The sequence below is a fragment of the Crocodylus siamensis genome, chromosome 10, assembly GCF_052110815.1.
Source record: "Crocodylus siamensis isolate JL-2025a chromosome 10, ASM5211081v1, whole genome shotgun sequence".
Classification (NCBI taxonomy): domain Eukaryota; kingdom Metazoa; phylum Chordata; order Crocodylia; family Crocodylidae; genus Crocodylus; species Crocodylus siamensis.
This window is the reverse complement of record NC_143404.1, coordinates 4442082-4579545: the sequence shown is the minus strand read 5'-3', so window position 1 is coordinate 4579545 and position 137464 is coordinate 4442082. Positions and strand designations below refer to the sequence as shown.

General features: G+C 55.8%; 5 protein-coding genes across 24 annotated transcripts in view; 3 read left to right on the top strand and 2 right to left on the bottom strand.

Annotated features, from left to right (window-relative positions):
• Nucleotides 1-24377, top strand: part of NDST1 (N-deacetylase and N-sulfotransferase 1) — a 34995-nt gene extending 10618 nt beyond the window's left edge. For 2 of the 6 annotated variants that reach the window (XM_090064201.1, XM_090064198.1), the window contains exons 2-15: nt 9209-9964; nt 10892-11374; nt 12060-12147; nt 12942-13096; nt 14950-15135; nt 15816-15944; nt 16298-16480; nt 16952-17048; nt 17442-17565; nt 19163-19337; nt 19566-19736; nt 20630-20739; nt 21629-21731; nt 21989-24377. In XM_090064201.1, coding sequence (XP_089920327.1) covers nt 9455-9964; nt 10892-11374; nt 12060-12147; nt 12942-13096; nt 14950-15135; nt 15816-15944; nt 16298-16480; nt 16952-17048; nt 17442-17565; nt 19163-19337; nt 19566-19736; nt 20630-20739; nt 21629-21731; nt 21989-22108 — 2634 coding nt within the window. In that variant the 5' untranslated portion in view covers nt 9209-9454 and the 3' untranslated portion in view covers nt 22109-24377. Of the gene's footprint in view, nt 1-4687; nt 4831-6034; nt 6387-6455; nt 6476-6653; nt 7915-9208; nt 9965-10891; nt 11375-12059; nt 12148-12941; nt 13097-14949; nt 15136-15815; nt 15945-16297; nt 16481-16951; nt 17049-17441; nt 17566-19162; nt 19338-19565; nt 19737-20629; nt 20740-21628; nt 21732-21988 lie in introns of those variants that run through there. The other 4 variants (XM_090064197.1, XM_090064196.1, XM_090064200.1 and 1 more) reach the window with 4 other exon arrangements.
• A 30909-nt stretch (nt 24378-55286) lies between these two features.
• SYNPO (synaptopodin) lies at nt 55287-99817 on the top strand. 14 transcript variants are annotated; one of them, XM_090020572.1, is made up of 9 exons: nt 55633-55940; nt 56117-56184; nt 56350-56552; nt 56823-57613; nt 57725-57817; nt 57944-58076; nt 71615-72381; nt 89530-91604; nt 96382-99817. In XM_090020572.1, the coding sequence occupies exons 7-9, from the start codon at nt 71982-71984 to the stop codon at nt 97222-97224; spliced, it is 3318 nt and encodes a 1105-aa protein (XP_089876698.1). In that variant the 5' UTR covers nt 55633-55940; nt 56117-56184; nt 56350-56552; nt 56823-57613; nt 57725-57817; nt 57944-58076; nt 71615-71981; the 3' UTR covers nt 97225-99817. The 14 variants fall into 14 exon arrangements, with proteins under 14 accessions (XP_089876695.1, XP_089876698.1, XP_089876697.1 ...); XM_090020571.1 differs by having other exon boundaries at nt 55633-56020; XM_090020569.1 differs by lacking the exon at nt 55633-55940 and adding an exon at nt 55287-55309 and having other exon boundaries at nt 56117-56552.
• Nucleotides 99818-100925: 1108 nt separating this feature from the next.
• MYOZ3 (myozenin 3) lies at nt 100926-110172 on the top strand. The gene is made up of 7 exons (XM_090020578.1): nt 100926-101576; nt 102930-103004; nt 103299-103453; nt 103763-103828; nt 103980-104127; nt 104655-104835; nt 108066-110172. The coding sequence occupies exons 2-7, from the start codon at nt 102977-102979 to the stop codon at nt 108238-108240; spliced, it is 753 nt and encodes a 250-aa protein (XP_089876704.1). The 5' UTR covers nt 100926-101576; nt 102930-102976; the 3' UTR covers nt 108241-110172.
• Nucleotides 110173-111281: 1109 nt separating this feature from the next.
• On the bottom strand, nt 111282-119868 carry RBM22 (RNA binding motif protein 22). Its single transcript, XM_090020577.1, has 11 exons — nt 119742-119868; nt 119348-119401; nt 118386-118415; nt 116448-116580; nt 115574-115674; nt 115240-115412; nt 114329-114529; nt 113588-113752; nt 113088-113176; nt 112375-112506; nt 111282-111725 (listed from the first exon to the last, which is right to left on the bottom strand). Exons 1-11 carry the CDS (start codon nt 119793-119795, stop codon nt 111595-111597), a joined length of 1263 nt encoding a protein of 420 aa, XP_089876703.1. The 5' UTR covers nt 119796-119868; the 3' UTR covers nt 111282-111594.
• Nucleotides 119869-121167: 1299 nt separating this feature from the next.
• Nucleotides 121168-135711, bottom strand: DCTN4 (dynactin subunit 4). Of its 2 annotated transcripts, XM_090064961.1 has the most exons (14): nt 135395-135711; nt 132844-132914; nt 132459-132637; nt 131499-131542; nt 130073-130180; nt 129394-129414; nt 128246-128319; nt 127723-127835; nt 126631-126740; nt 126175-126248; nt 125289-125343; nt 124563-124670; nt 124019-124116; nt 121168-123675 (listed from the first exon to the last, which is right to left on the bottom strand). In XM_090064961.1, exons 1-14 carry the CDS (start codon nt 135527-135529, stop codon nt 123462-123464), a joined length of 1404 nt encoding a protein of 467 aa, XP_089921087.1. In that variant the 5' UTR covers nt 135530-135711; the 3' UTR covers nt 121168-123461. The 2 variants fall into 2 exon arrangements, with proteins under 2 accessions (XP_089921087.1, XP_089921088.1); XM_090064962.1 differs by lacking the exon at nt 129394-129414 and having other exon boundaries at nt 135395-135706.
• Nucleotides 135712-137464: the final 1753 nt, after the last annotated feature.

Genomic DNA, 137464 nt, shown 5'->3' with positions numbered 1-137464 from the left:
CTTTGCCATCCCAAGAGATTATCAGCACTCAAGCCAGGGGTTGCAGAAGGAAACCCCTTCTTCTGCAACCTCCATCCCCTGCGCCCTCCAGCAGTCGGGAAAGCTCATCCTCTCGCCTCCCTGCTCCTTAGCCAACCTCCCCAGGCTGGGCTGGTGCAGACTTGGCTCAGAGCTCAATTGTTTTTTTCTTTTTTGGTTAAGGAGTCAGCAAGTGGATTCCCTTTGCCTCCCCCAGAGCGCAAGTCCAGACAGACTCCCCCAGCGCCTCCCCGAGCAGACGGGTAGCTGAAGGGGAGAGGAGAAGGGATGCGGGAAGGGCAGCCCGCGGGTCGGAGAGGAATTCTTTTCTTATTAAAATAACCACGAGCCAAATGCACGTGTGCGGAGGAGCTGTGCCGGAGGAAAGGAATGAAGGAATTTGGGGCGGAGGGAGGGAGAGGAGGAGCGTGACCCCGAGAGGCCACGGTGAGCACAGAGGGAGCTCCCCACCCTTTCTCTCCCAGGCCTGGCTTTGCAGCCCATGGAGCTGGAAGTGCTCAAGGAGAGGCAGAAGATTTGGGGGGAGGTTGGGGAAGGCAGGTGCTGCCCTGTTCTGGCGCCTGTTGAGCCCTCCAGAAGAAGGGGCTGGTTTCTGGGCCTGGCTGGCAGCAGCACCAGCAGCCGCCTGCCCTTCAGAGCTGCGTGGGGGACTGGGATTTCTGCTCCCATTAACGCAGAGAGGCTTGGGATTTCCCGCTCCTCTGCGTGGCTTTGCAAATCCCAGCCCCAGCCCCTCTGACTCGCGCTTCAGCCCCTTGGCTGCGGCACTCGCGAGCTGGTTTCTTCTGCAACCCCTGACTTGTGCTGCACCTGCATCTTGCAGTCATTATCCTCCTCCCCCTCTTAAATCAGCATTTCCTCCTGCCGTCGCCATCCTCTGGCGAGACCCGCAGCCTCTTCCTCCTCCAGGCCACACACACACACACACACACACACACACGGGTCCTGCATGATTCACCCTCCTGTCAGATCTCGGTTGTATCCTGCTCCAGACCAAGGGGGAAATGCCTGCACCAGGTGCCGGGTTGGGTGTCAGACCCTTGTTCTCTTCCCTTCCTTACGTTTGCAGCTCTTGGAGGCTTTCATCCGGGCAGGGCCCCCTTGAAAGCTGCTTGCGCGTGTTGAGGAAGCCAGCGCGCTCGTGCTTTCTCCTTTGCAAGCAGTGCCCCTACCTCTCCTCCCCCCATCTTCATTCTGGGAGAGAAGAATAAGCAAATCCCATGTGGCCAATTAATACAGCTGGAGCTGCTCACCTCCCTTCCTGGCGCAGCTGCTGAGAGCAGCTACCTGCTCGCGCGCCTGGGAGCCGGAGGGGGAAGCACAACAGGCTGGAGAGGGCCATCCCAGCGGAGCAGGGAGGAAGCGGGAGCACGTGGCTAAGGGTGGCACTGGGGGAGGTTTCCCTTGGCATGGGGCTGTGGGGAACACGTTCGATGCTGCCAGCAGCGAGTGGGAGGAGGTGGCTGGTGTTCTCTAGGGGGTCTACACGGCGCAGCCTTGCAGAGGTGCCTGCGTGAGCTCTCCACCTTGGGGGACGTGGGCTGGGGCAGTGCTCGGGCAGCACCATGCATCCTGCAGCTGAACGCGGTCCCCACGGTATAGTCGTAGCCTCTGCATCCTCTGGCAGCCGCTCGGGCATGACTGGGGCACGGGGCAGGCCCGTGTCCCTGCAGTGCTGGCAGGGAGGGAGGTGGGCGGCTGATGTTCCTCCCAGCTCAGTGCCAGGCTCCTGCCCACATTTTCCACCACGGCTCTTCTCCCTGGCTCCGCTTCCCAGATGACCTTTTGGGAGCGCTGTCTTTTTCCCAGCATTGAACTCTGACTCATCGCCTGGCCTTGCTGAGAACCACAGCCCCCAAGCTTGGGAAGCCTGTGAGATGAGAAAACCCTTTCATTCCCCCCCCCCTTTTTTTTTTCCCTTTTCCCCAGCAAGCTGTTGCATGCCAGTTAAATCGGGGTGGAAAGTGGGCACTCACCAGCCCCTGAATTATTGCTGCCTATGTCTCTGCCTGGTTGCCTCCACCCTGGGGAAACTGGGCACCTTCTGGCCTGGGATGGGGTGGAGAGAGCGCCGAACCGGCTTGGGTTGAGTCGTTGAAGCTGCCACTGGGTGGAAGCTGCTTGTGTCTTATCCCCTCTGCTTATTTCCTTGTCTTGGGTAGCGACCCGGTCGCACAAAGCAGCTCGACTCATGCGGGAGCCCGAGCAGGTTGCGAGACGCGTGGCAGGCTACTTTTTTGCTTTATAAAAAAAAAAAAATTAAATTCCCCATAGGACCGGGCCTGGATGCTGCACGCCCGGATGAGAGATCCCCACTCCTCCCTGCCCTGCGAAGCTGCCTTAGACCACGGCATGGCAAATCTGCCCCTTCCCCTCCCCCTGCCGCCTTCGATGATGAGCTTGAGCAAAGCAGAGCTATTCCCCTCGGAGAGCAGCTGGCCCAGATTGGAGACAAAGCACAAATGAGTTTGGAGCTGCCGTTAATGTTTCATGATGACTGGCACGCTGGGGCTGGCTGCGAGAGCGAGGGGGGAGGGTGCCAAGCCGGTTTGACGGTGATGCTGTTTGTCAGGGCCTCGGATTAAAGTGGCTGCGTGGAGTCCCGCGGCGAGCGGCCGGCTGGCAGGGCTGGGCCCGGGGCCGCACGGGGTCTGCCCCACCCTGCCTGGTGCACACACATGAGCTGTGCTTCCCTTCTCCCCTTTCTGTTAATCCAACTTTCCCATGCTTTGGTCTTGCAGAATCAGGAGCAATGCATGCTGCTCGCAGAGCCCCTCGCTCTGGGTTTGAAGCTGCAAAGACGGGAGATCCCCTGTGCTGTGATCTGCACCGGTGGGACTGGTTAAACCTACTGGCTTGGCCACAGACCTGGGCATGGCAAGGGGCTGGGCGCGCCAGGGCCGTGGGAGAGAGGAGAGGTGCTGTTGAAGGGGGCGGACGAGCTCTTTCTGTCTGGTGGGGGCATGGGGCATGCTACCTAGAGGATGAAGTTGTTCCTCATCATCAGAGCCTCTTGTCCCCCGGGGCTTGGCCCGCACCTGGGAAGTGACATTGCTGTGGTTTGAGGTCCTGATAGGACACTTCTCGTTTTCCAATGCACAACTGAGCCTTGTTTTAAAGGGCCCCCAGTTTGGTTTTTTTTATGAGGCTCGTGTCTCAGGGTGTTTTGGAGGCACTGGGTGCTGGCTGCAGCCCAGGCTGGGGATGGGGACTGGGCTGTGGCAGTGCCACTGCTGGGACTTGAGCCTGGAGGGTCCTGGCTAGAGGGTCTTGCCCCTCTGCTCGGGGTCAGAGCATGCATATCTGGGGCCAGGAAGGGATTTTGCCCCCTGGTCAGACTGGTATGGACTGAGGGGGGTTTGCTTTCCTCTGCAACGGGGCGGCATGGCTCTTTACCGGAGTCTCTTAAGTGTATATTAACAGCCTTTCATAGAAGCAGGACATTGATTGCTGAGGTCCCCCGGCTTTCCCTGTGTCAGGTCTGGGTGTGATGTGTGGTGTTGTGTCAGGGTTGACGGTGTTGGTTTACTTAGAGGTTAGGCTGTGGAGTTGTCTGGGATGGTTTGGACAGGGCGCAGGTAGGGGTTGTACTATACGTCACCTCTGGAGCTCCCTTCCAGCTCCGCTTCACGATCGGAGATCCTGCCACTGCGCTGCAACCCCCGCCAGCTGTGGCCTAAGCTGTACGTGCCACCAAATTTCCATTAAAAAAAAAAAAGTCTTTTTCCTCCTTGCTGCAGCCTGAGACCCATACATGCAGAAACCGCCTGTGTCCCGAGCATTTCCACACGCAATGCATAAAACAACTGGAAGGAGATTTCCAGGTCGTTAATCGCTTGCTTTGGCTCTCACCTGCACAGAACGAGGTGCGATGGCCGAGTTGTGTCCCTCTCGGGTGGCCGGTGATGGGCAGGCCGTGGACGCTGGTGGCAAAATATCCACAGGCTTCTCCCCCCCTGCTAAAAAGGAGTTGAAAACTGTTTGGCTAGCAGGAGGTAGTGGCAATGGTTGTGGGGCTGAGCAACAGGTGCTTTTCCTGAGTCTCAGACCTCGGGGCATATCCGATGCCCTGTGTTCACGCAGTGGGCTGACTCCTTGCCCCGGTGCACCGACCCACTCGTGCCAGGTGATGCCTTCCCAATCTCTTCTTAGAAGCAGGCAGGGGCAGCCGGGACGAGTCCTTGTCCCCTGGGGCTTGGCATGCACTTGGCAAACCCTTCTACAGCCAGCGTAACTCCAGGCGGGTGGTTGAATGTGGACAGGGCCCTGTTTGCACAGTGCCCTCAGTAGAGGAGCCTGGGGAAGCGCTGCCCAGGGATCGCGTCAGCGCGGCGCGGCGCAGCACTCCCGGGCTGGGAGCAGGCAGGGAGGTGGGGTGGAGCCGCCTGCCTCCCCGGGGTCCGGCGCACACCTGCCGCCGCTCTGTCCCCTGGGCGTCTCGGGCTGCCCTAGCGCTCTAGGAGTGTGGCAGCCCTTTTCCTTGGGGAGGCGCGTGGAGATCTCGCCACGGGCAGGAAATTAAAGAGTGAAGCCGCATGGCCTATATTTAGCGCTGGTCGAAGTTGAGGCCTGACAGCTCTGCTTCTGACCTTTCCCGTGGCTCTCTCGGGTTGTTTTACAAACTACGTCTCACGTCCCTGACAGCCTTCCTGCCGGGCTGGCACCTGCCTGTTGTTTGGGACCCCGGAGCCTGAGCAGGGAAGAAGGCAGGGAGCTGCAGCCCATGGGCACGCGCCATGGGGAGGCCACAAGCTGAACACGAGCTGCAGGCCCGGCAGGGACAGGGGACAGGTTCGTGGCAAAGGAAAACGGGGCACAGGAGATGGGTTGGAAATGTCCTGCTGCCCTATGCAGCCTGGGGTTGCTCCTGGGGTAGGTTTCCCCTGTGGTGCCAGGTTCCTGGAAGCTCTTCAGCGAGCGAGGATGACGGGAAGAGCGCGGTGGCCTCCTCTCCATTTCGTGCAGCCGCCCTAGTGCTCGAGCTCGCCGCGCTGCTGACTCCATGTGGGGCTGCCTGTGATAGCTCGGGGGGCACGGGGCAGGTGTGTGTGTGTGCTTGGTACCCCAGTGTCCTTACCTGTGTGTGCCACCCCAGTGTGTTTAACTGGGGGTGGGTGTGCTCGTGACCGCAGTGTGTTTAACCAAGGGGTGTGTGTGTGTATGTCACCCCAGTGTGTTTTACCAAAGGTGTGTATGTGCACGTGTGCATGCTTGTGACCCCAATATGTTTAAACAAAGGGCACCTTTGTGTGCGTGCCACCCCAGTGTGTTTAAGTGTGTGGGGGGGTGAGTGACCCCAACGTGTTTGTGATCCCAGTGCTTTTAACCAGGTATGTGTGTGTGTGTACGTGTTTGAGTAACCCCAGTGTGTTTAACTAAGAGTGTGTGTTCATGATCGCAGTGTGTTAAACTGGGGGCGGGGTGTGTGCTTGTGCCCCTAGTGTGTTTAACAGCTGGGACTTGAGCAGGGTGTGCTTGTGTGTGTGCCACCCCAGTGTGTTTAACTGGCGTGTGTGTCCCCAGTGTGTTTGTGATCCCAGTGTGTTTAACCTGGGGGGGGTGTCACCCTGGCGTGTTTAACCACGGGGGGGTTGCATGTGTGTGTGTGTGTCCCTCCAGGAGACAGGCGACTCCAGCGAGGAAGCTGCCGTGCTCGCGGCCGTGCAGGGCAGTGATCGCGCCCGCGAGCGCCGGGGCAGGAGCTGTGCGGCGAGCGCCCTGCAGAAGGGGAGAGCACGGCGCCACCGGCCGCCCGTCTCCCCATCCCCGCCTGGCTGGCGATTAAAGTCGGATGCATAATCTCTTGCTGTCAGTACCCGTCTCCCTTTCTGCCTCTCCCGGCATTGACATTAAATCTGGTGGCTGTCACTTCCCTGCCTGTAGCCATGGGAACTCTGATGTCACTCCCAAGGAAAGCTGACGGGGAAGGCAGCAAGAGGCTGGTTGGAGCATCAGCCATCTCTCTCTCTCTTTCTGTCTCTTTTTTTTTTTTAAGGATGAAAGAAATAAGAAATCCAGGCGGAGCGTGGAGATAGGCCGCTTAATAAATTGCTCCATCTCGGCGTGATCCCTGGAGACAAACCCTGACCCGGAGCAGCGGTGTCTGTCCGGAGCCCTTCAAAGCAAAGTGCTGATGCTTGCTCCGCGCGTCGGGAGTCGGGGGGCGTCGTGGGGGACATGTCTGATGAGCGCGCTGGAGATTAGCAGTGCTCAGTAGCCTCATTGTGCATCGGCAGAGGGATCGGCTGGGACGCGGCAGCCGTCTGCTCGGGAAGCCCTCTCCGGTCGGCTGGAGGGAGCAGGGCCCGTCGGCGACGGAGGACGTGACGAGGAAATGAACCCCCGAGGTGCTTCTCTCGCCGCTCCCTGGGTGCCCCAGCCCGGGGTTGGGAAGCGCCCCAGGCTGGGGTGTCCGGCGGGGTTGCAGGCAGACGAGGTGGGGAGTGGGTGTAACGGGCCTTGATGCACACCAATGAAGTTGGTGCCCGCCTAGGAAGTATGGGCTGATATTTACAGCAGGGAGATGAGGCCTCTCTTGGGCTAGGCGGGGACCTTGCTTTGGAGAAGCTGCCTGTGCATTTGCGGGGGTTACATGGGGCGGGGTGGTTTGGGGGTCGCTCAGTCACGCGCGCACAGTGCTTTGCAATGCACGGATGGAGGGGCGACTGCGCCGCGTGCAAGGCTGGCACCAGGAGCTTCGTGGCATGCTGTCCAAGTATGCCGAGGGCCCCAGATGCTTAGCAGGGCACCTGCTGTGCCTCACCACCATCACGCGTGGGATTGCACACGGGGCCCTGTGTTGCACCCCACCACAGGTGAGCTGTGGGCTGGGGGCCAGGCCGTGCGTTCGCTCTGATCCGCAGGGTGCAGGTGACCCGCGCTCTTTGGGGATCAGTTCTTGGCAGCTGCATCTCAGCCCACAGTCCTAACCCTGCTGCGGGGACTCAGCCGATGCCTCTGCTCTCTGCAGGGAAGTTTCCGTGGTCTCGACTCTTCCTACCCAGGTTGCTTCCCCACTGCACAAAGAATGGGTCGAAATACAGAGACGCGTTTCCTTTTTTTCCCCAAAGAGGAATAATTTGCAGCACAGCAGCACCGTGAAGCACTCCTGCTTTGTGACCCGCCGTGTTTCCAAGTGGCCGGTCGCACTCCCGTAGACTTTGGGGGATCTGTGTTTCCCTAGAGACTCTGGCCTGTTTATTGACCCGCAACTCCTCCTGGCTCCCTTGAAAATGCCCTCTGTCATCCCGAGCCTGAAAATTCAACTCAGATGTTGTTTGGGAGCCTGGAGAGACAGCAAAAAAAGCAGGGCAAAGAAATTTTGGGGGTGGGTGGAATTGGGTGAGACAGAGTGAGAAGCCAATGCAGTCCCTGCCGGCGTGCAGAGCCCGCCTTCTCCGAAATGGGGTCATGTCCCGCTGCATTTCCAATGCAGTTATCTGAAACCTCGCTCCGCGGATGGTATTAAATATCCCCGTGACGTGTAGGAGTGGAGGCTGCCCTGTGCAGCCAGCCGGGTGGGGGGAAAGGAGCGGAGGGCGGAGAAGAAGATGGAAATAGGGAGGGCTCTTTGGCCTGCATGCTTGTTAATGGGGCCGGGGGCGAAGGGCAGCCCGGCATTAACGAGCCAGGGCCCTGCCCGGGGAATTTTTGTCACCAGCTTGCTCTGTTGCACTGCCAGGGCTGGGAGCGGGTGTTGCCGGTGGGTGGGAGAGACGGGGATGTGCTCGGGCTTCTGTGTGGATAGCCACGCCAGCGTGCCGCTGCTGGTCCAGCCTGGGTTTTGGGGGCGTTGCGTGCAGGGAGGGGCCGATCCAGCAGCAGAGTGGGCAAGGAAAGCCCAGCTGGGGTCACGGACGTGCCAGGAAGCTCAAGGTGGGTGTGAGATGCCGGGAAGGGCCAAGCTCTGCTTTTGTTTGCACCACCGACTTGGTGCTCTGTGGGCAATTGGGAGCCCCCCCAGGGCAGACACACGTGTCGTGGGGGCTGGTGGTAGGACATGGGCGTGCTCCCCGTGCACCAGGTAAGGGCAGGAATGACAGGATTATGGTGTAATCCCTGCTCCCGATCAGCCGGGAAAAGTTTAATCCCATTACTCCTCCTCCGGCTGAGCGTTTGAAAGTGGCCCCACGGTGCGGGGGTGGCCTCCAGGGCCGGCATCAAGCGGGCTGCTGTGCAGATGCCAGCCCCAGGGGACAGGGCGGGGTGTCTGACCCCGGCCCCAATTTATTGCCCTGCCAGGGAGGGCATGGGCTGGTGTTGGGTTAAGCAACTCGGTGGAGCCTACTTGCAGCCCCCTGCCGAGCAAGGGACCGGCAGAGCATGGAGCTGGTTGCCACCGGGTTTGGGGGAAGCCGACAGCTTAGCCACGTTCCCAAAGGGGCTGGACACGTTCCTGGAGGAAAGGGGCATTGGCCACTATGGGAGCGAGGGGCATGGGCACTGAATCAGAGCGAAGACCTGGACTCGCCTCCTCTGTGTCCAGTGGGGCTGGAGGTGCCAGAGGACAAGGCTCAAGGAAGAGAGACAGGTGCTCTCTGTTCCCCCCCGCCGCCTCGCTCTGTAGTTTCATAGTGGGATAGTATGGATACCGCTCAAATCCCACATAATGTCGCGCTCACTCCGGCTCTTGTTGGCAAGGACGAAGCTGCTGCTCCCACACGTGCCCGGCTTTCGGGCCACCAGCGCTCCAACCCTCATTTTCTACGAGTCCGTGACTCTCACGTCTGTGATGTCCTGGCAGCTGGTTGGGAGGCTGTGCATGGCATTCCCTCCTTGCAGGGGTGGGGAAACTGAGGCACGTGGGGGGTTGCGACTCATCCAGAGCCTGCAGTGAACCAGTGCAGGAACCGAGGCCAGAAACTAGGAGTTCCCTGGGTCTCCCCCTGGCCTGGGTCGCCCCGACCCCCGGCTGACGCTCCCTCGGCCCCACAGGCACGTGCGCCCTGCCCCTCGACCTCCCTGCTCCATGCCCAGCTCCACCGGAGCCGGCACGTGCATGGGCTGCGAAGAGGGCTGCGCCGCTGCATCGATGAAGGCTTTGGAGCTGCGCGCGCCGGTATTTACAGCATGCGGACGTTTCCGGGGTTTCCAGGGGTGCAAGACGCGGCGCTTTCCAGGATCGCTGGCAATGCTTCCCTCTCTCTCTCTGTTTCTCTCCCTTGCACAGAGCATGCAGCGGGGACCTGCCCCCGGCGCCCAGGCATCCCCTAAGAGCGAAGCCTGAGGCCCTGGCCCGTGGGAGGAGGCGATGCCGGGGCCATGCCGTTTCTCCTTGGGACGGGGCCACTGAGCGGATCTGCCATGGTGACATGAACCGGGCCGGGAGCCAGACGAGCCGGGCGGCGGGGAGCTCCCACTCGCGTGCCCTGCCGGCGTGTTCGGCTCCTGCTCTGTCCTGAGAAGAGGGGCCAGGATGAGCGCCCTGGGGCGGCTGCGGCGCGGCGCGAGGCAGGTGTCCCCGCAGGGCGTGCTGCTGCTGCTCTTCGCCTTCTGCGCGCTCAGCGTGTTCATCTCGGCGTATTATTTGTACGGCTGGAAGCGGGGCCTGGAGCCCTCTGGGGATGTCCCGGGACCGGACTGCGAGGAGCCCAAGGTCGCCCCCTCGCGCCTCCTCCCCCTGAAGCCACTCAAGGTGGCCGACTCGTCCCGCACGGACCCGCTGGTGCTGGTGTTCGTGGAGAGTCTGTACTCGCAGCTGGGCCAGGAGATCGTGGCCATCCTGGAGTCCAGCCGCTTCAAGTATCGGACAGAGATCGCCCCTGGGAAAGGGGACATGCCCACGCTGACGGACAAGGACCGGGGCCGCTTCGCCCTCATCGTCTACGAGAACATCCTCAAGTACGTCAACCTGGACGCCTGGAACCGCGAGCTCCTGGACAAGTACTGCGTGGAGTATGGCGTGGGCATCATCGGCTTCTTCAAGGTACCGGGCCCGGGGGAAGGAGCAGGGCTGGGGCATCTTGGGGTATGAGGTTTGGCTGTGGGGGGTACTCTGGGTCTCTGGCCATCAGCCCAGTAGCTCACCAGCTGCCGGCTGCTCCATCTGCTGAGACCGGCAGCTTCTCCTGCAGCTGGACGTGAAGTGTCTTGCTGTGGAGGGTGTTGCTTCTGGGTTTTCTAAGCCAAGAGGATGGTAGCAGGTCTCTGGGGACTGTGTGGGGTCATCACATAAGTGCCTGGGGGTGTCCTTCTTCAGCCACCCTGTGACTGTCCCTGTAGCAGCTGTCCCCAGGGCTTTCGGAGCCTTCCCTGTGCCTGCAAAGCTTCCTCCCTCCAGTGAGGAAGAGCCTGTGGGCTGATTACTGCTGCCTGCAGTCTCTGTGGCTTGCTCGGGCTTGTCCCTCCAGCACGGCAAGGGTTAACCTTCCCTGGGTACAGAGGGGTGGGGTTGCTGGGAATCTCGCACTGGGATGCACTGGGAATCTCGCTGGTCCCCAAGCGGGCAGGGGCGTGAGCAGGCCCGGAGCCCGCTGCGGGAAGAGGACAGGGTCCGGCCTCCGGCTTTGGGGGCCTGGTCTGAGCGCAGGAGCCTGTGGTGCCTGCTGCTCTCAGGAGACCTTGTGGACAGTGGGAGGTGACAGGTGCCACCTCCTGTGGGAGCCTGGCTAGTCCAGGGGGGTGCACACGGCACTGGTGACCTGTGGCACGCTCTTCCCCCTTCAACCCATCCTTTTCCTTCAAATTGTACTGCTGGGCCATCCTTCCTGGGGGTCCTACAGGCCGTGGATATGGCCTGGGTCCAAGCCCCCATGGTGGCTCAGAGGACCCTGAGGGGTTTGGCGGATAGGGGCTGTACACAGGGAGGCACAGCGGGGAACCTGCAGCGCCACGCTGTCTGTCCCCACCGCAGGCCAACGAGAACAGCTTGCTGAGCGCCCAGCTCAAGGGCTTCCCCCTCTTCCTGCACTCCAACCTGGCCCTGAAGGACTGCAGCATCAACCCCAAATCCCCGCTGCTGTACATCACGCGGCCCAGCGAGGTGGAGAAGGGCGTGCTGCCCGGCGAGGACTGGACCGTCTTCCAGTCCAACCACTCCACCTATGAGCCCGTGCTGCTGGCCAAGACGCGCTCGGCCGAGTCTATCCCACACATGAGCGTGGATGCCGCGCTCCACACCACCGTGGTGCAGGACCTGGGGCTGCACGACGGCATCCAGCGCGTCCTCTTCGGCAACAACCTCAGCTTCTGGCTGCATAAGTTGGTCTTTGTGGACGCCGTCTCCTTCCTCACCAGCAAGCGGCTTTCATTGCCCCTCGACCGCTACATCCTGGTGGACATCGATGACATCTTTGTGGGCAAGGAAGGCACCCGCATGAAGGTGGAGGATGTCAAGGTACCATGGGGTTCAGTCCCGGAGTGATGGGGGGAGGTCTTTGGTCCTGGGGGCTCACTGGTGCCCAGTGGGTTTGAAGGCAGGAGTGTTGCAGGTCTGTAGCCCAGGTGAGACGACTGCATGGCTTCACCTGGGGTCCCGTGTCCAGCTTTGGGCCCAGATTTGAAGAAGAGTGTGGACAGCTAGGGTTATTCAGTCCAGAGAAAAGTCTGAGGGGGGGATTTGATCCCTGAAGCCCCCCTTGCCCTGCCCACTCACTCCCCCGCTGCCTGCCACAGGTCCCCGACTTGAGGCAGCCCCCAGCCAGTGCCCAGCATCCAGCGCTGCTTGTCGGAGACTATGCACGGCTTCATCTCCAGGGTTTTCTCCTGCGGAGAGGGAGGGAGGGAGTGGGTGGCCTCCCCTGGGCACTGCCGGCGGCAGAGCGGACGTGACTGACACTGATGCACGGTCCCGCAGGACTTGCCGCCAGGGCTGGGAGCGTGTGGCTGTGCCACGGCTGCACAGGTCTCCCGGTGCTCTGAGCTGACGAGGCCCAGGCTGTGGGGTATGACCCAGGGGCTGTAGTGCTTGAGAAGCATCTGGAGCACCGAACTTTCCCTGCAGCGGCTGAGGGGGGACCTGGTTCCTGACTGGCTCTGCTGGTGTTGTTATTGCCCCCCAACCATCTCTCTCTGTGCTACAGGCTCTGTTTGACACCCAGAACGAGCTGCGCACCTACATCCCCAACTTCACCTTCAACTTGGGATACTCAGGGAAATTCTTCCACACAGGTGAGTGCAGTCCCTGCACAAACCAGAGCTGCAGTCTCAGCCCTGCAAGGGTTAAACCCCCAGCTGCCCTCCTGTCCAGCTGGGAGGTCACGGCCTCTGCTGCAATGTCCTGGGGGCGAGGCAGTGATATGGAAAAGGGGATTTGTGCCCTCTCCTTCCAACGCTCCCTTTAAAACCTCTCCCAACCAGAGGAGAACAGCACGGGGCTGGGACCAGCCACGCCAGCTGGCCCAGGGTCACGTGGCTCTGGGTCCCAATGCCTCTTCCATGCATGTCAGAGCCCTTTCCAAATGAAGGCCTATGGCATCGTCCCCAGGGACAGGGAAGGGGTCACAGCAGGTGACAGGGCCCAGTCTGCTCTCGTGCTGCAGCATGATGCCTGCTGGCTGGCTGTTACCACCCGTGCCCCGGTGGGGTCTGTCTTGTTGGATTCCCCAAGTGATGGGGAGCTCAGGTGTCCCATTCTGCTCTGCTTTGCCCATTGTCCCGGGCATTGCATGGCCGGCCGGCTGGCAGGTAGGCAGTCCATCGATGCATCTCGTACCAGAGGGGAACCCGGACATTGCCATGGTGGCCATGTTGGGTGGCTGAAGACATTGCTAGGCTCACCCTTATGTCCTGATTGACCCAGCTCTCACAGGGCCATGGGGAGGGTTGTCTGGCTGCCCTGTCTACCAGCCCCCTACACCTCAAGGGGCAGGTGCCAGGCTGGCGACCGGAGTGCTGGGCGCAGGCGCTGGTCCTTCGGCGCTCCGGTGCTGGGGGAGGCGGCTGACGATGCTGCTGGCCGGCAGGCACAGACGCCGAGGACGAAGGCGATGACCTGCTCCTGTCCTATGTGAAGGAGTTCTGGTGGTTTCCCCACATGTGGAGCCACATGCAGCCCCACCTCTTCCACAACCAGTCGGTGCTGGCTGAGCAGATGGCCTTAAACAAGAAATTCGCTGTCGTGAGTAAGATGCCGGCCGCGGTCGCGTGCACTGGGGGCTCGGTGGGAAGGGGCAGGGAAGATGCTTGCTGGGCTGAGTTCAGTGCCCGGGTCTCCCGTGAGGGCCACAGCCTGCCTTCCCCAGGTGCCTCCCTAGAGGATGAGAGACCCACCTGAGATTGCCTTCTGGCACAGGTGGGTAGCAGGGCGCAGATGCGTGGGGTGCCCAGGCGCGCGCTCCTATGCTTGGCGTGTCCCCCTGCTCACCAGAGCAATGGATGCCGTGTAAAAAGGAGACAGGCACTAAGTTGGGAAAAGGATTTTTGACACCAGACGTGAGTTTCCTGGGGCAGCGAATCCCGCAGGTGTGTGTGAAACCAGGGGCTTGTCTGCACACATGATTTACTCCACTTCAACCAGAGCTGCGGGGTTATATCTGTGCAGCCTGGCCCAGGGGACAGATATGATTGTATCAGCATGGTTTATCCCTGAGAGCAACTACCCTGGGATCGCACCTTTTGTCCTGGGTATCATTGTGTCCCGGGCATGGTTTGTGCTGGGTCAGTTCCAACCGACAAGATTTTGCTCAGAGACGGGTCAGGGCAGGCTATACAAGTCCTGTTAAGGAAAATTGTAGGAACAGCTAAGCTTTAGAGACAACTCAGTTTGCAAGTTGTACATTTTTGTTTCTTAAGTTAGAAATGTAGAATGGATCTTCTGAGGCCTCAAGGGGCAGTTATGCTGGCAGAAATGTTGCACGTGGCCAAGATGAAGCAAAGGGCTCGGCTTCAAGAGCTTTAATTGGAGTTACTTGATTGCTTGTTAACTGGTGGTGTTGACCTGGGGTGTCTGGGAAGGGCCACAGGTAGGGAGCAGTGAGTGGGGGGGGTGGAGTGGTGGTCCGGCAGCGCCCTGCAAAGCATCCGAGCCCCTGCTGCCTGTGGCTGGAGGTGGGGGGAAGAGGAAACGATACGACGTTGGTGATCAGATTAGGAAGCATCTGCCTTCAGTTGAATCAATTAATGAATCGATTGCTTGAATCAATTAATTAGTTGAATTAACTGGGTCAGTTAGAGACCGGGGGGAGGTGGCTTTCAAGTCACTGGTGACCCAGGCAGGAGCTTGCCATCACTTTTTGGGAAGAGAGACAGAGTGGGGCTAGGGGTGCTCATGTGGATGCAGTCACTGGAGCCCCCCATGGGTCCCTCTGCCGGCCTCCACGCCGTGTCTCTGCTGGAAAGCTGAGAAGTTCACAGGAAGAGCGGTTGTCTGCTGCCCCCTTCCCCGCACTTCCTTGCATCTCCTCAAACAGCTGAAAGCTGGCGTGTGGGCAGTCCCTGCCCCACGAGGGAGGGTGAGCATCTCTGAACAAGCATGCCTGGGTTTTCCAGGGCTCACCCCAGCCCTGCCGGGTCAGAGGCGCTGCTCCGCCTCATGCTGATACACCTGGCAGCCTCGAGCATGGCCAGGAAGGGTTTGGAGCATCGCTGAGTATGGTCAGACGGGGCAGCGCCCATTGCAGTGCACCTGGCTGGAGCTCCCCCCTCGTGTGCACAAACCCTGCTGCTGGGAACACGCTGAGCCACAGAGCCTCCTGCCTTAAGCCCCAGGCAGCCCTGATCTGTCTGAGGGCATGTCTGCTACGCGCCGTGCCCAGACATGCCATCCTGGAGCTCACGAGCTCCCAAAATTGCCTTCGGGAAGTGCTAAGTGCAGGCATTGGCCCCAGTGCTCTGGCAGGCACCCCGGGGCTCCCCGAGGCAGCTGCAGTGCCTGTTCCCAGACCTTGGGGTGTGTGGGAAGGCAGCTGGTCAGACCACTGGTGCCTGCCTGGGCGTTGCAGCCCAGCTTGGTGACCCTCTTTTCCCACACAGGATCACGGCATCCCCACCGACATGGGCTACGCCGTGGCCCCGCACCACTCTGGCGTGTACCCGGTCCACGTGCAGCTGTACGAGGCGTGGAAGCAGATCTGGGCCATCAAGGTCACCAGCACTGAGGAGTATCCACACCTGAAACCAGCCCGCTACCGGCGCGGCTTCGTCCACAACGGGATCATGGTAGGTGCCGAGGGCTGCTTGGGGCTTCTCCTCTCCCTTCTGCCCACCGGTGGAAGATGCAGACTGCCACATCAGGGCACCAGTGGGGTCTCTCCCAGCAGTGGCTGAGCCCAGGGATACATCTCTTGGGTCCATGTAAAATGGGATGGGGGCATCTCCCCAGGCCAGAATCCACTGCCTCTACTCCTAATGCTTCCCTTATCAGCAGTGCCCTCAGCCAGGCAATGCAGGGGCTGAAGCATGGACTCAGTGGGTGAGGAGATAGACCGGCTGGGCCCCATGGCAGGAAGAACAACATGGCTCTTAGCTTTGCATCCCTGCTGCTTTGGGTTTCCAGCATCCCAGTTGAGTGGAGGGTTGGGGGCTGTACTAGAGCCTCCCCCTTTCTTTCCCCTTTCTTAGCAATCATTTCCCAGCATCTCCTGAAAGACCTGGGACCTGTACGGCCAAACCAGCCTTGTGGGAATATGCATCTTGGCAGCTCAGAGCGTGGCACGAACCCTTCCTCTGCCCCTCTGTGGGCTGGAGGATCCCAGCTCCAGCCCTGCTGGGTTTGGGAGTGCCAGGCGAGGCCGGTGTGGACAGCTAGCAGGCTGGCACTGCCTCGAGGCCTGGGCAGGAGGCAGGGGAGCCGGGCCTGGGTTTTGGCCTGTCCAGCAGCGCGTGGTCTATGCCCCCAGGTGCTCCCGCGGCAGACCTGCGGCCTCTTCACGCACACCATCTTCTACAATGAGTACCCTGGCGGCTCCAACGAGCTGGACAAGATCATCAATGGGGGCGAGCTGTTCCTGACCGTGCTGCTGAATCCCGTGAGTGCTGTGCCCTCCTCCTGCCGGGCCGCCCCTGCGCGTCTTGGCCTGATGAGGGTGCCTGGAGCTGGCACATGGAGGGAGGCAGAAGCTTTCCCTGCAGACCTCCAGCCACTCCTGGCTTCAGAAGTGAGAGCATGGGGCTGGAGCTGGAACCTGGGTCTCCTGCATGTTTCCTCCCCAGCCTCCAAAATGCAGTGCCGAGGCCTGGCTGTGACTGGCACTTCTCAGGGTGCCGGAGCTGAGGCTGGGCGATCTGGGGTGCTGGCTGTGCGAAGTAGCCACTGGGGAAGCCGGCCCCCAGCTCCTGGCCCCTGATGTCACTCACCTGCCCCCGTGCTGCTCCACTGCAGATCAGCATCTTCATGACCCACCTGTCCAACTACGGCAATGACCGCCTGGGCCTGTACACCTTCCGGCACCTAGTTCGCTTCCTCCGCTCCTGGACGAACCTGAAGCTGCAGACCCTGCCACCTGTGCAGCTGGCCCAGAGATACTTCCAGATCTTCTCCGAGGAGAAGGACCCCCTCTGGCAGGTACTGCAGGGGCCCCTGGCTCAGGGGATGCTGGCAGCCCCAGGGAACAGTGGAGCTGGGGGCCAGTCAATAAGGCTGAGGGCTTCATTTATGGTGGAAGCCACAAGTTACTTGGAAAGCCATGAAGCAGTGGGCAGGCTTTCCCCAGGGGATGGCTGTGCTCTCGTGGGTGGACAGCATGCTGCATCCTGCTGCTGGCTGGGCTCTGCCCCTGCTGGCAATGCAGGATCTGCCCTCAATGTATTGCAAACCTGCAGTGCTACCAGGGGGCTTTTATGCAGAGTACAGCATCCACGGACCTCTGATGCCCTTCCCAGGGCAGGGAGGCTTTGTTCTCCCCATGTGGGGAAGCAGAGGCCAGGGGAGGAGGGAGGTGTCTCATCCCTGGGCACTCAGCGGCAGCACTGGGGTAGGAACCCGGCTGGAGCGGGCGGTCCTGTGCTCCTCTGACCCTCACGACCCTGCATGCAGGATCCCTGTGAGGACAAGCGCCACAAAGACATCTGGTCCAAAGAGAAGACGTGTGACCGGTTCCCCAAGCTGCTCATCATTGGGCCTCAGAAGACAGGTACATCCTTCTCCCACCCACCACGCTGAGGCCTCCGCCCCGGCAGTGAGCTGGTGTCCCCATTTCAGCAGTGCTGTTGCCTTGGTCCTGCCGTTTCTCTGTATCCAGGGTTCGGGGCGGAGTGGGGAGCTGCTATGTCTCCTCCTTGGCTGGCAGCCCCCGCATGACCTCCCGGGAGTACTGCCATCCGGGCTGAGTGGATCGAGCATTTCAGAGCTGGTGTGGCCTCTTTCTGCTCAGTGCTGTTCATCAGCACAGCATGCCCCTGCCTCCTCGGAGGATGGCAAAGCCCGATCCAGCCAGGGGCTGCACTGGGTACCCTGACCAGCTGTGGAGGCTGAGATGGAGGGGGAGGAATCATTCCCCTCAGCTCTGCTCGCTGTCCGTTCCCAGGCACGACGGCCCTCTACCTGTTCCTGGGGATGCACCCGGACCTCAGCAGCAACTACCCCAGCTCGGAGACCTTTGAGGAGATCCAGTTCTTCAACGGACACAATTATCACAAAGGCATTGACTGGTAGGCTTCCCTCGGGGCCAGTGCCCACCTCCGAGCATCCATGGCAGTGGGGGGGGCACGGGGAACTGGAAACCTAGTGAGCATGGGGTTTGTCCCAGGCTCCCTGGGGAATAGCAGAGCAGGGGAAAAATCACACCTAGATGCTGGCTACCCCCTCAGCCAAGCAGCCCCTGTGCCCTGAGCAGAGAGACTTACTCTTACAGATGTTCAGCTTCTCTTTGGAGAGTCTCTTCTTTCCCAAGAGAAACCACAAGTGTACAGATATTCAGTCTTTTTCTCCCAGGGTAACAACGGTTGGTCCAGGAGAAAAATAACCTGGGCTTAACCACAGTTAAATCACCCCCGGAGAGTTTATCCTGGGAGAGCAAATGTCTGTACATGCTGTCCCGGGTGAGTTTTCTACCAGGAGAACAAACCTGGGAGAATTCTCCCAGCTTATTTGAATGTGTGTTCATAGCCTAAGACAGATGCTCAGTCTGTGAGACACCTTATGCATGCAGTGTCCAGCAGCTCAGCCTAGTTCTGACTCCTACCCCTTTCAGCTTGGCGTTGTGGTTTGTACATGCTGCATATTTGGATGCTAGTGCATCATTGCCAAGGGCGGTTACCTTGCTCACACATCTGTCTAGTGACTCCTGGGCCCTGCTGCGTGGTTATGGTGAGCCACTGCTCCAGGCAACAAGTCAGCCCCGCCGCATGTGCCCTGTGCTTGCTGTGGCACATATAGCAGGGACTCAAAGTCCATCTCCAGCAGAGCTATCCCTTACCCAGTTACATCGCTCTTCCAGCTGGTGTAGAGCCTTGCTTGCATTGGGTAGCAGGGCTTCAAGTGCCTGGCTGGTGGCTTTGTAGACTCCTGGAGAAGTTGGACTAGAAAGGAGCTCCAGAGCTCATCTAGTCCAACCCCCTGCCCGAGGCAGGATCAGCCCCATCCAAACCATCCTATACAAATCCATAGTCTAACTTCTTAGTAAAACTACTGGCAGTCCTGACACGACATAAGACATCACCCCTGAACCTGACACAGGGAAAGCCAGGGGGCTGCAGCAGCCAGCGTCCTGCTTCTATAAAAAGTTGTTAATATACACTCAAGAAATCCCAGGTATAGGGCCACGACCCTGCTAGAGGAAGACGAACCCTCTCTCCAGTTCGTACCAGTCTGACCATCGGGGAAAATTCCTTCCTGACCCCAATTATTGGTCTAACCCTGAGTGGAGGAGTAAAGTCTTCTAGCCAGGATCCTCCAGCTTTGGTTCCAGCAGCAGCAGCATTGGCACAGCCTGGTCACCATCCCCAGCCTGGGCCTCAGCTAACACCCAGTGCCTCTGAAGAGGGCTTCAAAACCACCCGAAACCCGACACACGTCCCTTTTCTTGGTCACCTCCACTGATGGAGCATCCACAGCTTCCCTAGGTGTCTGTCCCACTCCTTCCCTGTTCAGACAGGTGTGACTTGGCTGTTTGTAGCAGGGGCATGGGAAACCCTTCAGTAATGTGTGTCGGGGGTTGGAGCTTCCAATGCTTCAGTGCCCATGAAGGGAAGGAGGCGGGTGTGCGTCTCGGTCCTGCCCTGCCTCATGCCACCCTCCTCCCTGCAGGTACATGGAGTTCTTCCCCATCCCTTCCAACACCACCTCCGACTTCTACTTCGAGAAGAGTGCCAACTACTTTGACTCAGAAGTGGCGCCCCGGCGGGCAGCCGCGCTGCTTTCCAAGGCCAAGGTCATCACCATCCTCATCAACCCTGCAGACCGTGCCTACTCCTGGTATCAGGTGAGTGGCTCTGCTCTCCCTGAGCTCTTGGCACAGACGTGCAGGATGCCCGGGGGAGGGGGGATGCTGGCCTTGGGAAGGGCAAGGTGGCAGGGAGAGCTTGGTGATGGTGCCAGCTCTCAGAAACTGCTGGCACTGAGCATTCGGCTCCTGCGCAGCCTGAGTTCCCAGCCCCTCTGCATGCGGGGTTTGCTCCAGGCACTGAACTGGTTTGCTCTGCTCTGACAGCACCAGCGAGCCCACGACGACCCAGTGGCTCTGAAATACACCTTCCACGAAGTGATCACGGCTGGACCCGAGGTCTCGCAGAAGCTGCGGACGCTGCAGAACCGGTGCCTGGTGCCGGGCTGGTATGCCACCCACATCGAGCGCTGGTTGAACAACTTCCATGCCAACCAGGTAAGGGTGAGGGGAGCATTGGTCTGTGTCGTTGTTCCAAGCAGCGGGCTGCGGGGAGCTCCCCTGTGTCAGGCAAGAAGGCACCAGCGCCCAGCCTGTGCTGGAGCCTGTGGTCAGAGGGCAACCAGGGGATTCACAGGCACCTTTTAGATCAAGTCCTGCCTCTCCCCAGCCCTCGTTTCGTGCTTGGAGGAGCTGGGACTAGGAATGAGCATGATGGGGTAGTTGTGCAACCCGGGATTGCTTCTGGCTGGGGCACAAACTCCTCTCCAAGTCCTTCTCAGCTCAGTCGGTTCACCTCAGCCTCTGGATTTGCCATGTCCTGAAGGGTAGCAGTGGGGAGCTCATACCCTGCTTCTCCTTGTCTCAAGCCCTGGCTGGGTGACCAAATCCTCCTGTGAGATGCATGTTTGGTGTTGCACACTGGAACCCAAAGCGCATAGACATGTGGCAGCCCAGCGGGCTTTGCATAGTGGGCAGCTATCACCTTCTAGTAGCAGGGAGCAAATAGCTATCCTGGGATAAGCCATAGGCACACAATACTTATTCTAGTTTAATTTTACCCCTGGCTCTTTCTGCAAAAGAGCTGTCTGCAGTTTCCGAGCAGCTACCCCAGGGAGGCTTTGCCCTTGCTAGCTCTGGCTTATTTTCCCCCCAAGCTCCAGTTCCTCCTCTTCACAGCTGGGACGAGAGCACGGCACCCCCTCGCAGGTGTGTGGAGGGTCAAGATGTAGAAAACAGGTCCCCCAAAGGGACCTGGGATAGATCGTAATTGTCCGTAGGACCTTCTCCTTGGGCTGGGGACAAAATGACAGTAATTAGCACTCAGCTGATGTGGGGTGAGTGACCTCCCAGCGCAGCCCAGCCCTTACAGCCCTGCTCTTACCCCACAGATCCTGGTTCTGGATGGCAAGCTGCTCCGCACAGAGCCAGCCAAAGTGATGGAGACTGTCCAGAAGTTCCTGGGTGTGACCAACATCATTGATTACCACAAAACCCTGGCGTGAGTCCTCCTCAGACCTTCCTCTTCCTCCTCAAGGCCTTGTCCCCATCACTCCGGTCGGGTTTTCTCTTCTTAGGGTGTTCTCTCTCAAGGAGGTGATGTGCTGCTGAGTGGAGTCAGCTTAGGGCAGTGTCAGAGGCAAAATCCTGTCCCTCCTCCCCCAAGGCAATGATGAAGCTTTTATTGACTTCGGGGGGGCTTAAGACAGTAATCTGAGAGCTCCCTCCCTGCTGGGATGTGGTGAGCAGGAGCTGGTGATGGGGAAATCAGCCCTTTCTCCGAAAACGTGTGCCCTCTAGGTCCACATGTCCTGACTAAGGCACGTCCTCCCTCAGCCCTGCTCCCCTTGGCCAGCTCTGCACTTTGCATTGCTGTATTTGTGGCATGTTGATCATTACCGTGCTACTCTGCGCAGGAGAATCGGGAGGACTTGAGCATGGGGTTCAAGGCACAGCAATTGAGACGCTTCTCTGCATGGTGGGGAGCCAGGCAGGGATGGGGTTGGGGGGCTCTACTAACATGGTGTCTTGTCCCATTGACAGAATGTGGGGGGGATTATTACAGTCTTTCCCCTCCTTTGCAGCTTACGATGCACATGCTGGATGCCTATTTGTCATTCAGAGAATCCCACTCTGGGTGTTTAAGCCATTAAAACACGGCACCTCATTACCACAGCTGAGTTCCCTGCAGAAACCCATGCATGGCCTCCGTGCTGCTAGGGGTGCACCCTGAAGGGCCAGCAAGGGCCTGGAGGGATGGGGCATCCCCCTGCTGACAGCATTTCCCTGGGCACACCGAGAGCAGTCTGAGTCCCAAGCCCGTTCACGGCACGTTTCTGTTAACAACCTTGATTTTTTTTTTTTTTTTTTGCCCCTCTCATCATCTGTAGATTTGATCCCAAGAAAGGATTTTGGTGCCAGCTGCTGGAGGGAGGAAAAACCAAGTGCTTGGGGAAAAGCAAAGGGAGGAAGTACCCCGAGATGGATTCAGATGTGAGTATCCCGGACCTCTTGCTGCTAAAAGGGAGGCGTGTGTGCTGGCTTTGCTGGCATGTCCGGGTGATCGTAGTGGGTGGGCGGGCATCTACGCCAGCTGTGTGGGGCCTTTGGGATGTATCTGATTTATGCAAGGAGGGCACGGAGGGTTTGGTGGGTATCCAGTGGACAGCCGGCCACCCCAAGTGCAGCTAGTTCACAGCGTGCTGCTGTTGCTGTTGCTGACGGCGGCTCCCGCTCTCTCCCCGCTGCAGTCACGAGCCTTCCTGCGGGATTACTACAGGGACCACAATATCGAGCTCTCCAAGCTCCTGTACAAAATGGGCCAGACGCTGCCCACCTGGCTGCGGGAGGAGCTCCAGAACACGAGGTAGCTGCCGCCCTCGCTCGCTGAGCACTAGTGAGGAAGGGTCCGAAGGAAGCAGGGCCCAAACCCAGCGGCGAGCCAGACGGACACCCGGGAGGAGGACGATGCAACCAGGGAAAAGCGTTTCTGAGCAATATTCAGCCAAGGTCTTCGAGGGGGGATGATGGAACCAGGTGGTCACCGGCGCGGCTCTTGGAGCGGCGAGCCAGGTCGCCCGACTTGGCAAACCCACGGCTGTACGGCTCTCCGCGGCCCTGAGATCCATTTTAGTTGCAGATTTCCTGCCAATGAGGTCACTTTCTGGTTTGCGATGTCACTTCTTGGTTGGTGATGTCATGCTAGTTTGCAACAGTGTCACTTGCTGAGGTGGGGGGTGGGATTCTCCGGTCATGGGTGGGCCCAACTTCTCCATGCTGGAGCCAGTATTGCAGCGGTGCTCGGACTCCGGTTCCTGCATGGTGGAGGAGAGGGTCTAGGAGAGGTGGACGGCTCGTCGCAGGAGCACAACCTGCTGTTGGGATCCAGGGGCTGGAGAGCAGCTCTCGCCCGGCGCTGCAGTCCAGTTCCAAGCTGGGGGAACTGGCGGTCACGGCTCGTCTGTGGCCTGGCGCCAGACGTTGGAAGAGATGTCTTGATGTTCTCGAGAAAAAGCTTTTCGAAGACTTTGGCGTTGCCCATATTTAGTTTGTCACTGATCATTCCCTCCCTGCCCGCCAAGTCTTTTATCTGGATGAAAGGGGCCAAGGGACAGATGCTCCTTTGACAAGCTGCCAGGGCAGGAGGATGGAGAGCCGGTCCCTACACCCCTCCCTCCTGCGTTGCAATGTTTTACATGCGTGGTGTTTTCTGTGGTCAAAGCCTGAGGTGCCCCATCACACGGTGCCCGGCGCAGGCTCTGCTTCACGTGCCCACCCGCTCGGAGGGCGGCGGGTTCTGGTGCGGCAGGCGGTCAGCAGCCCGGAGGACGCTGGGAACGTGGAGCCTCTTGAATACGAAACCCGAAAGTATTTTAATAATGTGGTTTTCTTTGTTCTTTTGGTGCCAGAGTTTTGTACCTGAGAGACGAGGTTTTGACTTGGTCTCATTCACTGTTACACACACACAGGTGGACAACTGTGGGCTTCAGCTCGGTCTGTCTCCAGACCAGAGACAAGCACTTCTCTTTTAATTTTTTAATTATGGGATAAGTATATTGTTGGCCTGTTTCTCTCTCTCTCTTCCCCTCCCCTCCGCCTTGTTATTTTCCTGCTGATATCTCAGTATTGAGGTTTTCTCCTAGTTTCTTTCTCCCCTTGTCCTGGGGCCCGTGTGAAGGGGAGCCAGCCGCTAACGATGAACTGGGGCACTTGGTTTATCCTGGAGCATGAAGCAGCCCGATGGCTTGTTGCTCATCGAGGGTGGAGTTGGCCCATCCGTGTTTGCTGAGGGCTGGGCGAGGCGGCACGCGGAAGGAAGCCGCCTGGTCTGGTAGAGATGTTGGTTGAGGGATGGGAGACGAGGAGACCCTCAGGGTTGAGTCGGCTGAGGGCAAAGGATGGTGAGATCTTTGCACCTCTGTCCTGCAGAGGCAGGAAGAAAAGGGGCACTGAAGCCCACCCTCTAGTTTGAATGAAGAGAGGAGCCTCCATGCAAGGAGGATGCATGACCCCCAGGCCCGTGGTGCCCCCCAGTCTCATCTCATCAGCGTTGCAACAGCAGGCGGGTGCTGGGCGGCACGGTGGGAGTGCATCCCTTGCCCGGCTCCAAGCAGGCACCCCTCCCATAGCACGCACGTGCGGCTGGCACCTCGGAGGCCAGTAGAGACCCCTGGGACCACCGGCTCTAACTCGCTCAGACCTTTCCTGTTGCTCCACCCTACGATGCTGGTCACCGAGCTCACTGGAGCTGCACGGGCTCGGGACATATCGCTGCCAACCCCCCTGCCCTACCCACCACCCTGTGCTTGCCATCCTCCTCTGCTCTGGAGGGTCGCCTGGGGCTGGGGAAAGGGAGAGAGAGATGTGGACTCGGTGGGCTCTTTGAAGCCGTTCTTTTAGCTTTTGTTACTGACTAAAGAGGGGGCCCCGCCGCGGGCTCCCGGTTTTATTTTTGCATGGTATTCTGTGCCGTATCGCGGCGAGCGGGGATCCTGGGGCAGGCGGGAGAGAGGGAGGGGCATCGGCTCTGTCTTGGCCCCCCTGCTCTCCCCATCTGCGGCGGAGCAGGGCGTGCGTCCCCCGCGCTGCTGGAACGCCTTGTTGAGCAAATGGCGAATAAAGTGAGATTCTCCATTTGTAGTCGCGCGCTCGCTGGCTCCCTTCTTCCCCATCGGCATGCGCAGGGGTTGCAGAAGGACTTGGGTCTGTGCCCGCGTGCTGCTTTCACAAGGGCAGCACCTTGTTGCGCTGCACCAGTCGGCTTCCCGTCCCCCCCCGGGTGACGCTGGGATATGGGGAGTGGATTTAACCCAGCAAGAAACATCTCCGTGCTGGTAGAGCTGCAGCAAGCAGGCTTGTGCTGGTATTGAAAGTGTGGAAGAGGCAAGGAGCCGCTTGCACTCAGCACCGCTCTTCCCCTCTGAAGTGCCGATACTCTTTAATGTCTTCATCAGCGACTTGGACGAGGGGGTGAAATGTACTCTGTCCAAGTTTGCAGATGACACTAAGCTATGGGGCGAAGTGGACACGCCGGAGGGCAGGGAGCAGCTGCAAGCAGACCTGGACAGGTTAGACAAGTGGGCAGAAAACAACAGAATGCAGTTCAACAAGGAGAAATGCAAAGTGCTGCATCTGGGGAGGAAAAATGTCCAGCACACCTACAGCCTAGGAAATGACCTGCTGGGTGGCACGGAAGTGGAAAGGGATCTTGGAGTCCTAGTGGACTCCAAGATGAACATGAGTCGGCAGTGTGACGAAACCATCAGAAAAGCCAATGGCACTTTATCGTGCATCAGCAGATGCATGACAAATAGGTCCAAGGAGGTGATACTTCCCCTCTATCGGGCACTGGTCAGACCGCAGCTGGAGTACTGCGTGCAATTCTGGGCGCCGCACTTCAAGAAGGATGCGGATAATCTGGAAAGGGTCCAGAGAAGGGCCACTCGTATGGTTAAGGGCCTGCAGGCCAGGCCCTACGAGGAGAGATTAGAGGAACTGGACCTTTTCAGCCTCCGCAAGAGAAGGTTGAGAGGCGACCTGGTGGCTGCCTATAAGTTCGTCAGGGGGGCACAGAAGGGAATTGGTGAGTATTTATTCACCAAGGCGCCCCCGGGGGTTACAAGAAATAATGGCCACAAGCTGGAGGAGAGCAGATTTAGATTGGATATTAGGAGGAACTTCTTCACAGTTCGAGTGGCCAAGGTCTGGAACGGGCTCCCAAGGGAGGTGGTGCTCTCCCCTACCCTGGGGGTATTCAAGAGAAGGTTGGATGTGTATCTAGCTGGGGTAATGTAGGCCCAGCACTCTTTCCTGCTTATGCAGGGGGTCGGACTCGATGATCTATTGAGGTCCCTTCCGACCCTAGTATCTATGAATCTATGCCCTTGCCCTGGTTTGCTGGTGCCCCACACTGCTGGTGCTTGCTCCCCGCTGTACCCGTGCCCATCCTAGCCCCTGCACCTGCGCAGCTCCACGCCAGCCGCGTTCGTGAAGGCCGATGCAGCGTCCGGAGCGCTGCGCCCACACCGGCACCTGGGTGTCGGGGCCTTTGGGAGGGAGGCCTGGGCGGATGTCCTGCAATACTAAGCGCAGGCGAGGAGGAGCGGCCGCCTGGCCCCGTGCCCAGTGGCCTAGCACCTGGGTGTGTGCTGAGCAGTTCCTTCCCTCGCATCCTTCGCCATCCCGCCAGTCCTTTCCGCTGGGGACCTCTCCCAGCCGGCACAGGGATGGACCTCGGCCGCGGGGTGGCAGTGTCGGCCCAGGCTCCGTCCCTGCACAGGCTTGAGCCGGGACCCGACAGGACTGCTCATCCCTGCGGTGGCCGGGAGAGAGGCACCCCCTGGGCATCAAGGGGCCGACTCCCCTCCCGTCCTGGGAGCCAAGCAGGGCAGCCAGGCGCAGCATGGGCAGGGTGCCCCCGTGGTGCTGGGCCCCATCCTTTGAGCTCAGCCTGCAGGACGCTCATGGGCAGAGCCGTGACTGCAGCTTGGGTGGATGCACCGAGCTGCCGGCCTGGCGCAGGGCACAAGCAGCACGCCCCAGCCCGCTCCCCGAGCCATTCCTCCACCTCCGGGCAGCCCTGAGGCCAGGCCGCGATCCCCACCTGTGCTGCAGGGTCCCGGGGTGATGCTAAGGGCCTGCGGCAGTTGTCCTTTGTGGGGAGGTCGTGGGGGCAGCAGAACTGGCCAGCACCATCCTCGCAGGCCCCCCTTGCTCTCTGCCCGGCCAGGGGGGCGCTCGGGGTGGCGGCAGGAAATGATCAGCTGGTGCCCGAGGCTGAGCCATATCTCCCAGGCCAGGAGCTGGGTGTCTTGTGCAGCCCCTGTGATTACCCCCCCCACTTTGCCAACGCGTCGTGGCAAGAATGACCCCTGGTACTGAACATCCCCTTGTTCGTGCCCCAACACCACAGGGTGGGTGAACGTGTGCACGTGCACGGACAACACGCAGCTCTTCAGCGAGCCACGGCCACGAGCTCCTACGTGCCAGCGGCAGTGCCAGCCTCGCTCCGGTCTGGGGTGAGCACGCCGTCCCCAGAGCGTTTGGCCTGGCAGGGATGTGGCCTATGCCCTCCCCGCCCGCCCCGCTCTGTGCTGTCCATTTGCTAATGGGGGGAGGTGGCAAAATGCTCCTCCTAACTCTCCCCCTCTCCCTTCAAGGCTGCTTGTACCGACCCCCGGTATCCCCAGAGGGATGGACAGGTTTGCTCACTCTGCTGCACGGACACACGTGCACATGCGTGGGACACACGTGTGCACTCCGGGTGGCTGTGGCAGCCCCACTTGAGAACCCCCTTGTGCTGGAGGTGCGTGACCGCTGCTCGGGGACCGCATGGACTCCAAGGGACAGTGGGTACCGGCCGTGTCATGACGCAGGGGCCCCTCGCTCTGGGCTGGGTACTGGGGGGGCTTCTCTTGGGGTCATCCCCGGTGCATTCAGAGCAGCTGGGTTTGCCCACGGTCTCCCAGAGGAAGGGGATGCCCTGTGATGTGGCCGCCCCGAGCAAAGCCCCCGCCTGCAGGCTCCTCCAGATAAAAACCCAGCAGCCGACCTCCTGAACCAGCCAGCCCGCCTCCGCCCCACACCGGGTGCTGGAGGAAATGAGGAAAGAGCCTAATGAATCCCAGACCCGGCGTGAGGGCGGCTCGTTTTAACCTGTCGGAGTGAAAAATGGAGTGCGGCTTTGTGGAGGGGGCCAGGCGGGCGGCTGCCGGCGTGGGGGACAAGAGAGGGTAGCTAGCGGCACACCGAAGGGGATGTGGCAGCTGAGCTCGGGACTGGCCCCTCAGTAAAATCCCACTGCTCCCACCCGTGCCCACTGCTCTCTGTGGGCTCCCCCACACGTGTTGCTAGCTGCTCTGGGCGTATGTTGAAGCTTATACCCCACCAGGCCATGAGACGGGGTAGCTGCCCGCTGCAGCCATGTAGCCCTGCACCGTGCCTCAGTTTCCCCCCAGCCTTTCTGCCCCCCTGGATTCAGGCATGCTGGGGAGAGGGATTGTGGGCCTGCTTCGGGCAGTGTAAATGCCATGAGACCCCCTCCCCGGGGCCCATCCTCTGGCGGCTCAGCCTGGCAGGGTGCTCAGCTGTGGTCCCCGGTGCCCCAGTGGGGAGCGGCTGCCCGGGCAGCGTGGCAGGGCAGGCTGTGGGCCCTAGCCTGGTGCCAGGGACTCTCTGAGAGCTTCTCGCAGCATGCCCAAGACGATGCTAGCACAGAGTGGGGGCCATGGCTCTTCCCCTGCCTGAGTTAGCCAGCACCAGTGCTGGGGGGGCATGCACGCTCCTGGGAGGAGTTTGCTTCCCTGAAACGAGCCATCCTTGGGGGCAAGGACAAGGAGCTCCAAGGCATTAACTCGCCACCCTCCTGCAGCCCTGGCCTCTGGGACGAGGCATCCCCAAGTGGGCTCTATCAGTGTGCCTGGCTCTGCACAGCCGTCTAGGCCCGCTGCGGGCTGCTCCTCTTCCCCCCACCGCCAGCTCCCTCCCAGCCAGCTTTTCCTGCTGGCCCACTCGGCCCTTGTGCTCTGCAGCTTGTGCCTGCCCTTGGCTGGGCGTGGGGACAGGATGATTAATGCACGTCCTGGGCAGTTCCAGGCGGCGTGCAGGAAGTGCGGGGTGGGGAGCAGCTAGCCTGCGGCGTGGCTTGGGCCCATCACTGCGGGGTCATGGGGCAGGGGTAGGTGGGGGGGGGGGGCTCACTCTTGCTCCCTTCAGGCTGTATCCCCCGGTGGGCAGCACCAGGCAGAGGGAGGCTGTGCTGTGTGCAGAGTCTGTAGGGCAGCCTCAGCCATGGCCAGCTCTGCGGGTGGCATCCCCCCACCAGCCCTGCTCCCTCTGCCCTGTGCTCCCGTCTATGCCCCTTCCCAGGGGCACAGGGCTGGGGGGGATGCCTGACTCCTGTGCCTACATCCAGCCCCCTGAGTAAAATCCCACTCCTGCCACCAGCACCCACTTTTCTCTCTCCCCATCTCTCCCCAGCAGCGACTCTCTGCCCCTTTTAAAGCGCTGTAGAGTTGTGCCCGTCTGCAGCAAAGCATCATTCAAAGGAAGTCCAGTTTCCATTTCTGGCTCTCTGCCCTTGGGAAAGCTTGTTGGCCCCACTGTGCCTCAGTTTCCCCATTGGCAGTGATGCTCTGCTGTCATCTCACAGGGCCTCGAGACCCCCGCGTGGCAGGCGAACAGCCTGGGGCCAGAGAGGTGCAGCCCATGCCGAGCTCCGCGCTGCTGTTGTGACTCTTCGGCTCCTGCCTTTCAGGGTTCGCCAGGACTGCAAGTTTGGCAGTAGGCTCCCGAGGGGATGGGAGAAAGCGGGGAGCTCAGCGCCTGCTCCTAGAGCTCCTGCAAGAAGCTGCTCGAGGGGGAGATGGGAAAGGCAGGGAGGGAGGAGAGCGGACACTCCAGGGTTGCTGCCAGGATTGGGGTGGGGAGCCACGGGCCTGGAAAGATGATGTATGGCCACGCCGTTCCCCTCGCCGGTTCATCCGATACGAGACCATGCCAGTCAGCCAGCAGCTGTGCAGATCTTGTGCTTGTAAGAGAGGGAAATGGGGCCAGGCTCACATTTTAGGAGACTCGCTGTGCTTGAAACAGCTGCTGGCAGCGAGGGATGGGTGGGCGAGGGGCTCTGCAGTGCTTTGTGCGAGGCAATGGCAAGGCACAACGCACCAGGGCTTCGCAACAGGGCTGCTGGCACGGCCTCTTGCAGCAAGCCCAAGTGATAATTGCAGGACCAGGTTGGCCCTTGACCCGGCTGTCCGTGACAGGTGCAATTGCCCGATCCCCCACCGGGTCACGTCCTTGTGCTCAGACTTGCAGCATCAGCTGGTGAGACTGTTGTGGGACTGTCCTCTCTGGTCCTTGCACCTTCTGGTAAGTAGATGGGCTTAAAGGGGACCAAAAGAAATGCCACATACATGCCAAAGACTCTTCCCTGCATTTGTCTTCCCACGCTGGAAATTCTCAGTGGAGGTGTCTTGTCTTTTCTGCACCCACAGCCCATTCTGTCTTGAAAATTAGGCTGGGAGACTCGTCATGACCAAGACTAATGCGGATGTAGATGCTGCATGGCCTGATTCACAGTGCTGAGCCGGCGAGCTCTGCTAAGGGCCCATCCCCGGGCAGTGTGGGTTTGAGCCCTTTTGGAGGCGATGCTCCATCAGGTGGCATCTACTTTGTCTATGGGAACCGCTGCTCGACTCTGCCCTCGCTGGCTCTTTACCGTTTTGGTTCGGGGTGGATTAGCCTCTCAAGCATACATATATTTATTGCATTTAAGTTGTGGGAAGCTGGGATCTTGGGAATTTAAGGGAGGCAACGTCTAGACAATGGGGTGAGACAATAAAAAGTCAACAAGAAGGAGAAGGATGTTGACATTGCTGAGATTCTTCAACAGAACCACAGAGAGAAATTCTTTGGCATTTATGATTGCAATTGTCTGGGAAGGGCCTGCGAATGGGTAGGGTTACATTCCTGATACCACATGAAACCAAGCATATGATAGATGTGGGGACGTATCGAATGCCATAGACATAAAACAGGCTACTGCCGCCCTCTGATTGGATGACGCCGTGTCATGTGATCTTTCAAATTTTGAGCTATTGTCTCAAAAACTTTGACAATCCCTCACTCGAGCCTGGCCTGTTAATGCCTTTGTTTAGTCATGCCGCACGTCCAGGAAGGCAGTTAGACAACACCAAAAAAGTTCTTGATTTTTTCATAGACATCAGATTTCATAGGCATCGGGGCTCAGAAGATCATCGAGTCCAGCCCCCAAAATGATTGCAGAGCATTTCCCCCCCACAAGTGCCGGCAGTACCCCATATTGTTTGGAAAGTGCAATAAAAAGTCTGTCCCCTTGAATAAGAGCCATGCAAAACATTTCCTTTAACTTGTCTCCGATGATTTTGGTTTGCATTTTGTGACAGGGCAATGCTAAATTGTAGTAACTCTTCTTAGCCCTGGGCAATAGTATAGCCTCGTCTGTTCATATAGCCCCGTACTGTACGACTTTATAGAAAGCTTATGCAATATTTCCCATCTCTGTGTTGTCTGTTGAAGAAATGGTCTAAATTTATATCTTACTAGAAATGTGCTGTATGAGTAATAATATTTAGGAGTTTGAAGAATAATAATATCTAGGAATAATATGGCTAATATTGGGGACATCTGACTCTACATGAGTCACATATTTGCACTGAATGCCACGGAGTTTAAATATAACACTGCTATACGACACAAAATGGGTTTGAAATCTCAAAATCTCACTTCTTAAAATATGTTTCTTCCATGTGGGGATATTGCCTTCCAACTGGATTATATGGATAGGCTGAAAGGACAATGTTCTGTTTTTCTACAAGAGAAATGAAGACGAGAAGGTTGAAACCCTTGGGGTCCAACCTGCCGGTGACTTGCCCTTGGGTGCAACTTGCTCGTGCAAGTGGCCCGACAGGGTGGTCACGAGGAGCGCGCTCAGAGAAGTCAGGCTTGCCAACTCATTTTCTTTCCGTGAAGTTGTGAATGGGAAAGCACGCCGGGTTTGCTGCCCCTGCATCTCAGGAGGCTTCAGAGTGCACCGTGCACTTGTGACTCCCGGCCATTCAACCCGGGGGCCAGAAGTCCCGGTGGCTTCGTCTTGGTTGCTGCATCCGTCCAGATGACGGAGTCCATAAACGACGTGTCTATTAACCGTTCTCTGGATGCTGCGTGGATCCAGCTCTTCCCCGTTCCTTCCCCCAGGGCCGTGGCATCTCTCCAGCAGGAGAAGGAATATGAAATGGCCAAAACTTTCATACTTGCCCTAACTGACGTAGAGTAGACTGGCTGATTCCTGCGCTGTCATCTTTATACCTTGCCTCCCGCTGGTTCTTGCATGCTCAGGTTTCCGATTACTTACCTTATCTCGCTCTGTCTTTTCCGTGACTTCCGAAGAGCCTCATCTTACAAAACCTAGCGCACACGAACAACTAACCCTTTGGGTCCAGGGATTTCAGTAGATCTGGAGAAGGGGTAGATAGGTTGCTGGAGGACCTGGGGGTGAAGCTAAATGAGGTGGCATTGCAAAGACCGAGAGGCAGTGGGATACAAGTGGGGGAGGGAAGAGCCAAGTCAAAACAACCCTCCTGACCGTGGGATGTACTGAGCTGTGGGATCGCCTCTGAGAATGGAGGGCGCCTGCTTGGGTTATGCCAGTCAAGACTGGCCGACGTGAGCTGTAAGGGGGCTTTCAAGGGGCTTTTTAACAGCACTCAAGGGCTCTCCCAACTCTTAACCCATATGCCCCATTCAGGGCTTTCCCATCTCTCAGCGCCATTCATCTCCAGCCAGAGCGCCTCCAAGGAAGACAAGTCTCTTACTTGCCGGCTGGCAGCGTCTAGCAAGGGGGGTGGCCTCCATCCGAAAGTGGTCCCAGATGACAGCGATCCTCAGCATAGCCCTTAGCAAGCCAGAGACGCCTGCTTTATATATAAAGCCCCAGTGTAGCTCAATGCTCAGCCTCTGTCTGACCCGAAAGGCCACCGAGGGTGGTGGCAGCTCCTCCGTGAGCTGGCGGGGGCTGCTTGTTCGGTGCCCTCGGCTGCACTGCTTGAGGCTGAAGAGCCCCGTGAGGCCATCCCACCCTTCCTCCTATCCACGGGGGTCTGTTCCCAACCCCGTTTCCTACCTCTGCCAATATTATGTATTATCATCTCAACAACAGGCCATTACGAGGCGACGCGGGGACCCTGGAGTCTCAGGGGAGGGGTGTAGGTGAACTAGCCCGGCTCCTGCTGCCCACCAGTGATGCCCCGACGTCCGACCCCCTCTCCCCCAGCTGCGGACGGGCACGGCCAGGCCGGTTCCCCTTAGCAGCACGGCTCGTTCAGTGCTGTCCCTGCCGAAATTGCAAATGCAAGCACCTCAGCAGCACCCCCACTATGATTTATGGGCTGAAACCGCTCTCCCCCGGCCTCTTCCACCCTCCCCACCTGCCATTTCCCCGCGGCCGAGGGGGAACATATGCTCCTCTCACAAGCAGCCTTTGTCCCTCCCCGCACTGCTTATTAAAACCACGTGTCGGAGGGGGCTCCGGCCCCGGAGCGGGGCCTGCCCATGTACTCTCCGACAGCCGGAGAGAAGCAGGGAGTCATTTCCTCCGCTTGGTTCTTCTTCCCCATCTCCAGCCTTTCCCTTTCGGGGCCTCGTCCCTCGGCCATAGCCTCCCCTGCCCTTATTTTCAGTGCACGTCTCGCCTTGCAGCCCATGTTCTGCGCCCCCATTTTCATGGGAGAGGCCCTGGCGTCCCAGGGAGGAGGAGGACGGCCCGGCAGGGTAGGGCACGGGGCCGGCATATGAGCCTGTATCTAGTTGGAGGCAGTGACCCTGATGCTCCTTACGCTGTCTGCCTTCCCCCCATGGCACAGCCGTCTTGAAGCGCCTATGGGGGCTACGCAGGGGCCGCGGGAACCTGGGATACATGGGTGACACTGCCTTTCCTTCCAGGAGCAAGGCGACGTCCCACCCGGCGCATCGTCCTGGGGGTAGTGAAGGACCACGGCAGGGAGCTGTGGCTGGCACGACGCACGGGGTGGAAGAGCTTCTCCGAGCGCCCGGGTCGGCCTGAGCCCGCAGCCGTGCGTGGGAACGGGTGATTGAGGACGGCAGGGACCAGGAGGAGCGGAGCAAGGAGGACACGCCACCCCGCCTGGATGCACGTCGCTTGGCGGCTTCGGTGACCCCCCTGGAGCCCTGGCCCGCTTGCCTTTCATCCAGGCAGCGAGGAGGCAGGGCCGGGACCCGCATTCCCGCTCCATCTGTAACAACACGGCGCGTCTGGACTCCCGCGTGCAGAACATTGCCTGGCCTTGTTCAGCCGAGCTGGCCGGGACTCGCACCGGTCCCCCGCGGGGCGGTGCCGGCGCAGGAACGGGCACCTGGGAGCTGGCCCGGGGGCACCATGCCGACCGCACAGACTGTTCCTTGGCTGCTTTGAAGGCAGCTCCCCGTGCACAGAGAAACCCTTATAGACGCATTGGTTTCCATTTTGCAATAACAAGTGGAGAGGGCCTTACAATTTTTCCCTCCCCGCCCCCTCCCCAGCCAAACACTGGCCTGATCAAGGGAGCCCGGAGATGCGAAATGGGTCCCCGTGGGGAGAGCGCGTTCTCCAGCTTACGAGCAGATGTAGCGGCGAGACGGGTCTTTCAAAGGCTGCGCCGTGTGTGCACGTGCTCTGCGAGCTACAGCCAGCCATCACCAGCTTGCCAGACTCGCCCTAGCCCTTTCCCTTTGCCCGCCGGTCTCCTGTCCCTCGCTGCTGAAATCAGGCCCCGCGCGCTTGCATGCTGGACTGCCACCTCGCACGCTTGGCACGTGTCTGGGAGCCCCGTGAGTGCCCGTGGGAGGATGGGGGGAAGGCAGAGACCAGGCTCATCACCTGCTTCCTTGCATTTGGCCCCTTCTGGGATGAAACAGCCATGGGTTTCCTTTGCCTATCAGTGCAGCTGGAGGCCTTAGCAAGGGCAAAGCAAGACAATATAGCTGGTAAGGTTAATCTGGTTTTAATAATGCAGTGAAACACCTGGGGAACCTGGGGATCACAATACCATGGGCCATTTCAGGATGACAGGCACCGGCAGAGCTGCTAAGTCCTTCATCCAGCCCCTGGGAAGGAGCGGGAATAGATGCGCCTGTAGCGCTGAAACGGGGCGAAGGAGTCCGGCGGCACTGGCCTCGTCTCCCCTGGACACAGGCTGCAGCCATCCAGCACGGCGGCCGCATTTGCTCTCTGAGCCTGGCGATGCCGGCCCGGGTACGGAGGCTACCTTCTTGTCTCCGCTGGGCCAGCTCCTCAGAGCCCTTCCCCTGTAAGTGAGGCTGCTTTTGCACACTCGCTCACAGCCACGTGAGCGCTGTATTGGCCAGAGCTTGTGATGCGCACCTGGCCCACGCATGGCTCCGTGACCAATGCCGCACACAGGTACCGTGCTTTCCTGCCTACAACATGCACCAGAGTATAAGATACCACCCCCTCCAGCACACACACACCACTGAAAAGAATAAGACTGTGTTTTTTGGAGTGCCCCAGACCTTTCCATTTCCTGGCAGACCCTGGGGTGATTTCCCCTGGGCGCTGGTGCGGGGTGTGCTTGGGGCAAGAGGGTAATGAGCCAGCGGATGGACTGTGCAAGGGACAAGGCCCGAGATGGGGCTGGTGGCTCATCAAGGGATGCATTTCACTTGGTTTTCTCTTTTTGCCGGGGTCTACTTCTAGTATCCAGAGATCTGCATCTGCCCTGGCTGCCTGTGCCTATTCCCCACCTCCTGCTCAACGTGGAAACCTAAGAGTCGGAGGAAGCGGGACCTAGCGTGAAGCCAGGGCTCAGGACACCTGGGTTTTCTTTCCCAGCCTGCAAAGTGGCTGTGATATCTGCTGGAGAGAAAAGCCAGATCAGTGCCGGGGAGTTGGGGTGGGTAGCACAGCACAAGTGGCTTTGGGAGAGCAGCCACCAGGCTGGGTTATCTTAGTCCGAGGTATGTTTGGGAAGAGGGTGAAGGGTTCCTGTTCTTGCTGCTCTTACCAGCCCCATGCCCCTCGGTCATTTTGCACACCCGGCTGATGAGACAAGGCCATCATCAAAGAGAAGGAGGGACATGCACCTTGTACCCAGTAGTCCCATGTCTTGAGAGCTCAGACTGGGAGGGCTTCGACTGCCTTCCTGGTGGAGTCCTCCCCTGGGGGCCACAGCAGCCCCGAGCCATCGGCATCCTCAGGGGCTCCCATCCCTCCAAGCCTACGCTGGTCCCTACGCAGTCGGAGGCAGCCCAGCTCGTCCCACGCGTCGTGGCCGCGCCTCTTCCCCTCCGTCCCCCGGCATCCGTGCAAAGCGCGGTCTCGCAGCATCCGCAAGCCAAGCCCAGCCGGCCCGTCTTTACGAGACCACCCGTGCGGCCCCGGGCTCCAGCCGGGCTCCCCGACAGCCGCAACATGTGTTTCATATTCTCCCTGGACGCATGCGGACTTTCCCGCGTCTCTGCTTATAGAGGGTGACACGTCTGGGGGCAGCCACCGCCGCGCAGGCTGGCACCACTCGCCGTCACGCTCTCTCGGCCGCTCCCCGGTCATTTTGAGGCCCAGGCGTTGTGAGCCATGGACGAGGCAGGGACGCTTGCCGTTGTGCCGAGCGGTTTTGGAGCAACCGGGTGACGGGTCTGAGCAGCTCGCTGGGGATACAAGCGGAGAAGGAGTGCGATTGTCTCTCTCTGGGCCCGGTGGATGTTTAACCACGTGTGATGGCACGTCAGGGGAGTGGTGATAGCCTGGAGGGCGACCCGCTCTTCTCTGTGTCCAAGAAGTCATGGGATGAAACTGCGCCCTGAGAGATCAAAGTTGGGTCTTAGCAAGATCCCTCTAATGATAAGGCTGGTGAAGCCCTGGACCAGACTGCCCAGAGCAATGGTGGGATGTCTTTCATGGGAAGCTTTTAAATACAGGGTAGACACACGCGTCTGGGCAGGTTTCGACAGGGAGGATCCTGTCTTGAGCAGGGCGTCGGAGCAGGGGCAGATACCTGCCCTGTTCCCTACGAGTCGATGAGGGACTGTCCAGGTCGCCCCTATCCGGCAGGGAAAACTCCCCTTGGCATCAGGGCAGCAGAGCCAGACCCACCCCGGACGCTTTTGAACATGCCACACGCGCTGCTGTGCTCTGATTGCCGCTTGTAATTATTATTTATCTGCCCGGAGATCTGAAGGGTGAGCTAAGAGTGCCTAAGGCAACATCCTACGGGCTCCGAAAGGATCGGAGGAGCTGGTTTTTGGCTGCTAGACGTCGGCAGCTATTTACTTTCCCCTTTACCGTCCTGGGGGGCGAGACTTTGGTTGGTCGGATGTCCTTGAGCCCATGAAACAGCTTCATGTGAAACAGCTGGTGGCATCTCCGAGTGACGGGGTCACGGGGAGGGGGGCCAGACTAGGCCGTGTTTGAGGTGTGCCCCGTGGCAAAGCCGGCCCCGGCCCGAGGAGGCCACTCCGTGACCCTGGCCTGCGTCCCGCTCTCCATGCGCCGTGCACGCTCGCGGCAGCAGGGCTCGGGCGCGTGATGGATGGCGTCGCTCTGGGAGCCAAGGGTTTCTGCCACTAGCCATAACGGGGAGGCCTGGCTTCTTTCCAGCATCCAGATGTTTTGCAACAGCAGCCTTCCGGTTCTCCGGGGGCCGGCGTGGGGGAGAGCGGCCACGCCAGCCGGTCCGCGGCTGCCTGGGCATCTGGAGAGCCCTACCTGCTTTGCCCCGGAGCTGAGGAGCCTGGGAGAGACGAGGGGTGAGATCCCGGAGAAGAGCCCCCTTCATCCCCTGGCAGGAGGACACTTTGCTTCCTCGGGTGGGTGGCGGCGAGCAGCCACTGCTTGTCCCACGCTGTGTCCCGGAGATGATGGATCGAGAGGCTTTCATGCTTCTTCTGGCCGCCATCCCTTAGCTTGTCAGCGCAGGAGCGCAGCCCCTGGTCCTGAATTCACAGCTTTTATCCCGGGTCAGCAGCGTGATGCTCCCAGGCGCCGCAGTCAAGGAGCCCTGGGTGACCCTCAACAGATGAGGCAAAGGGGTCTGCCCCCCTTGCATTGAGGTGCTTGCTTTTGAGGCATTTTACCTCTCAGAAGTCCCCAAAGGAGCTTCCTATGAGCATTGCTGGGGGGGCTGAAGGCCTTTTCTGCCCCTTTCCGTCTCTACTGGCAGGTAGGGGAGCATCCCCTTTGCTCCGTGCTCCACCCCTCGCTCTTCTAACTGTGTTTTCTTCAGTCCAGTCGCATTGTTGCACTGCTGCCACTGCGCCGCGCCAGGGCGCTGGAATGGCTGCAACAAAAAAAGTCAAATTAGGCACCTGCTTGCACACAAATTAGGTGCCTGATTGCACCCCCTACGCTGGGGGGGTGTTGCCTTAACATCTGAATGCAGGTGCACTGGGACAGGCCCCAGCTCCAAAATCCGGGCTCCCTTCCACGTGTCCCACGCAGTCATGGGACAGACCCATTCACACGGCCACGGGCAGCTTATGCAGAGATGGGCAGAGGTCTAGGCAGGGCTGGTCCCACTTGGAGCAGGGCTTGGACTAGTTGTGATCTCTGGAGGTCCCTTCCCACCCTCGTTTTCCATGGGTCCGTGAATCGTCGCTGTATAGACGGACATAACTCATGCCCGCTCTCACTTAAGACGCACACGCAGCTCCCGCACCTGCGATCACTGGGATGCTCACAGAGGCGTGCTCTCTCCCACACACATGCACACACACATGCACACATTCAGTCCGTGCACGCGCACGCATTCATGCACACGCGGGTTTCTGGCCTCGCTCGGAGCACAGACAGGCCTACCCAAATCAGACCCCTCGCTGGGAGCCAGGATAAATATTTTCCGGTAAATTACTAGCACTAATAATTATAAAAATCTGGACTCGCGACTCGGAGCCAAGGGAAGGCTTCCAAGCAGCTGGCGAGCACATGACCTGTTGTACCCTTGCAGGCCTGCGTGCAGCCCCCCCGCGGCACCAGCGCCCGGCTCTGAGCAGCCTCGGTCCCAAGGCCCCGGAGGGGAGAGATCAGGAGGCCAGAGGGCTGATTACCTTCCCCTGGATACCAGCTGCTCTTACTGGTTCCAGTGAAGGGGCGTTACCGAGGGCAGTCGTGTGCACAGTAGTGTGTGTGTGTGGGGGGACTTTGGCATCTGCTTCTGGGGTGGTCAGAGGCTGCACTGCTGCATTCCCGCTTGCTGGGGCAGGCTGCAGCGAGGGGAGAGGTTGCGGTGGGTGTTTTCTCCAGGGCAGCCTGGCTTTGGGGCTAGGTTTTCTTACTGGGAGCATTGCAGGAAAGAAACCAAGTGTGATGCGGCAGGTGCAGGAGAGGTGGGATGGCGTGGGCTGACCAGCCATGAGACTGGGACGGGGATGGGCTCTGCCACATCTGGCGCTGGATTCATTTGACCCAGAATCCTCCTCATGATGGCTGCCTCCATTCCCTGGCTGGCTCTGGCCATTGTGGACCGCTGCCCAGGCCACCGGCCTCTCCTAGAGTTGCTCCTGACCTTGGCACTGGGCCCTAGGGCGGCAGAGAGGGGCAAGAGCAGGTGGTGTGCAACCCCAGAGAGCAGGGGTGTGCAATGGTGGCGGGTGCATGGGGAAAAGACTGTGTTACTTCAAATCCTGGCCCAGGAGGGAAGGGTGCATGCATCTGTGTGTTTAATGGTTTCGGCTGCAATAGCATTGTATTTGCAGCCCGGCTTTTGTTGCTTTGAGCTGGCACTGCGAGGTCTGATGGGGACCTCCTTTAGCTCAGCCAGCGGAGCTGCTGCCCCCATGCCCCTTCCCCCAGGTAGCTGAAGGGACTTTGTCCTCTGAGGCTGAGGGGGATGTGTGGGGTCTATAAGCACGAGCACTGGTAGTGGGGGAGAGTTATGGATCTGATCCTTTGGGATGGAGACTTCTTGGCATGCGATGAATTGAACCCATCCCCAGGGTCTCTGATGCCCTGGGAGAGGTTTGGGAACAGCTGCACCTGCCACCGTTGCACAGTGAAATTTCCGCTGTATGAATATTAGCATTGCTTCAAGATCCCAGAGCTCAGGGCTGCCGGCACTTGGCCGAAGGCGGCCCCTGCCCCAAGCCGCTCGCAGACCAGGATACAGCCAGGCTAGAAAGATGTCCCGGCTCCATTTAATGCTATCTTTTGTCCTCTCACTGCAAACGGGAGGAGAGCACAGGTAGCTGCCTAAGGGGTCGGGGTTGTGCCAATGTGTCCGAGGCCTGGAGAAGAAGCTGAGTCGCGAGGAAGTGGTGGCTGGGCACCCTGGGATTAGGGTGGGGGTGGGGGCAGTGCGGGCATGTTGGCCCTGGGAGCGAGGGAGAGGACAGCAGGGAGTGTGGAGGATGGGGAGCCCTTGGACATGCAGTGGGGACAGGCTGGGTTTACTCCTGGTGAGCTGCAGCAATGCAAGCAGGAGGAAGGGGAGAGTAAACCTAGGCACACAGTATCTCAGATCCTGGCTCCAAAGACACCAGATGCTTGTGGCCCATGGAGAAACCCACTGACTCCACCACGACTGCCGGCGGAGGGGGTCTTCCAGCATGCATCCAGCTGCAGGACTGCAGCTTAGGGCTGCACATCTCCAGGGCAGGCCCTGTGCTTTCCTGCACCCCGTGCAGCTCCGAGCACATGCCGACTCCAGAGGACAGCTGGGAAAGGAGGGCATGGCTCATTTCTCCCTCCAGCGCAGGAGGCCTTTGGCTGGCAACGAGAAAAAGAGACGCGCGCTTCCCTTTTCTGCATGGATTCAGAGAAAAAGAAGATGGTTTACAGGTCAGTGCAGAGTCTTTCCTCCCTCAGCTCCTCTGGGTTCATGACGGACGATGACTCAGGCAGTAAATAGCAGCGGTATCTGAGGCTGCACACCCCGGTTGGCTGGGCTCCCTGCCTGGGAGGACTTCACAATAACGGATCTCGGCCTTGAGTGGAGCTTATGCAGAAGGTTGCAGACTCCTCTCCACACGAGACATCTGCAGAAGTGGTTTTGATTTAGGCCGAGTGCTCTGGAAAGAGCGCGAGGCAGAGAACAAGGGATGGAAGAAAGCCATGGGAAATGGAAGAACAGGATGGAGGGCTGCTGCACGTCTGGAGAGGAGGAGCTCAAGGCATTTTCCAGATGCCCACTGATTTTTAAGGTCAGAAGGGCCTTGAAGGAATTCAAGCCTCCAGCCCTGCCAGAGGCAGGCAAATGTTGTTCCCCATTTTACCAGAGAAGGGCTCGGGCCAGCGTCTGTGCCAAAGTCGTGACATGTGAACTTGCACTCGGATCCACCTGACTGCCAGCCGGAGGCTGGGTGCAACGGCCCATGCACGGAGCGTCGCCCTTGTTTTCCAAGGTGCTGCTGACTTACAGCGCCGGCGGACTCGAGGGTGAGCAGCACCCCTGCAAATCAGACCCCCCGGTTCATGTCGGGGAAGCCAGAGGGCCTGATTCGCAAGCACCACGTTCATGGGAGCCCGGCAGCGTCCCACTTCCTGTCCCCGGTTGCAGTCGAGCAGCCCGAACGATTGGGGTGGCTCTGTTTTAACATCAGTGCCAAGGGAGTCCAGTAGTGCCTCACAACCAGCCCCTCCCGGCGCCAGCCAATCAAGCATCTGACTGGGTGATATCACCTGGGAAGTACCGTCCTCCAAAGGCGGGACTTCCTGGAACGACCCCACGATGGACAAGCGGAAAGCTGGAACGGACACGTTCGTTTGGATTCACAGCTGAGCGGACCGAGTCGCAGTGCAAGCCCCTTCCTTCCCTGTCGTTAAGAAAGGACGGTCGTTCATTTGAGTTCCAGCCCGCAGAGGTTTCTGGCTCGGTTCGGATTTTGGCTTTCTGCAGTCAACAGGAAATGGGAGATGGATTTCTTGGTAAACTGGGGTTTCTATAAACAGTCTGAGGGCCTGACCCCGTCCGTGCCGGAGCAGGGCAGAGCAATAGCCTGGGAAGTTTATATCTGTTTATGACATTTTTCTGCTCTCGTTTCCTCTGGCCGCATCGCTCCTTGGAGTTCTTCTTTGCCAGGCTTTTAACCTTCAGGAAAATCTCCAGGCAGCTGAATGCAATTAGTTGCACTGGTGTGTGCTGACTTCTCGATCAGGTAAACTCAGGCGTGCCCCATACTACACACGTGCACACTCCAGACACGTTCATTATATGTGAGCAAGCTAGCACACACACACGGACTGCACATCAGCTCCCTCTCAAACATATACAGACACAGGCATGCCATGTCTGGTGTAACTGGTATATGCCCTGGATGTGCTTCTGGTAGCCCTGCAAACCAGGCAATGAAGGGCTTTTGTAATGGCCAGAATTGCTGTAGCTGATATCTTTTATTGGCCCAACAGCATGGTTGGGATAGACATAGATGAGCTTCGACTCTCATGCCATCAGTAGGATGAGGCCCTTGTGATTGTGGTCAGGGGGCTGCTGGGAGGAGAGGGGTCCCACTTAGTCATAGGAACAGAAGAGCTGCTCCGACCATCGGCCCGTCTTCCCCAGTCTCCTGCACCTCATAGCTTCGTCATAGTTGTTAGGGGCTGGAAAGGACCATTGGGTCCAAACCCCCTGGACATGGGCAGGAGAGACATCTCACAGGGGCAGGGGGCAGAGAGTGAACTGGGTCTGACCGGGTTTTTGCCCCGGTTCCTCTTGCAGCCTCCAGCACTTAAGGTTTGGGAAGGTCTGATTCAGAGGCCGTGCCCCGCGCTCCCACATTCGATAGCGACTCATGCCCCTTTCCTCCAAGCATGTGTCCAAGCCCTTAAATCTGGCTAAAAGTTGCTCTCAACCAGGAAATTGCCTCCTTGGAGAGCGGCTTCCCCCTCCTCACCTCCTCCTTCCTGCTCCCCTCTCCCCCTGGGTCCCGGGTCCTGGGGGAGCCCACGTTTTGCAGGTGTTTTCCAGCTCCGCACGGCTACCTGGGCTGCGAATCCCACTCCTCCGCGCAGCGACATGCTCCCGTTGCTGAATCCAGAATCGGGCTCCTCCGTCACCTCGGGACCCATCGAGCCTGATGGACATCGTCGTCGACTTTGAGGGACTGCTGATGATACTAATGATTTGGTTTTTATATTATGTCACTGCTTAATAACCCGCGCTGAAATGGGGCCCCGGTGGAAATACAGTAGACGGACGTCGTCCTCGACTCCGAGGGACGGCCAGCGACGACTGGGTCAGAAACCTGAGCCCCATCTGGGTTGTGACCCCGCAGAGGTGTCTGCAGGGGTCTGAGGGCTCACACCCATTGCCTGTTTATCGGTGACTGGGCCTGAGCGTGTCAGAGGTGTCACGTGAAGGGCTCTACGAACTGGTCCACGGCCTTCATTCGTACACCAGCGGCACGTGGCTGAAAGGGCAATGCCTGACTCATGTGCCATGACCTCTTCCCCCAGCTCCTTGGCCCACCCTAATCCTTTTGGTGTCCATCTTCTAGGAGCCTCATGTAGGGAGAGGGGGCTGGAAAAGCCCCAGGGAGGATTTCCTTCCTGCTGAATCCCAGAGACAAGGTGGGACAAGGCTGCTGGCCAGAGGCAGCAGTGGAAATCCTTGCCAAGACCGACTAGACGTTAACCTTGCAGGGGAGGGCAGCAATGCCAGAGATGCCTCCCATCACCGACACTTCATGAAGGAAGGGGAAAGGTCCCATTGTATCCGTTAGAGATAAATGAACCTGGCTGTTGCTCTCTGATAAGGAGCCTTTTTTGCGCGGGGATCCACTGGGACGTTGCGCTCAGGCAGCTTGTTAACGAGGCTTTCCGACGAAACGCGTTGTCGGAGGAGAAGGTGGCAAGTGATGGTTTCCAAGCGCTGACAGCTTTGAAGCCCTGCCCCGGCAAGGTGGAGGAGGCAATCGTTGCTGTCCACGAGGAAAGAGATTGCATGTCCCACCCCATCCCTCCCCTCGGCTATCTGAGGAACGTAAGGGAGATGTTTCCTGCGGAGTCAGCTTTCTTGTGGGGCAGGAGGGGCACGGGCGGGAGGAGTTTGCACCCCAGGCCGTCACTCTACCGGTCCAGAAACTCTGCTGATGCCCGTGTGGGGAAGCACCGAGAGGCCTGGCCTGGTCGCTGGGTCCTCTGTGCCGGTTGGGGCCGGGCAGGCTAACCCCTGGGAGGGAGGGCAAGCATGCCTGCAGCAGGCTGGGTGCTACTTCCAGCAGCGGGGAATGGTGCCCAGAGCCTGTGCGTGCTCCTGTGACTTCGGTGCTCTGCTGCACTCGAAAGCAGCCCCTTTGCCCACCCAAGGGCAAAGGGTTCGGTGCTTTCATGTCAGGTTCACAATCAGCTCTATCCCTGCTTTGTTGCTGCCTGAGCTGCTGCTGAGCTAAAGCCGCAGGGCCAAGACAAGATGCGAGGAGCACCATCAGCAGGTGGGTTGTGTTTTGTACAGCGCCTTGCACAACAGACAGCCTGGTAAGGGTGCACGTTCCCAGGGCGAAGGAGAAGAGGACAACTAGCCTTGGGGATATCTTCTTGGCTAGGTCAACTGTGCTGAGTCGGGGCGCTTGTACACGTGGCGTGTTGTTTAGATGCACGGCACGAAACGGCACCAAAACCCCCCGTTTCGCTAGGTTAGCTGCGTGTGAAAACACACGCTGACACCTTTTGATCGTGGTAGGTTTTGATTTATCGTGGTAAATTAGACCACCTCCAACATGCTTTGGTGGCTGGGGTGAGCTCCCCTCTGTGCCACCCGTGTGATTTCCGTGTTTGCGGTTCTCACGTGGGAGCCACGCGGCACTCACCTGAGCCATGTAAATGCCTGCAGGGTAGGTAGGCCTTCCTGGAGACCACGTGTCCATGTGTTTGCTCAGGGAGGGGGAGGCAAGGAGCCCCTGAGGTTTGGCCCTGCTGCTGGTCGGTGCTTCCCGAGAGGTCTCCAAGACGGGGGTTTCGTATTTTTGCTCCTTCCAAACTGTCCCGCTCTCCTCCCGGATGGGAGCCGCGTGCGTTGCCACTTGTAACTCAGTTCCTCATGTTTCAGAGCACTTTGCCGCGGGCCTGGCGTTAACAAATCGGACCTTTGTTGGCACGCAGGCCTCCAATTTCTCGGCAATCAGTGCTTAAGAAAATACAGGCTGACCCCAGGGGCGGGGGGGGGCAGGGAAGGCGAGCCGGGAGCAGGGGATCTTCAGCTGGTTCTCATTAATCGTGGCTCATTCATTGAGATCCAGCTTCCCCTTTCCATCTTCCACTGAGGCTCATTATCCTGCCTTCAACTTCGTTGCAACGCTCAGCTGCCCCCAGGCAACTATAAGGAGCAGGAGGGCTTTTCAGTGAGGAATCCCTCCATCCCTCCATCCTTCCTTCCCTTGGCAAAGCCCTCTTCAGCCCTGCTCCAGCATCCACCTCCACCGTCAGCCCCAGAGATGAACCCACTGACTCTCATCTCAAAGGACTCGTGTTCTTTCTCACAAGCCCTGATCCCTCCAAAGGCACGCGCACGTGCATGCATGCACACTCTCGCCTCTCCCTGCCTTGCACACGCCCCATAGCGTGGTGGGCGGTGGAGAACACTACTCTGCATTGTGGAGCTAAGGAGACAAGGCCCTTAGACAAACATGAGGTTAAGGCGGGGGCAGTTGGCTAGACAGCGGGGGTGACCCCAAAGCCCCCCAAGGGGCAGGCCGTCATTAGGAGCTGGGGGCACTTCGGGGCATGATCCTGTTTGCAGATGGGAACAAAGGGGCTTTCTTTCTGTTTCTGCTCCGAGGGAACTTGGCTGGTGGAACAAAGGGGGCAGGAAGCCGCCTGCGTCAGAGACGACGGCGAGATGGATTTTTTGGAGGAGCGTCGAGGGCCCGGGGGATGAATGGGAAATGTCTCGCTGGACTCGCTTGTCTGACGGCTCCTCTGAAAGGACAGAGACCCTCCGAGCTGGGTAAAAGACTCCCTTGTGAAGGACCTCTCGCCGTATGTCCACAGGCAGGAAGCCCGGGCGGCTGTCGGGTCAACCCGAGCCATGCAGCTTGGCCCCGGGGCGAGATCTCCAGGTTCCTTCATTACTTGTCGTGGCAGCGCAGCTAGGACCCCTGGCAAAGTTTGCAGCAGAGTCTGAAATGCCTCCTGCATTCGGTCTGGGGTGGATCTCTGCCGTGCCCCCGGCGGGGAGGATATCGGGGTATGTTTGGAAACATCACCCTAGTGCAGGGGAGAGGATTGAGCTATCCAAATATGTGTTGTATCTGTCCAGCTTTGAAGCATCCTTCTTTTTGCAAATTAAAAGGCCTTTCCGCTGTGAGAATGGTACCCTGCACCGATGCCCCCATCTGCCCCGAAGTAAAAGCCTGCAATGGCCAACCAGACACCCAGCCGACCAAAACAGAAACGCCACGAGGAGAGCTCCCCTTGGCCAGTGGCTTCAGAGCTGGGAAGACTCTGGAGTTGGGAAGGGGCTCAGGGGTCATCCTGACCTGGGGGCAGCTAGCATCCCAAGACAGACGTAAGCAAAGCTGTCTCGAGAGAAGTACATTACACAATCCCCGAAGTCCTCGATTCGGCATTTACATCTGTGTATATTTTCAGTACGGGCATGTGCAAGCTTTGCTGCTGATACACCCCCATGTTTCCGCGCGTAGACTAAGTGGGATTTCGGTGTCGTTGGATCTAAATGCGTCTCCTGCATGTTCTGGAATAGCTTGGTGGGTGAAACTTAGACGGAGCCATGCTCCGTCAGAGCAGGTGGTTTGATCAACACTGGAAGGCAACATTGGGTCAGTTTTGCTCGAATTTTATTTAGGAGGCAAATTGTGGGTTGGGGGCAGAAGGAGCTTACAGTGTCTCGATGAACGATTTGGGCGTTTCAGTGGGGAACGACTTGTTGCAGATCCTCGAGCCTGTATTATACTGGAATGTGAAATGAAGTTAAAAAGAAACTTTAAATATAACATTTCCAACGCGGAGAATATCAATATTTTCCTCCCCCTCCCCCTCGAATTTGGAGCAACGCCATATTTTAAAAACCTTGACATCTTTTGCAGAGAAAAAGGACTTCCACCCTCTGCACAGCTCTGTTCCGGAGTAAGTCTGTAGGCGTGCGTTTGGCACGGGTCTGTGTATTTTGACTTGTGCGTGTTCACATTTTAAATGGGGCACGGGCACGTGTGCCCATGCACTTCTCCCGCCCTCTTTTTTGTAATGCTGATGCCAGTGTGAGCTTCATTGCTTTTTCATGTGCTTACTGGAAAAAGCATCATGAGCAGGTTGTTTTGGCCAGTGATTAGGTGTGCCTGGCTGCACAGTGCCCTGTCATCAAAGGACGCTACTGGCATTGACTGTGCAATGAAAATAACACTGGGCATGCGAGCAATTAGCTGTGCCGTAGTGTTTTCTTATACAGCCGGGGCCAACTTCGGCAATGATGTAAATGCTGCCGTTAGTTGCACATTGGAGTTGGGCTGATCGTAAATCAGGTGCAAGTCAGCGGAAGTAGCCAAGCAGAGTAGTCCGCACCAGTTCAGCGCAGTGAGGGAGCAGTCAGGCCCGGTGTAAGTGGCTGCGGCTCTCCGGAAAGCGAGCGGTGGTGGCTCCCCACTGCAGCAGGGCTGAATTGCTAGCGGAGTCATCAATGAGTTCTGCTTTTCCTCGCACGTCCTCTCAGCTCCTTCCCCGCTGGAAGGCACCGAGCTTCAGGTCGTTCTGCAGATGGAGGCCCAGGATGCACGTGTGAGCAAGTTACAGAAGCACGCGGAAAAACCGATTCTCCGCGCCGTGCAGCAATGCCTACCTCCTGCTTGTTTGCTTCTTAAGTTTATTCCACGGGACTGGACTGGTCTCAAGAATGACGCCATTTATTGTAGGCTGCTTTTTTCCCCGTGCGCCATTTGAATTTGCATTGCACCCTCGTTCGGAAGCGAGGTTGTACCGTGACACATTCATTACAATGCTGCCAGACCTGTTACCTCTAGGTTTGCCGCAGAGCTCCAAGATCTGCTGGTATTCAGCTGTAGGGGGTCCGTGCAGGTTTTGCTATTGCAGCTGCAAATCCAAAGAGCAGCTTGTAAGAGGAGCAGGAGGAATAACATGGTGGAGGCCGGGTTGCGTGTGGCAGGACTCTTGCCTGTACGGTCGCTGGTGGTGTGACCTCTTTCCCAACATAGATAGTGCCCATCATGACTCTTCTGTATTTTGCTGCTTTAAGCCACTTAAGTGGGCTCTTGCCTAGCTGGTCCTCCTAGTTCCTTGCAAGATTAAAAAATGATTAGCATCTCTCTTCCCCTTCATCAGCTAGTTTAGCCCCAAGTCTTTTGTAAAGACATCTCCTTTTCATCCGGAATCCCTAGAGGTGTTTTAAGCACTGGCAGTGACTCCAGTCATGTGCACTAAGTTGAAACAGTCTGATCCTAATTCTTCTCCCAGTTTCACCAGTACAACCCAGTCCTATTCAAGTCAACAGCTGGGTAAGGGAGCCCCTAAGGGCAGAATGGGGCTGTGTGGTTTCCCCCTTAGCTCTGCTCATTGTCAGCATCTGCTGTCGTCTCCATTTTTCTCAACTGCCTTTGAGGACAGAAGAGCCAGTGGTGTTCATCATTTCTGGAAGGTCTCAGCACTGGATAGGTCTTACATGTAGATTTTGTGGGGACATGGCCCGCCTTCTTTATCTTAGGGCTAGATGAGAGGGGAGGCATTCCTGCAACTTCTTCCTCCTGAGATGGGATCACGGTACAGAAAAGGCTGAGGAGCACGCAGCTAGAAGATCGAAAAGAAGAGAGCAAGAAGGACCCCAGCCCCAAAATTTGGATCTGATGCTTTTGCTGTGAGGCATGCGAACCATGCAGTCCTGTTCTTTGCAGAACAGGAACCATGGACCTGAAGACTGCCAGGGCTCAGGGAAATATATTCAAAGTTCATTCGTTTCACACCCCGAGGGGGAATGAGAGAGGACGGAGAAAGCTCCCTCCATCTTCGAGCCAGACATGTCTGGGTGGCACATTCCCATCATAAAAAGCTGCTGTTTTGGATGTCTGTGTCAGCCAGAAGTGGCTCAGCCCAGAAGTATGCAAGTCCTCATGCACCGGGGAAGGCCCGGCTGATTAGAGCCATTTCACATTCTTCACTCTGCCAAAGGGATATTTTATCAAGATCCTTCTTTTTTTTTTTTCAGCAGACTATTTTCTTTTTGTGCAAACATTAAATGGTCTGAGAGATAAGGAGCAAATTTATACGTGCTCGCACCGAAGCAGCCAAAACACTGGAAGAGAAAAATTCCTTCTCCCCTCCGTCCGCGAACTCCCCCGCCCCACCCGTTTCCTCTCATTCTCTCCAAATTCTCATGGCTCCCACAACATACTTGGCTGTCCAGACTCTTCCTGCTGCAAATCGGGACTTCCAGTAAAGGCGCAGGATCTGTAAGGCTGCGGTGGGGGAGAGGTTAAGAGAGTTCACCCAATAAGTCACTCGCACAGAGCCGGGCCTGAGGATCTGGGACAAAGTCCGTGCGCAAGATTGGGGTTCATAATTCTGTGCACAATAGACATGAAGCAATAGGATGCTCTTCCCACCACTACTTCCCGATAGGATGAAGCTGGCCAGTATAAATGGATGAAGTCCCTTGCCTTCTGCAATGGGACGACTGGCTCGTAAGCGAGGCAGCTGCCTAGACCTGGGACCTAGTTAGGAATATTTAGGAAGACGTTGCTCTCCCTTGGGTTTCAGCATCTTCATGGCTGAAGGATCTGTATAATATTCAGAATAATGGAGCTGGTGGGAAATGGTTTGATATTTGCTTCAGGTGTCAACTTTTTAATGGAAAAAGGCAAAATATTCAGGGTTTTGGCTGTCTGATGAGAAATCAGACGTTGTCCAGTAAAGTGGGCACTTTGGGTGCACGCTGTCATTTTGGCTAAACCCCCGTTGCCCCCTAAAGGTGACGAGAAAATCACCGATCAGTCCTTTCTTCGTGAGGTTTTAAATGGCATCTCAAGGGAAGGATGCATACCTCTTTGTGAAGCCAGACAATCCTGACGCCGGGCCCCCTGCGCTAGCAGCGTCTCCCGGCGGTGTGCACAGAAACAGGTGTGTATTTCTTTCAGTACTTGCCGAGCCCTGGTGATGCTCACTGCTTCCTCTGCTGCAGAAGCCAGAAGATGGCTGCCAGCGTCTCCACAGCTGTGCCTTGTTCCTCGGGCTTCATGAGCTAACGTTATTCAGACTGTCCTCGTGCCCATGTTGCTTCACATCATGTCTGAGGCCCAAAGAGCTTGAACATGTAAGCCTTCGCCTGGCCTAAAGAGCTTGAACACAGAAACCTTCGTGCATAATGGGCTGGATTCGATCTGAGCTCTGCTGGTGCACCATCCCACTCCCCAAGGGCTCCGGGAGAAGTTATGTGCATCTGTTTCCTCCAAGGGGGATCCTGCTGTCACTCCTTGTTGTCTTCTAAAACGGCTTCTTTCAGAAAATGACCTCCTTATCTTGCTGATTGGAGGCCCACAAAGCCCCGGCACTGACCACAGCTCACCCGGTCAGCCATTACTATGACCAGAGGACCCCTCTTGGGCCTTCAGTCCAGGCCTCTGCTAGTGAAGGTACCCATCAAAACAATTGTCGAGTTCACTTTATTATTATGATAGAGACACTAGTGGTCTTCCCAATTGCTTTAAAACTGTAGATATATCAATAAAGCATGCCCAACTGATCGCTGTCTCTCTCTCTCTCTTTCTTTATAGCGGTCTTTTGTTTTAATTGTGGAGGAACATGGTGTGGCGGGCCAGTAGGGGGCGCTCCTGTGCCTAGCCGCCCACCTCCCTGCGCCCAACCACCTGCCAGGCTCTGAGTGCCTCCCTAGGGGCGCCTTATGCTCGGCCGACCCCTCTCCCGGAGCACACTCGCTAGTCTGGGGGTAACATTGCCGCCACCACCCCGAGAAGGGACTGTCTCGGCCCTGTGTCCTCGGGGAAACACAGGCCTAATAGTCTGACGGGTACTCGACCCGGGACAGGCACTTGGGGCACTTCCCCAAGTCAGGGGGCAAAAAGTAAAGTCTCCCTTAGTCCGCAGACCTAAGGGGTCTCTTAGGCACAATTTAGACCCACCCCTCAATAAGTCTCCCACACTGGTCAAAAAGAAGAACTTTATTGATTACAAGGGGTAGGGTAAACTAGGGTACAGGATCGAGCAATATCTTAGAAATCCTAAAGCGCAAACAGTCTGGCTGAGGTAGCCTTTTGATCACGCATCTGAGTTACTGCCAGCTAGATATCTAATCACATCTCGAGTAGCTCACTCACAAGCATCTTCCAAAGACAGGTGAAGTTTCCCTTTGGGGGCAGGCAGTTCCTTGCTCATGAGTTTTGGGGTGAGAGAGAGCCAGTTTCAGATGGTCAGGCTTCTCTGTGTCCCCCGCGTGGCTGCTGCTTCACCTCATGGCCCAAGAGACCGCCTCCTCGCCCATCCTAACTTATATAGCCCCTGGTCCAGTGGGGGTCAGCTCCGGTTGGCTGTCAGCCCACCAATTTGAAATGCATCACCGGTCACCGGGCAGATCCCAGCCCCCCAGGTAGATGCCCCTCACCCGGGTGGCTGATGCCAGTCCCGTAGGCAGAGGGAGCAGGTTCCCCCCTCCCTCAGGACTGCAGCCAGCTCTGGTTACCTAAAGAGACAGGCTGAGGTGTGACTCCTCTGTGCTGGCCCGTCTAATCACGTTGTCACAGGGCAGAGATTTTGGGGAGAAACCAAGGTGGCTTTCTGCCACACATGGATTTTGGGGTATTTTACAAAGTGACGTTGGGATTATTTTATCAGGGATTTTTCAGGTTTCCAGTAGGGAACACCAGCATTCCTGCTAGGGAGGCCGGGGGCAGGACCCTGCCTGCTCAGAGCTGGCACCTTGGACCCAGCTGGCGGTGGCCGACCTCCTGGACAAATGGGGCCAGGAGGACATGCTTTGACAGTTCAGAGCAGCCCCTCACTCCCAAAACATCTTCCGGGTGATAGCTGCCCGATGGCCGACGAGGGGGCACACATGGCAGTAGTGCCACACACAGGCCAACTCTGCAGCCCCCCGTGCTCCTGTTGATGGTCACTCCAGAACCTCTCTTCTCTGAAGACTGGAAACCTTCCTCTGATTTCCAGCCTTGATTTATTCACGGCCAGTTTATACCCATTTGCTTTTGTGCTGACAATATCCTGGAGCTTAAGCAGCTCTTGTCCCTCCCTGATGCTTAACCTCGGGACGTGTTTACAGACGGCGGTCATATCCCCTCTTGGCCTTCATTGTGATAGACTAAACAAGCCAAGATATTTATTTATTTTTGTAGTATAACGGGCTCCCCCTATCCCTGATCATCACCCTCTTTGGGCTTCTCTAAAAGCGAGGAGTAGCATAGAGTAGCATAAACTAGCGCAGAGTAGCATAAGGTAGCATAGAGTAGAGTAACATAAAGTAGTGTAGAGCAGCGTAAAGTAGCGTAGAGTACAGTAGCATAAAGTAGCACAGAGTAGAGTAGCATAAAGTATCGCATAGCATAAAGTAGCATAAAGTAGCGTAGAGCAGGATAAAGTAGCGTAGCGTAGAGTAGCATAAAGTAGCATAGAGTAGAGTAGCATAAAGTATCGCATAGCATAAAGTAGCATAAAGTAGCATAGAGCAGGATAAAGTAGCGTAGCGTAGAGTAGCATAAAGTAGCATAGAGTAGAGTAGCATAAAGTATCGCATAGCATAAAGTAGCATAAAGTAGCGTAGGGCAGGATAAAGTAGCGTAGAGCAGGATAAAGTAGCATAGCATAAAGTAGCACAGAGTAGAGTCATGTAGAGTACCCGACTTTACCCTACTCTAGAGTAGAAAGGAATGGGGACTTCACGTGTGACAGGCAGGCCCTGTGCCAGGAAAATGCTGCTAGTCTCTTGTGTAAATATTCTGTGGTATAACTCTCTAAAAAAATACTTCTGTGAGGGTCGCTCATGGCTTTGTGAGCAACAAGCAGTGTCCCACGCTGTATTGGATGGTTCTTCCTTGCTCACATTGTTCTGCCGGGATGCTCTTCTCTCCTCTTCTTGCCCAGGCCCTGCCATTATTCGCACTCTGCTCCTTCACAACCCCCACCCCCAGTGCAAGCGAAAACAAAAGGATTCAAATCACCACGATTGCTCAACTGGACAGTAAGGGCTTAGGGCCCGAGCCAGCTTCCAGCGCATGATAATAATACAGCCTGTGTCAGCAAAAGCCCTGAAAGAGGAAGGCAGACAAGGTTCTTTTGCTAGATGTGATATCTTTTATTAGACCAACAAAATAGTTGGAAAAATTGTTCTTTGCAGACTTTCGGGTACACGCACCCTTCCTCAGAGTACAGCCAACAACCTTGAAAGAGGAAGCTGGCTCTAAAGATGAATCTCAGCGTGCCACGGCTGTGCAGTGACTCCGGGTCTGAGAGGGGTCCTCCCAGCCTCCAGAACCCCCTGCCACGCCAGGCCTGGGACCCCACACGCAGCTCTGCCAATGCACCTCAATCCCAACCTGCAGGAAATCTTGCTGTTTAAGTCCCAGGCCTGTCTTAATCAACAACTGCCAATCAACCTGAATTATGGGGTAGTTTTGAGACATACATGAAGAGAGGCGAGGATGGGAGACCACCCAGCTGAACGTCATGTGAGAGCCACACTGGAATTGGAGTCCAGGTCTCTGGAAAAAAAAATCTCCCCTACACTAGGGAAAGAAAACGTTGCATGTTTCTCACGGTGCTTCTGCCAGGGAGTATGTAGATGCACTACATGCAGTAGTTGGGATGATGTTGCAATGGAGAAAAGGGAGGGGAACAGTGGGTTCTGCAAAAGGAGCGAGACATAGGAAGCCTATAGCTTGGGATGTCCTCGTAGCACCAGGAAACCTTGGACTGAACCCAAGAGACTGAGACAGAGTGATGCATTCACGGAGGACCAGAAGCAGCAACGCCATGCCATAATCGGCCAAGAGCATCTTACAAGAACAGTGCTCCAGCTCGGCTGGACTGCGGGGTGCTCATTAATCCTGAGATCTTCCCGTGGATTCAACTCCCTGTCTCATGCCCAAACCTTCCTTGCAACGGCTCCATGTGATGGCCTCGCCCTTGCCCTGAGCGTGCGGGCTCGCGGCTCGGGAGGCATTCCCTCACCTGCGGCAGGATGACTTCATCTCCCCGGTGAGCTGTCCTGTTCTTGGGTCATGTTGGGCCGTGCTGCTAAATAAGATGGAAGCAACTCACCTATTTAAAGGGCCTGAAGAGAAGTGACAGAGGTCTGCTGGATGTTGTCTACCCCTGCATGTTGACTCTGCCTCTGGCTCTTGCCTCTCATCGGATACTCACCTTGATGCTGGGCTGCTCTGCTACCACGAAAAGTGCCATAGTCCAACCACCTGCTCCAAGCAGGACCAGCCCAACTACATCATCCCAGATGAGGCTTTGTCTACCTGGGTCTTAAACATCTCCAGGTCTGGAGAGTCTGCCACCTCTCTGGGTAGCCTGTTCCCATGCTTTACTATCCACCTAATAATGTTTTTCCTACTATCCAACCTCAACTTCCCTGGCTGCAGCCTGAGCCCATTGCTCCTTGTCCTTCATCTGCCCCCACTGAGACCAGTCCAGCTCCGTCCTCTTTGCAGCCCCCCGGCAGGGAGGTGAAGGCTGCTGTTCAACCCCCTCGGTCTTCTCTTCTGCAGACTAAATAAGTCCACTTCCCTCAGCCTCTGCTCACAAGTTAGCTGCCTTATGAGGTGTTATATGCTTAGTGTCACAGCGTTATAGCTTCTCTCTCTCCATGTCCTCTTGCAGTGCACTTCTCCTTGCCTGGCTTTCTAAGCACTCCCATTCTGGTGCTCTCCATGAATGAAGCTCTTTGGAAATCTTTTTTCCACCCCCAGAAAATTCTGCCCTAGTCTCAGAAGAGGAAACGCTGCAAATTGAAAAACTTGCGGATGAAAACTGCCAAAACCTGGGATCTTTTTAGCTAAACATTGGGAAAAGTTCGCCTGACGCTGCCCCAGTGTTCACGTCTCGGAGAGGAGGTGGGCTTGTCTGCGGAGAAAGCAAACGCTCCCGGTGGACGGTTTCATTTGGTCAACACCCAACTGTTTTGTTCGATAAAGTGTCCGAGGATAACGCTCAGCCAGCTCAGCTACCGGGATTCGTTTTGCACCACAGGAAGGCTTTGCAAGGAAAAGGGTGAAATAGCCGTGCAGGGAGGACGGCTGCAATCTGGGAAGCCTCGGAGCTCAGGCCCGGGGCACCGCGGGGGCGGCTGCCCAAAGTGTGTCCCTGCGTGTCTCCTTTTGTGGCAGAGGCATCGCCGCCACATCAGCCCGAGGTCTGAGAAGCAGCGAGGCAGGGGACAAGGCTTGCTGGGTGAGAGCAAAGCCCTGGGGTGCGAGGCTGGCCCTGCGTCCAGAGCCAGACGCCAGGGGGCTTATGCAGCTGTTTTCCTGGGGGTGCAGAACATGGGACAGCCCCTTGCAAGCGCAGCCCGGCGTGGCTTAGAAAGCCTCCTTCGGGGGCAGCGAGACCCAGCTCACCCCCTCGCAGCCCTGCGTCTCGTGCTGCCCTCCCCCCTATGCTCATCCACATCGGTCCCTGCTTTTGACCCCGGCGTGGGCTTCACACAGAGGGAGGCTGGCTCGTAGGCCCCTCCAGCTCCTATTGCAAGCCAGCTCCAGCCTTGAACAACGGCTGGCCCGAAGCCTCGCCTTGCTACACGAGGCGCGTGAAGCAGGGGCATGACGCGCATCCCGTCTGCAGCCAAACCTCCGGCTCCTCCCGACCCAACCAGAAACACGTGGGGCCGGGAGTCCTGGCTGCTGACGCGGCAGGAAGGAGGAAGGATGCTAACCCTCCCCGGCCCCCTGCCCGGCCTTGGAGCGAGAGGTGAATGGCTTCGGGTGACGAAGTCAAACGGTCCTTGAGCCGCCAGGACATCCCATGAGACCAGGCGGCAGGGCCTTCTGGGCAACAGATCCTGAATCGCGGGGTGGAGGAGCAAGAACCCGCCAAGATGCAGCTCAGAGTCGTGCGTTGCAGGGGCAGGACACCCGAGAAGATGCTGTGCCACAGGATCAGAAGCAAGGTGGCCCCTCCTCTGTGGCCTGCTTTTCTTGCTCAGGGACCTGGGCAGCTCTGTATAAGCTCTCCTCTTCTGGAGAGCGCCGGCCCGTGTGCTGTGCGGGAGGAGGGGGAAGGAGAAAGTCCCTTCCCCCCTCCAATAAAGCCTCCCTTGTTTAATTTCTGCCGCTGGGGGCCTGCTCGGAGAAGCAGGCCTGGGGGCTCTCTGGGCCGTCATGTTTAACTTACCAAAATCTGCAATAAATTCTCCTGGCTGCTCCCAAGCAGACGCTCTCCCCAGCCCTTGCTAAAGCGCTGCAGGTTTACGAGCTCCGAAGAGCCATAAAGGCCTTTTACTGGCTGCGCTTTTTATTTCAAATTAGAGTGCGACTGGATAAACACTGGACAAAGTACCAATTTAGCAGGCATCCCGCTCAGCACGCGTGCTGGGGGCTCTGGGCGGACGGCTGATTTATTAGGGCTTGCAATTAGCTTGCGCTGTGGAGAAGGGACAAGATGCTCTTTCACCCCCATCCAGCAAAGGGAAGCAGAGCCCGTTCCCTCCGCTGCGCGTCTGCCCCGGGGCTCGAGGGCCACGGCAGACGGGCTCTGCTCTGGCCTGGGGTTGGCGAACCTCCTGCCAGCTCTGGGGTGGGGTGAGGAGTCGAGACCCGGCAAGGTCAAGTCCGGGGGGGTCTAGCCACAGGCCGGAGGCACCAGGAGATGGGGCTGGCGGGTATGAAGCAGGCAGCCCTCTTCATCGTCCCACATCCCAGCATCCGCTGGTTCAGCTTTGGTTTCCTGAGCACTTAGCACTGCTGTCTCCTTCCAGAGGCTCCTGGCCAAGATGACGGGTCCTCCGTTGGATGCTGGAGCCTCTGGGTTGAGGGTGTCCCTCTGGTAAGGGTGAAGGATTCACCCGCAGGTTGGACCGAGCCCTTGCTGCATTGCACCCATGCAGCATGCGGGATTTCCCGACGCCCCGGGCAATGCTCCAGCGCTGCCCTTGCCCTCCGCCGGGTGATGTGCACATAGACCGCTAAAGCCGTCTCCCGGTGCAATCAGCCTTGGCGTCCTACCTGCTCCGGCTGGGTGTTGTTACCGTCCAGGGGGTGCCATCATGATTTATCATCCCGGAAACCCGGCGATGCAAGCTGGCTGCGGACATGGCAGAAGGAAGGACCGACAGGCAGACACGGGCCTGTAGCCGACGCCGTTGGTTTGTGCAGTGGTAGCCCTTTGGGACTCTGGATAGAGCCTGGATGAAGGTAAGAGGTGGTCCCTGCCCTAAAGCGATCGCCAGCAAGTGGTGCCGGGTGGGAGACAGCTCTGCCTCAGCTGGGGTCTGAGGCGCGTGAGGGCTAAGGGAGTTGCCCAAGGTGATGGGGGGAGTCTGTGGCAGAGCAGATATCTCCTGAGGCCCAGGTCGGTGCCTCCCTCGCAGAACCACCCTTTCTTCCCCCCATCTAGCTGGGAGAGGCCTGACCGAGTGACTCAGGGGTCTCGGTCACCACTCCTGACCTGTGTTCTGCACGCAGAGCCCTGCCGGTGCGCCTGCTACGGCCGCTGAATCCAGACCTCTGTCCCCAGGCATCTCAGAGAGGTCCCGGGAAGGGAAGGAGCAGAACAAAACGTGCCCTGCGGATGGAGCAGAGCCTGCCCTGGCTGGCGGTCAGCCCTTCCCTGGGGATGCCCGGGGGATGCATACTCATCTGTGCCCTATTCTCCAGGCTTCTTCTCCAGCTGCTGGGGTGCGGATCTGGGGAGCAAAGCAGCTCTTGCAAATGGAAACCCAAGAGAGCGAGCTTCCCCACAACACCGCCGGGCCCCGGGGAGCTCTGACTGCAGACGGCTGGCGGGGGAGCAGGGCTGGGCTGGGGATTAGGTGCCGTTCGGCCCGGCTCTGCTCGCCTCTGAGCCCTTCTGCTGGGTGAGCTCCTCCTGGCAAGCGGGGACGCCAGGAAGGGCTTTGCCCCGTGACCCACAGCTCCTGTCTATATTCTCCGCTGACCTGTAGCAGATATTTGGCCCTGCTGTCTCCTCCCTGGATGCCTTCCCAGACCGACGGAGCAGGAGTCTCTGAGGCACCCTGGGTGTAATGGGCATCTCCATTTCCTTTGGCACCGGCCCACAGAGCCCACCAACCTCCCACTCTTTCCCTGCCAGACCCACGTCTCCTTCTCCCACCCTGCCCCACCAGAGACTTCGGCCTCTCTCTTGACTTTTGCTTTTCGGGCTCCTTCGGTCGCGGGGGGCTGCGATCCCTGCGACCCGAGTTGCCCGCAGCCTCCAGCAGCGCCGAGCCGAGCCCGCCCGTAACCGCACGGAGGTAAGGGGCTCGCCACACTTTGAAAGCTGCAACTCAGATGTCTGAAGTGCCCCGTTTTTTTTTTTTTGGTTTTTTTTCTCTCCCCCTCCCACTCTGTTTGGATTTTGCCAGGGTCCAGACCCCCGATGAAAAGCTGAGCTCGAGACGGGTTGCATTTCTCTTCCAGCGCAAGCACTTGAGGAATATAGGTGGCTAATGCCTTCAGTATGTATGAAATATCCCATATGCCGGGAAACAAAAGGGGCTCTGTGCTATTAAAGTTTCATTTCCACACTCCCTCCTCCCGCCCCTCTCCCCCCGTCCACCCTGCCCTCCTCCGTTCCTCCTCAGGCTGCTGCGAGCGCGAGGGAGAAAGAGGTGACCCGCTTGCTCTCTGCCGGGCGGGCTGGCGCGGATGGGGCAGGAGCAGGCTGAAGCATGGCAGTGCCCGCTCCGGTGTGCGGCCCTCGTGGGCGTGCAGCAGGTGAGGAGGCATGGCAGAAAGGGCTGGGGTCGGGATGTGGAGCGCGCGTTCCTGGGGAGGGGAGAATGAATGCACGAAGGAGAGCCGGGGGTTTCTATCACCCCAGCGGGGGTGCCCATGAGACTGCTCAGCCCCGCTTCTGCCACCGCTCCGAGCCGTCCGGCTGCAGGGCATCCCCTCTCGGTGCCCCCCTCCCCTTGCACAATGGCACGGGTGCGTGTAAAAGGCTTTCCTTGGATCGGGACCGTCCCCGCGGGCCTGGGGGATGCTGGCTGGGTCCAGAGCATCAGGGCCAGCCACGCGAGGCAGGGCACGGGGCTCCTTCCCGCGCTGAACAATCTTCCTTTCATGACCTGGGGCCAGTGGGATAGAGCAGAGCAACGTCACGTGGCCCGGGAGAAACCAATCAACGCTCCTCCGGGCCGAGAGGGTCTGGATCCCGTTATTCACACCGCAGCGGATAGACAGCTGGGGGGGGTGGGTTGGGCTGGGTTGGGTTGGGTTGCGTTGGGTCGAGTAGTGGGGGGCTCGCCTCTTATCGCCTTCCTCCTTCCATGGGATGTCAAACCACCTGGGTGCTGAGCAGCGGTCCGGGAAAGGGTGCAGAGCCCCATGGGCTCAGTTCTTGGTCCTTGGCCTTGGAGAAGGATCTATACTGCCCCGCCTGCCCTGGAGCCTCTTGCCAGGTGATGGAAATACTGCACGTGGACTCATGTCGGGGCTCTTCAGGCACCTGCCCCTTCTCCCCCTCCCTCCCCCACCCCAGGTCTGGGTGTGCGAAGCTGCCGAGGTCCCTCTGAAGGGCGGGAAGGGGTTTCACCGCTCCAGGCTGCTCACATGGAGCTGGATGGAGGGAGGGTGGACAAGGAAGGAGGAGGAGAAGAGTGTTAACACTAGGCAGGAGGGATAGGAGGACACGATAGGCCCCGTCCTCCTATCCCATCCCCAGGCATTGCTCCAGGGCCGTTTCCATTTCATGCCATAGAGACGGCAGAGACCATTAAGTGACACAGCGCACACTCCCGAATGCAGGAGCCTTCCTTACACGGCGTTCTCCAGCCTGCAACTGGAGCTGCAAACCCCCAGACCAGCCAGGGAGAGGGGTCAAAGCTGTTCCCAAGTGGGTGCGGGAATGCAGGAGTCGGCCTGGGAGCTGGCGGGCACGGTGCAGAGGTCAAGGGAGCTGACGGACCTCCCTAGGTGCCTGCGTGGGCACTTCTAGGACCCGCCGGAGGCTGGCTGGGTCCTCCGGCCCCCCCAGGCCAGAGCGCGGCGGTCCCTGGCAGCGCCCCGGGGCTCGCGGGGCATCGGGGGCTCTCAGAGCCACGTCGTCTGCGCCGAAGGAGTTAAGCGAGGACCGGAAAGGAGGAGAATAAAGAAAACAGAGGAGGCAGGAGAGAAGCGCTGGGCCAGGGGCTGTTTGAACTGGCTTGAATGTGCCCTCGGTGTGCTTATTTCAACAGCGCAGGCCGGGAACTGAAACCAGGCTGGTGAATGAACACACATGCATTGGTCACACTCACACATGCACACCAGTCTCATGTACACACACGCGCATGCATCGGTCTATCTTGTGTGTGCACACATCCATACATATTGGTCTCTCCCATGTATGCACACCCACAATGGTCTCACATACACATGTGTGCGCACACACACCAGTCTCTTGTACACACACATGCATTGATCTCTCCGGCAAGGGCAAACAAAGGCAATCATTGATCCCTTTCACTTACAAGCACATCAGTGTGTCTTGTGCGCACACACATATGCACACACTGGTCTCACACACAGAGACACATGCACATTGCTCTCTCTCTCTCACACAAGTCTCTTGTACACACCCACTTGCATCAGTCTGTCTTGCACACACATACACGCATACATATTTACTGGTCTCACACACAGAGACACATGCACATTGCTCTCTCTCTCTCACAAGTCTCTTGTACACACCCACTTGCATCAGTCTGTCTTGCACACACGCACACGCATACATATTTACTGGTCTCACATACAGATACTCATGCACATTACTCTCTCTCTCTCTCTCTCTCATATTTACTGTCTCACTTACATGTGAGACACATTTAGTGGTCTCACACACACACACATACGCACACAGCCCTTGTCTGAAGCGCTCTCAGATCCCCGCCTGCCCAGACAGACAGACAGACAGACAGCTGAACTGGCTGCTGCAGATTTCTCACCGAGCTATAAGTAAAAAACACACGCTCTGGCATTTCTGCCACTTCCCTTTGGAGGGTGAAAATATTTCCTCTCCGTCATCGCCAGCACCGCAGCCCCCACACCACTCTGTCACCAAACCCGACGTATTTGTACTCCACCTGGAGCAGACCCCCTCCCAAGGCAACCCCTCCCCTCGCTTTCCGACCCGATCCGCAGCACAGGGAGGTGCCACGGTTCTGCCCCAGCCGTCCCCCGGCTCTTCTGCCTCGGGAGACGTCTCCCATGCAGACTCAGGAGAGCTTGTCACCTTCTCCCCGAGGCACTAAGCCTGCCTGCTTGTGTCTTGTGCCCATTGCAGCCCTCCGCACCCTGGTGGGGCCAGGTACTGAGCACTTTCCTCCATTTCCCCTCATAGTTTGTCAGCCAAACACCCAGGGGTGCCCAGAGGGGCTGCAGGGGTGCCCATGCTTCTCCAAGGACCGATATCAAGGGGATTTGGCTCACGTTAGGCCATGGGATTTACCCATCTGACCTCGGAGGGGCTGAGGGGAGGCCACATCTCCCCGTCTCGATGCCCTGCCGTGGCTGGGGTGGGCACGCTGTCCGGGGACTAGTGTGACGGGCTACCTGGCAGTGACCTGGCCCAGGGGTTTTGAAGGGGTAAAAGATGATTGGAGGACTGGGGTTCTCTTTCTGCACCAATCAGGCCCCAGAGACTCACCCCCCCCCACCCCCCCCGTGTCCCAATTGGCCCCTTGGGTCACCTGGAGGGGGATAAAAGGGGCAGCGTGGGCTGTCTCAGGAGAGACCAGTGGGGGACCACAAGGAAGGAGCTTCACAGAGCCGGCAAGAGCTGAGCCAGCGGGGCAGGAGCAGTGCCCTGGAAGAGCAGGACCCGCAGGCAGCAGCGGGACCCTCCGCAGCGCGGCGTGTGGCCGGCAGGAGAGGCCCCCGCTGGGCTCCAGGACCCCTGGGAGAGCCTGCAGCCGGCGGGAGAGGCTCCCCCGCTCCAGCCAGGTCTGAGCAGCGACCTGAGGGGTCCCAGCTCTGCGTCCAGCCCCTCCAGTCAGAGGCCAGGCAGGGCGACATGAGGCCGGGGTCTGGGAGGGTCAAGACCCCTGGCAGGCTGGAGCAGCGCCCCCAGTGGTGGCAGCGTGGGTGCCTGCATCGCAGGTGGGAGATCTGGGTTCAAGTCCCCGCTGAGGTGACTTGGGGTGAGTGAGATAACAAGAAGCAAATCTTCTTGCAGTGGGAAGGGGCCATCGTGTTTTCTCCCCCTCCAGGTACCAAGGCCCTATGTTTCCTTGTCAGCTGGCGTTTTGTGCCTTTATATTTCACCGACCCGCATTGTTTGTTCTGCTGTCTGTGTTTTATATTTTGTTAACCCTGTTTTTTGTCAATGATTGCAAGTGTCTAACCTTTGTTGAATCCTGCCCCTTGGGGCATTGTCGTGTCCACTATCCCCTCTGCTTTATGCCTGTTATGTGCCCAGTATTAAAAGGTATATGGTTAAGTCCCCATTGGTGGTCTGGCTCTGCTCTGTAGGGGAGGAGAGTCCCTACACCTCCCACAGCGCTTGTGCACCTGCTTTGATTCCTTCAGCTGGAGAGGGGGCACCTCCTGGAGTACCGCCCGGGTTGCACCAGGATCTCCAAGGGTGTCTTTTGCCAGCCTTGGGGGCACCTGGCCCTCAGGGGCGGCTCCGGCAGGAGCCGGAGGTGGGAGTGTCGGAGCGCTTCGCTTCTCGTCGGGGGTCTCACATCTGTTTATCCGCTCTGCAGTTGCTAAGGGAGCATATGGAGGAGCTTTAGAGACACCTGCTCCGTGGGCTGTTGTTTCGGCTTCCCCTGGAACGCGGCCCCGCACGCTTCCAGGCAGCTGCGAAGGATCAAAGTACCTGGCATAGATGAGCAAAGCCCAGTGCTTTGGTTAAAAGCTCTTCTGGACAGCACACGGGGTGGAGAGAGAGCAGGGGCAGGGAGACGGCTGGGAGGGGAAAACCCGCTTCGGTGGGATAGACGCTGGGGGAAGGTGTGGACCGCCCATCGCACCCAGTGCTCAGGGCCGAGCTGGTGGTAGCAATGCTGATATCACTGTGGGGATGTCTGGGCTTTGCTGCTTGCTCCCCTCTTTCTGCTGCGCGGTCCAGGGGGGTTGAAGCCTCCCCCAGAGGCGCGGGGGACTGGGCTGTGCCGGTGCTGCTGATGGGGCACAAAGCCAGAGGTTCCTGCCCTGGTCTGGCAGGGTCAGACCCATGCCAGATTTGGGGTCAGGAAGGAATTTTGCCCCATGCTCAGATTGGTACAAACGGTGGGGGGGGGGGGGGGGGGGGGGTATTGCAGCCTTCTGCAGAGGAGAGAAGCTGAAGGTAGGACTGGGGAGGTCCTGCCAGGGGGCTGCTAGCACAGACGGGTGGCAACGGCGTCTTCTTAGCAGGCCAGGCTCCCATGATGGGGGCAGGGGGTCGGTGTGGTGCTTGGCGCACTGCCCTGGGACTCCGCTGACCCCCGGGGAGCCCCTTGGCTTTGCTACAGGCTTCTGATGCATGGCCCTGGGGGACTCTTGTTCTCCCTGCCGAGACGATACAGAGAACAGGGGTTGTTTTTTACCCCCCCGGTCTTTGTCTGGTCTACCTGGCTCGTGAGCTCTTTGGGGCAGGCAGGGCTCTTCCTGTACGGATGGTATGTACAGCACCTGGCACAGTGGGCCTCCAGTCTCAGCCGGGGCCGTTTGACCCTGTTGTAACGCGGATCAGAAATAATCACAGTGAACCCGGGCGATGCTTTCGACGCCTCTATTCCAGCTGGCTTTTGAGCCCGTCTGGAGCGTGACTGGGTGGCAGGTTTGAGACCTCCGCGGTGCCTGCCGATCATCGTTTTGGTGAATGCATGTAATTTGCATACTGCAATCATGCTATTTGAAGGAGGCTCACGGAGTTGTCTTGGTTTCTTGCTTCATTTAAAGGTCCTGTTTATGTCCATGGTGTCACAACTGTGCAACAGAGCCCCGTGGTTATACCGCGGCCACAAGACGAGCTTGCTTTCCAGTTGCAGTGGGATTATTGCCGTACCTCTAATGACAGAGCGGAGCCTTGCCAGCTCGCACTGCTGACTGGGAAACCCACGGGAAACCGCTCAGTGCTGCCAGATAGCAAATTTTGGGAACAAACAATTTAAAAAAAAAAAAGGAGAGGCAGGATTAACTCATCACAAAATGTGCCTTGCTCGTTAATTTGACAAGTGCGGTTCAGTTCTAATTGCTTGTGATCAGGCACCAGCAAATGTTCAGCGCAAGAGTTTGCAAATGTCTCTGAGTCTTGGTAATGTCAGGCCTCCTTCCAGCATCTGCTGCGAAATCTTTGTGGCAAAGGCTGGGTGCGCGAGCGAGCGCGGGGCCGCTGTACACGGTGTTTGCTAACGGAGCCTCGCATACTTCTCCACACCTGGGCTCAGTCATTAGTATTATTATTGTTTTTTACAGGTGACTAAAATATGGGGGTTTGCACGTGTTAGTCGCCAGGCTCAGGGCAGGTGAGCGGGGGCGTTGCCTTGGCTGGGAATTTTGCCCAGCTGTAGCTTTATAAAACTCCCGCTGGATTCCCCAGGTCCAGGATTTTCCCCGTCTGTTGAGGCTGCGTCCCCCAGGTCATGCGCAGGGCCGAATCCCAGCTTCCCGGGGTGTTGGGATCCATGTCCTGCTTTGGATCCCAGCGTATGACTCTGGATCTAGGTCTGGAGTGAGGAAGAACCGGGTACTTTGGGTTGAGTCTTAGCTGCTTTTTGGATTGTAAGCCTGCACAATTCACCCACAGTTGGCCCTGGACCTGGGTGCCACTACCTTGCTGTGTGACAGTAGGCACATCCCATTGCTTGTAAGCCGTGACTGCAGCCCGGGTAGGCCTGGCGGCATAGGTGGATTAATGCATGGGCCAAGCCCCTATCTCGGCGCGGATGAAACCGGTGGCCAGGCTGGGCATGCCCAATGCAGGGGTCCGTGGCTCCTGGGCACCATGATGGGGCCAGCTGCACATGCCTGGTGGGCAGCGGCTGCAGCTGGTGGCCGTGGCTCCCGCCCTGGACCTGGGGGGCAGTGCGTCCCGCTCCAGCCACTGCGCCAGCCGCGGACAGATCCAGTGGTCGCAAGGCACGGCACGAGCCGGGGTGGGCCCCGGATGTTGGGGGCCCAGGCTTTTAATCTGAATCTGCCCCTGCCTGGTGGCGAAGAGGCAGCAGCGTGGATGTCAGCATGGGCTGAGTCCGTACCGTGCCCCGCTTCCAGCTGGCACAGCCCGTACCCAAGTCCAGGGCACCGGTCTTTTGCTGCCCTGACACTTGAGTGAGCTCTGTGAGCCTATGCCCGGCTCCCCACCAGCTGAATCCTCCTCTTTTACTCCTAGTTACCTTCACTGCAGGGTCAGCTGCAGCTGTGTGCGGGGAGGGGGTCCGGCCATAGGCCAGGCTACGGGGCTGGGATGCAGCCCGCCAGCACGGACATCCCGGAGTGAAGCAACAAGTGGAAGGCAGAGGGGGACATGGCCCTCCTCCCTCCTCGTCCCCTTTCTGCAGGGCTCCTGGAGCTCGCACGGCCGCACAGACCTGCAGCTGAATGCAGGCCAGGGGTGCCCAAGGTCCAGGCTCCATCCTTGCTTTGCTCGCCCCCCTTCTTGCTGGCCTGCTGCCTCCCTCTGCGGGGCAGGGAGATGGTCTTCCGAGGTCCCAGGCGAGAGCCGATAACCCCCCTCTCCGCCCCGGGGAGGCTGCGAGCGCGGCGCTGAGGACGGGAGCTGTGGAATGTTGTTTTTTCCATGCTGGCTTCCTTCGAGGTAGTAAATCAGTGCTGGGAATGGGAAAGCCTTGCTGTTTTCCAAAGCACATCAGAAACGCTGACATCTGAGCCGCAGGCCTCTTCCCCCAGCCAACTCTGCCCTAACGCCCGGGCTGGAGCACGGCAGGGCAGTGCTGAAGGAAGCCGAGCAGAGTCTGCAGGCTGCCGTGCCCCGGGCTTATAAATGTGGCCCCGTGGTATGCTGTCTCACGCCGAGAGGGGCTTTCTAGGGACCCCCGCCATCTCCTGCTACAAGGGGATGCCTCAGAGACCTCCACTTGTATCCCGTGGCGGCTGACGCTTCCCAGGAGACCTGTACGAGCCAATTTTGGGGGGCTCAGGGGGCTTTTTCTGCAGTTTCCTTCTCTCCCACATAGGATGGGGTGATGGAGAGGCATCAGCATCCCGTGCTGAGAGGGGCTTGTCCGAGACGCCTCCCCAGGTGCCTCACAAGGGAAGGATCTGTCCGTGGCCCTCGTAGCCTGGCCCCAGTTTTGTTGCACCTACGTTTTTGTTCCCTTTCCCGGGCAGGGACCTGCTCCCGCGGTGAGAGACGCGGCACTGGGGGCACGAGGAGAGCACCAAGGACAGGGGCAGGGTGGGCGAGCAAGCTAGCCGGCGGGCTGCATTTGCACGGCACAGATTTCCAGCGTCCCCGGGTGCACAGAGCTGGGCGGGCGTCTGACGTGGGAGCACGGCCGGCTCCGGCCCCGCTCCAAACGCGCCGGCCACAGCTCCCAGGAATGGCATCTCGGGTATCAGCTGCAGCACGAGGCCCAGGCTGTGCTCGGCCAGGAATGCCAGCCCCGCGCCGCGCCGGCTTCATGCGCCCGGCGAGGTTACGGCCTTGCCTTCAGCCTGCTCAGCTGTCCGGCTCCGGCGCTGCCGCTGACCGCCCAGCAGAGTCCTGCTCATTTTCCAGCTGCCTGACCAGGTCTGCGGCCGAAGCGAGTCAAACGACTTGGCCAAGGTCACAGCCGGAGCTGGAGCCAGCAGCCCCAGCCTGCTTGGTTTCTGGGAGATTTGGCTTTAACCATGACTTGTTTGTGCCTGGGAACTGGGAGGAGCCTTGAGGAGGGGGCAAGGGGCTGGGAAGTTGAGGCTGGGAGGAGAAATGGGTACGTGGCCTCTTTTCTTGCTCTGAGTTTGTTCTTTTGGAGCTGTCTCTCGGGCACCTGCAGCTGGGTTTCAACTTGGCAGGGGCAACCCATTTATAAAACAAGACGCTGATCCCATCGCGGGGGTGGTGAAGGCCTTGCGGGCTGTGGCAGGGAAGGAGAGGTGGTAAGCCAGGCCTGGGCTTCGCGGCTGTTTCACTTGCAAGCAGTGCAAGTCCTGGGCAGTTTGGGGCTAAAATCGGAGAACTGATCAGCCCCGGGCTTTTGGGTCCCCATGTCAAAGCCAGTCTCTGCTGCAGGGGATCATCTACTTGTGCTGGGCGCCCGGGGCTGAGGGGTCAGTGCTCAGCAGAGGAAGGCAGGGCAGCATGGCACCGTGGGGGCGAGAGGCGGGATGTAGGGGGCATCATGGAGACCCAGCCCCGGTGATCTGGGTGGGTTCCTCAGGTCCCCTGAGATCTGCTTGGCTCCTCGGGGGGATCAGGGGGTTTGAGCCCCCGCGAGCCTGCCTCCCATCCACCCCAAGGAGTCGTCAGCGCCGGCGGGGGACGCGTTTGGGTGGGCAGCTTTGTGCCGGCGGGCTGCGCCCCGCCTCCGGCAGATGGGGATGTCATGAAGGCAGCTCTCACCAGGCCCCTCTCCCCGGGATTGGCAGCGCGCAAGCTGGCGACGCCTGCCAAAAATATTTGTGTAGGAGGTGGAAAGTTAACTTTAGTCTTCCTTTTGGTGCGGGGGAGCGGGAGGAGGAGTTTTTGCTCTGGATCCCATGCAAGTGAGTAGGAAGAGAGCAGGGGGTCGCATCTCTGCCTGCTTTCAGCAGCTAGTGGCTATTTCCCCCCCCGCACACACACTTTGGCACACTTTCAAAACGTGCCGTTTGCTTAGGAAAGCCGAGGGCCATTCCTGATGGCGAACGTGCTGACGAGGAGCGCGGGGCGCAGAGCCCCTCGCAGGATTCGGTCCTTATTCCCAATGCCAAACGGCAAAGGACAGGGCCACGAGCTGCCCCCGAGGCCAGATCCTGCTCCGTTGAAGTCAGCGGAAGCTGCAGAAACTCAGTGCCCTTGGAAATCCAGGCCGTGGATTTAGGCCCCCCAGGCTTGGAAATGCGAATCGAATCCGAATCCAGGGCTGCAGCAAACAGTACGGCCCTTCCTGCCCTTGGGAGCTAGTGCTGGGGTCAGGCTGGCGGGGCTGGGGGGACACACTAACCCCAGCCCTGATGGGCTGACCAGGGTGGCGGCCACAGAGAGATGGGGCAGGAGAGGATAGATATCTGGGCCAGGCCACTGGGGGGTGAATTTGTTTGGCAGCCCACGTCTTTAGGGCTTATTCAAGTAGTTATGTGCCTGTTTCTATCCTGCCCCGGGGTGGGGGCACAGCCGCAGAGCCCAGGGTGCTCTCCTGGCACCTGGGGACCCTGCATTTGGACAGAGGTGTCCTGGAGCAGCATTAGGGATCTCTGAGATGGCAGCAGGGTCTCACCCAGATCCCTGGGAAGCGGTGAAGGGCCCAGCCCATTTTAAAAGGGGAATCCCTGCCCTGGGACGCTGGTGATCTAATGAGCCTGGTCTGACTCATCCAGACCCTCCTTGCAAGGGCTGACTCCTCCGCCAGGTTTGCAGGGACAAGCCCTGCTTGGATGGGGGTGACAGGGGAGGGCAGACGCAAGGAGACGGGCTCGGGATGGGAGTCCCAGCCTGCACTGACAGGGCATTTGCTGCATAAACAGTTACCAGCCAGGTGGGAAAACTGCTTTCCCCTGGAACCCAGCCCCAAAATGAGTCTTGAACCATTGAATGGATGACTTGGCGCTTAAAAATCAGAGGCCTGTTATCGGTTCAGGCCCAAACCAGACAATGGCTCCTTATCTCAGGCTCCTCATGGGTGCCATAGAGCAGCCAAAGGCAATCCGGACTCACAGTAGAGAGGATATGTTTTATAAGATTTGTGCAAAATAATTTCTTTAACTGCAAACAAAGAATTTTTTTTGCAAAAATCTTGTTGGTCTAATAAAGGATATCCTCTCTACTACGAGTCCTGATGATTGCCTTTTCCTCTAGACCAATACGGCTACGACCTGGATACCTGACACAGAGCAGCAAATGCAATCGGCTCCAGGGCTTGGCTGAAATCCCCTCCTGGCTCCACCCCAGATGGGGCTTTGGGCAGAGGAGTTTGCGTCCACTCCCCAGCCACACATGGCTGGCCTCAGCTGCTGTGTGGTGCCCATCCCAAGGGGCGCGGCGGCCAGTTGGTCTCTGCAGCCACTGCTGAGATGTGCCAGTCAGATGATGCAGGTCAGTGCCATGAGTTTCTAATTGTAGGGGCAGATCAGATCAGCAGCTTGTCCTTGATGGAGCCAAGTGACATTGCCTCTGCTTGACTTGTCAGAGCAGGAGCCTTCCTCTGCTTATACCCTCTCCCCTGAAGCTGGACCTGCTGGGGTTGATTGGTCTGGAGGCTGCGTGACAGGTTGCCCAGGCTCCTTGCAGGCGATGAAGGGCCATCTCTCTATGTAGGACATCTTAGCATGCTCTGCTGTAGTTGGGCATAACACGTAGCCACTCAGATTATTCATTTATAGCAGCTACAGCTAAAATCTGTGCAGCTGGAGCTGGGAAGACGCAAGCTCCCCCTGGCCAAGTGCCCCTTCTCTTGCGCTGGCCATCACCAAGGGGGGTTTTACTGCCATTGCTCACATGCGGAGGTCATCTTATCTCATCTTTACCTCCTGATAAACTTGTGACTTATCTTAGACTCTGGCCCTAAGCCATAGTGGGAGCTTTCTGCCACGGTGCCTAATTGCACACTGGTCTGTTATGAATTTTTGCGGGTGAAACCGTTCTGGGTTTGACTTCAGGCAGTTTTGCACATCCAAAGTGTCCGTCTCCCTCGTCGAGCCTTGCAAAATGAGCTTTAGCAATGAAAGGCGGCAGGCCTGGGGATTTCTGTGATCTTGGTCCGAGGGCAACTTTGCAATTCGAGCGCATGAGAAAAGCTGAGGTCACTGCCCAGAAGTGGGTAGCGCTTTGAAGGAAGATTTTTCAAACTGATACGGGCTCTCACGGAAGCTTGTCAAAAACAAAGACGTGGAAGGAGAGGGCATATATTATTCATGCGTCTCATGCTGGAGCGATGCCACGGTGACTATCCCATCACGGAAACCTTCCTTCTAGGGATGCAGAGCAAATGCAGGTTGGGTGGGTTGGAAAAGATTTGCTCTCACAGAATAGTCCCAAAAGTGGATTTTCTGTCAACGGCAAAATACCACCAGGCGAGCCGCTGGGCTAACAGTGCATTGGGCAGCTAATGCAAACGGTAGCACAGATTCAGCTTCAGCAGGGTCTGGAGCCACGCATCCAGTTAAGACGCTCCTGTATCTATGGGCTCAGAAGTGACATATAGAGCTTCTTTGACGTGCCAAGCAAGAAATTTTGGGAGCACCAAAAATATCTGCCAACTGGGGCCAGACAGCTTCGGCTGAAATCAACTGGGGGAGGGGGAGGAAGGTCTCGAACTGCCCAGAGATTGAGTTTTAGCATTTTCTAACTGAAATGTTTCATTGGGGAACCCCCAAAGCCTTTCATTATGACACTCTGTGAATGAAGCGCTTTGATTTTCCTGCAGGTTTTGTTTTTCTTGGGTTCTTCTGTTTGGGTTTTACTTTGCCCCCAAACCATGAGATATTTTGTGTTGGTCTGACCCAAACTGAGTTTCCCCCCAATTTTTCTTTGCTCCGGGCATCGCACTGAAAACTCCTCTCTTTCCCCGGCTTACGTTGCAAGCTCTTTCTGTCATGGGTTGGCTGAGTGCATCGCAGGATGGACCCAGGGCTCTGGTGGGAGTCGTGGTACCGCGGCAATCAGAATTAGACCGAGTCTTCAGACCGGCCGTATAGCCTTTGGGTACCGGAGGGCTGTGATGTAAGAGCAGGACTTTGTTAAATAGATCCAAGGGGACTGGCTCCAAAGGGATTTCCCCCTATTTGTTCTGGGCAATTACATGCACAATAACCTGTATCCTGTTCCCCGGATCTGATAAGCTGCTCTCCCCTCCTATCCTATTATGCATCTACATTATCCATCAGCATTCACGGTCAGCAAAAGGAGAGGGAAGTGACTCCAACCCGGTCTCCATTTATCCTGAAACCTTGAGAGCCAATTTGTGTTTAAGCAGGCCCCTCTTACTGAGCCCTAACAAAGGGAGTCACGGGAAGTTCTGCATTGGTGACGGTCAGAGGGGACCTCAGTCCCTCCCACAAATAATCACCCATCAAGGGAGGAGGGATTGCGCTGGTGACTGTACGGCATCTTCCAAAATGCCTTTCCCCCTCAGCGAGATGAAGGCTCCCTTTCCTTCAACCCAAATGCCCCTCCATAAACCTGGCCAAATCCTGCCCTGAGCAGAGTTTAGTGCCAGAGAGTCCATGAAGTGCAACGACGACTCACCAATTGCCTTGATTATACTTGGAAGGGACCCAGATCCTGCAGTGAGGATCTGGCAGGAAAAGCCCTCAGCTAGAGAGAGATTGCAGCTCATCTCAGCCTGCCCTGGTGCCGGCTGAGCACAGCCTCCCATGTCCCGTGCTAGGCTGGGTCCAGTACAATGCACCTAGGGCTTAAGTCAATTTATAATGGCAGCATATCATACGTGGGGCCCTGCCTGCATACATGTCACGTGGTCCAGCATGCACAAGGGCCTGGCGCCATCCAGGAGCAGGCCATTGTCCACGGGTTGCCCTCCAGTCCTGCCACCCTAGCCCCCAAGCCTTTGCGGCTCTGTTTAACTCCCCTCCAGGGAGCTACTCCCAGCTCAGGGTGCACAGGGAGATGGGAGGAGCAGCCCCCTTGCTGCCATCACAGGATGTGTGGAAATCACCGCTGGCCTTGAGTCATCCATAGACAGTCCCATTCAGGGCTTTGTCATCTCCTCAAACAACCGCGAGGGATGAGGACGGTGAATAACAGCGCTCATGCAAGCCCCGGCACAGGAGGGGGATTAACCCGTTCCTAGCATGGCCAAGGGGAGGTCAGGCATGCAGAAGTTAAGCAGTCACAAGTTTCGCTCCTCCACTGCTGGTGCACTCAGTCGTGCAACACATCACCGCGACTTCCCACATCCATAGTTCGCTTGGCCCAGATCACTCCCTAGAAGAGCCGAGGGATGGGACAGCGGATGGGACAGCACGGGGCGATTCCTCCTGGGGTTTGGCAGCGCTCGGCTCTCCCAGCTCCCTTCTCATGGTCTTGTAACGGGAGGGGAGTCACTCCAGTCAGGCTGATCTTCATTTCTAGAGCATTTTCCTTAGCAGGCGCATGTCATGACTCCCGTTAGGGACATCAGAGCTGTCCTATTGGCATATAGACTCTCACGTGTGTCGTGCTTTCTGTTTTCTTCACCCAGGTGTTTTGACGCAGCCTCCTCTGCTCCGAAACACTTCCTGGAAAAGGCAGAGCCCCTGAGGCATCCCTCCCCGCAGCATCCTCCGTTTGCCTCTGCCGGCTAAACAAGACGGAGCCTCTCGCACCTAAACATCTGCGGTTCCTCCTCGAACGGCGGACGTGCGCCCGCTCGCTCAGCGCTCACATCTGGCTGAGAGCGCACCAGCCGGGCTGAGGAGCATCCAGCCCCTGGACTTTCACCTCCTACATTGGGGCGGCCGGTTAGAGTTGTCCCATATGGGACAGCATGGACAGTCGCGCTGTTTTTTAAGACCCTAGAAAAAAACCCGTGCGACATTAACCCCGCGAGACACAAGCGAGCGCACAAGATGCTGAAGGCAAGGTTACTGCAGCCTTCTCTGCAGCCCCGGCCCAGCTGCATCGGGCCCACGAAGCCCAGCCAGCGCTCCTATGGCTTCGAGACTCCCAAAGTGGATGCAGGAGGGGGCTGTGGTTGTCAGATGCTGCAGCCGGAGAAAGAGAAGCCGAATCCCCAGCCATCGGGAAGCATCGGGCCTTCTCGCCTGCAGGACCAGGAGGAAAAGGAGCCCGGGAGAACGAATGGAGACCTGCCGGTGCCCAGGCTGGCGTCCTCTGGCAGGTGCTCGAGCCTGGGGGAAGCCGCGGGGTCTGTGGCGGACCTGCCCCGCTCTGAGCCAAGCCAAGAGTGGAAGGTGGTGAAGGTTCAACGCGTCCTCATTTCTCCCATGGGCCAGCCAAGGAAAGCAAGTAAGCAAAGCCTCTGTCCTTCCTCCCCCCACCCGGGCTGTGTTGGGAGGCGATCCCTCCTGCTGCGTGTTAGCCTTGGGTACCTAACACCGATCCTGGCGAGTGGCGGGAGCTTCTCCGCAGCTTTTCCTAGAGCTATCAGTCCAACCCACTCAGGCTAGGGGGGGAGGAAAAACCCCTCCATCATCCTCTCCCCTGGGAAGCCCAGTGGCATCCCGCTGGGAGCAGGGCCTTGCAGTGAGGTCACTGCGGAGCAGCCCGAGCAGATGGAAATCCCAGCTCTTTCCAAGCGCTGGGCGGGGGTGATTGACGGGAACAGCTGCTGCGTGCTTCTCGGACGGATGGTCCCAGGCCTCGCATGGAGCAGGAGGGCCTCCCTTCTGGAGGGTCAGCAGGCCTAGAAAATGAGGAAGGTGGTGGAGCCACTTTCTGTCCCCATGTGTGCATGTGACGGCGGTGCAAGATGCCAGGTTCCCCTGCCTGGGGACCGGTCTCCGGAGCCACAGGACAGGCAGGGCCATCTTCCCCAGCAGCTCACCCCCCGTGGCCAACTGACTGTGGGGACTTGCACAGGTCGGGTGGCTTTTTTTCCTGATGTGGACCCTGCCTGCTGCCTCGCCCAGGCCCCCAGCGAGCTGTCCCGTGCCGGTCCAACCCGAGCCATTTTTAAAAGGGTGCCCAAATAGCTGCTGCGGGGTCATCTCCTGCCCTGGTACTTCAAAACCCTAGTTAGAACTGAGAGTCGCCTATACACATGCAGGGAGCCTGCTCTGATTAATACTTACCATGCTCCAGCAGACTGGATTAATCGACTCTGCTGGAGCGTGGTAATTGCCGCACTCCAGCAGCCTCCGGCGTCACGTGCATCAGTATCCCTGCACTGAAAAATGGCAGTGGGGCGCTCCAAACTGAAGCTCATTCAAATCATTTTAGTTCAAAGTGCCCTGCTGCCATTTTTCAGTGCAGGGACGCTGATACCTGTGATGCTCTGGGCGCTTTTAATGAGTGCGGCTCTTGGAGCTGCACTAATTCAAGCGTCCCCCCTACAACTCCCAGAACATGCGTATAAATAAATGCCTTATAGGTGCTTGATTTCAGCCCCCTTGTTTCCTACCCTGCATATTTGTCGGAGGACCATGCGCATGTAGCCAGGAGGGTTTTTCCTTTCCAGCTCCGACTGCATTTCAGCCCCCCCACCCCAAACCAAAAATACAGCAACTGTTATTGGTTGTGTTAGCAAAGCCCCGCTCTTGCTGTCATCAGGCTCGTAGATGCACTGTAGCCACTTTAGAAAGGCCCTCCTACAGACATTGGACCCGTTTTTAATGCCTTTTCCATCACTCTTTATTCCCTTCCAGCTCAGTTCTCTTTGGGAATTCCCAGTATCGCAGAACCAGCTGGGTCTTTTGCTCCCTGGCTAGGAAGCATCCCTCATCTTACATTTCCTAGCTCTTTTGGGGGCATTGCATTTGGGAAGGCCAACTGGAAATGCTTTCAAGGTGCCTGAGATTACCAAAAAGAGGTGAGAGCCCTGCTTCTAAAAACCAGGTCCCTTTGAAGGCTTTCAGACGGAGCACCGCCAAGGTGAAGGCAGCTCCAGGCACTAGCTGCCCTGGAAAACCTTGGCCGTGCTTTTTGTACGGGGGCTTTGTTCGCCACTCGTCTGGCAGCGGAGAACCTGGATTTGACAGCGCTGCACACCCGGGCGGCCAGACCCGCGTAATCTCCCCGGCCGGCATTGTTCTCCATTCAGGACGGCGGCTCGGCTGTGATACAGCCGACTGTATCCAGCCTCAGCACTTTCCCAGCACATGCCATGAGCCGGCAGCACTGCTGCCAGCCTGGAAGGTGGGGTGGAAAGAGCTTGTCTGTCCTGCTTCCTTCTCCTCCGAGTGAGATCACTGGAATCTGCCGCCTGCGATGCCATCACTATTTCCATAGCCACCGGGGATGAGGTCACATCTGGTCCCGGGAACAGGATCAGACCCTCTGGCTTCAGGTGGGAATGAACATCTGAGAGCCCCTGAAATCTGCAGGGCTGAGCCCACCGGCATCAAAAACAGTGGGGAAAAAGAGGACAGAAAGTGTGAGGGCTGATGGCAGGGTTGTCCTTATAGCCAAGTGCTTTTTAAAGTGTCCCATGAGCTGGCAGCAGGTGCTTTACCTGCTCCTGCTCCTTCTCCCCCTGGAGAAACAGGTTCCCGGTGACACCCACGAGTCCAAACCCGCCTTTGTGAAATGCCTGCCCTGGTCTCGGTCCCCAGAAGACACCCGGTCATGCCACGCTGTCCCCCACCTAGCCCCACCCCTGGCAGGTGCAGAGGTGCAACGTGGGGGGCTTCTCCGGGGGCCCGAGGGCGCGGTGCTTGCAGTCCGCTTGCCGCCCTGCCGGCAGCACTGACTCCCACCGCGCCTATGGGACGAGGTCCAGGGTGCGCGTCACTGTTCCCGTTCTCACGACCGTCACATCGCAGCCCGTCGCAATGCAGCTGAGCAGACCCCGCGTCTCCCCGGAGGGGGTAGTTCCTTAGCCGGCTGAAGTCAGTCGGGGGGTTGGTAGTGAGTTTACAGGGGGGCAGGATTGGGCCCTTAAAGAGGACTTTTGCTCCCCAAAGGGTTCCTAAACTTTCCAGTAGTCTCACCTGGAGCTGGGGCGACTCAAGACCCCGAAGGACCCAGCTGCTCCAATCCTGCTGAAATTCAGAGCGACAGGTTACCTCGGGAAAATACCGAGACCCGTTTACTTGCATCTGCATCTAGAGCAGGATTCCCACCTCCTCGTCTCATCCCAGCCTCCCCCGGGAAGCTGCGTGCATGCTGGCACCATCACTGCCGGGCTGACGGACTGTGATGTCACCGCGCAGGATTATGACCTCATGACCGGATTGTACAGGAGAAGCAAGGCTAAGTGGGGGGTGGCGAGGGGGTAGTCCTCCCAGGCCAGGCCTGGGGGATTAGCAGGGCATTAAATGAATCCATTCATGAATTAATCAATGACTCGCCATTAATCACATGAATGGAAGCGAGGGGGTGCCCACGCAGTGGCTCTCTGAGGAGCGGCCCCCAGCTCCAGTTGCAGTCAGTGCCCCACGTACCTAGACTTCATGGGCATCAGGGCTGGAAGGGACCTTGCAGGATCATTGGGTCCAGCCCCCCGCCCGAGGACCAGGAAGTCAGAGGGGGTCAGATCACCCCAGCAAGATAGACAACCGGGCATTTCTTACAGGTATCCGGAGTAGGTGCTTGCACCGCTCCCTTATGAGCCCGTGGGAATAATTTAGTCCAGTCCCTAAAAGGGAATCTCGTTCCGGTGGGAGTCACTGAGGGACATGCCAAGGGCTTGGATGATGCTGACAGGCAGAGCAAGGCAGAAAGCAGGAACAGGGCAGCACTAGGACCTGGTGCGCAGGCTGGCCAGCTGCCGGCTGCTTTGCTAGCTGCTCAGCTAACAGCATCCAGACAGGCAGAGCGGAGCCGAGCGCGCAGCCCTCACTCGCTTGCTGGCAGCAGGGAGAGGAGGACTGGCTTTGACAGACACGGGCAGTTGCTGCGAAGCGGGATACCCGGTCCCCCCTTGCCCAGTGGGCACGCCGGGCGAGCTGCGGAGGCTGGAGGCAGGTCGGGCACAGCCACGCCAAGCTCTTTCGGGGTGGATTAAGGCAACCCAAACCTGAAGCAAGGTAAGGGGTGGAGAAAGGGGGAAGAGGAAAAAGTTGTTCGGCTGGCTGAGAGCTCTGGTTCTGGGGCTGGGGCTGGGTCCTTCTGCCTCGCCAGCGTGTCTGGATGCTCGGCGTGAGCTGGGGTGAAGTTGGGCAGTTCCCAGGCGAGCAGGCACCTTCCCACCGGGTACAGCCTGTGCCCTGCTGGGCCTTGATGCCGGCCTCTTGGCTTCCTCCCTGCGACGAGCACCGGGATCCTTTGCCGCCTTCCTACTGTTTTGGGGGAGTCCAACTGGAAATGCCTCCAAGGTACCCGGTTACCCCAAAGGGCTGGGAACCCCATTGCTAAAACCCAGGTCCCTTTGAAGGCTCTCACGCGGACCCCCCCTCGGCACCTGGGTCTTGCCAGGCTCGCCAGGCGGGCTGGGCAGTGCCAGGCTGATGTAATGCCTTTGGCCATGGAGCCGTGTTGGATGGGATGCTGGGTTTTGCATAACTTCCCTCCAGCCGCCCGCTGCAAAAGGGCAGGTTTATAGGCCGGCGTCTCCAGCTGCCGTCCTCAGAGGGAACTTTTCCGTGCCTGTCGGCAGGCCCCGAAGGAGCGCTCTCCTGGCCTCCCGGCGCGACGTAAACAGGGTTGTTTGCTCCCGTGGTAAACTGACACCCGCACGCGCGCGCGTGTGCATGTGTGTGTGCATGTGGCAGATGTGCTGCAGAGCCTGGCTATTAATTAGGAAGGCAAAACTGCTGCTCGGCCGGCGCGCACAGCTGGGAAGCGGAGCCCTGCCATTTCAGCCCGATGAGGGGGCTCGGACGGGGGCCCCATCTGTCACCTGCCCGTCTCGCGTGCCCCCGCTGCAAGGCGTGGGCTTGGCGGCAGCAGACCAGGGGATCGGTTCAGTTGCTTGCTGGACCCTGGACGGCTCCAAACTTCGTTTGCCAGCAGGCGGAAGCCGGGGGCTTGCTGCTTTTCTGCCCCCCCCATAAACCCTCCGCATGTGTTTCCAAAGCTGGCATTGTATAGACTCCACCAGAGCTGCTAAGCTCTGCAAGATGTGGGGGTGGATCTCCAGCATATACCTTGCTGCATGTAAAGGCAAAGAGGTTGGATGTCTGAATGAAGCCGGCAGATCTGACGGGGTTTAGCCTTTTCCTTTCCAGCCGCCCCCGGCTCATTTCTGCCCATCAGGAGTGATTTCATTTGCCCTACTTTTCTTCCCTGCAGCAAAGGGCTGCTCAGGGGCAATTTGGTCCCAGCCAGACCACCCCGCGCTGGAGACACGCGGTCGGCCAGCGTGCAAGCTGCGGCCAAGGGGTTCGGTTACACCTTGTCCCAGGGACGATGATAAATACAGCCTGTCCCTCTTTCGTCCCCAATTTGCCCTGTCAATCAGGGAGGTCTCTAGGCGGTCCCTGTCCTCCACTCTGGACCAGAGGTTGCTCCGAGGCCTCAGTATCTCTACACCCAGGAGATACGTGAGCAGATCTGGGTGTGTGAGGAGCCCAGCGAGCGTGCCCCCTTGGATCCTTGAGGCGTCTCCCGTCCGGTCTCTATTGGGCTTCAGCCGCACCTGTTTTCTCAGTGTTTGCTACCATCCTCCAGCTCCTGCTGTTGCCTGGGGTGTGAGCCCTCGTCAGGGGAACTGGCTGGAGAGAGGTGCCCAGAGCAGCTAAAGCACGTGGCGGGGCTCTTTGCAGCGTGCTACGAGAGTCCTTAGAGAGACGGCGACTTGGTCTCCATGGCCAGCTTGAGACTAGCTTCTCTGCTGCAGCGGCGGTGGGTTCGGGGTGCAAGCGCTGGTCCTTTTCTCCGTCCTGCCGCAGCCACCTCCTTCCCCCTGGATCTCTGGGGGAAACCCTCTGGCCACGGCTAGACAGGCTGATTGCTTCTGGAGGAAATCTAGTGGCAGGGCTATCCCTGGCACCCAAGAACTGCTTTGTATGTCGGTGCCTGGCATGGAGATGCCCCGGACCCTGGTCCTGCTTCATGCTGCGAGGCCTGCGCTGGTCTCTCAATATGCCCAGTGAGGAGGTTGCTACGGACCGTGTTGCCTCGCATGTTGAAGCTTGACCTCCTGTCTGCCCTACACCCGGGTGTCACCAGCTTTCTGTGCTGCCCCGCGCCTGGGCTGGTGCAAAAGCAACAGCAGTGTTTCCCCTGCCGCCCTTCTCCCCCTACCTAGCGGGAACAGGGCTGGGGGAGGTGGCAGGGGTATGGGATTTCCATCACTGGGTTCAGCAGTGATCTGCCCATTGCAAAGAGGAAAACAGAGGCAGGTGTAGGGCAGTGCTGGGCCCCTCCAGGCTGTGAGAGTCTGCGTATCCTCTGGGCCAGCAAGCCCTGGGCCACATGGCATTGGGAGCACATCTACGTGGCTTCGTTACTGCTGTGACCACGTCCTGCCCACTCATTCCTGCTCAGCCCACGCCAAATCCTGGAACGAGGACACTTTGGAGAGGCCTGGAGCAGGTGCCAGCAAGTGCATCCCAGCTAGCGAGATGGAGGGTGGCACCGGGCACCCATGGAGCCATCCCCGAGGCAGCTCCGACATCTCACTGCCAGGATCGGGGAGCAGGCGTGAGGGGGCTTCACAGCCATGTCCTTGGGCAGCACGTGGAGGAAGGCAGGGCAGGCCTTTGTTTTCTGGGGAGAGGGCAGCCTTGAGGCCTGAAAAGAGGCAGAACTGTCATGCCCCGCACAGAACCGGTGTGTGCATGCACGCACACGTGTGTGCATGTCCAAATAGACATAGCAAAAAGTTTCACCCGGCTGGAGCTGGGGGGAGAGGCTGGGGAGGGGGTCTCTGCTGGAAACACGTGTTGTCAAAAGCTCCACACGCGCACACACCCCCTTGGCTTTCTTGCGGGTTTGGGTGGCTGCGTGTTTTTGTCACTGATTAAGATCCCTGCCGAGCCCGCGCTCCATCCCGCTGCACGGGGACTGCATCCATGCCGACTTGCCCGGCAGCCGGCGTGGGCGACGCGGCGTGCCCCCTCCAGCACATCTGCTGGGGAGCTGACAGTCCACGCGGCTGTGTCACAGGATCCCCGAGCCTCGTTAGGTAACACTCCTGGCATAATAGTGCCAGCCCGCACAAAGCAGCTCCTCACACCTGATACAGCCGTGTTGTTTCCCGAAAGAAATCCAGGTGCTTGGCATTGTCTGGCAGCGGGCTGGCATAAATCTGCCAGGGCAGGGGCACAGGGCATCTATTCCCTGGGACCCCCATAGCACCTGCTGGAGGACAAACAGGGTGTGAGATCCCCAAGGCATTTTTGTGTGGAAGAACAGCATCCTGATTTATTGCATGGGGCTTTCTGGTCCCTTTTGTGTCCCCCACTCCCTCCCGGGACACGTTTCTGACTGTTACCTTGCATGGAGGTGAGCAGAGCCTCTGTGCGATGGGCTGCCAGGTGCTGCTCTGTTGTGACGGTGGGGACCGCGTCTCCACTGGCTCCTCATGTTGAAGTGCTGGCTCTGGAGCCTGCGTCATGCCCTGTCCCCACTGTTGCACGTGATGGGTTTGTTTGCTCTGCGCCACGCCGTCTCCTGAGACCTTCCACGTAGCACGGTGCTTGCAGACATCTTCCTAGCGAGCCGCGGGGCTTGTGTAAGAGGTCTCAGGTCGGTAGCAGGCTGCGGGAGGCAAAGCGAAATCAAACAGTTTGAAAAGCTCCTGCCACGGCGTGGGTTTGGGATTTTATGTTTTCTCTTCCAGCCCATTACCCTTGCGGGGCTGCTGTGGTGAGCTCCCGGCATGGAGAGGCTCAGTACAAGGGCTTTTCCATCGGTGCCCAGTGCCGATGCAGTGCAACCTGCTCTCCAGAGATTGCAAGAGGCACAGCCACCCAGGTCACTCCCTGTCCTCCTCGCTGCCCTGGTCTGCTCTGTCCTACCCCATGGACCCACAGCACCCTTGAGCTCCAGGTGCAAGCCTTAGCTGCGGAGACCTCTGAGCACAAGGTTGGATTTGAGCTATCCCAGATTTGACAGCCATAGCAGCAAGAAAAAGGAAGTGCCCCTGAGTAAAATCCAGGCCTCCATGCTGTCAGCAGGAGTTTTCCTATTGACTTCAGTTTTGGGGGGGTTGTCTCTGAGAAAAGGCTTAAGCTCCTGGGTTGGTACCCTGGCCCCTTGGAAGTCAACAGCAAAGCTCCCCTGGACGTCAGGGAGGTCAGGAAGTTGTCCTTGTTGGGCAATGATACATGTTTCCCCAGGGAGTTGATGCAGGGGGAGCCTGGATCCCACGTAAACCCCCCGTCCAAGCCCGGCGGGTCACACCGCAGCCAACTGCAGCCTTTGTTTCATGCCTGTCAGTCACCCGTGTCTTCGCCGGCTTCATTTCAGCTGCTTTCCCTCTGCCACAGCCCTTTGCAACTGGATCCCCCCACCGCTAGGAAAGTTGAGCAGGGAGGAATTTTGTTTTCTGGGTGGCTGGGATGGGGGGAGCGACAAAAACACCGCTCGTCACCCTCGTCGGTCCCGACAGCGGAGAGAGGGCTGTGTCCTTGTTGGCCCAAAGGTCGACTTTGACAGCTCGGTTAAAGGCTGCTAAGCTGGGAACGCAGCTGGAAGCCACGCCGGCCGATGGCACTTGGAAAGCTAGGGAGCTAGTTAGCGGCGGGCACTTCTATCCCAGTGGCACCCAGCCACTCGACCCCGGCGTCCGGCAGCATTTCCATTGCAAACTCCTCTTCATCGTGATGAAAATCCAAGCAAACGGAGATGGCCAGCGGGGCTGCACGCACGAAGCTGTCTCGTTCCCGGCAGCTCCAGAAACTATCCCCTGGCTGGGAGAGGAGCATGCTGCAGTGGTCTCCACTGACCCTCGCAGCTGACTCAGCAGGGGTGTTGCCAAGCCCTGGAAGGGGCTGCTCCGTCCGTAGCTCCACTGAGGGGTGAATCCAAGGATAAAGAGCAACAGGGGTTGGGATCTCTTCAGACCCTTTCCAGAGAAGTCTCCCCATCACAGGACAAGGCAGCGCAGAGCGCGTATGTGCCCGTTGCCCGCCGTGCGAAAAGCGCCCTGTTTCACCCCTGTCTGCAACCGATTTCAGCCCAGCTCTCCCGTGCTACAGAGCTGTCAGTCCGGTGTTCGGTGCCTGGATTTCGCCTCAAGCTACATGGTTGTCTCAAAAGGGATCAAAGCATTTCTGAAGCCTCCAAGCAACATCTCTCTCTTCTCTGCTAACTTTCTCTGGATCGCTAATGGACATGACGTGGCCACGGCTTTTTCTTGGGTGACCCTTTTGCACGTGCCCGCTGCAGCCTTCTGCTGGAAATAACTCCCCCACCCCACAGTGATCACTGCCGTGGATCCAGCACCCATGATTTCTCCCCCCACCCCCCAAATAGTGCTAGGATGGGGGGGGTTTAAACCCCTTTTTATGAATATGCTGTTGGGAGAAGGGTGGGCTCCTTCTGTGAGGATGTTGAGCGTGGCAGGGTCGTCGCACAAGTGGATGCGTGGAAGATCAGCGGGCGAAGAGGCACATGTGGGACAAAAGAAGCAGGGTCATGTTTGGAGCCGCCAAAGCATTTGCCAACCTTGTGCCAATGGGCTAAAGCATATAGCATATATATATTTATAGCGAAAGCATATTTAGAGCGTGGTAAACCCTCTGTTTTGTACCGGTCTATTCCTCTGCAAGCTTCACCCTGGCTTTCCAGCACTTGGCTGGCCCCCTCAGCCTTTCCCATTTTCCTTCTCCCCCCCGTGCCGTGTTGGACTTTGTGCGCTCTGACGGGCCTGGGGAGCAGGGCAGGGATGGAGGGAGGAGGCGCGGAGGAGAGGGCAGGTTGCGGCGAGGCAGGGCGCGGGGGCGCACGGCTCTTGAGGAAGAGCACGCTCGGCTGCAGGGGTTGGCAGCGGTGCAGGCTCCGGATTAGAGGTGCTTGTCCCTGGGGGGCAGAGAGCACGTCCCTCCTCCGCCGCTTGGGAGGAGGTGTCGTGGCAGGCTCGAGAGCCACGTTCCCGCGCAGCCCGGAGGCAGGGAGGGGAGGGAGCAGGTGAAGGAAAGGTGATGGAAAGCAGGGTGCCGTAGCACGACAGCCTGATCCCCTCCCGGGGCCGGCGGCGTGTGCAGGCGGAGCGTGTGTGCCGGGGCATGTGCGGGGAGGCGTGTGCCCAAGAGCCGCCAACCGCGCCAAAAGGGCCTGGAGTGGCTAGTCGGGCGCCACGTTGGCCTGCCTGGCGGAGCAGAGCAGCCAGTCTAAGGACAACGGGGCCTAGTGGGTGATGGGGGTGAGAGGCCAACGCTGGATGCTCGAGGCTCGAGACGCTGCTGGATCAGCGGCCACGTCTCTAAGTGCCCGTGTTGGAGGCTCGTCCCAGACCACACAGGGGGCATGAATCAGCGACGCTCCATTAGCCGTGCAGCGGAGGCCAGAGAGCGGGGCGCACGTGCTCACAACAGGCGCACACGCGTTCACGACCGGCATGTTTGCACACAGCAGACACAGGATTTCAGAGCCTAGCAGTCCGCTAAGCCGAGGAGAGCTTCACCCGCCAAGAACGAGGCATCCATGCAGCTCGGAAGGCCCCCTTGGTTGCTATTAAAAGACAGTAGCGAGGAGGAGAGTCTCCAAAATGGCTCCGCTGAGAGCTGCGCTTCTCCGGCAGCCTTGGCCGCAGGAAACCTTGGCCGCGTCTGGAGCGGGCTGACGTGAGTGTGAAACATCTGGAGCCTGCGGCTGGTTTCTCCGCGGCTCCGGCATTCCAGCGCCGTATTTCTTCCTCCGCTGTCAGAGATAAACACGGGCAGGGCAGCTTGGCCGAGAGCGGAGCCCAGGCTCCTCTCCAGCCACCGTCGACTTCTCGGATGGGATGGGGACACATCGCTGTTCCCCTTCGTGTGGCTGCCAAAGCAAGGCCAGTGCGAAGGTTGCCTCTAAACAGACAGGTAAGGCCTGGCAGTCCCGTGTCCGTGCATCCTCGGCGTCTGCAGAAGAGCCTGCTGGCCTTTCCCTTTGTTCTCTCTCCCTCGCCCCCCTGGCGCAGCCTGGATCGCTGCCCGTCCCGTCGACGCCTCCAGAGACCCTCGCTGGCCCCGTTCGAGGCTCCCGGGCCTGAGCAAGGGGCACCCGGGCTGGACCCGTTCTGCCTCCCCAGCTCCAGCTGCTGTCTGCGCACGCAGGGATGCCCCCCGAGGGCAGGCCAGACAGATGCACAGCATAGTACGAGGGAAGTGGAGCTGCTAATGAAGAGCCGGCTAAATCCTTTCTGAGACGGGGAAGGAATTTGCATCCTGTCAAAACAGAAGCGTTTCAGCTGGAGAGATGTGCAGGGGGGCGGCTGCAGCAGGGCTGCCACGGTGCGTGACGGGGCTTGTCCGCGCGGCGCGTTTGCTAAAGCCTCCGGAGCTGGCCGCGCCTCGTCTACCTGCCTCTCTGGGCCAGAGTCCTTCCATGTGCTGAAGTAACACGGCCTCCTCCTCTCCGTTCCCTGGCAGCGGGGAGAGAAGGGGCCATATGATTCAGCCCTTCCCTTGGCAGAGAGATCATTTCCTTAGGAACGGAGTCAGACACATCCATGAATTAATCGCAGAAGGTGGGTGGCTGCACGCTGCCTCGGAGCCAGCGCTTTGGGTCTTGCCTGTTGCCGTTTCTGCAAGGCCACGACGGCCTGAATCTGTCTGGGGAATGAATAGACACCGCAGAGCGGGCAGCCATGGTGCTTCGGGGCTCGGGGCCTGGGCCGTGCCTGGGCCGGGGGAAACGGGACAGAACCGGCCCATGCAACGGGGCGGGGGCATGTTTGCAGAGAGCCCCTTGCTTGAGGCTGGGGCATCTGCAGCGGTGCTTGAGAGGGGACGTGCCCCCTGCCTGCGGGCCGCGAGGGGCCTGGTGTTAGATGCGCTGCTCCCGAAGTCTTCCTCTGCCTGTGATAAAGGGTGTGCTGCCAAGGGGCTGTGGGGGGGGAGCGGAGGGCGCATATGCCGGTTCGGGGTGTAGGAGGGGAGAGCTGGTGTGTGCGGGGGTGCGCTGTGCTGGGGGGGGTGTCGGAGGGCAAGGGGTAGGGTGCAGGAGGTTGGGCACTGGTGCATGCGTGTGGCCACATGTATGGGGAGGTGTACTGATGCAGGAGGCGTGAGCTTCTGGGGTGTGGAGGGGAGCGCAGGATTTTCTGTATTGATGAGTGTGTGTGTATATGTGCGTGCATGGAGGGATGTGTGTGTGTCTGGAGGGGTGTGTGAATGTGTGTATACATGGAGAGATGTGTGTGTGTGCAAATGTGTGTGTGCATGGAGGGATGTGTGCGCGCTTGGAGGAGGTGTGCGTGTGTGTGTGAGTGGAGGGGTGTGTGCGTGCATGGAGGGGTGTGTCTGTGTGTGCACATGCATAGGTCTATGTGCATGGAGGGATGTGTGTGTGCTTGGAGGGGTGTGTGAATGTGTGTGTGCATGGAGGGGTGTGTGCGCGCTTGGAGGAGGTGTGCGTGTGTGTGTGAGTGGAGGGGTGTGTGCGTGCATGGAGGGGTGTGTCTGTGTGTGCACAAGCATAGGTCTATGTGCATGGAGGGATGTGTCTGTACCTGGAGGGTGTGTGCGCATGGAGGGATGTGTGTGAATGTACATGCATGCATGGAGGGATGTGTGTGTGCCTGGAGGGGTGTGTGAATGTGTGTGTGCATGGAGGGATGCGTGTGTGCCTGAAGGGGGGGGGTGTGCCTGTGTGAATGTGTGTATGCCTGGAGGGATGTGCCCGTGCCTGGAGGGGTGTGTGCGCGCGAATGTGTGCATGGAGGGTGTGAGCTTGCACGTGTGTCGACACTGGAGCCAAAGGAAGCAGGCTGTAGTCTCCATACGATGGGGAGTCTGCGAAGGAAGCGATGCCGCGAGTTTCCATTTATATCCGAGCTGGTGGGAAAGTTGCAGGCGCGGCAGAGCTGCGTGGAAGTGGCAGGGTGTTCACAGCCATCCGCCCGCTCACGAGTGCTAGTCCAGTGCGGGCCAAGCTTCTCGGTCGGCGGGCCGCAGACAAGTCCTGCAGGGTTTGCCAGGGACAGGAAGAGAGCGGCTCCGGCCTGAGTGTGCCGGGGGTGTGCACTGTCACCACCATGCACGCTCATGTGTGAGCAAACGCCCCTGCCATGGTTACATCTAGGTTCAGGTTCTTAGCCGGCGGCTAGCACCATCCGATACCTCTTCGTAAAACTACCGCCAACCCTAACACAACACCAGGCATCACACCCGAACCTGCCACCGTGGCAGCCAGCCTCCTGCTTCCGGAAACGGTTAGTATTTGCTCGAAAGACCCCAGGTAGAGGGCCATGCCCCTACCTACAGAGGAAGCCGATGGCCCCAGAGCTCAGGGGGTGGCATCCCGTTCAGCTCCCTGCAGCTGCATCCATTGTCTTGTGCCAGCGGTGAGTTGACCTCCCTAGGACGGGGAGGAAATTCGCCGCTGCCCCACACAGCAGGGTTTCACATCTCCTCTCTGGAAATGCATCCTCTGGGCATGGGAGCCCTAGCCAGGGTGTCCTGTCTTGGCACAGAGGGCATGCTGCGCTCTCGGGGCACTCCCATCAACACCACAGCCCTGCGTGGCCGCTGCAGCACAGGGTTTGCTGTTTGCACGTTCTCAGCATGGATTGCTGCACAACTGGGACGCATGCAAAGCTCGGTGGGTGCGTGATCCCCGTCCCCAGGCCCAGCTGCAGCATGCCAGCCTTGGCGCCCACCCGGCTGTGCCCGCGGGGAGGTGAGAATCCAGGGCACGAGGCAGGCCTGGAGCAGCCGATGCAGCAGGAAGGCTTGGCAGTGGCTTTGGAGAGGGCTGGCTGATGGTGGGACTGGAGACAAGCTGGCAGAGCTCTGTGGCTTATGGGACAAGAGTGACCACGCGGGTCTGTCCGCCTGGGATTATTAGTGGCTTTACACACTTTGCTGGCAGCCTGCCATGGGTGTCACGGTGGCACTGCCAGGCCCAGGGTGGTATGTGTGCAGTGCAGTGAGCAAGGGTGTGAGGGTCTGGCCCTTAGCAAAGCGCAGATGCATGCTCCAGTGGCTGGGGAGGGTGTGGGGGACCACCCGGCACAGCCCAGCCCTGGCTGCTGGCACACGGCTTTGGGCTCCCTCCTAGATAACGTGCCAGTGAGTGGCATCCCGTGAGCGAGGTGTTCCCATGCCCTTGCTGCCGTGCTCCTCCGTGCCACAACCGTGCGGCTCAAGACTGGGGCTTCAAGACACTTATGCCGGTAAACGAGGCCTCGGCACGCGCCTGCACTGTGGGACCCCATCCTTGGAGGTGTTTAAGACCTGGGTAGACAAAGCTTTAGCTGGGATGCTGTAGCTGGGGCTGGTCCTGCTTGGAGCAGGGGGGTTGCACTGGATGTGCCCTCCGGAGGTCCACTTTCAACCCTCATTTTCGATGATCCTCCGACTCTCCGCCGCCAGCTTGTGCTGCATTTGGCTGAGGCTGGGGGGTGGGAGAGGAAACTCTCAACTCAGGGCAGCTTTCCCGGGTCGGCTCCTTCTGTCTCCTTGCCTCCGGCGAGCTGGGAGGGCTCGCGCTGCGCAGCTCGGCCCTTTTCTTTGCTGGTCGGCTTAAGGGGCTGAAGTGCTACTTAAAATATCCTGGAAGGATCCCAAGCAGCGCAGAAGGCAAGAAAATGAGAAACACATGAAGCGAGCGGGAGTTACCGCCAGGTGCGCTCGGAAGAGCGGGGATCGGTGTGGGGCAGACCTGCCAGCCCCAGGCAGCAGCTTCTGGAGGCTGCTCCTCCTAAAGGTGCGTGTACCGGAGGTCACCCTCTCGGCCCGCCGATGCTGCCAGGCCCTGCTTGGCCGTGCAGGCTGGGAGGGGAGCGAGGTTCAAGGGGAGGCAGAGAATCGATGGGTTGCATGCGTGAGCCCTTGGTGGGGGTCCAGCTTTAGCCTGCAAGACTCTCCGAGGAGTCCCCCGACCTGCAACGCCTCATTGGGGCTGCCAGGTGGGGCAGGCCCCTTGTCCAGCAGCCGGTGCCCATGGCTGAGAGGCAGACAACAAATCGCTGTGCCCTGCAGCTGCCAGGCTTGCCTGTCTCACCCCAAGTGCTGTCTGCAGCACCTGGGATCTCCACCAGCTTCCTCCATGGGTCCAGCCGGGCTGTTTGCATCTCCAGCCTCCCGTGGCTGCCGCTCTCTGCAATTACTAGCGCTGCCTTCAGCTGGCTCTGCCGTGGCTGTCACTGCTCCTGAGGCTAAGCAGGGAGGAGGGTCAGTGTTCATTGCACCTTGCTTACTTCTGCTCTGACCTGCGTCCCCAAATGCTGCCTGTGTGGGCAGGGAGGAATGGCCCCTGCCCTCACCTGAGCACTCGTGGAGTCTCCGGCTCAAACGGGCCCATCCTGCTGCATCTCTTTTGCTAGGCTGGGGGGGATGGGGGCTTTTCTGGGCTGCTGGAGGGTGCAGCGTGCTGTGCACTGGCTGAGTGGTGGCTGGTGCCTGTCCCTGGCGGGCGTGGGAGCCAGCCCAGCGAGGGTGAGGCCATCCTTTTGTTCGGCCGGGTTTCCAGAACAGCTGCCCGGTTTGGCTGGAAACCCCTTGTCGCAGGGACCTGTGCACAGGAATCCCAGCTCCGGCAGCTTCAGTGCCGCTCTGGGCCAGGGACCAGGAGCAGAGCCCAGCTGCTGGCCAGACAGACGTGCAGCGCGCTACCGCCATCCGCTCGGCCGTAAACTTTTTACTGCCATTCTTTGTTTCTGAGGCTTCCTCTCCCTCGATGCGTGGAGTCACGGGAGCTTCAGCAAAGCCGCTCGGAGGAAATGGCTCACACGGAGAAAATGCGGGCTGTACCTTTCCACATCCTCTTGTACGTCGCTCGTGGCTTCTGCGCTGGCCTGGCCCGGCTTCTGCTGGGCGCGGGAGCTAGCCGCTGGCGTGCCTCCAGTTGCAAGTGTGGGAGGATGCGCGGGTGCTTTTCCAGGAAGCCAGGGGGTGAGCGTGGTTGAATCACCGCTCCCCGCCGCTGTCTGACGGGTCAAGAGGTGCGTGGGTTTCCTATAGGATGCTGCCATCTCGTGTCACTTCGCAACAAGGCCCCTCGATGAGATGGGCCCTGTCCATCTGGGCTCTCTTTGGGTGCTGCCCAGCCGTGTCCAGCTTGCAGCAGAGTTCACAGGCTCACCTTAATGACGGCTGATCGCACCTAAGGGGAAGGTGGCAGGACTTCGGAGGCAGCGCCGAGCTGGCCCGCGTCCAGATCCGAGCAGCGCGGCTGAAACGGAGGAGCTGCAACCTGAAACCGTTTGATAAATTCCTTTCTGATGCAGTCACCGCCAGCACAGTGCACGGCTCGGCCGAAATCCCCACCCAGGCAAAGGAGGGGTGTTCAGGAAGGACATCGGCTCCCTGGGGCTTGCCTATGCTGGGGTCTTGTTGGCCATTGGTGGCAGGAGCGAAGGGCCCAGGACTGTTCCCTCTCCTCCAAGGAGATGAGGCCGTGGGGAAGCTGAGATGCATGCAGCCGGCTCTTCAGGCCTCGACAGGCTGCCATGCCCATGTGTTTGGCTTACACATAACGCCCCCGATCCAGGCACGTGGGAGATATCCAGGCACTCCCGCTGGCCTCCGGAGATGCTGAGTTGATAGAAAAAGCACTTTCCCCCTCTCCTCCTCTTGCAGTCGGATGCAAGCTCCTGGCAGCTCACTGGTACCACAGAGACGAGAAAACGGGTGGAGGAAACTTTTACCCATTGCCCGGATCAGACCTTTCTCAGTCTGGAAAAGGCTCAGATAATTGTTGTAGTAACTGAGGGCCCCAATCCCACCTTTTGGTTACCTGCGGGCAAATGGGGACATGCCACGGGAATGTGTAAGAGCTGTTCTTGCAGGAGTTTGGACTTCAAAGGAGCTGGGGGTGGAGATGCTGGAAAGCACCCCTGAAATGCTGCTTTGGTTCTGGTGCCTGTTGCCTCTCCAAGCCAACACGATGTGGAAAAGCCTCCCGGCCCCTTTGCTTCTCCGCACCAGCCCTGCTCGGCATCTGTCGCTACCACGGGCCTTCGTACGTGGGAAGGAGGTTCCTGTTGTCTAGGGAGCAGCACACACCTGGCACAGAGACTTCCCTCCTGCAGCAGGCTGGAGGGCAAAGTCCTGGTTGAGCGTCACGCTGGTTGTAATGTTGTCAAGCAAGTTTATCTGCATCCTAGCAGCACCCCCAGCTTTAAAGGATGCCTTCAGCTTCCCCACATTGCACAGATGTAATTCCATCATCTTCCATTTGCCCTCCATGTACTGTCCCTGAAGGGCAACCCCAGTGTGTCCTGGAGAAGCCCGTTTCATCCCAAAAGCATGGGGGGGGGGGCATATAGTGCTTGTGGGAAATCACGGGGGTCGGGACAGGGATTCAGTGTTTGGATTTTTTTCTGTAAGCCTTGAGCAAAAAGGGTGTGTGCGTGTGAGAGTGGGTCGAGAAGTAAGTGAGCAGAGAGAAATGGGTCCGTATCTCCTCTGGGCTCCTTGTTCCCTTCTGGCTGACACCGCTCTCCCCGTCTTGTCCTTGCAGATCTCTCCCGGAGCGCCAGCCTCTCGGAGAAGGAGCTGAAGGAGGCCAAAGCCCGGAGCCAGAGGATCGCAGCCCAGCTCGCCACCCCGCCCTGCTCCAGCTCCAAAGGCGTGCTGCTCTTCCACCGGCGCAAGCAGCGCGTGAACGAGTTCACCTCCGAAAGCCTTGGCAGCAGCAGGCAGCAAGCGGCTGTTCGAGACGGCCCCCGGGCCCTGCCACGCGGCACCCTGCACCATGGGACGGAGCTGAGCTTGAGCCGGCCGGCAGAAGGTAGCCGCGAGCCAGGAGGGTCACGCCGCGCTGAGTATCCCGGGCTGCCGGCACGCGGAGACATGATGGAGGCCTACGAGGACAACGCTCCTTTAGAAAAACCACGGTCCTCTCCTGGGAACGGGGAGGAGATGCCCTCTCAGGCCAGCACGCTGCCATCCCTCGAGGGGTCTCCCAGCAAGGACGTTCCCCTGGTCCCTCTAAGCGTCTACTTAAAGGAGACCACAGAGATGGCAGCCACCAATGGGGTGCATGAACCTGACGGCGGCCAGCACGCACCAGCAACCGTCCATGAGAAGAGCACGCCGGATGGCCTCAAAGAAATGGCGCAGAGCCCGGTGGTTCTTGCAGAGATGCACGACGCGCCCGTCGTCGACAAGGAGAAGAACGGAGAGGCTCTCGGCACCGAGCCGCCCATGCCGGCGCCCGAGAAAGAGGACGCCGTGCCTGCTGCCAGCCAACAGCCAACGGTCCCGGGGGTCAGCAAGGAGCAGAACGGGGCGCCCAAAAGGCAGTACTGCGAGGTGCACCTCACCCTGGCCAAACCCAAGCCGGTGAAGAACAGGACGGCCAGGCCCTTTGGGACGCAGTCCTCCGCTGTGCCAAGTCAACCGGCTGAGAAACCGCCCGCGGTGGACCTCCCTGAGCCGCCCACCTACACCGAGACCTTGTCCAGCCCTCCTCCGGTGACGAGAGTCTGGTCACCGCCAGCCTATTCAGCCTTGTATCCTAGCCCCGAGCAGAAGCCGCTCCTTATACAAAGCCCGAGGAGCGTGGAAAGCAAATCGGCGCCCGTGCCTAAAACGGGGGTCCTGGAGGAGTCCATAACCCGGCGGGGGAATAAAAAGTCCATGTTCACCTTTGTGGAGAAGCCCAAGCTGGGCCCCAACCCGGATCTGCTGAATTTAGTGCAGAACGCAGACAGCAGGAAGAAGCAGAAGGATCACGGAGAGCCAGCCCCAGAGGAAGAGCCCTTTGCCCTCGGGGCCGAAGCCTCCAACTTCTTGCATGAAAATGCACCCAAAGCCGGGCCTCACTTGGCCCCTGCTGACAATCCCCCAGCCTGGTCTTCGTGCCTGAGGTCCCCGAGGATCCAGCCGAAACCTAAGATAAAGCCTACCCAAAGCCTCACGGAAGCCAAGGGAAAAGGGGCCGAGCTGTTTGCCCGGAGGCAGTCGCGGATGGAGAAGTACGTCATTGAGTCCCCCGCCCACCCTCATGCCGCCAGGTCGCCGTCGCCCACCATGTCACTGCCTCCTTCATGGAAGTACGATCCCAGCATGCCCGTATCGCCCATGGTCTCCAGACACGCGGTCAAGAGTCCCTCCCGCCCCGCCAAGACGCCGCCGGCCTCCTTGTACAGCGGCTACGTGACAGATAGCGAGATTGCCCAGAAGGAGCTGGAGATCTCCAAGCAGCAGCCGTATCAGCTCCAGCCATCCTTGTTCATCCTTTCACCCTCTAAGGACCCCCTGAGGTCTTTGCCGCGTGGGGCACCGCCGCCAAAGCCCATGCCGCCCGACCCGCAGGCGTACACGAGGCAAACCCCCTGCCCGACCGCTCCCTTGCCACCCTCCCCTGTTCTGCACCCACCGGCCCTGTCGATTTCGAGCAGACCCGCGTCCCGTCCTTTTTCTGCCACCGCTGGGACTGTCCCCACGACCCAAGACATCCGAGCAAGTGCCAGAGCCCCCCTGGAGGTCCCTGTGGCTTCCCCATCCCGGGTGCTGTTGCCAGCAGCCAGAGGAGTCTTCCAAGCTCCTAGACCGTCGTACTCCACCCGGAGCGCAGGGATTGAAGCCCAGGTGTGGAAGCCTTCTTTTTACTTCAAGTAACGGCGTTGGCAGGGGGTGATCTAGGATTGTCCGACCCAGCCAAGATCACCTCTCCTTGGTGATTGATGTGCGAAAAACTAAGCAAAGTGAAACAAAGCAGCAACAACCACGTAAATAGCTTGGAGGGTTTGAATGCCAATAGCGTGCTCTTGTGTAGCCAGGCCTCCGCTGTCCGCCGGGTGGAGCGCTCTCCGCCAGCCGGTTGTGCTCAGCCGGAGGAGTAGGGTCTGGACTGCATCCAGTGCAGGGCCCCGCTTTGGAAGTGAGATGCAGTGTAGTGTAAAGCCCCTGGAGAGGGAGCCGCGATGCTTGCGGTGCCGGGGTAGCCGGCCCCGGGTGCTCTTGCAGACCTGGCTCCGGAGGGAGAGGAAAGCGGCGTGTGGATGCAGCGCGACATCAGGGTGTAACGATAACCCGAGCCAACACACGTGAAGATGGGTCGCGGAGGTGGCAGGGACTCTGATGCCTTCTCTTCTCTCTCGCTTGGAAACTTTCTGGAGCTCCCAACTTCTGGCTTAACCTTCCTTCCTCACCTGAGTTTCCACCTCTGCTCTGCAAAGCGTTCGCCGCGTCCTCTCCGCACTCTGTGACTGCCGCGCGCCCGCAGCCTTTCTGCTCCACTGACTTTCAAAGCCCCCCCGCACGCTACCAAAGAGCCTCTGGGACAGGGGCCTTGTCCTTCCCCTAATATTCATCTCTGTCTCCTTTCTTTTTCTGCCTCATTTTCTTCTGTGCTGTGGACTAGGTTACACCATCCAAAGTCAAGGGAGAGCTGCAGGCGCAGGTGATGGCAACAGGGCTGCAGGGAAAGGAAGGGAACTTCCTAGCATCTACCCACGCTGGCGTTTGCCCAGAGTAGTGTTGGCTCCTCGTTCTTGGTGAGATTTAGGGGCTTGTGTCCTGGCTGGGGAGTGGGAAGGGAATCACTCACCCACTGCGTACCCCCTTCCCAGGTCTTGGCCATCTTTGCCGGCAGGTTGGGTAGCTTTGCAGACTTGTGTTACTAGCCAGGTGGGATGGGCCAGGGAGCAAACCTGCCTCCTCGATGAGGATAGCACAGCAGCCGTGGGGTGAGCCTGTGCCCGCCGGCCCCAGGGACACCGAGCCGCAGTATTTGTTTGCAACAGCAAGGACCTGGGAGGCTTCAGATCTAGGGCGAAGGTGGCTGCCCCTGCTTCCCCTCAGCTGACCACCTTTTGGGGCAGTTGCCACCTGCCATTATAATGCACGCGTTTAGAGCAAGATATGCCAGCTTGGATGCCTATCACCAGGAACCCAAATCCACACCAAGGTCTCTGCTTTACAAACAAGCCGTGCCCTGCCACCCAGTCCCAGCTGAGCCCCACTGGTTCCCATCAGAGCCAACAGTGGAGAGGGTGGAAGTGGGTGAGCAGAGCCGGTGTCATTGTGCCCTGTCGCAAACAGGAAAGTCATAGAAAAAGGTGGGGGGAAAAACCCCAACTCCAGCTCCCCTCTGCATTTTCTGCAGAAAACATTTGTGTGGAAAAAAGAGAGTTGCACTGGAAGAAAAGAAAATTCATTCCCACAGCTCGGACAGGTCCTTTTTGACCCCCCCCCCCGGGCTAAAAAGCCAGGCCCTTTGATTTCTGATATGCCGTTAGCTCAGGAGCAGAGACGGGGGGCCTGGCCCTTGGCTTCAGGTCTGAAAACATCTCTGCTCACACGTGGACTACCACACTTCTCAGCTTCAGGTGCTAGGTTGTGGGGATCTCTCTTGCTCTGGCGGGAGCTATTCACACTCAGCAGGAAAGCACCGTTGCAAGGTGTGTTAGGCCGGGCTGGCGCTGGCTGGCTGCTGATAAACCATCCAGGGTAAAACAGAGGCCAAGGGCCGATCCGTAACAGTAGTGGGCCTGTGAAATGGCCCCCTTGCACTTCATAGCCCCTCGGCGCCTGGCTCCATCAGGCTCAGCCAGGCTCGGCAAGGCGAGCTGCCCGTGAAACAGCCGCGTGCGGTTCCAGCCGCCGGCTCGCCCGAAGGTGGCCGCCTGCTCTTTTGTCTCCGAGATCCGGCCAGCTCAGCTGCCGCCCTGTCCCGCCGCTGTCAGCGCTCCCGGGGCCAGACAGTGGACGGCAGTAAATCAGTGCCGGGGACGCATGGCAGAAGGGGGCAAAGTGAGGATGTGCTGCCGCACACAATAATTACGGGGCCTGCTTTGCTCGCCCTGTAATTGGGCACCACTGAGCCAAGAAAGGACATGTAGGAGCATGGGGCGGGATTGTGCTGTTCTCACGCAGGTGCCCCCGGCGGGAGCTTTGCAGGCCAGGGGCTGCGGGCAAGCGCGTAGGCAGGGTATGGACGGACGGCCGGGGTCTGGGCCCCATCCGGCTGTGACCCCTGGGAGCTGGGCTGGGGATTCGTGAGAGGCACGGTGTGGAGGGGAGGATGCTCGTTCCCCTTGTGCCCCTCCAGTGGGGTGAGGGCTGCAGCGCTGGACCCCCAGCTGGGGAGGGCTTGATGGCGCTAGTGCAGGGAGCAAAGGGGGCAAGGGCATGATGCATGTGGGCTTCTCCGTGACCCATTCTGCTCACAGCCCGGCTGGCAGGAGTCATTAGGAGTCTGCTCTCCATGTCCTGAGGCCCCAGCCATGAGTGGAGGGGTCCTGGGGACCTTCCCCTGTGGCGGGATGCAAGTCCCCACCAAGCTCAGCTTGCAGCCCCGCATGGGGGAGCTGGCCCCGAGGCTCGCCGGGCAGAGATGCTTGCCAGCTAGACGGGGAGGCAGCACCTGGGCAGATCTCATTTCCTAATTAGATCATGGCTCTAGCTGGGGATGCGTTGGCTGGTGGCTCTTCCTGGAGAGGGCCTGGGAGTGACCTGTGGGATATCCCAACACTCAGAGATCCCAGAGAGACAAAGCAGGTGGAGGGGAGGCCGGGGCTTTCCCTGCCTGGCCTGAGGATTGGAAACCTGATGGAAACAGCAGTAACCCCCGGCAGGAAGCAGGCAAAGGTCTCCTAGGCCACTTTCTCTGTGATGGTGCTGTAACTTCCCTGCTCCATAATACACTCCTCTGCCACTTCCGCTCTGTCTCTGTGCTTTCCTCTCCGGGCTCCTCCAGCAGCACAAACAGGCCGGGCTGCATCTTTCCCGGTGCTGCGAGAGCAGCTTGCAGCCAGGGCCTGGCGTGGTGAGCGCTGTGCCCATGCAGAACGAAGCTGGTCCTTGCTCCAGGGGCTGACCTGCCCCTTCCCCTACTCCACGTGCCACCCCAGGCAGTAGGGCTGGGCGGGAGGGACTTTGAGATGGACTTTGCATGTCCTGGAAGGAACCTACTCTGTTCCTCCAAAGGCCCTGGCAAGGGTTACCGAAAGAGCACATGAGTGTTGAGCCCATTTCCCAGCCACCATCCTATCTATCTATCTATCTATCTATCTATCTGTCTATCTATCTCATACACACCCACTCTGGTGACAAGTTGCTTTTCTGGGTGCTATTTCCCAGGTGTACTTTGCAAAGGGGTTATCCCAACTATCAGGGAATAATCGGGATCCCAGCTGAGGACATCCTGGGATCCCAACTATTGGGATAAGAGGGACTCGGCCTTGCGCCATCAGGTGGCCCTCGCTGTGGGTCTGTGCCCTCCAGCTGAGCTGCCCGGGTGCCAACTAAAACCGGGCTGGCATGCAGCGACAGCCTGGTTAGCAAGGTTTTGCCCCGCGTGGCTCCTGTTCTGGGATACAGGGCAGCGACTGTTCTGGGCTGTGTTTTGCACTGCTCCAGCTCCTGCAGTGTCACGAGCTTTCCCCCACGCAGCTCAGCCTGGGGTCCTGGGCACCAATACACGGCTCTGCTTTTGGACTGTGCAGGTGGCAGGAACGAGTGAGCATGGATGGGACGGGGTTGAAACCCTTGGCACAACTGTGGGCTGACACCGGGTAGATGCCCAGAGTGCCCGGGCCCACACATGCCCAGCCAGGCGCCCAGCAGTCACTGCCTGGCTCTCCAGGCAGCAGCTGCCGTGGGGGCAGCCAAGGCCGCTCCCTGGTGCCGGCTGCTGCAGAGAGCTCTCATCGGGCGTATTCCTGAGCTCAGTGCCGCACGACGCGCCAGCTGCCAAGCCAGGGTGGGTGCTTGCGAAGGCCGAGCACGCCTGGGCCTGCTCCTGGAGTTCCCCTGCGTGGGCAGTGCCTGGAGACTCTCCCGCTTGCTGTGCATCTCGGCACGAGGGAGGGTTGCATGAGGCTAGTGCTGCCTCCGCCTCGGAGATCTCAAACCAGCTCAGGAGACATTGCAGCATCTCCCAGCGTGGGCAGGAGGCGGGTAGGGCAGCACACCCCTCCGCTGGCAGGGTGCAGGGACCACGCCAAGCCCCGGCGCCTGCTTCCCACCACCGCTGAACGAGCAGTGTGGTGCCCTGTGAGCCTCTGCACAGCACAGCTGGTCCCATGCTGGCCTTGTACAAGCCCTTTCACAACGCACGTGGCCCTCCCTGGGGTGGGGGGGTTACAAGCCCATGGCCCCTCCCCGGTGTCCGTGTCGGGGTGGCTGGGCCCGTGGCTGTGTGTTTCGGGTCCAGAAGCATTGCTAGGCTGGGCAGACAGAGCCAGGAGGTCCTGGGGAAAGCCTGTGGCTGCTGGAGGAGATGGAGGACTCTGCAAAGGTGCTGGGGGAGGGAGGGAGAGAGAGGCAATGGCCGAGCTCAGGATGGGCATTGCTTGTCCCTGCCATGCACGGGCCTCCCTGGGGCTGCGGGACACTAATGCACTCTCCCTTCCCTCCGCAGGACAGACGCAGCTCCCTCCCCGCCTCTCCCACCTGCGTGCCACGGTTCATGCCCCGCATGGGCAGCCTCGATGGCTGGCTGAGCCCGAGCCTGCTACCAGAGCCCGAGGAGAGCCTGGCCGAGCTCCGCCATCTCGCCAGCCCCTCGCCTCCCCCCATGTCACCAGCTTGGAGCGACAGGTCCCTGTCCCCACTGCGGCAGGAGCCCGACCTCAAGGCCAGCCGGCAAATGCAAGCACGCCTGGCCAGGAACATCATCAATGCCGCCCGCAGGAAGAGCTCATCGCCCAAAGCGCCGGGCACCGAGGGCATCCAGCCCTTCTCACCCCCCGCCAGGGGTGCTGACAGCCCCTGCCTGAGCCCGCTGCAATCCCTGAGGCTGGAGGGGCCCAGACAGGGCAGCACCGGGACCCCAGGGGCCTGGTCCCCCACCGAACGGAGCCCGCTTCAGTCCCCGAGAGCAGCCCGCGGCGCCAGGGCTGGTGCGTCCAGCAGCCACGGGAACTCCCTGCCAGCTCCCAAAGCCACGTGGACGGACGACCACAGAGTCTTCGTGCCTCCCCACAATGCCGGGGGGCTCCCAGCCAGCACCTCCACTTGCCCCAGCCCTGGGAGTCTCGTTGCCTCCTCTCTGCTCTTCAAGAGCCCCCCGGTGGGGGCGCGGTCCCCCGCGAAACCCTACACCTCGCGCTCGCCGACGGACTCCGACGTCTCCCTCGACTCGGAAGACTCCGGGGCCAAGTCCCCTGGCATCCGCAGCTTCAACATCTGCCCACGGGGCTGGAACGGGAGCCTGCGGCTAAAGCGGGCAAGCTTGCCCTCTGAGGCTCCCTGCACCTCCTAGGCTGGGGGAGGGCGGGGGAGGATGGAGCTGCAGAGCACAGAGACCTGGCCACCGAGCCCAGGCGGTGAAATGGGGTCGGTGGGGCCCTACCCAGCAAACGGACCCTTTTCAGCACCTCTCTCACAGCCTGCTGCTCGCTGGAGGCTTCGACCAAGGCAGAGACCTCATCCCCAGGCAGGACGGACCTGTTGGCTCATGACCACCAGCCCTAGGACCTCGCTGGCTCTATGTAACTCCAGCATGAGGTTTGCTCTCCTGGATGTTGATCGGAGTCAGCAATGGTGGCTGAGCCTGAGTGGGACTGGAGAACCCCAGGCTGGGTTTGCTTGTGCCCGGCAGACCCCAGGGAGAAGGCACCAGCCCCCAGCGGCACTGAGACTGCCCTGCCTAATGCAGCCTGCCAGTCCCGACCTTTCCAGCTCCCTGCCTGGCTGTGCCCTTGATGAAGGCTGCTGTGTGCTCTGGCCCCCTGGCCCTGGCTCTTTCCCCAGGGGCTGGGAGCCTGGTGCGTGCCTGGAGCACAGAGCTGAGGGGGCTGAAGTCAAGATGGCCCCACTGCCTCTCCCGGGAGCTGCAGGACTCATGCTCCACTCCTGACCTGCTCCAGAGACGTGGCTTCTCCGTACTGCTGCAGAGAGCTACGTGGTCCCAGAGATGCTGGTGGCCCCGTGATGTGGGCATAGGGCATGTGGACTGCACCCTCCCCATCCTGCTGCTGCCAGCTCCCCCAGCTGGCGCCCATTCCAGCCCTGGCGAGGCGGGGAGATTTGTAGCTGCACCGGGCATGCACTGACCCCTTGAGCCATAGCTCCCTTCTGGCCACCAGTAACTCTAATCCACGTGGAGGGAAGAGAGGCCGGGTGGTTCGGAGTGGAGGATCCTGAGCCCTGCAGGGTGAAAGAGCTGGACCTCTCAGTGACATGGTCCTGGCCAAGACAGGACTCACTCTCTCCCTGCTGCCCTTGACCTGCACTTGCTGGACTCCAGGGGCTTTGCAGACCACCGGGAAGGAGCCCAGGGTGCAGGGGAGGCGGAGGAGCCCCTAGAGGAAGTCACCTTGGGGATTCCCGGGGGGTGTCCTTCCCCTCCACCAGCTCACCTCACTCTCATGGCTCGCAGCCCATGGTGTGAGTGGCAGGGAGCACGGGGCACATCAGGTGCTCCTTAGCTCTGGCTATTTTTGTCACCCTAACCTTTAAAGGCAGGAGTCAGCGCCCCTCCACCATGATCCCGGGTGCCGGCGGCTCTATCCTCACCTGTGCAGAGCCCGCTGCCTTCCCCAGCCCCCCACCCCAGGCGGGGTAGGGGCCATGTCCTCCTGACCCCCAGCCCCAGCTGCTGCCCTGGCACACAGACTTGGCTGCACAGGCACCAGGGACAGCACAAGGGCTTGCTGGAGACTGAGGACATCCTGGGTCCAGACCTATCCCAGTGGATGCATATGCATCCCTTGCACCCAACCAGGCTGCACCCGGGACTCCCCCCCCCCGTGGCCTCCGCCAGTGAAGCAGGACATCGTGGCTTTGTGAGAGGCAGGGGCATCACATACAATGTCTCGGTATCTGTTGTGACCTGTGCAGGGTGACAGGCAGGGAAAGCGGGTCCCATCGGGTGTCCTCATCCCCTGGAAATGCATGTATGGGGGTGGGACCCAGTGGTCCCCCAGGAGCAGAGCTAGGGGACTTGCTCAAGTCCTTGAGCACCACAGGTCCAATGTTCCCAACCAAGCACAATTCTTTAAGGGGAAGAAATGGCTCTTTCCACCCTGCTGGCCTGGAGAAGGCTTTGCTGCCTTCAGTATTTTCCCTGTAGTGTCAGAGAGGAAGAAAACAGGAGAAATGCGAGAGGGGGGTTCACTTCTTCATCCCACGCTGACCAGCAAGGCAGCAGAATACTGGCCCAGACCCTGTTTCATGGGCGGTTGGGTTTCTTGGATCCTCAGGGCAGAGGGAGCTTTGCTGTCCAGGACCAGGAGCTGGGGTGAATTGTTGGGACTTGGGAAGGGAGCGGAGCTGGGGGGCTAGAAGCCACACGTCCCTGCTGGTGGCATGGGAATGAGGAGGCTAGGACAGTGCTTTTTTCCAGAGGCATGGGTGTAGTCACACAGGAATGATGCAGCCACTGATGCCAAGGCTGGTCCGGCATCGTCCTCCTGCCAACCAGTGCTGCTCTGGCCCCCGCGCTGGGTCAACACGAATGCTGGTAGGGGTAAAACTAGCCCCTGCACCATAGGGAACCCCCCTGGCAGCTGCGCTCCCTGCAGAAACCCCTTGCCAGCCTCTCCAGGTGCAGGCCTGCTTGGCACACGATGCTGCCCCCTGCACATACATGTATGCATACATGTTCTGCTTGGACACGGCTCGGACACGCTGCCTGCAGGGATCCATGCAACTGGGGATGCTCTGCAGAGGCTGGAGCATTTCCAGGCTGCCCAGAGTCCCTGTGGGACTGGCCTGCTGGGAGTGCTCCTTCTCGGGGACCTCAGCAAGCCCCCCAGCTTGCAACAGGCTGCCACCGCCTTGCGTGTTGCCACGCTATTGTATACTGAGCTCAGAAATAAACCTGGCATTATCCCAGCCTGCTTGTGCTCTTTCTAGCCTGCCTAGGGCATCGGCTTGCAGGGGTGGGCATATTGGTGAGCCCGGAGAGACACACATGGACACACACACAGCCGTGCAGTGCGTCACTGGCACATGGTACAGTGGCAAGGGAGTGAAGATGTTTTTGGGGCTTAATGCATTTCAGTTTGTGCCACAGCAGCTTGTGGAGGGGGGACCTGAAAGTCCCTGGGCCTCAGCTCTTGGGTGTTTGGGGGATCTTTCCTTACCCAGCTCCCTGCCTTCTCTTGGGACTGGTGTATTGCCAGTAGCTCTTCCTCCCCTCTCCCTAGCAGAAAGGCCTCAGGTAGTGATATGGGCTGCAATGGGAGCTGTGTAATGACCTTTACCAGAGGTGGCTGAAGGCGGGTTGGGCAGAAGCAAGGAGCTTGGAAGAGCCTCTAAGCAGTGGGCAACACGGCGGGCCCGATCCGGTGGCTGGAGCCCAATAGCCCCAGACCCTGCAGTGATCAAGACTCACCACCAGGGGGCAGCCGCAGTGAATGACTAGCACCAAGAGTACACACACTGGGCTGCCTTGCACATGCGCGCACACACATACACGTACACTTTCTCTGGGCTGAGTCTTGCACATATGCGCGTGCACACATATGCACACTCACTCTGGGCTGACTCTCACGAACATGCTCCCACACACACACAGTCTCATCCCTGGGAGTTTGTGCCCTTCATTTTCCCTGTACTCAGCACGTTGCCTCTGTCATGCCCTGGAAGACAGGCCCTAGCAGGTCTTAGACACCCAGGAATAGAGCTCCAGCATCAGGCCTCTGGGGTCACGATCCCATCCTTTGTTTCCCAGGACGTGGCACACACAGGGGCACCACACAGCCCCATGGCAGCCCTCAGCTCATATGCAGGTCCAGTCCAGAGCAAGGCCATGGGCTAACCCTGCTTGTCTGGTGTGCACACGCCTCCTCATGCGTGTCCAGCATTGCCACCACATTCAACCTTGGCCAAGGAGCTGGGAGCGCCCAGGGCTGTGGGAGCAGTGATTGGGTCTCTGCCTGCCTGCACTGCATGGAGGGGGGAGGGGAAGTGGAGCTGGTCTGGGCACAGACTGGTGGGTGGGCGTGACAGAGAGAGAGCATCTACATGCCACCTGAGCTGCCCCTTAACACCGTCACACTGGGTTCTGCAGCATGTGGGCAAGTGTGCAGGCATATAGGCACGTGTGATGTGCATGTTGCATGCTTCTGTGTATGTGGCATGTGTCTAGAGGGTGTATGTAAGTGCAGTGTCTGTGTGTGTGTATACCAGCATGCTTCTGTGCACATGTGTGTATAAATGCACACATCGGTATGTGTGTAGATACCCTGGTGATTGGATGTGCGTGTACCTGTGAAAATGCATGCATGGCGTGTGTGTGAGAATGCATACACTGGAGAAAGAGAGGGATTGAGAGTGTGTGTGTGTAAATGCATGCAGTAGTGTGTGCAGGTGTGAATGCATGCACAGGTGTGTGCATGTGTACATGAACTGGAGTGTCCTGTGCACACACCTCCCGTGTCTTGGTGTGCTCTGAGGCTCTCAGCAGCTGGTGCTTCAGCTCCCAAGTGCCTGCTCTGCCCCCGCCTCCTTTCCCAGACAGAAATAGCCGGACCGAGCTGTAACGGGGACGAGTCCCTTAGACTCTCCACTCCCGTCCTGCTTGCAAGAGTGGCATAGAGAGGGCTGAGGTGTGGGGCCACAGAGCTGCCGAGTGGGGTTTGTGCAAGCCTTTCCTTCCCTGGTGAGGTAGGTGACTGCAGCAGGGGTGTTGCTCCCTTCTGCACTGAGTCCCCTGGCACAGTCCTGGGGGTCCAGGGGTGCTGGAGACCGGAGCCTGCAGGACAGGGCACCATACAGCCTGGCGTGTCAATGGCATCCAGGATTGGCCCGTCCTGGTCAGACCCAAGGAGGGGCCTTTCGCTGAAGGCTGGGGGTGATGTCTGAGCAAGGGGATGAGACACCAGCAGGGGCAGTCACACCTACGGGGGGCTTCAGCAAGGTCTGGGGGTGTCTGGGGACTCTCAAGGCCTCTCACAGACAGCGGCTCCGGAGAATCCCCCCCAGATGCCTCCAGCCATGGCCGCGGGGAGCCAGGATCTCCCCCTTGAGTCCTCTGCGGGGGGTTCATGGGAGGAGGAATAGCCCTCATCATCCCAGCAACTCCAGCCCCTGCTCAGCTCCACCCTGTCAGAGCTGGCAGGGGGCTGACAGGCAGCAGCAGGGGTCTGGCTCCCCAGTCAGAGATTGCACCCAACCTGGCTGCAATCACTGCACCCCAGCCCCCAGGAGCAAGGTTACGGTGCCCAGGCCACTTAGGTCAGCGGCTTAAAATAGCACCAAGCTCAGGAGACAGCACGGGGCAAAGCCCTGGCTATGGGGGATCAGGCAGCACAGGGCAGGGGGCTGAGTGGGGCTGGGGCTGGAGCATTCCTGCAGGCCACATGGCCTGGGTATGGGCACGTGCAGGAGATGGCAACAAGCTCTGCTGTCCAAAGTGCCCAGATGGTACTTGCCCAAGGCTGGTGCATGGAGCATGGGTGAAGGACAGTGCTCTTGCAGAGGCCAGAGGGCTGCAAGGGTGCAAGCACTGCAGCACTGGGTCTATAGACAGCAAGACCCCAGTACTGCTTATGCTCCCAGCCCTGCAGGCATCTTGTGGGATGCTTGAATTGGGCATAAGCAACCCCCCTCCTGATATGCCAGCCTGTGGGGTGTGGGGCTGCTGGGAAGAAGCCAAGCAGCAGTTCAACGATTTGTGCGGCGATTTGTGCCTGAGCTTTGCAGTTGGAGGCCAGGCTGATGCCACCATGCCATTCAGGGGGCATCAGAGCAAGTGAGGCGGGTCAGAAAGCAGCTCCCTGCCTCGATATACAACAGGGCGCCTTGCTGTGGAGTCACAGCCCAGGAGGAGTGGCAGCCGGAGATGCCGGGTGGGCGTTGGAGCCGTTACAGACACCTATGGGGGTGCAGCCCAGGAGGAAGCAGGCTCAGCCTCCAGGTCCCCTAGATGCCCTGTGTCCAGGACAGGATGGGTGTGGGGGGCAGAGGAGCTAGCCACAGCCAGCACCATCCCTGACGGACTCTGTTCTTGTTTTCTAGCCGGGCAGACGACACCCATCTTGGAGCCAAAGCAGAAGAGGCAGGCGATGATCGTGAGGAAGAGCCCAGGGGATGGTAAGAGGTGTCACCGAGCGGTCTCTGGGGGGCTGCTCCCTTTGGTGGTTGACCCAGGGTGTGGGGCTGAGTCTGCTCCCAGCCCAGTGGGGTGCCAGGCCTCTGGGCTCACCTGCTCAGGTGGTCCAAGCTAACAAACAGCTAAGGCAGAACATGCGTGATGTGCTCTCGTGCCCCGCTCCTGCCCATCTCCATCCAGCAGTCTCCCCTCTTCCATCCTTGAACTTGGGATCCCCACCACCACCACTACGCTCAGCTGGTGCTCATGGCCCTGCTCTGTGCATGTGTCCTCAGCCCCCCACCTGGACCTGGGCAAGAAGGTCAGCATCCCCCAGGACCTGATGATGGAGGAGCTGTCCCTGAAGACCAACAGGGGCTCCCGGCTCTATCAGGAGAGGCAAAAGCGGATGCAGCGCTTCGTGCTGGAGCATCCCAGCGGCTACAGAGGCGTGAGTTGCCCCATCGCCAAGAAAACCCATTCCTAGGCAGGCGGTGCTAGGCTGAGATGCTCTGGAGGCCGGGATACAGGGATCCCAGTACCCAAAGGAAGTCCCCTCAGCTGCCTGTAGCATATGCTCTAAAAGAAAGTCACGTGAAGCTGTGGGGGGGCTGGTGGCCAAGGGCATGGGAGCACTGGATGGCCACAAAAGTGCCTGGAAGCTGGGCTTTGAGGGCACTGGGGCTGCTGACATTCAGGCTGTCTGCCCAAGGCACAATGCCCCTCCCAACACTGACACCCTTCTCCTTGTCCTCTGCAGGGCTCTGGCAGGATGGAGGCCAGCGGCTTGCACAGCGCGTCAGGGGGAGCAGCCAATGCACGGTTGGTGAGTGATGCCCGCTAACAGAGAGGGCGGAGATGGCTTGGACCTGGGGGAAGGGTAAGGGTGTCATCCCCCCATCTCTGAGTGCGGGACACTGAGCAGACCCCCCAGTGCCACTCTGCAGCCATATCCCCTTGCTCTCTCCCCTCCCAAGGCTGACAATAGTATGGAGGGCACCGGCACCTACCACACTGAGCTCCACATTGCGCCAGCGGCCAAGGGGGCTCCGCCGCAAGTGCCCAAGAAGAGCAGCAGGGTCCTGCAGATGAGCAAAGCCCTAAACCCTGACAACCTGGCCCCAGGTAAGGTGCTGTCTGCAGATGTTCACCCCACCATGGAGCAAACCCCCGGGCAGGAAGGCCTACCTGTCTGTGGAGGAGACCTGGCTTGCCTGTCACCTGGGGTTCTCTGGTGCATGGCAGGATCTATTTGCTCTGGGTCTGACCTGGTTTATGGCCATTGAGGCAGCAGGTAATGCGATTCCCCCGGCTGGTAGAGGGGAATAGGCTCCCAGCCTCCAGACCTGCCTGGAAAGCACCCCCCCATCCCTAAATTTCCCAGTTGCATAGAAAGCAACCTGAATTGTCCAGTACTGGAGCAAACCCAACCCTGAGAGAACAAAACAAGGCCTGTGACAGATGCATGTCATTTGTCTCAATAATGGCTTCCTCACTGGCTCTGCTGCTCACCCAGCTCTGCTTCCACCAGGATGGGACAGTGAACACAGTCTCCCTTTACAGCTGGGGACTTTAGGAAGGGTGGGCAGGGGGAAGGCAATGTCTCAGGCCCCTCTGATGGTAACGACAGCTGTCTTCCCTCACAAACACAGGCTACACTGGTCCCCTGAAGGAAGTGCCCCCCGAGAAGTTCAACTTCACCGCCATCCCCAAGGCCTACCACTCCCCCTGGCAGGAGTTCCTCAGCAGCAAAGACTACCAGGCGGATAGCAAGAGCCAGCTGCCCGAAACGCCCAAGAACCTCAGTAACTTGGATTTCAGGAGTTTCAACAGGTAATGGGCACCTGATGCCCAGGGGGAAGCTGGCAGCACTGAGCATAGCAAGGATTCAGCCGGAGTCTGAGAATGTGATGCCTGCAGGGACCTGCTACTTGCTCCATCCCTTGCAGACCCCTGCCAGACTCTAGGTCTATCAACCCTAGGAAAGGGTGAGCACCTCCTTGGTCGTTCTCACAGCTGCCTGGCAGTGGCAGAGCCTATGGGCCCCAGTGGGTGCTTCCTCAAAGAAGTTGGGGGGGGGGGAAACAGGGGACAGGAGGAAACAAGATGCTTCAGGGACGCATGGGAGATCTTCAAGGCGATCCTCAGAGATGAGGAGGGACTGGTGCCTTCTTCAAACACCACAAAGGAGCACCCTCAATGAGATGACCCAAGCTTGGCTCTCTCTTCCCTTTTAACCATAGGGAGAATAGGATGGGATTCAACACAGGCAAGTGCAAAGTGATACACCTGGGGAGGAACAACCGGCACCATACCTACAGGCTGGGGAACTCCCTTCTTGTCAGTACAGAGGCAGAAAAGGATCTTGGAGTCATTATTGATGCCAAGATGAACATGGGCCGGCAGTGTGGGGATGCGGCCAGGAAGGCCAACCACACCTTGTCCTGCATCCACAGATGCATCTCGAGCAGGTCCAGGGAGGTGACCCTCCCACTCTATGCGGCACCAGTCAGGCCGCAGCTGGAGTCCTGCGTCCAGTTCTGGGCACCGCACTTCAAGAGGGATGTAGACAACATGGAGAGGGTCCAGAGGAGGCCACCCGCATGGTCAGGGGGCAGCAGGGCAGGCCCTATGAGGAGAGGCGATGGGACCTGAACCTGTTCAGCCTCCAAAAGAGAAGGCTGAGGGGGATCTAGTGGCCTGTTACAAACTAGTCAGGGGGGACCAGCAGGCACTGGGGGAGTCCCTGTTCCCCGAGCACTGCCAGGAGTGACCAGGAATAACCGTCACAAGCTGGCAAGAGGGTAGATTTAGGCTAGATATCAGGAGGCACGACTTCACGGTCAGGGCAGCTAGGGTCTGGAACCAGCTTCCAAGAGAAGTGGCGCTGGCTCTTATCCTGGGGGTCTTTAAGAGGAGGCTAGATGTACACCTTGCTGGGGTCGTTTGACTAAATGATCTACTCAGGTCCCTTCTGACCCTAGAAACTATGAAACCAAAGGCAGCTTCGGATGACTGAGGTAAGATGTTTCTGTGAAGCCAGGAGGTCTCTGTTGCCCTCCAAGGCCATCCCCAGGCTGTAAGCCCATCTCTGGAGAAGGGGGTCCCCCATTCCAGGCACACAGCAGCCTAAGTTCTGCATGTGTTAGGTATTTACATGGCCTCCCAGTGACAGAAAGAGCCTTACTCCCTTGCTCCAATGTCAGGGACAGGGTTCGAGGAATCAGCAGCTCAGAGCAGCACTGAGGGCACAGCCCAGAGAAGGAGACTCTCTCCAGGGGGAGTAAGAGGAGCATGGGGGCAAGGAGGCACCAGGTGTCTGCCCTACTTAACTGGCTCTGGGCCCTGAAGTTGCAGGGAGGCTGCCTGGCTGTGGCCTAGTGACAGTGCCAAGCCTCCTTTCTCATCTCTCCAAAGCATCTGACAACTGCAGGAAGCACCCAGGGTACCAGGCTAATCCTTTTGCACGGCGCTAACAGGTTGCCTGGTCCCCATCTGCTCCAGTCCAATGGCTGGGCTCTCGGGCATCTGCCAGGCCAGTAATTCCAGCTCTGGGGATCACTTCCAATGGCTTAACCATTCACTGCCCTGCCTTACAGCTCACACAGCGGGGTGGGAGAAATATGAGAATTATGGGTGCAAGGGCTTGGAGGGCAGGGTGCTGAGGAAAGCCTGGGGCTGCAGACTGGACCCACAGCTCTGAGAACACAGGGCAGGCACCAAAGCTGGACAGAGGAAGGGCAAGCAAGACTAGGCAAAGTGAGGAGGACAGCAGGGAGTGCAATAGGAAGATTAGCTGATGCTGGCTGCCAGAAGCTAAGGGTGAAAGAGTGGGAAGGCTTCTTCCTCCAACATCATGCTCCTTCCATCGAGGGTCTATAATCCCCCCCAGGCTCCCTGCCCTGGGCACTGCCACCATGGGGGTTTGAGCTATGCAGGTGCTTGCTCTTTGGTTTTGACAGCAGCTTAAGTTTCCCCCTCCCCAGCCCAACATTTATTTATGGCCAGAACTTGACAGGGGAGGTTGCCCAGTTTCACCCTGTGCCCGTCCCCTCTGCAACAGGCTGCCTTGCTATTTAAAGCCTCGATCTGATATTTAACACAGCTAGATGCTGAAGTAATGCCCGGCTTCTTGCCTCCCCACCACCCCACTAATTCCTTAGAGGCCTGAAGCACCAGGAAACCGAAAGGGCAGCGATTGGATTTAATTAAACAGGGTAGAGATGACATGATCCGCCGAGCTGAATCACTGTTTGAAATGACTATTCAGTTGATCACAACCCCACCCCAAACACATCACCTCACTCCAGAATAAATCAAGCTGAGCAAAAGGATCCGGTCTGTGGGATGAAACTGGCTAACGAGAAGCCAGAGATCCCAGTGGGAGCAAGATGAACCCTTCCACAAACAGCAGAAAGTTTGTGACTGCTCTGGCGGCTCAGTTCAGGCAGGCTGGCTTATCCCTAATTGACTCATCTGCCTTTCCCTCAGGTGGAGAAGCAGGGCTTAGAGCTACAACCGCCACCTATTTCTCACTGCGGGACAGCATCCCATTGCCTAAAGGGCCTGGAAGGAAACCAAGCTGATGCATCTCAGACCTCCTGCCCTTAAGCCCGCATGATCCAGAGGTGCTGAAATGATGCTAGCCCCTTGTCAGGATACGCTAGTGGTGCAGAACAGGCTTCACACCATTGACAAGAAAGGTCAGAGGGTGATTTCTCCCACCGTAGCATCCTTTGTAGGTGAGATAGAGCTAGGGTCTCTCTCCCCTCATTTCTTAATGCACTCACAGTGCTAACAAAGTGACAGGCTGCCACCCAACCAATGCTACTGATGCAGAAAGAGAACTGATCTAGGGTTCCAAGAGCCTGAGTGAGAGTAATACTGCAACAGGTGACAGGAACAGAAATAAGCAGGGATTGTGGTGGCACCTGTGGCTGCTTAGATGCAGCTTGGCAGTCCCTGGGTCTTGCCAGATTTCTGGAGGCACGAGGATCTGGCATAGGGTGCTTGCCACTGCACCTGCCCAAGCAGACACTAAGTGCTCCTCCTTTCTGCTGCAGGACTCCCACTCCATTTGGTGGGCCACTCATCAATGACCCATTCCCATCATCCAGCTTTGAGATGGACACCATGATGGACACCTTGAATAGCCTGCAGCTGCTTTCCAGCAGACCCAGCTTCAACAGAGCCCCACGTGGCTGGGTACAGACTTTACCAGAGACTGAGGAACTGTAATGTACTCCTCTTCCCTCCGTTGCTGTGCACATGCTTTACCTGCTAGACTTCGGCATCCCTTAGCTTACTGTGCTGGTAGAGGTGTTCCTTAACAGAGTAGGAGAGGAGATGGATGTCCTTATCCACGCACTCTGGGAAAGAAGCTAGTGGCCTCACTTGATCATCCATGTCCTCAAGATCCCAGCAAACATGGGCCTAGGGCTGTTTCTGAATTCTGAATTCTTACTTCCCATTGTTACACGGGTATGACATCTAGGGAGACTAGATGTAAATGTGACCAGCAAAGTTCTCACCGAGGGAACAAAAGGAGTCCAGCAAGCTTCCCCATCCGTCTGTGCCCTGAAAGGAGTAAAGACACTGTCTTCTTTCCCACTCCATGAAAAATGTCAGGACAGCCAGTTGTCTTCAGGTTGGGTTACCCTGTTTTTGTTCTGCTGAAATGCGTGACACCAGCTTTGGCAAGTGGTGCCTCATCTTCAGGGCACAGATGCTGTTGCAGTCGGGATGGTGAAGGGAGGTGATAAGGCATGGAGGGTGGGAGCGGAGGAATGTCTGCAAAGAAGCAAGCAAAGGCTTCCTGACCACTGAGATCACATGTTCAAGGAAAGTGCAGATGGCTCTTAAGAGAAGACACGGGGTGGGTGGTTGGCAGCTGGCTGTACACCAGGCAGGCACATGGGTATCATGAGTGATACCTGGGGAGGGGGAGTGTCGCCAGACCTGGGCTTCAGCTGTTTTCCTGACTAACTGCTGGAGGCTGCAAGTGAGAGAGGAACAGTGGAAAAACCCTGGTCCAATCCTGTTCACTTTCCCTCTCAGCATCTGCTTTCTGCCACTGTGACACAGGAGACTGGGCAAGACAGACCTAGGGGCTGACCCTGTCAATGGCAGTTCTGATGTCACGTTCTTAGCACGTGACACTCTTTGTAAGTTGATTTCCTACCCCTCAAGCCAGCTGAAAGAGCTCTTACATCACTACTGCTTTAGTGACTAAACCACTTGTTTAAAAATCCCATAGAGCAAGCCTACCCCTACAGAGATCTGCTCTTTACTTCAATTGCTGGGTGTCACATCCTTCCTGTTTCAAATGCAGTGCAGGATTTTTTTAATTGTTGGAGCCCCCAGGTACTAAGAGGTGTCCCATAAAAGAGGCACCCAATGTCTTAAATATTATGATACTAGCAGGGGAGAAGGGACATCTTATACTCCACACGCTGCTACAGCAAGCAAAGATTTCAGTCAGTACACGCAGAAAAGCACATGGGTGTTTTGACCACCCCGCCTTTAGAAGAAGCAAGCAATAGGTTGCCTAGCTACTAGGATCAGGATACAGGAGAAGCAGCTACCAAGCGAAGACAGAGCACAACCCACTATCTGTAAAACTAATTTCACTAACCATTGCTAAAAGCCACGGTTCAAGTATTGTCTTTCTACAGATGGTCATTTGCTTTTGTAAAATTCTTATGGCAAGAAGTTTTACCAAATTAAAATCGTCATGGGAGAATAATGTGTGAGGCTGGAGTAGACTTTGGTATTTATGTTCATTGATGTGCAATATGGAAAGGCTGCTTTACTTAATGCACATTATGTAGCACTATAGCCAGCATGTTCCTAATAATAATCATGCTGAGATCCCAGGCCAGGTAACTTCCTACTGCAACCATAGAGATGGATGTAGGGCTGGAAGAGACCTCAAGAGGTCAGCTAGTCCAATGCAACACTGACATAAAGAAGGTTCAATCCTCTGTTCTTATCCCAAAAGTTCAGGTGGGCAAACTCAAAGGGGAAAAAAGCCAGTTTACTCTGTAAGTGTTTATAGGTTTATGCCTAAGCACTGTCCATGCTTGAGCCCATCTCCATTTGTCTGTGAGCTAGATGTCACAATTACATCCAGAAGCCTGGCTGGAGAAAATAAATTAGCTTTATTTTAAATCCAAGCTGTGTTGCTGTGTTATGGACCATTACCAACTGAGGGCTGAACCTGACACCCATGTCTGTAAGCCCAGGATGAGTTCAAGCTCAAGTTTCCAAAGGAGAAAGATCACTGCGCCCTCTGGTGTCATGTGCTCTTCCGTGCAAGAGCAGATGCAGCAAGGCCTGCCATTCCGCCCAAGCCAGGGCATCAAGCCCAAAAGCAGCAGATTGCCTGGGAAGCAGATCTGTGCAACACCCCTTACCATCAGAAAGCAGCAAGCCAGATCAGACAGTCCAGGCAGAGAGGTTCCTCTGAACCAGAGCCCAAACAGTCTGAAAAAATCCACTCAGTCCCATATTTTTCGGCACATGAAAATACGATTTTAGAACAGGACCCCTCCTGTTTCTTTTTACAAGTTGTCTACAGATCAGTTACCTTGGAGCCAGACATAAATAGCCCCCCATCCGCTAGCCAGGCTCCTACTCACTGTATTAAGTTGCAGACTTTATACAGGAAACAGATGTTCAGGGTTGTATGCTGAGCGCAGACCTAAAAACATCACATGTACTCATCAAAACAAGGAGTGGCTTGGTCCATTTCACACTGGAAGGACTTAACCCACAGAGTACAAAAGCCCCAATAACTGCCATCCCCAGAATACAGACGGCATCAGTTTGTAGTCATACTAGTGCCTCATACTTGCAGTTTCAACAAGACTCGTTCCCCTTGAAACCCAATGACTCCAGTCAGGAGCATGCTGGTGGTCTGCTTTACCTAGCAACCTGACTAGCTTTGGTGATGTAGGACTCTCCATGGTTTCTCAGAATCAGAAACAAAACACCCAAATTTCCTCCTAGCAGACAGTATGAAAAAGAAGAGACACACTGGCAAGTGGAAAGCGAAGTCCCTGGAACTGTATGCACCTGACTTTAGTTTGATTCCACCTCCGTGTTATGCCCCAGTTCCACAGTTCAACAGCAAACTGCTGGCTATCTAAGTCTGGAAAGAACAGTAGCAGAAGGCTCCCCAGGTCAGTCCAAGCAGAGCCCCCAGTGCTTGCTGAGCTGCAAATTGCTAAAATAGCCAACTGGCTTGAAGAGGCTTGGGTTATTTTTTTTTCCAGGAGACATTTATTTCAAAAAAAATGTGCAAAACTGGATACACTGATGGGGTTGCAATCATAGAACAGTTCATTCATGGACCCTCTCCATCATTCCTCTCCCTCCCCCCACCCACCTACCCATAACAGTAAGTGAAAGATGCAGGGTATGATAATGATCTGATTAGCTAGTGGCAACATAACAGAGCTCAGCTCACCCTGTGCACTGGCAAGGAAGCAAGGCTTAGCCTCCAGCTCGCCCACAGCTGAACATATTATGCTACCATGGAAACTAAAGAAAAATGACATGCACGCAATCCATGAACATGGCGGAGGTGTGCTAGGGGCTGCTATGCTTCCCAGCGTGGGCGCCCATCCTCTGTGGGTCTTGAGAAGGATAGTGGATGGGACCTGGGGCTCTCATGAAGGGAGGTGGGGGCCCCATGGCATGGAACATGTGAGGCCCAAAACCTGCAGGCACAGAAGGAAAAAGTGTCAGATACAGGAGTTCCTGACCAAGTCTCCTATGCCACTGCCACCTGTCATTCACCCACTTACGGGGAAGCACAATCTACTGATCCCTAGGCTTAGATGCTCCTCTCTGCTCCCTCCCAATGGCCCCAGTACACCTATCCCCCTACCCTTCTTTGTGCCAGCCCAGTGGGCAGTGATCTCAAGCCCCAGATGCAGCATTGTTCAAAAAAGGTTGCAGATGCCACTTCTACAAGCTCCTGCTCTCTTTCCCTCAGCATTATGTTCTGAATATCCAAACATCCTCAGTTTCACTACCAAGAACAGCAGAGGCAACCAGTGCAGCTTGACAAACCCATCACTTCCCTAAATTTCACAGGAATAAGGCTCTGCTACTTGAATGTACAACCACTCAAACACTGGCTTTCATGATCTGTTCACAAGTCGCACTTCAAAATTAGGCTCGGCTAAGCAAGATGGGTCTCTGTGGAATCCACAAGAACCCCTCCGGATACTGCAGGATTTTGGACAGACATTCTCCCTCTGTAGGCAGTCTGGCTTCACAAAAACATCGGTTCAGCAGCCTGTGTTTTTCATCAGCCCACATGGCATGCAGCAAATACCAGAGCGAGGAAGATAAATGAATTACCTGGAGGTGGTGGCGGAGCTATGCCGGGAGGCGGCGGCAGGGCAATGTTAACCACGGCAGGAGGGCCGCTGGGAGGTAGGTTGAAATAGTTTGCAGATGCTTCTTCTTCAGCCGCTGGAGGAGGGGGAAGAGCTGTGGGGGACAAACATGCCTTGGTTACTGCCAAGACTCTTATATCAGGGGAAAGAAACTAAGTCTCTCACAGCGCACTGCAATGAGCTCTTGCAGCAGGGCTTCTGCTTCTAGTGTGCATCCAACATCAGCTGCAGCCCCTGAACACTTCCTGCCATCCCTTCCACAGGAAAGCCACTAGACTAGACTAGAGTCTGATCCTGAACAGGCACCAACCTTCTTTCTCTAACAGGCAACATCAAACACGAAGGATTCACTAGCCCAAAGGCCTGGCTGTCTGACTTGAATCCTCATCTCCTACCCACTGTACCTCCTTGTTCGTTCTGCAAATAGGCCTGTGCTATGATCTTCTTTGTAACCAACACCCCCCGCCCCTCATTGACCACAAATGTAAGATTCATTAGCCAGGTCATATGTAACTGCAGGTTCACCAAGTACCTGGGGGGGTCAAACATACTGTTTCTATTCCCAGCTTCCATTGACATACGGAGTATAACCCTGGACTGCTTTATGGCAACAAGGTAGCAGCTGTGCTGGGCTTGAGGACAATACCTAGAAATGAAAGGAAAGCTTTCTTTTACCTCCTGGGAGTCCTGGCACTGGCTCCAGCTTTATGCCAGAATCTGTAGTACCTTCTTTTTCCTTCTCTTTTCCTCTTGCTGCTTGGGACCTGAAATCCAAGCCCAATGCATTAGAAGCAGAGAGGCTGTCAGGTGCTCATGGCTTCCCAAACATAATTAATTTTATTATTACACCGATTTTAGAAGCACTTCCTCAGAGGCCAAGAATTGAGAATGCAGTATTAACAGCAACGAAAAAGGAGTTGATGAGGTGGTTGGAAACAGCATACCCCAAGAAACCATTTCAAGTTACCCTCCCACATGCCACTCACCACTCAGGTGAAGTAAATACCCAGGAGGCTTTTACATACTTGCTTCCTGTTTTAGTTCATCAAGACCACTCCTGAGTTGAATCAGTACTACTTGAAGCTGAAGCCTTAAGCTAAGAGCAGACTTTCCAACACCACAATCCAGCCCTACCTTTGAAAAAAGAAATAAATGCGTTAGCCCCTCTCACTCACCTCCCCCACTTGACATTGAGTCTGCGACCGTTGACAATGAGCTTGTTAAAGGACTTCTCAGCAGCCACTTCTGCAGCTTGCCGCGTGGCAAACTGGATGAACGCACACTGCTGCCTCTGGACCACTGTTATCGTCCTGATCTCTCCGAACTGGTAGAAGTGATTTCTGCAAGAGAGGATCACAAAATGGGACTCTTCTCCTCAAGTCCATGCAGTGCTCATTGCTTTACAGTGCTAAATGCTCACTCTCTTTCCCTTCTCCACTGGCAATTCAAATCCAGCTTTAGAACCAAAGGCAGACAAATGACTGTCAGTGACTACTTACGCCTCTCTCGTGTACCATTACGGCAAGGTCATGCCAGGCTCTGACATGAATTTCCTCAGAGCTTATGCAGATGGTGGCTATGTAATTGCATAATGAGATTCTCAGAGCTTTGACAGGGATGACTCAGCATCCTCGCAGGGAGTTGTCAACATGTCAAATGTTGCTGAGATTTGTTATTCTTGCCCTCAGGAAGATTGCGCTCTACTAGCAAGCTTCTGGTCAGGAAAAACTGAACAAAACCTTTCAGCTCTTTGGGAAAAGAAAAGAGATTCCTTGATAGAAGACCCCTTTCACTATCATTCAGGCACAGCAACACAGATGAAAGGTTTGCCACTGTCACAAACACCCCACAGGGCTAGACTTCAGACAGTCAGAGAAGCTAATGCAAGCTTGAAGATGAGAGATGCTCCTCCATACCTGAGATCAGTCTCAGTGATAGTGTCTCCGAGACCTCCCACATACAGCGTGGTAATGCTTTTGTCATCAGGCGGGTCCAGACGAGGCATGGTTGAAGCCCGTTTCAGAAGCTTGTCAGCTACAGGGTCATTAATACCATAGTAACGGTCCTTGATGTTCTGATCAGCCAAAGGATCATCTGGGTCTGTAGGTTTCTCATGTCTATAAAAGCATCATAAAACTGCACAGTTAGAGCTGCATCAGCCTACCAGGACTGTTACTGTCACTTCTCTTCAGCAGTTTGGCAACTAACCCAGTTAACGCTGTTCAGGCAAGTGTATCAAAAGGGAGCACATGCTTACTAACTTATTACAGCAACCTCCAGCCCACGGAGCCATTTGATTTAGCCCATGGACGTGGAATTCTGGCAGCAGTCACTCTCCCTATGCCTCTGTACAGAACAGTGCTGACTGTTCCTGGGTCCTAGCACACCCATCCACCTCTGACCTGAACCAGGTCAATCTGACCTGCAGCCTTAAAAGGCTTCCAACTGCTATATTCTAGCATGTGCAAGCTACACTTCTGAAGGAATGGCAGCTCCAGGAGTCAGATTTCAAACAGAGTATAGATCACCGATTATGGGACAATCAATGATGTGCAGACTGATCATTCAACCAGAGAGAGTATACAGTGCAAGAGAAAACTGCACTTATAGCATCTGATCTTTCAGCTGACTGTTCAACATAAGCAGCCAAGACTTAGATACTTGCTGGAATAAAACAATTAATTTATTAGGACATAGTTCTAGTCACTAGTGCAACATTTGCCTGAATGTTTATTGAGGTATTTCACTACCTCCACCACTATTTTGAAGAACCCCAAGGGGCTGCCCTCAAGTATGGTGAGTCCATTAGCTGTAATGACAACTGTACCTGTAAGGACACTCTTCCCCTCGCTTACATTCTCCTTTCACCCAGAAGGAACAGATGTGAGGGCGGTTTCGTTTGTAGTATGGGGTGGTCCGAGCCAGCTTAAGCAACATATCACTCGTTGAAGTAGCTTTTCCTAGAGCGCCAACTGGCCTTGTGCCATCAGAGTTTGAGATCTAGATAGCAAACAAAGACAGGGAATGAAAAATGCTTGACAGGTTATTGATGCACATAATCAGAAAAAACAAGAAAGCTTCCAAGATTATCCAATTTGTTCCACTTGCAGCTTATGTGAAGTAGTTCAGCACAAGTCATGGTAACAAATGCATTTTCTTACCTCTCTCTCCATGTTCTGGGTGTAGTACTCTTTATTAACATCAGATTTAGGCATGTCATCTTTCAATGAGAGTCCTGCATCCCGGACCTGGATAGGTAAACCTACAATGGACAAACAGAATTAGTATTGATCTAAAAGAGAAAGAGCTGAAGCAGCTCATCCTAAGGTAATTGTATTCAAAAAAAAGGGCCAGGAAGAAGCACTTTGCCTGTAACAATTTGTTTTATATTGCATCAATTCAAATCCCCTAGGAATCATTAAATATTGATTTGATTGAATAATAAGTATTACTTCATAGGGCCAAGAAAGCAACTAAATAGACTGAAAGTATATCTAGCGTCAGTATAGCTTTTAAGTGCTTTTGTAAAGTCTGCTATAACACTTCTAGATACAGGATCTAGGTAATCCCAAGTATCCTTTATTTTCTATTAATCACACCTAAAAGGAGTGTTCCAGTCTGGCAACAGAAAGCTAGCATGGTTCATATTTTTTGTAGCTCAACGATTCTAATGCTCTCAACACTGATGTCAAATGGACCTATCCTTAACTTCCAAACAGACTTGGAAATCCATAGCAAAATGGTTTATATGAGAAATGGGTGGAATATTTGTCAGAAATTATTTAATTTTTGCTAAGCTGGGATGTTATATGCAAAACAGGCATACAGGTTAGAATCAAGTGTGCATTCTGAGTCCTTTTTTGAGTGAGCTGATTAATTTAGTTGAGCTACTTCATTCACAGAAATTGCCCCGAACAGCCATTAGAGATAAATACAGATGTAGGGATGTATTATAATTAAGCAAAGACAGGAGACAAGGAGAGTTAACCTTGATTTGGACATCCCGTTTTAGGTGAAATGGCTGTTGGAACATACCATATTCCAGGTCGAGCAGACAGGTTTGACAGACATTCTTCAGCTTGCTGCAGGTCTGGCATACTTCTGTCTTCTTAAAGCGCATGCGAACGCCGGGGCACCAGCGAAAAACTGTGAAGGGCCTCGCACAGATCTGAGACAGAAAAAATGGCAATCTGCATCACTAACACTGGCATTCTAATTCTTCCAGGAAACTCCAACCCTAACAGGTGCCTCATTCCTGCCAATTATTTGCCTAAGTTCAACACAAGAATTCCAGCTAAAAAACCTAGCTCAAAAAGACCTTTCTTGAATTCACTAAATTGGTAGGAGACATTTTGGTGGCATTTGCTTGCAATGATTTGAAAGTTCAAGGCAGCCTTGTTGGAGCATAAGGCAAGGAAGTGTTCAATTGTGCTCCAGAAGTCACTAAAATCTGGTCACAGGAATTCAGGCCCACCCAAAGCAGGATGGCCCTACTGTGCAGCAACGTGTACAGTATGTGCCAGGGGGATGTACTTGCTTTCACCATCTGCAGGAACTGTAGTGGGAGAGCCGAATCTCAGTGCACTAGTTATTCTTGACTGAGATTATGGCTGGCTGGAGGAAACAATGTATTTCAACTCCCTCACTAGGTTGATACCAGACCTTATGTTTTATGTTTCCAAGGGACAGCACTAAGAGTCCTGCTTTTCTTCTTTTATGGAAGCTGTTTCTTACATATAGAATCACACAACATTAGGGTTGGAAGAGACCTCAGAAGGTCATGTCTAGTCCAACCCCCTGCTCAAAGCAGGACCAGCCCCAACTACATCATCCCAGCCAAGCCTTTGTCTACCTGGGTCTTAAAAACCTCCAAGGATGGAGACCCCCCAGTCTCTTTAGGTAACCTGTTCCAGTGTTTTACTACCCTCCTAGTGAGAAAATTCTTCCTAATATCCAAACTAAACTTCCCTCGCTGCAATTTGACACCGCTGCTCCTTGTTCTCTCATCTGCCACCAGCGAGTACAGTCTAGCTCCATATCTCTGGGTCCATATCTACCACGGACAACTGGAAGGCAGGGACACTGCTGTGATTTATAGGAAATCTGCACTTCATCTAGCACGTTCCCAAGGGTAAAGTGAACAGGAAGTAAATTTGCAAGAAAGAAATGCTAAACTGGGTGACATACATGCAACAAAAACCCAGTACAGTGCAACCATGCTGTGCTGTTGCCTCTTTTGATGATAAAGTAACCAATAATCAACGTATGTTGAAGCCATTTGGAGGGCTCTTTTCTTTTTTCACTCTCTCCTTTCTACAAAACTTGCATTTTTACCTTTCCTTCAAATGCCAAAGAGCCAAACCCTGCATCCTTTAAACATCAGCCTAGGGTTTCTGTGGGGTTCTAAGGAGCGTGTTTGAAAACAACATCACAAATCAACAAGACAATGAAAAACACAGATAACTAAGCAATAGGTGCAGCCAACAGAATTATAGTTTATCTGACAATGTCTTTTTCATATCTTTCTAAGTTCCACATAAGAGAAAGAAGTTTTATAAAGTCAGCATTTATTAATACGAATATTTTTTCTTCACAATCTATTTTATATTTGCAGTGAAAGCCATTTTTGTTTGAGTGCGATTATTTTCTTGCAGATCTTGAACCCTAACCTTCACAGTGTCTTGCTATCCCAACAGAGGACAGCCTAAATTGTGAAAAAAAGGAGACAGACCTAAGCCAATCCTAAGAACTAGTCACCCATAACTTTACTTGCGTGAGAAGATCTACTGATGTGGATGAACAAATCGCATGAGTAGATTTACTTTGCACAATTGGACTATTAATGCATTCATATAGTTAAGTACATACTTCAGCAATTTGACAATTTCCATTCAAGACTGGAATCTCTCTCAGAAACTAACCTGCGAGTACAGAAGTCAACTCCTAAAATAAAAATAAACCCAAAAAACTTACCTTACATTCCTTCCCATATTTCTCTTTGGTCTGGAACAAAATAAAACAACAATAAGTAAAAAAAAAGACATAATAACTATTTAATGCTAAGATCCATTGATTATAGAGTTGGAAGGGACCCAATGGATCATCATCTCTGAAAAGTTATCTTGCAAGGCATCCCTCCTCCATGCCTTACAAGATAACCAACTGCTTTAATATATTCCACCCAAACATGCGTATGCCTGATTGCCCCAGATAAGGCACATTTTCCTTCTGCTCAGGGTGCACTGGAGACATTTAGCTCGTTATTTTCACTGTATCAGCATGTCACCACAAGAAAAATGACACCAAACCCCTTTCATTTTTTAAAGCAGTATTCAACAAAATGCTTAAAATTTTTTCAAAGAAACCTCTCAAGTTTGTCTCAGGGCTTTTAACGCTTGTGGTTAGCAATTGCAGATGTACAAAATAAGAAAATAAACCCATTCTCCGTGTTTGGAAAAAGACCACAATCGCATTAACAATTAGCACATTCGAATCCTGTGAAGACCCAACACATGTACCCTCCTCATTAGCGACAAAGGTGTGCTGATTTCATCTCAAATATCAGATTCAGCTAAAAACTGTCATCGTTTCATAGCTGTTAGGGGCTGCAAGGGATGTTTCGGGGTGGGTCTGATGGGGACGCCTCCCCTGCCTTGTCCCTTTCCTGAGGAGCTAAGACGTTTTCAGGCATCTTGCTACCTTGTTCGCTTGAGCAGATATTGACATCCTCTGGACCTGTGTTTCACATTAACGCACACATTAAAAGCCCTGGACCTAGACCACGTGGCAGAGGCAATCTCTTTTATTAACCCAAGAGGGCTTTTGTATTTTTGTTGCAAAAATGTAGTTGGTCCTAATCAAAGATGTTACACCTCTACCACGAGTCCCGCTGCCTCTCCTCCAAGACGGCTACAACCCGGGGACCTGTCACGTACCATTCGGATGTAGGGGTTTTCTCCGAGGCATGTCTGACACAGAATGGGGAAGTCCTGCATCAAAGGAGGCAAAAAACCCAAAATAAAAAAAATCAGGTCGAGACTAAACATTAGAGCTCATGTCTGAGCTGCTCCTCCTGTCCCCGCCAAGGTCCCACAAGCCACCCGACACTTCCACGAAGGGGTAAATGACCCCAGTGCCCAACGCAGCCACAGCACACCCCAAACCCTGCCAGGCCTTGCTGCTTCCCTCCAGGAGCAGGCCTCAGGCCAACAGCAGGTCCCTGGCTGCCGCTGCCCCTGCCCCTGCCCCTGCCCCCCCGCCCCAGCCAAGGCCCAGGGATGGGGGAGGAGGGGTCGAGCTCCAGGCAGCGGGCCCGAGCACCACCCTCACCGCATCCTCCCAGTTCTGCCGGTTGTAGGTGTTGGAGCCCAGCGATGTCGCCATCTTGGAGCCGGCGCCAGCAGCCAACCGGAAGTCAGGTCCCGGACGGGCAGGAAGTACCACCCGCGCCGCTCTTGCCGCCGCCCGACCATAGAGAGGGGCCGTCCTCAGGCTCCCTTCGCTCCCGGAAGGGATTGGCGCTGCTCTGCGCCTCCCGGAAGTGGCCGGGTCTGCCCCGCCGGAAGTGGGAGAGACCACTCTGTCCCGCCCGCAGGCGGCTTACCACGTGGGGAGCGGCCGGCTCCAGGAATTTGCTTTATGCTATTATATTAATTCATTATTAATAATAAAATGTTGATATTAATAAAAGTATTAATATTTATCCATTAAATGTTTTATCTATTAAATTAATAAATTCGTTAATTATATTACGATTATGAATTTAATACAGGAATTAGATTTGGGGTTATTAATAACGTTAATAAAAATAAACTAAATGCGTTGTTTATTAATGAATTAATATTATGAATTTAATATGAATTAGATTTTGGGTTATTAATAACTATTAATATCAATATCAAACTAAATATTGTATCTATTAATGAAATGAATAAATTAGTGTTTATGTTAGTTAATTATAACTAAAGTATGAATTCAATGCATTAAATATTTTATCTGTTAAAAGAAACATTTTAGCTATTTAATAAATTGATGTTAATTATGTAAATTAATTCTGTTATAATTAAGTTATGAATTTAATGTTTGAAATCAATTTTGGCTGCCACTCAATTTGCGTCTCATGGTAGAGAGGATATCTTTTGTTAGACCAGGTAGATTTTTGCAAATAAAAATGTCTTTGTAATAATTTGGGCACAAGCACCATTCAGGCATAAGAGAAAAGACTGTAAAAGTTTTCCAATTGACAGTAGTTTTAGAGGTGCCCTGAGGTTGAGACCCAAGATTATAGAAATGAAAGGCTTCACACATATTTGGTATAACACTGACAGTTACTGAGGAGATGAGGATTTCTTGGGGTAATGCCTCTTTTTTTGGATCAACTCTACAGCCAAGAGAGGGCCTAATAAAAGAAAGCACCCAAAGAAAGCCGCACCGCTTGCAGTGCTGGACCGCTGTGGCTGCTTGCTGCTGTAACGTTTCTATGGGATTAGTTGCATCACCTGACAAATGTTTCTCATCCAAAAGTGGCAGGGTGCAGCATCATTCAGTGGACAGCACGAGCCGTGTCAAAGCAAAAGCAGATCCAAACTTTTTTGCCAATGTTTAGCCATAAAAAAAGTCAAGCGATCCGAGCTGAATGTAGCCCATGTCATCAAGAAATGGAGCAACAAATGTGAGTTTCCGCAGCATCATACGAGGAGGAAGGATGGTTATGTTGCTCTTTAATACCGTTATTGAATAAAGATAACAAAAAAACTAGAGCCAACATTGTCTGCTTTATTTATTTCAAATTCACTACATGAAGTTAAGCAATAAGGCAACACAGTAATCTGTCCTTAGTGGAGTCAACATCAATAAAGGCAGAGTGCTTCCACTGCTCCCTGTGGGAACAAACGAGATGTTTCTGCACAAAATGCACGGAAAACAGCTAAAGCTATTCCTATTTGCTGTAAGCTGATCAAAGTAAAGAAAGATTCACTGGATTAATTAAACTGTTCAAAGCCCACCTGCCCTTCTATATTTTCAAACTAGCAAGTTAGAACCAAGTTACATCTCTCGCATTAAAAGTAGTTTTAATTAAGAGTTGCAGAACCCCTCATGTGCTGTAATCCCCAACAGCAGCATTCCAAGTTCTATAGTTAAAAGCAGTCGCTTTTTCTGACTGCAGCTTGAAAAAAATCTCACTCAGTCAAAAATATAGTTTGGGTAAGATTGATTTGTTTTTCAGTTTGTGTTGCTAGTTTGTTTGTTATTTTGGTTGCTAAAAGAACCCAGGACCAAAGCTTTGAAGCATTTTGTTATCTAGTAAGGTAAGACAGCTGCAGACACTAACACTATACACTGAAGAATAAATACTGGGCTACGCTTCATAATCTCATGCTGTACATCTGTGTATTAACTATGCAAACTTGTAAACATGAAGTTTCTGCTCCGAGACCCACCAGACAGACTAGCAAATAAGGCGCTCCCTTCCCAGAGGCTGTAAAACAGTATTCAGCTCAATCACACGCCCTGTGGACTCATGAAGGTTGCAGTTCCTGTTTGACTTCTGAAAAGAACTTTTGAGCTGCACCCCAAGATGCCCTAAAATATTACATTGATTTCACAAAGATATAAATACACATTCCCCCCATACAGATGTGATACATCTTATACTAAACAGTAGAGTCGTAACAATATTGCCCTCACACAGCATGTAACTAAATAAGTGGCCTTCAGACCCTTCACAATATCACCAGGTTTCACAGCAGAGTGCCAAGAACAAAGTATTTTGTACACCTGCATTTGCTTCTCAAAGAGATATTTAGCAGGTCACCACTTGCAAGTGAAAAAGCAACTGAAGTCTCTGTAGGAAGTGGAGTCCCAAGTTGCCTACACTGTAATACTAGCTACTGGTACGGTGGCATGTTACAGCCAGGGTCAAGGACGCAATGCCATTTGTAACTGTTTTCAACTCAAATTCATGGCCAGATGATACTTTATGGCAGCAGATGCATTATCCTGAAATGTTTTCACTTCTGAAGTGCTTGACTCAACTTTTCTCCTAATGTGTTCTGCTCAAGCTCACACTTTTCCTCTGCCACTGTGCCCACTCCTAACTCGCCTCAGGGAGGTCGTACGTACTTTGAAACTAAACTTAACCATCAGAACTTCTTATTCTTTGGTTGACTCCCTCATTGAAAAACCCTTGAGTGTGAAGACAGCCACTCAGTCCCTCAGTCATGCCTTTGCTTCAATAACAACTGTAGCAGCAGCAGCAGCAGCTTCATTCCAATGACCCTGTCTGGTCCTGAAGTATCAAGCTATACCACACATTTTCCAATAGAAAAGGCTTCAAATGGCACTAAGTATAACTCAAGCTCACAAGAGCTACAGAGGACTATTCTTTAAGCTAAGAGGCAAACACTTCTTTAAATATCAAAGATCCCATGCTTTGTCCTCCTGTAAACTACATGGGGCATGTAATTTTTTTTCATATAGTTATACCCAAGTGCCCAGGGCTAAGGGAAATTTATTAAGCCAACGAGATCTACCAGGAAAACAAACTAGTATCATGCTGATGCCACAGGGAGTTGCTGTTTGAGAAGAGCCCTGGAATGTTTGCTAATGGAGTGCACGCTCCGATACAGAAAGGAGGATTAGTGTTGTTGTGCATTTAGGACTAGTTTGATGGGCCTGGCATGGAGAATAGGAAAGCCAGAGCAGGTTTTTTTCCCTGTTGGTAAAGCTAACATGACTTTGGCCAAGTAGAGTGCAGATCTAGAGGCTTTCTCTGTGCTCAGCTTTGTGCTGCAAGTCAAACAAGCGTGTGTTGGTTTAGCAATACCACGGATTTGCAAAGTGGGCATCAAGGCGAGGGGAAGAGAGAAGAATGCATTTGCTGAAAGTGGCTTCCTTCCCCCTCAGCTATGCAGCCTCCTCCTCTCTTGGCTTGAATTTGTAGTGCGTGTACATGTGGCAAAGGAGGCTTCAGAGCATTCCCCAAGGTATGTTCTCTCACTGTGACCATGTCCAGTGGCCAGCTTTTGAGACTCAACTGTCAGGCGCCTCTTATGGGAGCATGGGGCCAAGGCTGAGCTCTACATGGTGGGTGAGCCAGATGACCTCTGAGCTCTGATCACCCTCTTCGCTGGGCCGGATGGGAGCAGCAAGGTTTTTGAACTCGTGCTTCATCTTAAAGCTCACAGTTACTTCGCCCTCCTCCTTCTGTGGAGTGACCTTGATGAAAACTCCCACCTTGTTGGCTTTTCTGAAGGCAATTATGCTGCAAGGTAAGGGACAGTGTCATCATCCACTCTTAGTGGCACCACATCAACTTTTGGGTTATTTTTATCACTGCATAATTATACCATTACTACAGGCTGTAAACTTTGCAGGAAAAGTTAGCACAATTCTGTTGATTACCCGAGGTAACAGAAACCCCCTCCAACAGCTGTTCTGGCACTAAGCAACCCAGAGAGAAATAACAGTTTCTAGAAGGGTCCCCAGTATAAACAAGAAACCAAAGCTCTGCACCACAGCTTAGTGGAAGCCAACGTGACAGGAAAGCATGAAGTACCAAGTATGTTTGGGACCTGACCTGTGAGCAGGAAAAACTGAACACTCACTCAGGGTCATCCTGGAAATCTTGAGGTTCTGCTAGCTCATCATACTCTGCTGCAGCATCTTTCCCAGCTAGAATGAGCTCCTTGGGAGGAACTGCTACCTGCAAAAGAGCATGCCAAAAGGGTGGGTTTCAGTACTGCCTCCTGCTCGTGGATCATGGGCCAGTGTAGACTAGACTTCACAAAGGAGCATCTGTTCAATGGATACCACAGTGGGAGAAGAGTCCTGTGGTGTTCTTCCATTCCTTACATTTCCTCCTCACTCAGGCAGAGGATCACTATTATGCTTCTTCCCTGGATTAGGAAGTCACCTCGAGCTACACAGCTGTTCGAGGTGTTTTACAAAGTTCTCAGATTTTATGATTGTAACATTAATGGATTAGGTTTAAGATCCAGAAGAAATCTGAAATGGATGCTATAGGGGCTGATGTAAATGAGTCCCTCTGTTGTAGGAAGAGTTGGGCATTGTCCAGCCCAGCATATATGAAAGAACAACATTTTGGACAAGGGACGAGTTATCAGCTTGTGAGGCAAGAGGACACAATACCTTCGCAGTGCTGTTGATGTCATCGGGGTCTCCCTCCTCACACTCCATGAGCGTGACATGAATAATGTTTTCCACTGGATTGGTCAGAGTCAGAAGAACTTGACTCTCCTGGTTAAATATACATGGAAGCATACACAATTAGGAACCTGTTACTCTGAGGAAAGTTTTTTTTGTTTTTTGTTTTTTACCCTTAACCCTCAGCTTTAATAGAGCTCAACTCAGACCAGGGAACATCCTCAAGACTGTCATTAGCTTGATCAAGATCTATCAGAATGCTCCAATGACTGCTACTGTCCATCCGCCTCATGGTAGAGGAAATGCTGCTACTGGAAATTTAATTCACCTCAAGGGTTAGTTACTGTAGGATTGATGAAGTGTGTGTTAGGAACCTACTCCAGTTCCTAACAACTACACTGCTTATTTCTGACTGATCTGCTTGTGGAGTTCAGTGTGATGTAGTCATCCACTTGCTCACAGTGGAAAGACTGCCATCACCAACTCCCCCCACACCAAGAAAAGGCACACTAACTCTCGGCACAAGAGATAGCAAGATCTTCTCCGAACTACGGCCACTACTGTTAGAGCTACTCCAGGTATGGTAAGAAAGCTAATGCCATCACAAGCCTCATTCCTTATTCTACCCATAAAAATATTGAAAGACATCTCGGATCCACATTCTGCCTCTCCTTCCCTCCCAAAGTTGCATTGGAAAAGAGAAGGACTGACCTTCATGTAGCGCAGGTTGGGTATAGACATGATCCTCACCTCAGGGATGTAGTTGCTACAAACGAAAACAAAGCCAATGACAAACTCCACCTCACCTGCTAATCACCACTACTCTGCTCTTTACAACTGCAATTAGGGTAAAAAATACCACCTACCTTACTCAGACTCTGTGCTTCAGTTACAGATAACAAGGCACTGGAGCTACCTCAACCTAATGATAATGGCTGCAAATTTATTTTCAGGATGTTCACATCTTTCATAAGCAATGATTTTTTTGTTAAGCTCAAATGGAGAGTGGAATATTAAAAGGATGAATATTGCTCTAACAAATTTTAAAAGGGAACGTTTCACTACACACAATGACCCACTGCTATACAGCACATTGCTGAAAGGGCTCCTTGAGATGTTGCATAGCACTGACTTCATAATACCTACTCTCCAGGTAACTTAAAACACAGGTACATAGTAATTATCCCTGGAAGTAACACATTGTACTTGAAACCCTTTTGCATTACGGCAGTAGTACTTGCTTCCATCGTGCCAATTTATACATATCAGGTCACCACATATCTGGACGTGCATATGAAAACCCTATTGGTTTGGCGTAGCTGGTGCCTGTAAACCTACTTCATTTTTGCATTCAATAGCCTACTAGCTAGAAGGTTTTTCCTGTTCATTAGTCTACTAGCTAGAAAGTTCTTCAGAAAAGTCTTACATGTGCTTCTACGTGTGAGCAGCCAAGGTTAGTAACTAAGTTACTTTGTATGCTATTATTTCTAATTTTTAGAGAACAAGAGAGTCAGAAAACATGAAAAGGCAGTGTTTTAATTAAGTTTCACATGCTGAGAGATTGCCATCCTCATTTGATCATTCCCAGCATACTTACACAGCAACCAGCTGTATTTTGAATTTGATGGAAGTCGGGTTGAACTCTGGTTTGCTCAAATTATGTTCACATTTCTAACCAAAGAGGAAAAGATGTATTAAATCACCAGAACAAGCACAGTGTACAGCCACCCACAGAGTCAGAGCTGCAAACATTCTAGGCTGGGCATTCAGTATTCTAACTTCATCAGCCTAAAGCCACAGCATAGACACGATTTTGAAGTGAATCTAGACACTAGATGCACAAAATTTCAAGTCCTGGTGCTACCACCACAAACCTGAAAGCCGAACTGAAGGTCGTAATTTTTTTTAAGGGATTTATGCACATACTGATTTCGGTGGGATTTTGGTTCTCAAGTGTCCTTATAAATCTGGTTCTTTACATACCCTCTCCCCTTCAAAATTACTGTTAGACATTCAGCTTTACGAAGCTGCTCTTGTGCAGTTGACTACCCACCCGACAGCGCAGTGAGCGTTTGATGAGGAGATGCTTGTGGCGTGGATAGAGCTGGGAAGCGCAGATCGGCTGGAAATCAGGCTGCAGCAGACGCTGGTGCAGTGTCGTCACTGTGCACCGGCGGGGAACAAAAACCAAAACTGCAGTCACTGCTGCAATGTTCAGAGAACCCCTCCAATAACTGTCCCCTCCCCACAAAACTCAGGGTTTCCCAGGTGCGCAAGGCTATAAAAAATGCACAATACGAGCACAGCCCAAACCTTGTTTGCAATGTGACCTCAACAACAAGCAAAAAAATAAACCCCAAAAAACCAAGATGGATGTCATATGTCTAAGGCTGTTCTGAAATCAATTCAGTTTAAACAAGGGGAAGCACTTGATCACTGCTATGGAAATGAATTCACTTTCTCAGAGCTAAAATAAGTTCCATAGGTCCACTGTTATCCCAGCTGTGGAACACTGAACAAGGCAGGAGACGTGACCTTTTATCTAAGGAGAGTGACTGAAACCCATTCCCCAGATAAGTAAAACAGTATATTCCCCAAACATCAGCTTTCATAGACTAACATGGGTGGGTGTTGTAGATCTGAAAGGACAGAAGATCATCATTCAACACAATGTGGTCCAGCAGCATACTCAATCCATGCATTGTCTGGGCCTTTATAGTTTATGCTGTTTTCTCCCACATTTTCTGAACCAGTTTACAGTGTACCTTGAGTAGCAAACAACCACCTAAATGCACTGAGGATATAAACAGGTTGTTTGAAACGAGGTCACAAATAGCTGTCACTCACTAGCTTGATTAACAAATCCTTTCATAAGAGCTAGCTATTTCTCCTGCTTCTTATTATTTCTGAAACAAGGATATCAGCTTTCTTCCCACACCAAATATTGTCACTTCAGGTGCTATGCAAATTAAGCCAATGGCAACACCCAGTCAGGAAGGATTTAAACACCTGTGAGTTAGGAAACTGTGGTTCAGTTTTTGTCTACTTGACTGGAAGTTTAACCTCTCTCTGTTAAAGCTTGTTTTTCAAACAAGGAATTGGGTAAGCAGAGAACATGAAACAAGCCAGAGTCCCATGCCATTACCCTCTGTTAGATTTATAGGTCTTGTGTAGTAATCCTCAGGTAGAGGTTCCACTTCTTCTACGGCATCAGCTGGCTCAATCTTTATCTCCTTCTGGTCCTCTCCTTCCTTGAGGCTGAAACAAGCGTGACAAATTAGAGTCATTTATTACAGTACATATGCAGTAATCTGACTAAGAAAAACTCAAGTGTTAAGCATCTGATTATACCCACAAAATAAAAAAAAATGCTGAAAGTCCAACTCACCATACTCCATTTTACAGAGTAACCATCTTACATTAAACTCAGTGCAGAGATCTCTCTAATATGGAGCTGCAGGAGTGTAGGTTAAATAATAAACAGCAGCATGGAGATCCTTACTCCGTTCCTGGCAATGAATGAGCTGCAGCTCTCCATCTCTCCAGAGATGATACCCTCTCTGTGATATTGGGTGACAATTTTCCATCTTTCTGAATGTGCCCTTCCATTTTCCCAGCTACCACTTCATACTCCCCTACTAAAAATGGGCCACAGTTTGAAAACTCACGAGAGTCCAGCAAGAGCACTGATGGGCGCTCCAGACCTCTGACGCTGGAGTCTGGTTCCAAGGCCATATTTGTCCTGCAAGGAGAAAAATGGTATCAGCAAATCCAGCTCTACTCTGTCAAGACCGAGGCCTATAGCAAGCTTGTCCTGCTGAGCATGACGAGCACAGGGAGCCAAGCAAAGGAAAGCAAACTGAAAAAGGGTCCCTGCTCAATTGCTGGCAGATGGTCTTGATCACCTTATTAGTAAAAAATAAAACAGAGGGGCAGAACAGATTGTCCAAGACCTGGAAAGCTATGATTCTTTATGTAAATACCAAGCTAAAGAGAGGGCTACCAATTAACGCACAAAATGGTCAGCTGGTATATGCAACCTGTATTGTTGTCTGGACCTTTATATTTTATAGTATTGTATTTTACTTTATATTCTATGCTACAATGAGCTCAGTCTGGCATCACTCTTCACAAGTAGCTTACTAAATGATAGGCCAACTACCCAAGGACATGGGACAACAGCTGCACATCCCAAACTAACATGTTTTGTGTTGCTGTTCAAAGCAGATGGAGACAGTGGAACACAGCTCGAGACCCTAGCTGATATGGGACTTGGCTGCCGAAGTCTACTCATCTTTCTTGACACCACCTCAGCTGAAGAACAGCCATGGTGATCGCTGACTTGACATATCTGAACAGGAAGCAGGGGGCTAAAAAGGTGATGGCCAGAGTTTTCTGACTGAAGAACTAGTTTTTGGAGCTTCAAAATGAAGTGGCAAGTAGCAGATCCTATTAGACATTACTGTATTTGACTTGGAGCTAAAATATGAGGTTCTCTCACCTAACCGGCTGGGCTTAGTCAGGAGATAAATACTGCTGACATCCCTCTTGGACAGCAGAATTGGCCTATGCGGGAACTGCCTTGCTCTAGTTTTCCAGCCAATGTCATGTGCCCAATGATCACAGCAATGAGCTAGTTATTAAAATACCAACTGGTTAAGGAGTTTCAAAACAGTGTCACTATCAGAGGGGTTAGACTGTAGGTATATCCAGGTCCAAGCCTCTGCGCAAGGAAGGGGGCAGGCTACTGGCATGTGAGTGGTTTCAAGGTATTAACAAGGGCTTTAACACTAGCAGAAACTGTGAAAAGACTTACCACTACATGTATAGTATGTTGCTGTGGAGCCCCCAAAATAGCAGCAGGTGGCAACGGAGACAAAAAAAAATGCAGCCATAAGACAAGAGCAAGTGCACAGAGCAGGCTGGTTATGCATATTTAACCAAAAAGTAGCGAGCGTGTGCAGAGTTATCCTGCTAAATGAAGCAAGCTTCTCAGTAGCCAGGACAACAAATGCTCCTTTCAGGTTGTGATAAAGCTGTAAGCTCAACTTCAGTGAAGACTTTCAGCAGGTAGCCATGTTGTGCAAACCCTGATCTAGAAGGACAGTTAGCAAGCACTCCCGACTGACAGCAGGGAATCATTGATTGAAGCTTTGGTAACCTGCCAATTCTTCCTCAGGTACTTTGTCTGCCTAACTTGCCATGCCACCACCTTTAGAGTATAAAGGCATGGAGATTCTTTCTATCCCTGAACACTGGCATGTTACAAAGGTGCATGGTGAATACAAGGTCCGCACACCAGAAGTGGCTGCATTTCAATGCTTGGCAGGACAATTCCCTTGTCAGGAAATCTTATAAACTAGAGATTATTAAATGCTGGGGCCGGGAACTGATAATACCACAGATCACCAAATCTTCCAAACCAGGGCGTGCTGAAAGAGCTGCTGCAGTGGCCCCATCCTTTCTGTACTGAGGGCACCACTGTCCCGGCTCACCGAAAAGGCCAGCGGCATATAGTTTCGGCGTCGCACCAGCTTCTTGCGGTCACGCTCAATCTTCTCTTTCTGAGCCAGCTGCTGGTAATACTCGACCAGTTTGTTAATCTGAAGGGAAGGAAAAGATGAGGAACAGATACTCTTTCAAAAAAATAAAAAGCTACAGACAGGCCCACAGCATTCCTCTGCCAGTGGAGTCTGCCTTCCTGAAAAATGTTTCCTTTCACTACTATTACTGGCCCTTTCTTTGACAGAAGCACAATGGAGAAGCAGAGAGGTCTCTCACTCTAACCACACAATAGAAAACAAGAAAACAGGCTGATACCCGAGGCATCTCTCTTCACAGACCAATCCCTTCACAAAAAAACCCCACAACCCCCAACTTCCCTCTCCCAGCCCCTGAAGGCTTTGAGACATTTTGTTCAGGCCACTGGGTGGGGCACACACTGCTCTCCACATTGCCCAGCCATTAAAGAGCAATTTAGAGTAGAGTTACAACTGACACCCTCTTTCAAGGACCAACCAGGTTTAATGCAGAGCCCTGTGGAGATGCATTTCATTATTAACATCTATTTTCTGGAGGGTAAGGAGAGCCTGTGACCTAGAAAAGGGAATGACCAGAAAGCAATCTTTGTTCACATAAAGGAAGTGTTTGTCTAACAGCCCACCCATTAATTAAAATGCAGTCTGCTGAAGCTGATACAGCCTTTCATTCTTCCAAGGCAGATTCAATTCTTTTGAGTTGTTTTTGCAAGCAGGACTTGTAGAAGCAGCCCACAAAAGCACAGTTAAATTTGCACTGTCATTTGAGATTCATGGCTTTTTCCATAAAGGCAATAGCTTGCCCTCCATGTTTCCCTTGGCACACATGTTCTCAGCGGTGGCAGATGACAGAACAAGGAGCAATGGTCTCAAGTTGCAGCAAGCAAAGTTTAAATTGGAAAAGCTCTCTCACTAGGAGGGTAGTAAAGCACTGGAATGGGTTACCCAGAGAAGTGGTGGCATCTCCATCCTTGGAGGTTTTTTAGGCCTGGCTCTACAGTCTTGGCTGGGAAGATGCAACTGGGGATGGTCCTGCTTTGAGCAGGGGTTCGACTAGATGTGACCTCCTGAGGTCCCTTCCAACCCTCATTTTTTATGATTTTATGACATGTGGAACTTGTCAGCTGAGGTGGTATAGTGGCTGTCTGTATGACAACCCTTCAAGGCAAGAGAGGTTCTATATAACATGTCACATCTGTTCCAGGATTGGACACAGGATCTGCCGAATACAGCCAAGGCACTGATCTTATCACTACATGCGACTGGAGCTGGTTTCCCAAGATTTACTAAGACACAGAAATGCATTGATCTAAGCAAGCCAAACCCTTCAAGAGTAACCCCCTCCCAGTTAAATGCAAGTGTTTTCACTTCCCCCCATACTTGCCCTCTGAGTATGTGGATTTTCTGGCTCCTGCCAACCACCGCTGGCTGCAAGATAAAAAAAATAGCAAAGTCCTCAGAAGTTTGATTTTATATTTCACATAAATCAACCAACAAAAATGGCTCAGAAAACTAGTCCTGAAAGTCAAGTGAGTGCTTTCTTTGCCAAAGATTAAAATAAAAAACTGTAGGACTGCTACCAAGGATATTAAAGATAGTATGATGTACTAAGTTAAAATACTGGAAAGATCCTAGAGCTTCATGTCTACCCTAGGTGCATGTAACACTACTCACACCAAGCCTTCTGGAGAAATAATTAATCAGTGTTTACACTGTTTGAAAATACAATGGTTTATCTGTAATAATCATTCACCTATAATCATAATTCCTCTACAGGAATAAACCCAGCTGCTGGTCTTTGTGTTTTTAGAGGAAACATATTTCAGAAACTAAATCCTTTGGCATTCCTGGCGTTCTTAAAGATGAAGGAACACAAAACAACTGACATCTCCAGTCAGTGCCCAATAAAGACATCTAGATGGAAACAAGTGCTCTTCATAAAGCCTTACATAGAAGTTAAAAATAGACCTACGTTTGGCTGTCACAACCTGCTTACACAAGTGTACTGAAGAATCATGAAATGATCTTGCTTCATTCAAACCCAACTACACTGTATTACTCGAAGCATACAATATTAAAGCACTTGCAGACAGTTGCTTAATTATGTAAAGCAAAGCACAAAGAAACTTAAGTAATAAAAAATTCACAAAGCTCAATGCAGACCTCTTAAGTGGCATAATCATTTCTTACCAGAAAAATGGGGTTTCTGACTCACGATCTGTTGGTCAACTTTTACTAACGTAGCTGGGAGGAATTTCTATTACCCAATATCTCCTGACAAATATTAATATTATCCTCCAGCCTCCTTTACTCAGTGTTCTGCCTTTCATCCCAAGACACTTACCAACAGATTTATCTGCCATGCCCACATCTCTGGAAGTCCAGCGGCAAAACCCACAGGCCAAGTAATAGGCTTTCTTCATTGTAGTCTTGGCTGGGTCATCTGGAAGCGGAGCAGGAATGCTTGTTGCCCGGGTGGAGAGAGTGTGCATGCAGCATGGGCAGTCAAAACAGTTGGCGCATCTGTCAAAGCAAAGGGAAACCCTGAAGTCACGAGTCTGGGTCCTGGCTCTTGGTTCTTAGAAACTCAGACATTATAGCAACAGGGTGACACAAGAACAGGATTGTTCCTTCAGTCATTTCTTTCTCCAGCATTAAGAATCCAAGTAACAGGTTTTAAAAGACAGACTTTAAAGGAGAAGCCGCAATACAGAAAAAGGTCACCTTACCTATTCTTCTTCAGCTTGGCTTCAGCGGATGGCATGTTTTCCAGGCAACTGGGACAATAGTGAGAGTCCACCTGGCAAACAGAAGTCGTGTCATCCCTTATAAAGTGCTAACTTATCCAGATGGTGTGTCATCAGCAGCTGGAATTCTTTGCTGCATGACTGAACAATGCTTTGTGCAAGAAAACAACAGAGAACCAGTGAAGATGGAAGCCAGCTTCTGATGTTTAAACTTTTACCCTGGCTTAGCAGGTAATTTCTTAGTACCTCAGGTCAAAATAAAGGTTTTGTTAGAAATGGTAAAGGCTCAGTGCCTTGCAAACAAAACACAGCTCATTGGGTCCCACCCATCTGCAGACTACCTGGAGCTGAAAATGACAGCCATTTCTGAGCATGACTAATTAAGACTCCGAAACTATCAGACCATGTCCCCCTCCCCCCCACCAAATCCAATCATTATTACAAGCCTAGAGCTATTTTGTCTCTGTAGCTGCACTGGTCAGTAGTAATGAACGCACTCTGAAAAGTGTTCCACACCTTGGTAATTCATTTACATTATAGTTCTTTTATGTCCTTTGAAGATGGAACTTAGTGTATTAATTTATCCAGGAAAAAACGGTGCGTTTTGGAACTAACCAGTACACATTTTGTCCTGTGCTTTCCTGTCCAAGTGCACGATATGCCATGTCATCCTATAGTAAATCCAGAATGAGAAATGCAGCCAATTTACAAATTCCTTTCCCATTACGAACACATGCTAAAAGAGCCGAACTGATGTTTTGCTATCATCTCCCCACTTCAAGCACCTTGCAAATCCTTAACTACTTCCCAAATACCTTAAAATGTTATTCTGCTCATATTCCTTAAGACTCTTTCCTAAGATTATTAGCACACATCAACACATACGCATAAATGTTTGTAAAATGTTATGCATATACACACCCATTTCATGCCTATCTGGAAACCTCAGGATTTAGATTCTATGATGCACAAACCGAGCAGTTTTCTTATCGCTCAGTTTATCCGAACAGTGTAGCTCCACGAAAAATACATTCTTGGAGCGATATTATAACAATCTAAGGCATGATGCATCATTTCTATTATTTGGATGAGATTTTAAATATAATTTGGTATTTTGGTTTGCACAAGAAGTGCTTAGTACACGTTTTCAAGTATCAAGAGCAGTCTCCGACCACAGGGTAACCCACCTGCACATCTCAACCAATATTTAGCTGGGTCTTAGGAGGACGGAGGCTGAATCTGGATCCTGGAGGATACCCTTCATCGCAGAAGAACAATCAACTCATTTCAAATGCAAGGAATGGCTAGCCTAAATGAACTTCACAGATTCATAGAGAAGCAGGCCAGGAAGGGAGCTCCAGAGGGATCAAGTCCAGGGTGCGTTGGGGGGGGGGGGGGGGGGGGGGGGGGGGAGGGGGGACAAACTTTTTGGCAGGCAGGCCACAAATTAGCCATGCATGCTCCTTAAGTGCCAATCGAATTCCCGACCCCTGCGTGATCCCCTGCTGCTTTGTTTCCTGCCCTGTGATCTCCTGCTCTGCTTTCTGCTCCCTGCCTTATTTGCCACTAGGCTGCCTGTCCCTTCCCCTCCTGCTACGTGCCACATTGGCCACCCCTGATCTAGTCCATCCCATGTCCAAAGGCAGGAACAACTCTATCCAGACCATCCCACACCCATGTTTGTCTAACCTATTCCTAGAACTGCACAAACCGCCCTACCAGGCAATCACACAACATGGTGCCTGCCCCACAGCACAGAGAACAGGGACAGTCAAGGGCCCAGGCACTTCTCAGCCCTGACTCTGCTTTTCTCCTTGCCCTTTCATGGCCTCTGAGGAAGTGAGATTCAGTTCACAGAAGCTTGTGTTACTATACACACACACATATACACACGTGTGTGTGTGTGTGTGCATGCATACATATGCACCCTTGCCCCCGCCCCAGGGCGCTGTGATGCCTGCTCTGAGGCTGTAGGCCCAGGGCTGGGGGGGAGGGGCAGCCCTGCTCCTTGGCATAAGGTGCCATAACAAGGTGGGGGGGGCCCGATGAAGGAAGAGCACCCCCCAGCCAGGTCCCACTGGGGGGCGGGGGGGGGTCCTCCCACACAGCCTGAGCTGGGGGGGGGCGGGTTCTGGTGCCACCTCCCTACAGCTCAGACAGCCCTCCACACCTTCAGCCCACCCCCAACATGCCATGGGCCAATCAAAAGAGACTGCTGACATATGGACAATAACTCAAACCAATCATGGAGCAAACCAAACCGCCCCCACCCCCCTTCACCGTTTGGAGCCAATAGCAGAAGTCTCAGTCCTGCCCCTCAGGTGACAGCTACCCAATGGCGAGGAGGAAGGCGGGTGAGGGGCAGGCGGCGCAACCAACAGGCGGGTGCAGTGGAGGCAAGCCCGCCTCCTTCCCTGGCCAATGGCAGAGCAGCATTAGGTCCGCCCCTCAGTCAACCGTTACCCAATGGGGAGGGAGGAAGGCGGTGAGGGGCAGGCGGCGCAGCCAACGGGCAGGCGCGGCCGGTGATTACCTCGTGGGAGACGCACTCCAGGGAGCGGAGCTCGCTGCAGTAGCGGCAGAAGTAGAGCTGCGAGAGCGGCGCGCGGAGCTCTTTGTCGCCGCGCACCAGGTACAGCACCCGCTCCGACTGCAGCAGCGACGCCATCTTCGAGTGCCGGGCTCCCTCGCCCGACCCCGCCACTTCCACTTCCTCCTCCTCTGCCTCACGTGACCCGGAAAAGCGAGACCCCGCCTGCCTCACGTGATCTCGCCCCTTCTGACCGAGGGCGGAAGTCACGTGGCGTCACGGCGCTAAGGGGGGGGGGAAAATGTTCCTAGCGCATGCGTAGTAGCTCCATCGGCCTCCCAGCGCCTTTGGGTAGTAGCTGAGGCGCCTAGAGCGCATGTGCAGAGCCCTTCGGCCCCTTCGCGCCGCTGGGTGGCAGCTGAGGCGGCCTGTTAGACGACGCACTTATTGCTCAGTAAATCCTGCAATAAATGTAGAGCAGACACACGTGCAGAAGGACTAGGAATGACTCTCCCACTCTAAAACCCATCTCTGCTGGAAAGTTAGTGCTGGGAAATGTGTCACCACTCCGGAGCTGGTTTTTGGCTAGGGCAGGGGTCACAATACCGCCTGTTCCTCAGCAGCATGTGACACCCTCCCACCGTGCCCTTTTGCATCTCATTTCCATCTCATGGCTTGAGGTTTCTTCTTCACAGACACTCTGGCCTTTTGCCCAAGCCATCCTGGGCTGTTCCCACTGCAAAAGATCAACGGATAACTCAGGGATGCTCAGGGGATTTGTAAGGGGACAGAGGCGATGCAGAGTTTGATGCAGACTGAGTTTATCATCGTTATTTATTGCCACGACTATTTCATGCAGCTCCCTGAAGGCTGGTTTGCAAGGATCTTTCAGGTGATCGCTTGGATTGGATCAGCAGTACAATTGGGGGAGCGGTTGGACCAGTTTCGGGCAAAAGGTGATCGGTACAACGATGCCAAACCTCTCTTGGCAGGTGCAGAGGTTGACTAGCCAAGATGGAGAAGCTTGAACTGCCTCTGAACGGGGGTCAGTAAAGCTAAAGTTAATATGTAACGGTAGGGGTGCTCCAGCGACTAAACACCAGGTGCAAGTGTGGTGGAAATTTTCAGGCTACTCAACACCTACGGCTTGCCCATGGAGAGGGGAACCATGCACCGAGGACCTCGCTAAGGCTACAGATTGAATCGTACCATGTGTCTGCTTCTGGACCCAAGTTTGAACATGGTGACTGGGCGTGAGAAGAAGAAAAAGGCACACAATGCCTTTCCTCAAATCCCTTAGGACTTAGGGGAGCACTTCATGCCCCAGAACTTGTCTTGCATCTAACAATCCCTCCGACAAAAGATATCACGAAAAAAAAGAAATCCTTCCCTTGTGTATTTCCTGAACAGGGAGGGCTATATCCACCGTCCAGCCCCGCTATAACAGGCTGGTGTTGCTTTCAAGGACTGGTTCTATTGTTAGGGCTATGTCCACATGTCTGGTGAAGTGAACTTGGGTTCATGAAAGCTTCTGCTTTCTCTCTCTCTCTGTCTAAGACATCTGAACAGATGTTTTACTGGCATTGGGTTACTGTCTCCCAAGCAGCTTTGCAAGTCTTTATCCCCTTACAAAATGCTTCAAAGTGATATATTTTGTATACGTATCCATTTTATTTTTAATGAGTCTGTAAAGTTTCACGTTTACCCTGTCTTCTGGCTGACTTCAGACAAACACAGCTAACTACCTCTCTACATCCACAACCCCATCCTGGTGCAGGAGGCTGGTGACACTTTCAAGGAGTGGTTCTAATCGCTTTATTTCAGTTGTGTGCTGGAGGGCTTTTCCCTATGGAAATGGGTATTTTGACTTTCTGGTATGTAAAAAATTAGTCTTTTTTTCTATGCCCCCTACAGCCTCCTACCCCATTTCTCTCCTGGTAGCAGTACTAAGGCTAAAACTTCATCGGCTCTCTGGCCAGCAGGGGTCTCCCATGGAGCACGGCTGCTGGTCCGCTGTGCTGCTTCTCATGCATCTCCAGACTAAAGCAGAGCTCTCTCCTGTCTTCTCCCTAA

Excerpts from the sequence above, each read along its gene's own strand:
- RBM22 (XM_090020577.1), bottom strand. The coding sequence starts at position 119,795 with ATGGCGACATCGCTGGGCTCCAACACCTACAACCGGCAGAACTGGGAG. Across the intron at positions 119,402-119,741 it reads GGCAGAACTGGGAGGATGCG|GACTTCCCCATTCTGTGTCA; the intron begins GTGAGGGTGGTG and ends CCTTTGATGCAG. Across the intron at positions 112,507-113,087 it reads AGTGCCAGGACTCCCAGGAG|CTCTTCCCCCTCCTCCAGCG; the intron begins GTAAAAGAAAGC and ends TGTCCCCCACAG.
- SYNPO (XM_090020569.1), top strand. The coding sequence starts at position 71,982 with ATGCTGAAGGCAAGGTTACTGCAGCCTTCTCTGCAGCCCCGGCCCAGC. Across the intron at positions 72,382-89,529 it reads GGGCCAGCCAAGGAAAGCAA|ATCTCTCCCGGAGCGCCAGC; the intron begins GTAAGCAAAGCC and ends TTGTCCTTGCAG. Across the intron at positions 91,605-96,381 it reads GCGCAGGGATTGAAGCCCAG|GACAGACGCAGCTCCCTCCC; the intron begins GTGTGGAAGCCT and ends TTCCCTCCGCAG.
- MYOZ3 (XM_090020578.1), top strand. The coding sequence starts at position 102,977 with ATGATCGTGAGGAAGAGCCCAGGGGATG. Across the intron at positions 103,005-103,298 it reads GAGGAAGAGCCCAGGGGATG|CCCCCCACCTGGACCTGGGC; the intron begins GTAAGAGGTGTC and ends ATGTGTCCTCAG. Across the intron at positions 103,454-103,762 it reads ATCCCAGCGGCTACAGAGGC|GGCTCTGGCAGGATGGAGGC; the intron begins GTGAGTTGCCCC and ends TGTCCTCTGCAG.
- DCTN4 (XM_090064961.1), bottom strand. The coding sequence starts at position 135,529 with ATGGCGTCGCTGCTGCAGTCGGAGCGGGTGCTGTACCTGGTGCGCGGC. Across the intron at positions 132,638-132,843 it reads GCCAAGCTGAAGAAGAATAG|ATGCGCCAACTGTTTTGACT; the intron begins GTAAGGTGACCT and ends TTGCTTTGACAG. Across the intron at positions 123,676-124,018 it reads GATTTCCAGGATGACCCTGA|CATAATTGCCTTCAGAAAAG; the intron begins GTGAGTGTTCAG and ends CTTACCTTGCAG.